Source organism: Lonchura striata, chromosome 3 (genome assembly GCF_050655825.1).
Source record: "Lonchura striata isolate lonStrDom1 chromosome 3, ASM5065582v1, whole genome shotgun sequence".
NCBI lineage: Eukaryota > Metazoa > Chordata > Aves > Passeriformes > Estrildidae > Lonchura > Lonchura striata.
In genome coordinates this window covers 95,711,450-95,845,462 of record NC_140705.1, presented here as the reverse complement: position 1 = coordinate 95,845,462, position 134,013 = coordinate 95,711,450, and the positions used below count along the sequence as shown (strand labels likewise).

At 40.0% G+C, this 134,013-nt stretch overlaps 1 protein-coding gene across 9 annotated transcripts; it reads right to left on the bottom strand.

The window, feature by feature from the left end:
• Positions 1–20,198: 20,198 nt before the first annotated feature.
• Positions 20,199–132,162, bottom strand: LCLAT1 (lysocardiolipin acyltransferase 1). 9 transcript variants are annotated; one of them, XM_085575815.1, is made up of 8 exons: positions 132,033–132,162; positions 131,797–131,895; positions 100,477–100,597; positions 94,428–94,596; positions 92,097–92,295; positions 79,436–79,582; positions 70,892–71,008; positions 20,199–24,317 (listed from the first exon to the last, which is right to left on the bottom strand). In XM_085575815.1, exons 3-8 carry the CDS (start codon positions 100,536–100,538, stop codon positions 23,809–23,811), a joined length of 1,203 nt encoding a protein of 400 aa, XP_085431941.1. In that variant the 5' UTR covers positions 100,539–100,597; positions 131,797–131,895; positions 132,033–132,162; the 3' UTR covers positions 20,199–23,808. The 9 variants fall into 9 exon arrangements, with proteins under 9 accessions (XP_085431941.1, XP_085431940.1, XP_085431942.1 ...); XM_085575814.1 differs by having other exon boundaries at positions 131,802–131,895; XM_085575816.1 differs by having other exon boundaries at positions 131,821–131,895.
• Between the last annotated feature and the right edge of the window lie 1,851 nt (positions 132,163–134,013).

The following is a 134,013-nucleotide window of genomic DNA, read 5'->3' as shown; positions in this document are numbered from 1 at the left end:
ATGAGGAAAAAAAAGAAATAAAAATGAAGAATTCAAATGTGTTCTTCAACCCCAAACTGTGAGGTAGCTGGAAAGAGGCACAGATACCCTTAATGCCCTCAGCTCAGCCACTGTGTGAAGGAGTCAGACAACATCTGCAGGGCTGTCTCTAGGATGTCCTTCCCAAGAGGGAAATGGGAAGAAGTACAACCAAGGAGCTGTAGTCACCCCCATGGGCAATGCCATGTCCAGCATGTGACAGCCCTCAGAGATGGTAAGGGCTGGTGGCCTGGCAGTGCAGAGGTAAGAACAGCCCCTGCCTGCCATTATCCCAGTAGCATTCCCTCTTTTCTTGAACAAGCTTGATGTCGAGAGCATGGAAGAGGTCTCCTCCACAAAGCTAACTGTGTCTGATTTCCAGGAAATCAATCAAATGGGACAAAATTAAAGCAAACAGATCAATCTGCAAACAGAGAGACTTTTCTCAGTCTTTCATAAAATGAAAGTCTTTTCTCAGTCTTTCACAAAAAATGAAAGGAACAATTTTTCCCTTCCCTCAAAAACCCCCTGCAATAATCAACTGACAGCACTGATATTTCCACTCCCAGGAGGGAGGCAGACTGCTGCTGCTCCCAGATTTTCTGTGAATGGGCTGGGAAGCAAAGCAATTAGGCAGAAGATAATAAACCATTCACCCAAACAAAACAACCAGCAAAAAGAGGGGCTGTAAACAAGTCAAGTTTTCTTACCTCCTTGCAGTTTCTGGCAGTTTTGTGATACACCCCCCAGGGCAGGTTTTATGCCTGGTAAGAAGCTTGAGGATGAGGTGGTATTTGCCCACCTAAGGAGTAATTTATGTTTGCAGAATATTAAAAATACTAAAAATTTCCAAGTTTCATACAGAGTTTTTGTGCTTGTAATCTGCAAGAATTGATCCAAAACTGGTGGCTAGCATCAAGCTAGTTTGCAAACCAATTTATGATTCCAGTCCTTGCTGGTGCAATGCCTGCACTACCTGGGCACTGTTAAGACAGACAATAAGCTCTTCCTTGTGATGGCTCTGCTAAAACCAACCAAATGTTCCCCAAACACTGTGGCTGTGGCAGGCCCATGGTGGGAGGCAGAGGAGAAGTCAAGGGGGATCCTGGAAGGACCCAAACCCTTCCTGGTGGCCTCATGTTGGAGACCTGCTCGTGGCCAAGGCTGCATGGAAGCAAGAAAGGCTGCAGGGATAAACCTCCCACTGCAGGTTTGGCCAGAGAAGTGCCATTCAGACACCTCCAAGGGGTTCATAATCATGGGTACAACTTCCCAAGGGATAACAAATCTATCATGTCCTCTTCCACATTGTTTCCAGGTGTTTGAGAGTTTTGATGGAAAAGCTTCCTTTCTCACAGAAATGTCAGCTCTTCTGAAGTGATACGCAGAATAAATAAATTGACTCCACAACTTGGGGTAAGATATGATGTGGGTATGTTTTGTCAGCGCTCGGCACAAGTGAGATCGCTCTCTAAAAACTTGTGCCCCGAGCCTCAGTCTGACCCACACTTTTATTTCCAAAGATGTTCCATATGCAGTACATTGCACAACCTTTCATGCATATTCAACCCCTGACCCCGCCTCTCATGCTAAATAGGTCCACGCCCTTCTGGGCACACATGGTTTGCCATGGTGGTCCTGGTGGGAGTCTCTGGTGGTCTCTTGAGGCTGAAGATCATGGTCTTCTTCATGGTTGAGCTTTTGAACTCTTCTTCTCTGCGTGCGCTTTTGGTCCTTCGGTGCTTATCTGTGTACGTGTGTCAGTCTTGATAGGCTTGGAGACAAGAAAGTTTATCTGAATTCTTTGCATTCTAAGGCATTGTCCTTTGTGCAATAAGCTTCAGAAATTTGCATTTTCTTATGCCCTTTTGTACTTATGGCAAAGGTTTCTTAAGTAAAAGGATAAAATTCAACACAAAACTCTACAAACTAAAATATAAATGCTTAATTCATTTTGTTGATTGAAGTGAATTCCAAAAATCTCTATTTCACTTTGGCAACAAAGAAGCCAGTTTTCAGCCAAAAATATTGCAATGGGGAGAAAATGCTCCCATGTGAGGAGTCTGAGTTCCTGACCGGAACCATACAACCTTGGGCCTGTGGCAGCCATGTGAGTGAAGCTGGAGATCCTGCTCCAAATGTATCCCTTCAAAGAAACTACTTGGCCAAATAGGACAGGACAGGATGAGGAAGAAATAATAAATGCAATGTTTTCAATATCCAAAAGGAAAAGAGAACAAATTTTAAAAAAACATGAGAGTCTTTATATATGAGTTGTTGGAAAGAGAGGTGATGGGTAAGGGACGAGAGGAAGAAGAACTCTAGTATCAACGTCTATGACACTGAAGAAACTTTTTAAAAGCCCTCCACAGCCTCTTCTAGGCATATGTCTTAAAAGACAACAGTAATTTTGTTTTGTTTGGCACTTCCACAGCATCTGACAAGAAGGCATCTAGAAAGGCTCTTCTGATTTTTGCTCCAAAAACACATGCTTCTCAGAAGTAAACTTGTTGTAACACGGGCAGCTTCTCCCGCCACGATACCCTGAGCAGTGGCATGCTGGGCGGCGAGAGGGAAGAGAACGGGCGGCCGCTCCTCCTGTGAGCTCTGCAGTCCCAGTTGTCAGTGCGGGGACAGACGGAGGTGACACAGGACTTGGGAGTGAACAGAACGGTTTTATTCAGTGATCCCCAAGACCCTCTGGGGAGGGCGAACAAAGTTTTTATACAGGAACTCAGGAGAAGGGGTATAGGAACAGCAACCAATGAAGGCAGGGCTGGGGAGGAGTCTAAGGAGGGACTAACATAGCACAAACCTATCAGGGGAAACAGGGGAGGGGAGTAACACAAAATAACCAATAGGGTGTTGAGCCTCACTAAATAGACAGGGAATACTCTGGAAGGAGGGGAGGGGACTAGGAGGAATGACAGGGAATGTTTTGGGAAAAGGGGCAGGGAAAGGGAGAATTGACAACTTGGAGAGGAGGGGATTAGGGAAGAGCTTGGGAAGATTGACAACTGGGGAAGGAAGGAGATTGGGGGGGGGGGTTGAACATACACAGAACAAATATCAAATTAAAGAAAAACACACCACAACATAAACTTCTGTGTGATAATAAACCCTGAGAGATATCAAAAAAGCAGATTCCAGAAGGGGCTGCTTCGGGGTGAGGGTTAACTGTGTGACCACTGGAGCTGACTGCCTGTCTGGCATCAGCCCTTGGGAAATCATGCTTGAGTGACCTGGGTAAAAGCACCATCAATTTGGTATGCTCATTTTCCAGGTTCTCTACAATTTACTGGCAATAAAATAAAGTCCTCATTGAAGTAATTTTTTTTCCTTCTGAGAGCAAACATAGTATAAAACATGGTTTTGAGTGAAAAGCCTGAAGCCAAACAGTGACAGATTCCTTTTTACTACCATCAGTCATGTGGAAGAGCTGTTTGGAGACTGTTGTCTCTAAAAAACACCCTGCATATTTGAGAAGTGTTCTATACAGCCATTCCATCTGTCTTTGGGGTGATAAAAGCCTTCAGCTCAATCTCCTTACAGATTTCTTCATCTGCATCTTCTGGTCCTGATGATGAGTACCTGGGAAACAAATCTCTTCTGGCTCTTCTGAAACACTTCATTGCAGAATTGGCAGTGCTGTATCGATGAAACCTGACAGCAATATTTTTTATATATTGTTTATTATGTTATTTGCTTATTTATTTATTTATCATGATTGGCCCTTCTTGGATTTTTGGAATTATTTGGACATTCATGAGTTTCCTGCCTGAACCAGGAGACTTTTTTCCTTTGCACTCCACCTCTCCTAATCCACTGAGGGCATTGTCTGCTCATGAATGATGGCATGGATGGCATAATTTGCTGAATGCCCATTTTTCTTAGCCAATAGAGCACAAAAAGACACAAGCACAGGTCTATAAGCGGCTTCTCTCAGCAAGGGCAAGTAGCTGACTGAGTGGTCCTGGCCTCCCCCAGGACTGCCCTCCCACTCTGTTACCCTGGTAATGCAGATTCTGGCCCATTAAAGGCTTGCTGCCCCTCCGCTCTTTCAGGCTGTCTCTGCTTCTCTCCTTGGGTGGTATGGAGCATCACCAGAAGTATCTTATCATTTCCACTGATCTATGTATGGCAAAGAAAGGGCTATGCAGGCAGAAATGGATAGTCCAGTAGATCTGGAAGGACTTGCTGAATTATGTTGATTCCCCAGCTCTAGTTCAGCTTCCCCTGCTTTGCACTGTTGCTCTTTATTCCCAAGTAGCTTTGGGAATATTTAGATTGAGATTGCAGCTGATCTTCACCACAGGGGTCCACATGACTGAGAACCCACCATAAGCTTAGAAGAGATGCCAGAGACAAAGCTCCCTATGTCAGCCTGGGATTCTTTCTCACCCTTACCAGGACAATGGAGGAGTCTGAGGAGCTTTGCTGCTCCTACAAGACCTGTTCTGCCTAATTTGCACATGTGCTGACTGGAGTAGGGCCCTTGGACACTCCTCTCCAAGCACATTTCCCTCTTTGCTTTGTGCTGTGGCTCACTGGAGCTGCCTCCCTGTGATCTGCAGCAGAGTGGAGCTCTCCAAAAGTCCAAGCACTTTGTGCTAATTGAATGAACACCTTCCACTAAGGCCACTGGCTATCAAAGTGCTAATTTGCTTCCTGAGGCTGAGGACCAGATTTTCCAAAGCCATTTTCCAAAGCAATGAGGCAACTGATGCAACATGAGCTTCTAATGAGCTACCTCTTGCATCTTACCTGGGTCCTCACTGTCACTGAGCTGAGACTCATTTGGCAGACACCTCTGGCATCTGTAGATCCTGATCTGGTTATCAGCAGAGACTGAAGCCACACTCATCACTGTAAAGATATTTTTCTGCTTCATATAAAGAAATACACCCTTAAGCCAGAAGGATGTGTCAGGCTTTTGCCATTTCACATTGTGTACAGAGATTTAGTGTGACTGTGAACAAGGATTTAGTCTTGCTGTACTGCAGATGACCCGTGAAACAACTAACAGGTCAGTCAGCTCTGCAGGTACCTGGTCTGCATAAAAATCAGGCCTAGTTTTCCCTTACAGCTCTGATGTGCTGTCATACTATGAAAAAAATCAGACCTGTTTACAGCTGCTTCATGCCCAAAAATATTGTACCTTTGAGAAGACTAATGGAAAAAATCAAGAGGGAGAGCTTGAGATAAAAATCACTTAAAGGCAACTTTGCATCTCCTCGAGTCTGTATTACACAAAGCAGTTACAATAAGTACAAGGTTAAATACTATCAAGCCTCTAAAAAAAAAAAGCTGTGCATGTTAGTGCCCCTGAGCAAGACAGCACCCGGGATGAAGGCTCTCAGAGGAGATCATCTCCCTCCCTTCCCCTCTGTGCACGCACAGAACATCCTCATCATTCTGATGTCACGGCACGTCCAACCGATGACAAACCCCGTCTAAAGCCACCACAAATCTCCCAGACACATCGGAGGAGTGCAGCCGGCAGAGGAAGCCAGCACGCAGCTTACATCAGCCTGCATCAGGTTGCTACGCGACCGGGAAATCTGCACGTGTTGCCATGACGATGTCACTTCATCACCATTCAGTGCACAGCTCCCAGGAGCGCAGCCGGTCCTCCCTGCGCACATTCCGGCACAGAAAAAAATGTGGGATCAAGCAGGAGCTCGGCAGCGCGATGGGCGGGGGTGCTGCAGTCAGTCTCTCACTCGGACAAGGCTCGCAGGGCTGCTGGGAGAGGTCTTTAACCTTTTCCTCTTAATACTTTGTGGTTCAGCATTTTCCTCTGGCGTTTCTCAGAGGATGCCACGCACAGAGGATGTGGCAGCCACGCACAGCATGCAGATGGGCAACCCACTCTCGGGGAGGTGGCAGCATCCTTCTACCCTCACCACTTGCAAGGGAATAGCAGCAGCCAGGGGAAACTCGGGTAAATGCCTGAAATATCCCATCTGGGAAGGGAGGGAGCTGCTGGTGTGTCACCGATAGCACATGCTGCTTCCCAGGCTCTCACAGCAATAGTATGACTACAAATGTGCTTGATGTTCATGGTGAATAGTACCAAAAATAATATGGTGACAATGTTAAAGATAACTGGAATGCCACAGGATGCCTCACCTACCGAGGAAGGATGATCAAGCAGGATCTTGTTTAGGTAACCTCAGTTTGGTGTCACTGTCTAGATACACCTTGGAATCTTTAAGGACACTTCCAACCCAAACCATGCCATGATTCTATGATACTCTATGTTGAGTTCCTCAGGAATGGGAAGAGAAGAAAAGGCTTTGAAGAGTAGAAAAGGAAAACAGGCACATTGTTAATCAGGCTTCAATATTGAGAGCACAGGTCAGCAAAAGCCAACACCAATAACCACATTGCAGCAGGAGAAAAGGGATGCTACTGAATACAGTCTCTGCCCCAGTAAGGCAAATAACCACTGTGGCCATCAATCACCTTTACTGCCCTGCTCCACTCTCACCTTTTGCCACAGGAACCACTGCTCATTTGCAAAAACCAGCATCAGCTGCCAGTGCCCCAAGCATTGCAGATTATGGAAAGGTTTTAGAGAGGAAAATCTTTCCAGGCAGGTGCAATAGTCAGTTCTGGCCCAAAAACACTGGAGGGATCACAACAGGTTTTTGACTACCAGGCAGATGAAATGACAGATAACCTCAAGTTGTCAGGTGAGTTATTCAGAGGTGACATGGGATAAAACATAATAGCAGAGGGGGAGAAGTCCTAGATAAAGACACAGCTGGAGAGGAGGATGTGAAACAAGTCACTCTGAGGAGCTGCTCAAAAATAAGATTGCAGCCCAGTGTGATGGGAGAAGGGGCAGCTGGTGTTGAACACTGTGGGAAGTGCTCCCTGCACACTGGGATACAAGGGAGAAGGTCAACCCTGGTGTGGTTGGACTAATGGTTCCTCTCTGCAATGTCAATCACCTCACTAGGGCTGGTGGACTGATTTCAAAACTGGCTTTTCTGGTTTGAGCAACAAGAAACCCTTTCCTTTTCTCAGACAAGACCTAGGCACAGTTGAATCCAATGTAAACTTGGCCAGATTAAAAACCAGAAACAGGACATGCAGGAGCTTCCTATGAATTCAGGTGTGAAGGCTGCCTGGATGTCTCCAGAAGCCCTGCCAGCCTCATGCCTGCTCTGGCTGCCTGTGCCCAAGATCAACTCCTCAAAGTCAACAGGCATCAACACAGAGGCTTTTTAGCCAGGTTTGGACAATACCAGGAACATTTCCTGCTCTGAATACCAAATATCTGCTGCAGGTTGTACTCAGGGTTGAAGAACTGAAGCACTGAGAGCAGAAACAGAATAATCTGTTTCATATAGTCTGAATCCAAATCCTGCTCATTGCTACTCTTATCCCAGAACAAGGTGTCCTGGCAATGAAATAGCAAATCCAGCCCTTGCTCTGTCGGTATGTGGTTTGCCTGGGTACCCAGCAAAATGCTTGTTCCTTTCCTTTTTTTAAATTTAAGTTTGCAATGCCAGACTATGTGGTAAACACATCCATAGGAACAATGTCAAGAAAATGGAAAAATTCAGATCATTTGCCAGTCTGTTCATGCTTGGAGCAGCATCCAGGGTCTGGGTTTGAAAATAACCTTTACATTTCATTTAATAACTGCTATCAAAATCCTATCTGAACCCTAATGTAATTATTTTTTCTCTTTCTCATTTTCCATATCTATCTGAGGGAGGGATGACAAAATATTGTCATTATGTGTCCTTCATGTCTCTGTACAACTCTTTGTAATTTAGCTGGTATTTGACTCAGCCATTTGAAAGAGCAGATTGTACCACCACACATCCAGGCAGCTCCTTTCTCAGTGAAGGGAAGGAAAATTGCTGGCATCACACAAAAGCTCCTGTATTTTGCTTTCCATGTATGTTTTCACCTTTGTGCTCTGAAGCTTTTCAAAATGACCGGGTTCACCCAACCAACACAAATCTATTTTCTTTCCTTCTTCTTCTTCTCCTCTTTTTTTTTTTTTTTAATTTATTTTTTTTTATTTCCTTTGGACACCCCATGGGACTGTTTGAGAGGGGAGGCGAGAGTTTGTGCCTCATCTGTGCCCCAAATGTTGAGCTCTACACTCGATCCATAGAGTCACTGTTATGGTGACACAGGTGACAGGCAGGTGACCCTGTCCTTTTCCACAGGGAATGGTAATGCTTTTCCTTCTTTGCAGTTACTGTGACAAAAGACATGGGGGAGAGCTCCTTTTGTTTTAAGCCTAGCAGTTTGTTCAGAGTTACCTGAGGCCAACATAGGTTTTGCCCAGGAAAATTTTGAGAGTGATTTAATCTCATTTCTTGTTTCACAGTCACAACAGAGATGAAAAAATAGTCAATGGACCTATAGGAAGGTTTTTTTTGTTGCCACACCAGGCCAGGTAGAAGCTGGTCAGAGCAAAGGTTTGCACAGCCCATTATCTGAAAAGGGGCTCTTGGGAGAAGAATAAAATTAGGGCAGAACCACAAGGGTTCTTACTCACAAACCCTACAATCTCCAGCAGGATGATGTTGAGGAGCTTGGCACCAGAGACATTTTCTGGGCCTCCAAAGGGTCTTCTTCTGTTAGTGTGCCTGCTTTTCCCTTGGACCCTGCTGTTTTCCTCACCACACAAAGGCCCAGCTCTTTGTTGCTGTGGCTGCACAACCACAAGCAATGCACAGAGCAGACCTCCTCTTGGAGGGACATGGGGAGAGCCCTGCCACAAGTGACTGCTGCCACTGTCCCCTCTCCCCATCTCCTGCCAGCCCCCATCCATACAGAATTCTTTCTTGGCCCCAAAACAGTGCCAGAGTGATAATTTTCTGTTTCTTTGTTATTCAGGTCCCAAGTGCTCAAGCGGGCTATGAAATGGTGACTGTGGGATGATGGGCAAGGGCATGGAGAGGGAGCCACAGAAATGGCTTTCAACAGCTGGCAGGGAATAAAAATAGCTCTGCTGGTGCATGGCTATAAAAAGGTTTATATGCTGCACTTTGAAGGAGAAAATTGACTCCATTACAGTCAAATGGCTCAGTGTCTGGACACTTCTGATTTTCAAGGAAATTGTTTTGATGCCTTTTGTTGAGCTCCTTTAGCAGAGCCATGCAGCCCATTTGCTCAGGTACCTGCTCTTCACACCACTGCCTTCTCTGTGCCTACTGAACCTATGGGAGGCAGGGATAACTGCATCCAAAATCTCCAATCTTCCCTTGGTCCTACTAATGCTTTCCCAGGTGCTTTAGAGCCCATGGTCCCTCCCATCACAGATTCTTCTCTGACAGCGAGAGTCTTCTGCATGTGCTGGGCTGGATTTCTGACTGCAGATGCCCCTGAGAGCCAGCAAAGAGCAGTCCTACCAACCATTACTGGGTTTTGGCTTCATGGCCCCATCAGAGATTCTCACCTCCTTCCCACACTGTGGCCCAGGAGAACTGGGACATCCCCAACTCCTCTGAGATTTGGGAGATGTGAGATTCATGGCTCTTTGGGACCATGCCCATGCTCCCAGCTGGGGCCAGTGGTACCATGCACCATTTTTCTATGGAAACACTCACCTAGGTAAGGACCCTGGCATCAGCTGTGCTGCAGGGCTGTGAGTTCCATGGTGCTTTTCCCCAGCCTTGAAGTATCTGCTTCTCTAATGGGCTATGGGGACACCAGCAAGTGCCACCTCTCTCCAGTGAGCCCACACACATCCACAGCAGCCCTGAGAGGGCATTGCTGTTGCTGGATCTGGACATCTGTGAGAGAGAAGAAAAAAATCTTTATCAGAATTTGTCAGATTGGATTTGGGATAGGGGGTTCAGCTTCCAAGGACTTTGATTAGAGCTACCTGGGTTAATTGCTGCCCAGAAGCTAGCCAGGTGTTCAAGTCTCACATGAAAGCCCAGAGTTTAAAGGGATTTTTGGCTTTGAAATATCCAGTGTGATGGCTGCTTCTGCCTCAGTAAATGACTTGTTTTGTTACAGTCACATATGCTTTAGATGCACAGGCCTTTCTGGCACACCCCTATTCCCTGTGGGGAACCCATGTGCTGATGTTCCCCTGCCTGAGCACAGCCTGTCAAGCTGCTAACGGGGCACAATGGGTGATGGAGAATGAAGCTTCCATCCTCATTTTGGAGCAGCAGCCCCAGTGAGCAGATGTAGCCAAGTGATGCTGACATTTAAAGCAACTCCCAAGATTACATTACAGAGATTATATTTAATATGGATGGCCAAATCTTTCAAACAAAATCAATGTTCTTTTACTTAATAATACTCATGCCACATCTTAATGAAGGCTCCTCCAGCCCAAGGCCCCAGTTTTCTGCCGTCATTTGGTTGCGTGACATTGCTGACTGCATCAGATGGTACATAATGCTATTTTCATCCCTTTCTATTGGATTTTATGCGTTCCCATCCTTGATTTGTCAATTGCCAGATCAATTAATCAAGGGACTCTTAGGGGAGAAACATTTTTATTACTGAGAAGGAAGGGGAATTAATTTAAATTCTGCATCTTCCTGCAGCATCCAACATCTATTATTAACTCTCCCCACCGGGCATGGAGAGGAGGACAAAGGATCTACAGACAGATCTGTGGCCATCCGAGTTATTTGCAGAAACAAAAACCATGCTGGGCTGATGCCCGGTCTGCCCCTTGGTTTTCACACTGGGAGAGGCACCCAGGCAGTAGCCCTGAGCCAGAGGAGCCTGAGGGTTCTACAGCAGGTCCAAACAGGCTGTGCTGGAGCCTGAGCTGCAGTTACAACATCTGTGGCTGAGAAGACAGAGACACTTGTCATCCCAGTAAATTCAATTTAATTAGTGATGCCGGAAGATATTTAGTCGAGACAGGAGCTGTACTAAAACTCTGAGCAATTACAGAGCCCAGCACCAGCCTCTGTGAAAGTTGGGGGGGAAAGCCAGTTCATTTATGTGTCAACTGGTGCCTGTCTCAGGGTGAAGTGAACCCCAGCAGGGACTCCTGACCATGCTTGACAAGCTGTAAATTTGCTGCAGCCCCAGCTCTAGCCTGTTCCAGAAAGCAGACTCCTGGCCCTAAACAACCACCAGTGGCCACGTTTTCTCCTGTCACCTCTCTCAGGTGTGATTCCTGATTTCTCATCACTGAGTTCCTCGGAATGCTTTGCATCTGGACTCCCTCTTTGCATGTACCAATCTTTGCATGATCTTTCCCAAACTGCAATGTGGCCTTTCCCCTGGGAGACACTATAGGAAGGCAGATAGCTGGAGAAACCAGTTGGGAGTAAATTCCAACCAAAACACAAACTTCACACATTGAGTCCAAACGCTTCTGAAATTTGGGCATTTAAGGACAGATCAGCCTGAGGTTTGCCTTGGACAGAGAGCAGCATCAATATTCCTCCATGATCCACCCCTCCCTTTATATCTTCTCTATCTGGGGGTCAGGTTGGCACCCAAATTGCCCCATGTACACCTACCTCCTCACACTCAGCTGACCAATGGCTGGTAGTCCTCCTGCTCTGGCAATATCCTCCCTCAGGGTCTGTGCTACAGAGATTAAAAATAAATTATGAAAAAGCATTATTTAAATTGTGTCTCAGAAGAGGAATATGAAATGCACAGGCCATAATCCAGTTTGCCACTCTTCCATCTCAATAACCCCCTATAAAGAGCCATTGTTATTGTTTGTCTGTATAAATTCTGGTGGGGCTGGGATAAACTCAGTCCTTGCAGCCACCTGCCCCCATGTTGCAATAGAAAGGCACAAGCTCACCATTCCTTTGGGCTCCTGACAGCCCTTTGCCCCACCCCACAGGGAGGAGACCCCCCATATTTTGCAGCCACAGGGAGCTGGGACCAGCTGTGGGCACACCAGGCATCTGGATCTCCCTTGCTTCTGGGGCCTGTCAGATTCACTTGATGATCAGTGGTTATTTAATGAGGATATGTGGAGCTGCTGGAACTGCAGGCAAAGGATAAAGGTAGGGCTTTTGTGTCCCAGGGTTTAAAAATAAAAAGCAATTTTTGCAGCCACGCTAGGAGAAGGATGTGCCTTGTGAACCTGTCAAGGAGATGTGGGGCCAGGGTAGGAGGAGCTGCTGTGGCAGCTGAGTTATCAGCAGACAGGACTGATGGGAGCAGAAAAATGCACTCAAACACCTCTGCCAAGACCAACTCTTCCAAATAAATTACCTTGCTCAGGAAATATGCAGTGGACAGACTAGCCCCACAACTATGTTTGAATCTGTTCTTTTCCTTGTTTGCTGTGGGACAGAGCCCGATCCTAGAGAGGCCAGGGCTGCTGGCCAGTGCATCCATGTGGTGGGGGGTTGGGCCTGGCCTCAGCCAGTGACATTCTGGGAAAGAGAGGAGGTGGCACCCAGGTGCTTGACCAAGTGAGAGCCCAGAGGACAGACCCAGTGGCATTGGGTGGACTTTGAAGTGACCACAGAGATCCCAGAGGACTGACCCAGTGGCATTGGGTTGACTTTGCAGTGACCACAGAGATCCCACAGACAAGAAGGAAGAGTGATGGGAGCACATCCTCCCGTGGTTTATGTTAAACGCACCAAAGTTTTACGCTGAAGGAAGGACTGAGACTCTGCACAACACAGATGTGCCTTACGAGTGCCCTGGGCCCACAGCACTGATGTGACTACTGGTGCTCACCTCCTGGTCCTTCTCCAGAATCCTGGGCTCACCATCAGGGCTGCCAGCATCTCCAGGTGTGGGGAACAGGATCCCAGCCTGTGCCTGACTGCAGAGCTCCACATGGAGCACCGACCCAGCGACCGCACTGCCTGCATTTCTCCGTCCCCTGAGCTCTTCCCTCTGACCTCTTCCTGTACTGCCCCAGACACTGCTGCTCCTCAGAGCTCAGCAGGATCAACCTCTCAAGGCTTGGTTTATACCACTGAAGCAGTAGGGAAGCTGTACTGCTCCTGTAGGTAACTCCACCCTGATTCCATGGGGCAGACCTGTTCTTCAGAATCACACAAGAATACCAAGAAGAAAGCACTTTCTGACCAAGCTTTTCCAAAGCATAACAAAGCATGGAAGTTCCAGGTGGATCAGAAGGAACCTCTGGGAGTGCAGCATTTGAATCAAGTACCATTGCTCTGCAAAGCCCACTGAGAGGGACATCAGCCCTGGCTGCCATGGGTCACTAAGCAGCTTTGATAAATCAACCTAATGATATAAATGACATAGAGGGGTAAATATACCCCCCTATAGTTTTAGTGCCTGCCAAGTGGTAGGTAGGGCTCAGAGCTCATTTGAATCATGTGAAGTCAAGGACCAAAACATTACTGGGGATGTGGCAGACTGCACAGCTATTGGGGCCATGGCCAGTCTCAGGGAGCAGACTGGGTGTCCAGGCTGTGCTCTCTGCCCCGAGCAGGCAGGTCCACCAACCTGTCTACAAGAAGACAGAATTTGATCCAGGGCACAGTATTCAGGATCTTATAAAGGTAAATGACACTGTGGACACTGCACAAACACAGCATGGGCTAAGGGCCACTGTTTGCCTATGCCCTGAGTAAACCAGGGTACTGAGCTGAGCTCCCAGGCACCACAGGCAAACAAAGTCACTTAAAATAGAAGAAACCAGGAAAACAAAGACTATCTGTTATTTCCTTCCACCCTCTCCAGTTCCCTAAAAATAACTCTCACTAACATCTCCATCCATGCAAACAGCAGGAGCACCCCTCCAGCTGCTGGCTCACCTCAGTGGCTCCAGTCTGATGCAGGGTGACTGTGGGCCACTGCTGATGTGCTGCAGCTTCCCCACTGTGATGACAGCTGGGGGACTGTGGGGTGGCACAGCTGCTCCTGAAGGCTGGGCACTGAGAATGATGAAGGAGAGCCTGCCCTGAGTTTCTCCAGCGCTGAGGAGCAGGCACAAAACTCATGTCTGATCAGCCCTCACAGCAGGGCTCGGCCCAGGGAGCACAAACCAGCCTCCATGTCTGGGACCAGCTAAGGACTACCCTGACCCTGAGGGAAATCTACCATTTTTAGTGGTTCTATGCCCTAAAAAGGAGGATAGATCCCACGAGTGCTAAGGTTTCGGGATCTGAGGGAAAATGATGCGAAAAAGAGGCTGACTTTACAATACAGAGGTTATGGCATGGATTGGGGGGCTCTCCCTTCTCCTTTAGGCACAGCTCAAAATCCAACACCACAGCCAAAGTTTGAAAGGAGTTTAGCACAAGTGGACTTTGCCTTTTCTGAGGCAATGACCATCTGAGCACATCATCACCACTCCAGCCAGAGCAGGAAAGGCACATCAGGGCCCCCTGACCTTGGCCCCCCAGCCACCCGATGATGTCCTTCTGCAGCCGAGTCATATTTTTAGGTCTTTCTCTCTGCTGATTCATTAGGGGAGCTAATGTTCTCCAAACTGCTGGGCTTTCTGACCCTCGAGGTGTGCACGCCATGCTCTTCTGATAAATATAGACCACTTCAATTACATAATCTGTCTAATAAGCAGCATCCGTCCTCCCTGCAGGCGGGCAGGGACCAGGAACAGAAATGCCTCTGCCAAGGGTGTGAATGGATGCCTTGCTCTCCATTTTATTTCCGTTGTTTTCTGTTTTCAATGACTTCCTGCTGCATCATCTTAAAGACTGACTCAGTGAGGGTCCATGGCCCTGGAAGTAGTCCAGGTTCAGGGCGGCCTCTCCACTCTGCCCATCACTGCTGGTGTGGGGGGCAAGGCCCCTCTTTCTAATTCTCCCCTCTGCTTGGGGAGATGTGGTAGAGTGGGAGGATTAGAATTTGGAGACACTGAGCTAAAAGTTGGCTTTGTTTCCTAGCTGGATGTGTCAGAGCCTTTGGCAGACGAGGAGTAACCCAAGGACTTATACCGAGGGGGTGCAATGGTGTGTCAGTGGAACAGACACCTGGCTTAGCTAACAGAGCAGCAAAAGCACCTACCTGTGTGCTGTGTCAGGCTTGAAAAGTGCATGTGCTTGGCAGTAAAGATGCCTTGGTATCAAGGAGTGAGATATCAGGAGTCAGGCTGTGATCTTACAAGATGAATGTCTGATAACTTTAGGACTTGGATGTGACTGCAATGGCTGAGTGGTAAAATGCAGAGCAATCATTAAAAACAGCATTCAAAGTATAGTGTGAAGCACATTATTAATAGACTTGACAAATGCATGTACAAATGGGATGATTTCTTTTTGTGCCATGGTTTTTAAATCCTGGCCTCTGGTTCCTTGTGGCACTTGCAGCAAGATCCCTGCAGAGAGAGGCCAGGGAAAGCAGGTCTGCCCCACAGCAGGAACTTTCTTTCCTTGAGGATGCAACCCTTGTGTCATTTAGGGAGAGAAGGAGCTGTTCCCATCAGCTGCAGCCATGGTTTGGCACCGCTCAGCCAGGCTGGCTGCGAGCAGCATCATGATGGCAGAGGGCTGTCAAGACAGCTTGAGGGATATTTATGACAATGACCACTCTACTTATATTTGTTGTTCCTGCTGTGCCAGCATCCAGCATGTCCTGTAATAACTTTAATAGCTTTTATGCAATGGCTAGGAATGATGAAGCTAATTCAAGATCAGGTGTTTAACCTCCCTGGTTTTATTCCTGTCTTTATCTGGTCCCTTCCAGCTTCCCTCACTGTTGGATTCAGGCTGAAGCGGGGGGAAGAAGGCTCATCCCAAAGTGGTGGGATCTGCTCTGACCTTCACACAAGCAAATAGCCCTGTTTTGCACCCAGACTGTGCCTCTCCTGACATGCTGTCAGGAGGAGATGTCTCCAGTCCTGCTGAACCACCTGGGGTGCAGGTGTGTGACACATGCCACTGGGCAGTGGCAGAGCCAACAGTAGAGTCCAAGGTCTTTGCCCCAAGGTCCACAGTCCCCCTGTGGGGCCACGGATCTGGGGCTTGTCCCAGCCTCCAGCAGGGGACACCAAGCCTCAGCACTCCTTGCCTGCAGTGCCCTCCTCTACCTCCTGTCCTTAAATGATGCAGAAAGTCTGCTAAGGACTTTCCTGCTGGAAGGACTCAGCAGGAAGCAGTTAATGCAACCTCTCTTGTTCATCCACGGGACTGATGTCCAATGGGTAATAAAACCACAGGCTCCTTTCTCATTAATCCCTAATTATGCTCTCTCTCACTCACAAAGCACTTTCTGTCATTAGCAGAGGAAAGCTGAGAGCCTGCCTTTAACCTTCACATGTTGTGAGGAGGCAGACCTGAATGCCTTGCTGTGATCTTGCATAAAACATCTCCTGTGCTGCCCCTCAGGGGCTTCTGGAAAAGAATCTCCCTTTCGCCAGTGCAGGCAAAAAGCAAAACCTCTAGAGGAGCACAGCATCTGTAGAGAGAGGCTGGAGATGTCCACTGGATGTGACACCTGGCCACAGAGTGACCACGGGATCAGGATTGCCCTTGCCCTGCTCCAAGAGCCCTGTGATGGACCAGAGAGGCCTGAGCCAGCTGCCTTGCCCCTGGTCACTCATCCCAGTGCAGGAGTAGAGAAGGACACCAGATTAATCCAGGAGCTTCAACACCTTAATTTAAAGCCAGGCTGGGCATGAAGGCTGAGGCACCCCACATTCTGAGACCACACAACATCCTTCACATGGTGCAGGAGCAGGAACTGTGAGAGAGCAGAGATCACAGCTGGACAACAACTCCCAGCTGTGTCAGACAATAGGATGAACTCCTGGAGCGGGGGGAAAGTGCTGAGCATGTGGTAGGGACAGGCCCAGGCAGCCCCCTGGGTTGCAGTAGCTGGAATTTCTGTGCCAGCCCTCACTGCTGCTGGCAATGTGGCATTTGCTGCCATTATCCTGCTGCATCCTGCGCTGTCCTGCCCTTGTCCCAGCCAAGGCCTGGGACCAGGAATAATACTTGTCCCAGATGGACATGCAGCAGCAAACCCACAGGTGAGTGTTAGAGCCTGTGCCAGACAGAGTCCTGCCTTGCAAAAAGGTGCCTGTGCTCTGTCCCTGCCCTGGGCCCACATCACTCATAGCATCTCTGCTAAGAGCACCAAGGCCACCTGAGGGCTGCTGGTCAGCAGGTCCTTTCCCAGGCTGGCTGAAGCTCTGAGATCCTGTGGAATGATGCTCCATGTCCCTTTCTACTTGTGTTGGCCATGAGGATCTCACGTTCTTCATGCAGATGAATGAGTGGTCAGGTGCCCACACCAAAGCCCAGTGTAGGTGAGGAACTGGACCCAATCTCTCTCCTTGTGTGTCTCCAGGGACAGACAAGTGCAAGGAGCCTGCAGTGTCAAGCAATCCTCAACTTCTCCTTTGTGAACTTGGCCAGCACAGCCTGATCCATGTAGGACAGTGGCTCCAGCATCATTATTCTCCCGCTTCAAGCGACAGAGGGTGTCCCAAAACCTTCTCATATCTTACTCCTTGGAGGGAGAAAGGAGAAGGGAAGGCATAGAACAATAAAGGAATCACAAAAGTTTTGTTTGCTGCCAAGATGCCAAGAGAGGTTTAGAGCAATTCCTTTAAATGCTGTTTTTGCTCCTGCAGGGATTGGTGTTAAGGCTTGTGAGAAGCACCACAATTTCAGACCCTGACCTGCCTATGTCCAGGACTCTGCATGTTTTTCTGATCATCAAGTGCTGGAAGGTTTCCCTGCTGTGACCTTGAGGCCGACCCACTGACTGATCATTTGTGCCCATCACAAAGCACCCTGGGAAAGTGGGGACCTTTGCTTAGGTAGCTATAAAAAGGGCACTTGAATGAAGTGAGTTCAGAGCTGAGTTTCAGAGAGCTCCTTGAACAGCACTGGCAGGGGGTGAAAAGCTGTAGGAAGCAAACCTTGGGACCTACCAGCAGGCAGAACAACTCCACTTGAATAATTTCAGTGGATAATCGGGAAGGGAAACTTACTGTGCCAGTGGGGAGGGGGATGATGAGGCAGCTTCTTGCCAGGAAGGTGAGGAAGCACCTGGCTGCCAGGCAAAACATGGATTGCATAAGGCAGCACTGTTCCAAATGATTTTGCAAACTTCCCTGGAAAGGGGGTAGCTTCCCATCCTACCAGTGGGAATCTTACTGACATTGAGGGATTATTCTATCCTTAAAGAACTCAGGGTCTTGCACAACTGACAGGAAAAGAAGCAGGAGGAGCCATTTGCATATCTCTAATAGAAGGACATCAAGTGAGAAATGTGAGCAGAGAGAGGAGACAGCAGTCTGAGTAGCTACAGGGGCACACAGGCAATGCCAGCATTGGTGGGCAGCCTGTCAGAGAGAACAGAGAGATTCCTAGGGCAGTCCAATGGTCCTGCTGGGAACCACCCTATGCTGGATATTCTTTCTCTTCTCACTTTCTCAAAAGACATTTAAGTAAAGAAGTATTTTAACACAGACATTTTCCTTCAGCCTCTAAACCAGGAAGACATGCTCCCAACAGCTGCACCCAGCACTGGCAGGAGCCAACACCTTCCCTAGCACCTCTATCCTGTTATCCCTAACATTTCCCTCCTCTTTGGGTTCAGTGTTAATCTACATCCATTCCCCTGGCTGACAGGACACCCAGCTGTTCAAAGAGCAAAGCAAGCCTTGAAGGAAGGGGAATAAATAGTGCAGGGGGCAGAGGGCAAGACCCAGCAGTGATGTTTGTGCCAGGTTATGGCTCTGCAGAAAGCTGTGCCTCCTGCTCCTCCCACAGCAGTTCCTCGTGCTCTCACACCATGCAGCAGCTCATCCTCCTTTGCTACCTGTCCTGGGGATGCAGAAGCAATGCTGAGGCCTCAGCCCCTTCAGCTCTTCTCTCTGGTAAAGCTGAAGGTGCTTCTCTGCCCCTGAAGCTGTGGGTGAAGGGGCCCTCGCCTCCTCCCTCAGGAAAGCAAGGTGGAGAGAGAAATGCAGGGAAGACACTGCTGACCACCAAAACCATGACACTTACCTGCACCTCCACATCTGCCTCTCCCATGCAGCCCAGCAGGAAGAACCTCAGATGCAGCAAACACTCCCCATCTTCTACTGAGAGCAGCAATGCCCACATGAGAAACAGTCCTCCCAGACAAAGAACTCCAGAAAAGGGATGACAAACCATCTGGAGGCCCTGCTGTAATGGAACAAAAACATCTACTTAAAAACTCGGGGCCTGATATCAACTCCTGATAAAACTGCTTGCCCAGCAAGGACAGAGGCAAACTCTCTCTCCCCCCATGCCTCAGCTCAAACCCTCTAGGGTGACAGTGACCCAACCAAGTTATAAGCACAGACCGTGCTCCCTGCTCAGGAGCATTGTCTGCTTGAGATCGCTTGCAGTGTGATTCTAAGTTCCCATTTCCTCAGGAAATAAGACCACCTTTCCTCATTATATGGAGCTGCAAAGGAGAGGTTTGGGGCAGCTGGAGGGTGAAAGCTTTGGCCTCCATTACTAATGTTTTCTGTAAGGACAGGTAAGACAGAGAAATACATTTTTTCATTGCATAATTTTGAGGAAACCAAGAGGAAGAGACAACCACCTTTGGAGAGTGACAAGTCATTAATTTTGACTTTGCGGAAAGGATTTGAATGCTCTGAGCATATACAGACATGGCCAATGTAATTTCCAGCTGCAGAAACTGCTACCAGGGTCTCTGTTTCTTCTTTCTGCCACAGGATCCCTGCTGGAGATGTGGGTATTTCCCTAGGGCTAGCACAGCCAGGCTATTCTCACTGGGTAATGAGGAGCTGAGAAACACAGCCCTCTGTCCCCACACCGGATTAGCACTCAAGCAATGGTGAGAGAACTCAAGGGCCCTGTGACCTGAAGTTACATTAAAGAAAGGCCCTCTAGGAATGTGAACCTTGCCATAGATGGTTTTGTGTGTCAGTAATTACATGGGAGGTAACAGAATACAGCTAAAATGGAGGACATACCCACCTATCACTACCTAAGACAGGTTATTCTTCAGCAATCCTGGTTAAGCAGCACAGCAAGGCTAAAGCTGAGCTGTAGTTCTTATACACTCAAAGGTTTCTATGCCTCTTTACATGAAGAAAGTGGAAGGGAGGGTAGAGCCAGGCAGCCTTTTCCAGACTCTCATGGAGAGATGAGGGGTTCTCCTCCCTCAAGAGCCACAATCCATAAGTCAAGCATGGAAATAGACACCAGTCTGCCCAAGCCAGCCAGCCAGACATATGATTGAAGACAAGGTTTGTTCCTTACAGGTGCAGTAAAAAGAAAACAGCAAAATTAAACACATGCAATGCTTCAGGTCTTTATTGTTGCTGTAGAGTAACTGGTACATGGTTAAAACATTCTAATAATATCATCAGTGAAATCTGAAAACTAAGGCTTTCTGTAGGTTTGTAGTGTCCTGGTGTTTCCTTTCACACAGTGCACATATAAAATCAAGTTATCAAAACACAGATCTTTTTTAAACAACACCATTTGATGCAATGCACAAAACTAGGAACTACATTTCCTATGATCAAGACAACACCTTACAGACCAGCTTTGGGCCTTGCAGCTTTGAAGTCAAGAGAAAAACATCTTGGTCTGACATCCTGCTACCCAGATGAGCCTGATGACACACAGAGATGGCAGGATTTCAAACTTCTGTTCTGAGCAGAGAGAAAGAAACCCCCTGATGCTGATGAGGAAACATTTGATTGAACAAAGGGGAGCAGCATCCTTAAAGCACAGCGTTGATCCCAAACAATGTATGCAAGACCCAGCAAGACCTGCAGGCCCTGCAGACAGAGCTCAGAGGGGCAGCTGCTGGGACTACAAGAGAAGGTGAACTGGGACAAACCTGCTGCTGAGTGAGATGAGACCCAGTGCCAATCCATGTCCCATGGAAGAGGGCTATGTGATTCCTGGAGTACTAGCACCTTTATCCCAACAGCATTGAAAAAATTTCCAAGTGATTCATCCAGCACAGAATCACAGAATGATTTAGGTGAGAAAAGATCACTGAGTCTAATTGTAAACCCAGCAATGCCAAGTCCTTAAATGCCAGCTTAGTGATCTTTGAAAAGGGAGACAGGGTAGGAACAAAGTAGTCTCCAAGAAATCTGTATATCAGAACCTTTTGATTAAAAAGCTACATTTTCACCAGAGGGAAAAAAAGCATTCACAGAAAAATCTTCCCCCAGTTCCTTAATCACTTTTTAAACAAAGAAGCTTCTCCATCCACAAAACTTTTAGTTTTTATTCAACATTTTTCCCATCTTGCATTTCTAATTGACCTGAAAAATGATGCACATAATCTAAACATCTATATCAAACACAAAGCCAACATCCTTCTCTGTGAGAGGACTCTTCACCTACCACCCACTCTGCATCATGGAGTTGGGCACTGCAAACATGACATTAACAGCTGAAAAGTGGATTATTCTTTCTCTTTGATCCAAACACACGAGGGAGGAAGATGAATTACAGATTTTGCAGAATGTTTTTATCACATTACAATAGTTTACATGTTGGGTCCAGCTGGGAGGAAATCACTTGTAAGGGTCAATGATGGATTGCACTGACTTCATTTTTGGAACCCAACTTTAATTACACAGAGACATAAATCTGGCACTGTGCCAGGACCAAGACTCACACTGATGTTCTTGGTACATCTGATGACACCACAAAGTTCTCTGAACAACCGAGAAAAGCGTAGCTGGTATTTGATGTCACCAACTCATGGAACCTGTCCTCTGAAGTCATTCCTGAAGATGATGTTAAGGCTATTGGAGTAGGCTGGCTGTGGTTACTCCTGTATGAAAGCACAGCTGTGGCTCAGGACAGACTGGAAGAAGCCTTTTAGGTCTCCTCTGCATTAACCACAAATGAGGTTTTTAGGTTTTCCTTTGCAGTGGGTTACCTGAATGTGCAGGGTATTGGCAGAAGAAAAGACAGGCTATGGAAGTTTAAGCTGCAACCATGCCTGTGATATCACAGAACTGCTTTAAAAAAAGACCTCCTTCCACTCATGACAATGCAACACCAGTTGTCAGGTACACAAATACAAACATGAAAAAATAATTAAGCAATATAACCCTAAATATAAACCTACTTTTATTTATTTTTAAGAAAAAAGGGATTAAAAAATTTGGAGTAAACCAGATGGCTTCAAGTACTTTCCACATAATAAACAATTAGTTATTATAAGCATAGATTAAAAAAGACTTGTCACCTTGCAAGGGACAGTTGAATAGAGGCTGGTGATTTGTCAAAAAAATGGTCTTTAAAATAAACACATTAGACAACATGCTTAGTGTTGTAATTTAGAAGCAAACAGGTGTGTCCACCATGCTGACCCAACACTTGAGACACACAGCACAGTACGAGGTACATTTTGCACTCTGGACTTTCACATTTCATGGCCACGCCACTCAACAAATGGAGCCAGGCCATCTAGGTCCAGCTCAAACAAGCCCTCATGCAATAGAAAACAAATATTTAGTAAGTCAGGAAGGTTTTGCAGCAATACAATTGTTCAAGTTGTCTAAAATTTTGGAGGTTGCAGAACAATTTAACCTGAAGACCTGAAGTATCTAGGAAGTGCTGGCAATGATTTTGTCTTTTTCTAGGTGAGCATGAACATTACTTTTATTATATATGACAAGGGCAAAGTGCCTTGCCTGAGTTTACGCCTTCAGGTTTTGTGAATGTCATGAAAATAAGGGAAAGTACCAAAAGTTGTGAAGGAGGTTGAAAAAGTAATTATGTCATCAGGAAACAAAGCCAGTATGCAAAGGGAAGATGCAGCTGTTCCCTGCGCTAAGTCCAAAACTCAAACCCATCTCTTGTACCACCAAGGAGAGAACCATTGCATTTCAACAGGTCTGTCTCACAAGAACAAGCAATCTTCCTGCTTACGTACATGGCAACATGAAATGCCAAAGGAAACAATGTGAAAACCAAAATTAATACTAGAAAAAAAAAAAAAAGTAGTATCTTGCCTATTCTGAAAACTAAATAAAATGTTTTCAACCAAAGAATGTCTACAAGGTTACAAGGAAGGCTTTTTTAAAAACATTTTCCAGTTACTCAGAGACAGCTATTTTTGCCTCTGTGAGAAAAAAAATACCAATAAACCAATAAAAAACCAGCTCCCCTATCCTGCAGCTCTGCACACTACAGTAGGAATGAGTCTCCCACAGCTAACAGGGAGACTAGAACAGTATGAAACAGAGCGAGAGATAAAAATTTAGCTGCACAGGTCTATTAAATAATCAGCAAACACTTAAATGGAGGCAGAGTGAGCACTGTACTGATTTCTGTAGTATGACACAAGACTGCAAGGCTTAAAAATCCTCCTGAGTGACCAAGCCAGAATAGTTGAATAGTTGGTAGGTTCAGTAGTGTTTGGAAAAGCTTATGCAAAAATAATACTACAAAATAAGTTTGAATATTTGAAATAGAAAAAAGAAACAGAACAATTTCTCCTTCGACTTTTATCTACCGTCAAAACTTACCAGTTTTCCAAATTCAGTGCTTACTTCACACCAATGTCACTCTAAAGAAATCATACATCTGCCTCTCTTTGCTGAACTGTTTGGGTTTCTACATGAAACTTCAGCGCACATCACATTTATTAATGTCCTTATGATTGTTCAGTAATCCAGCAATTTTTTTCTTAATGACAGCAGAATACAGTTGCTAGTTGCTTGTGAGAGCAATGTTGAAATTACATTCAGAGATTAAAAACTACCATTTTCACGTGTAGCAATAACTAACATTTTTCTTTCTCTTCACAGAATCGTGTGCAAATGTCTAACAATGGCGGTAGTAAAAGACACTTCTCATGCAAAAATTATTCCCGGTGCATAAAATTTGCAGGGCATCTCAAAACCACCCTTCCTTCGCCCCGGAACTAATTGATTTTTACTTTTGTGTCGTGAAATTTCTGTTGCTTTTTAAAATACTGATGGCAAGCGAGTTCAATGAGTTCCAGCCCACCAAATATCTTTTGCTGCACAACGAAGAAGATGATCATGGCTGCAAAGTACCACTGTGCAAAGCTGTACAGGTAGAGCAGAGCCAGCATTCCCAGCGGGAACACCGTCCAGTAGAGGAGCGAGGCGCACTTCACCGCCAGGACCCTGAGCTCGGATTTACAGGGCGGGACAATGCTTTGCCCAGTGGCACTGAAGCATCTTCCACCTTCATAGAAGTGTCGCAGTCTCTCCTCTTTCTCTTCCCAGCGCTGCCGGCACCAAAGCTGCAGCTCCTCCTTGGAAGTGGGCACTGTGTCTATGGGGTATCTCTGGACGTGGAAGTGAATCTCCTTTGGGAAGTTTCCTTTCAAAAGGTGCTTCTCTGTCTGAGGAATGTTTTGGGGGTACGCCACAGTTATGTCATGGATAGCATCGAGGTTGTCACCTAGAAGAAAGGTTTAGGGGGGAAAAAGATCAGTACAGATTGTGCAACATTCAGAATACTAATCTGTTTCAAGACATGATTGAAAACTGTCAAAATTATGGCAGAAATCCCAGAGATACATTAACTGTGCAGACTGTGTTTCATCTGCTAGAATATCTTAAGGCTGAAAGGTCAAACTTTTCCCAATCATTGCCCATTCTGAATCTGAACAAAAAGCTTTGGGAACAAGATTATACACGGTACAAACGAATGCAGAATTACAATAGTAAGAGAATTAAGTCAAATGTAAAGGAGAGAAGAGGCACATCTGGTCTTGGATAACAAGTACTGTATGCGAGTCTGATGTTCAGCTGTTTGGGTAAAGGGAACACAGCTAACCATTCAAACAGCAATTGCACATTAGAAATTCAAGGGGCTATTGATGAAAAAAAACCCCTAGTCTTCATTAGCATGCCTGAATGAGCCAACATTTTTGAAAGAATATCAGTATTGCCAAAGCAGGGCTTGCTAGAGCATCCTTGTACGAAGTGTTTTTACATTTTGCACTTTCTAAATACCGTCTTTATCCCTCAGCCTCTGAACAGACATTCTTTTTAGATTTCATAAAGTAAATTCTGCTAGTGTAAAACTGATCTAAAAATAGGCATGTGGTGCACTGGACATTGCGTAACTGCTTAGTTCTGCCAGCAGTGATTTATGTTGCTGTTTTTATTTGGCTGGCTAGCTCAGGGCAAAATAGAATTGGAGACTAAAAGCTGTCTCCAGTTGCAGCAATTGAAGACTTTTGTTCTCACAGATGATGCCACTTCTTGCAAAGATGATCAAAACCTACTGTTTAGCCCCACTCTTCATTTTCATTTCCTCTCCTTCCCTGGCATTTTGGTTTTCCTTTACAGCCCTAAAAATGACAGGGCCAGAATAGAAAGTTACTTTAAAAGGCCATGTTCAAAATGATGAATCTAAAGTTCAACTCCAAATATCACAAGAGAGGAAAAAACCGTATTCAGCCTTTCAGAGTATTTTATAACTGTGCTGTCTTCAAGCAATCTCTCTCGGACAGTTTTGTGGTAGGTTACTTGGGGTTTTAAAGAGATTTATATGGCTCCTTGGAGGTCTATCAGAGCTAAACTCAAGATTCCATCTTTTGTCTAGCTCTGGGATCACCTCTGAACTGAGCAGATAATCCCCGTGTTCTGCACAGGTAAAACCTATCAGATCTCTTTTTTTGGCATCAGAGATGCCAAAATTGATCATGTCTTAGAAACTCAGCCCTTACAAAGGGAAATAATTGGCAGCCTGTTGCACCTTAGCACAAAACATTTTAGTTTTGAGAACAGCTCGCATTTTAACTCCCCTATTCCAAAATTCTACCATCAGATTTATAGTCATCCTGCAGGACAGACAATCCCTTACTTCCTGGCCCAACCAGGGGAAGGGCTGCTATATAAAAGTCCAAGACATTTCCATTCCTTACAATCTCCTTCCTCCTGATTCTCCATAGCTCCCCAGGTCTAGTGGAACATAAAACCTACACACTTTAAAAGGGAGGCTAGAAAAGTCCAGTCTTCCTGCTAGCCTTGCATCAAAAAAGGCTTTTATGAAATGAGTTTTTGACCAGATGAATTTCTTGCACGTCTTGCAGTCATTCATGTCTGGGCAGCTAAACCATCAGTCTGCCAACTACATGAACTACTTGAAAAATCAAGGCTTTACACTTAAGGGCCACTGGCACACAGACCACAGGTAATAAATGATCAGATCTGGTTAAGACACAGATTTTCTGACTCTTTGCAGGCAGGACTCCCTGCACTCACATAGCTGGTCTGATGTCTTTAGCACACAGGTGTATTTCTCCCCATGAATTCCAAAAACAGGGAAGCCTCTACTCCTTGCCTATGGATCCATTGCCCCCTGAGACAAGATACCTTCCAGCAGGGCTTCCCACCAGACTGCAGAAGATCTAGACTACATAATGGCTTCTTAGTTAGTCACCCAGAACAAAGCTGCAAGAGCTGCACAGAGGAAGGTGGATGTTACTGCTCTGACATTACACATGGGGAAATTGAGGCAAAGAACGATCACATGGCCTGCTCTGTGTGTCCAGCTGGAACCAGTATCTCCTAATTCCAGGCTGCAAGGTTCACCTGTGAGAGTGTATTTTACATAAGAAGAAAAGAAACTTCAAAGGTATATTTATCGTGTCTGAAAGAACAGAAATATCAGAAAGAGAGAAGACCAAAATACCAGGTTTCATATGTAAGAGGCCCCTTGCTTGGGTCATCCATATTTAATAACTCCACACAAATGGCAGCCTGAAGCTTTAATTCCCTGGCAAGGCAAGCTACAAGACAATCTACTAAAAGGAAGAAAAGCCACCAGAGGAGACAAAGATAGACCATTCATGAGAAAGGGACAAAATTCCCTTAGGCTAGGTTTGATCAGGCAGCTCTGAACCTCCATCCTTTGAGCATCTTTGCTGTCACTTTCCCTGTGAAGTTAGGCTGTTGTCTCTGCAATCTGGAGATATCTAACCACACATATTTCAGATCCATAGCAAACTGGAAAATCAAGTGATAATAAGTGAAGACATGGGGCAATCACTGACTTCAGGATGTTTTTTCCAGCTGAATTTGAAGACCAGCTTCAACAACCTGTTTCTGCTTGTTTTGAAAAAAACATTCCGCATGAGAAACCACATCATTCTACATCTCTAGTGGGTCAAAAAAAAAAAAAAAAAAAAAAGTAAGCAAACATATCTGTTCACAGCTCAGAGAAGCTGAGGAGGACAAAACACTTCTTGCAATATTTTCAGTGACGTCTGAAGAATTGTCTTTATCCTGTGAGTATCCATGACCCCTTGAGGAAGGAATAAAGGACAAAGGAAATCAAATAATGTTCAAAGATTTGCATCTGAAATCTAATTAAGCTAAGAAACTGCCATTTAGGCTAAAACCTCACGCAGGTAGGCCAGCTCCTCAGGACAAATAGAAACACCAATTTCAGTAGCTTTACAGTTCCGTGACTTTCTTCCTGCAGTAGTAGAACTATGTATCCTTCATATGCAAGAATAATATTTTGTCCCATGCTTTATAAGAGCACCTCAGAAAAGGAAAGCTTACTGCAGTGCTCAGGAGTGAATATAAAGTTTATTTCTATCTATTGCTAAGAAGCTGTAAACTGCACAACATGCAACATGCAGACGATGATTAATCCATGTGGCAGTCTCCATTTTGGGATGACAAAACGCCTCAAAAGCACTATTCTTTAACTTACTGAACTTTCTGTGCCCAATCAAAGTTATTTATATTTCTACTCTGTTTATACACCACATTACTTCAGGCAATTACAATGCACAGCTGGTTGCTTTGGGCACTGGACTCAGAGGTGGCACGGGGAGAACTTGACCAGGATCAGGACCAAAATACCAGCATCAGAGAAAGACACGGCTTTTTAAAAACCACTTCCAAGGAAAAATGAGGATGTTTTCTTTCACTACACCAGTTGTTCAATCAGAATTTTTATCCTGCAGTATCTGGTAGCCCCATACAGCTCAGTTTCTGTAACCCCCTCCCCCAGCAACCCTGAGCACACATTCCCAATAATCTCACACACAACATATGTGCACTATTACACTGGCATAGCCAGCTGGCATATTTTATCTCATAACTTATCATAAACCTTTACAACCAAGAGCCTCTTACTAGGGTCAAAACAAAGATGTTACAGGTAAACTGAAAATTACTTTTAAGTGTGTGTTCAATAATAACCATGGCAGCACAGTATTTTAATTCCAGGGGAAAAACCCCTGAATGTAAAAGGCAGGATTAAATGATTTTCAGCTTCCTTCAAACACATTCACAAAGAGAATATTGCAGAGCAGCTACAACTGGAGACAACTGCCAGAGGTGAAGCTCAGCCCTACAACACAATCCCGAGTAAATGGGATGGACCCAGCCCCTGGTCCTGAATGGATGGATGGGCCCATTCCCTGTGCTAAAGCTTTGCTTGGGAGCTCAAGCACGGCCTTTTCCTCAGTTCTGACTCACACCAGCCACAAGGACGCTTGCTTGCTCCTACCCAGTGATGCTAAGCAAGCTCACTGTGAGACAAAGGGACCTGTACAAGCCAGGGCTACAGTAATGACTCAGAACAGGGGCTCTGAAAGCCAAAATGACCACCAGTGAGCTAAAAAAGAGGATGGCCCCAAGGCAAATCCATGCAATGAACTGCTCGAACTCTCAGCAGCCTCAAAGGTGAATTCAAGTCTCCTTGGCATTAACAGGGGTGGCTATTACCCATTTCCATCCCTACCAAGAATCTCAGCAGCCCTGATTTGTCCTAATTTGGTTATCATTGACCTTTACACCTCACAAGGATTATACTGGTTCTTCCCCTGCTCTGATCCAGCAGAGAGGATGCTATTCTTAACCAGGGTACATCACAGAACAGCAGCTGATGAGCCACCACGGGGAGAGGCACATGAAGATGCTCTCACAACAGAATATTAATTCTTAAATTAAGCTGCTCTGTTGAAAGTGGAGCCTATATGTGAGGCCCTTGTCCATCCTACCTCCCAGCTCAATATAACTGCTTTCTGCTGCAAAATGACATACCTGTCCTTTCATTGCACAGCTCCAGATATTTCATACATTTCCAGGTATTCATTAAATACTGGCTGTTGCTCACCCACCTGTGCCTTTATATCCCCCACCCTAATCACATTTCCTTAGGAAACCTGATAGGAGGAGGCCTGGCACTTCTGTAGATAAACTGATCAGCAAGATAATGAAAGAAAACATGGAAACAAGTAGAAGAAAACTTGTCAGGTTATACAATATCTGAGTATTTTATGTTAGCCTTAAACACAGATATACTTCTGGACATTAAAACAAAAGCCATCTAAAACTGCTTACTGGGAAATATTACTGTCTTGGCTCACTAGATTTGAGTGATTTTTTTTTTTTTTTTTTTTTTTTTTTTTTTGAGAACACAGTATCAGGAGGGAGCAGCTTCAAGGATTTACAGCTCCTCCTGGGAAGTATCATGCTTGTGAGGATTTAAAACTTCAGGCAGCCCTCTTTAAAGCAGCGGTGTCAGCTGGGGTTAATCTAAATCACTTTCAACTCAGTAGTTATTGGAAATCATTTTTAGGTAAGTGTAGCAATCAAATAAGCAAACAAAAAAAGACAGGATGATAATGCTGCTTTGATTAACAGAGAAGAATGATCCTGCATACCAATTCTTTGTCTACCTATCTGATTTTCCACTGGCATTGTGATACAAGGAGAGAGGGAGACCTTCCACCTGCTGACACTAAGGAGTTAAGGACACTGCACCTCTTGGTCCCTGACGGTGGAAGCCAGGGGAAAGGACAGCTCTGTCCGCTTTCTGCTGCCCAGCAGGAAGGAAATGTGCTCTGGGTGCTGCATACAGGAGTAGAGGACTACTGGGATCCCATACCAGATACCTCCAGCCCAGACAGTACAAAGATCAAGAGATGTAAGGACAACCTCACAGCTATCAGCAACCATTACATGTGCTTAATTCTGTTGCTACATACATTTAAATCACATAGTTTTGTAGCCTGATGCTACATCTCATTAATATGTAAACAATACCACTAACTGAAGCTGCTGAGAAGCAGCAGCTGAGAGGGTGGTGGTGGGGAAGGAGATTCCATTTGACTTTGAAACCTCTGTAAATACCTCATTTAATTATTTTAAGACCAGAGGGAATGTTATCATCATCTAATCTGATCTCCTGAATGACACAGGAGCTTATGTAGAACACTGCTTTCAGTTTTGCCATGGGATGTGGTGAGACAGACATGCTGCACTGCCCTAAAGCTCTCACCATGAGATAAGCAGTTCCCCTAATTAATCAGGGGGGCGTGTATGTGTCTGTGTGCATTATTTTTGTACTTCCACTTCCTGACCACGTAACTTGGCTAAATTAGTGACCTGTCTGTTCACAGAGGTAAGTGGTGGTATGATCTGTCAACCTTGGAAGTTGCTCCTGAACATGCTAAATCTACTTAATTGCTGAAATCTCAATATGAAACATGGCTTTTACAGCTCAAACCCCTTTAGTAGCTCTCTGAATCTCTTCTAATATTTCAATATACTTTTCAAAGCATGAGTGCTGGAACCAGTAGAATTTTCCAAAATGGCCTCATTAAATCCATACACAGGCATCTAGTACTAACATTCCTACTTGCTTCTTGTTTTTCCACTCTTACCTGTGACAGAGCCTGAGATTCTCATTCCTTAGGCTGGTGTCTGCTAATTGGCTCCTGGGCTACATCCAAAGCAGTGTAGCCAGCAGGTCCAGGAAGGGGATTCTCTCCTTCTGCTCCACTCTAGTGAGACCCCACCTGGAGTGCTGCATCCAGCTCTGGGATCCCCAGCATTAGAAGGACATGGGCATGTTGGAATAAGGCCAGCAGAGGCCATGAAGATGCTCAGAGTGCTGCAGCATCTCCGCTACAGATAGGCTGAAAGAGTTGGGGTTGTTCAGCCTGGAGAAGAGCCCTGTGGAGACCTTAGAGGTCCTTCCAGTAGCTGAAGTGGGCTACAAGAGAGCTGGAGAAGCACTTTTTACAAGGCATGTAGTGAAAGGACAAACACAAATGGCTTATGTGAGGAAGGGTAGGGTTAGATTAGACACTAAGAACTTCCTTACTGTGGGTGTGGTAAGGCACTGGCTCACGTTGGCCCAAAGAAACTGTGGATGCCCCACCACTTGAGGTGTTCAAGGCCAGGTTGGATGGGGATTGGAGAAACCTGATCTAGTGGAAGGTGTCCCTGCCCATGGCAGAGGGCTTAGAACCCAATGATCTTTAAGGTCCCTTCCAGCCCTACAATTCTACAATTTTATGATTCACATTTATTGCTTGAACACGTCTCTCCCCTTGCCCTCTCCATCGATAAATTTATAAGGAGGACTGCAGTTAAGCCTGCCAGCTCCCCTCCTCCTCTCCAGACCAAATCAGATGGTTTAATATGGAGCAGTCCAGTTATGCTATCAGAAGTCAGTGCTGTGGAAGAACTAAGAGCAGATCAAGAAGTATCTTATCCTGATCTGCAAGGTAAGATGTATCAAGTGCTAAACTGACCCTTAGTTTGTGGATTAAACTGGACAAAAATCCAGGGAATTGAAGCAAAACACAGAAGATTTAGCTCAGAATTATTGCAAGCATTGTTTACACAGCTGTGCTTTACAGGATACATACAAGTATGGGTTATGGTGGTGGACTTCATGTGTTTCAGCACAGCTTACAGCCTCCACTAAGGTTTCACAGATAAAACTCAGCCTTGCCATCTCTCCAGCCTTGGGGCCTCTGCCCCTGCTGCTGTCAAAGTCACAGCCAGCTGGTTTGAAACATCTCACATGGCTCCTGTCAACACAAACCCATTAATGACTTCAGGAACCGAGGCTGCCTGTTAAAAGAGGAACGAATCTCTGTGCAGATGAAGGAAGGATGTGCATGGGAAAGGGGGGGATCCAGCCACAGCAATAGGGAATGATCCAGGGCTCCATCCACAAGACTGCTCAGGAGCTCCTCAGTCTTCCCTCCCCAACTCTGAAGGGTTATTTTACAAATTGCAAAGGAAAAGCTGCTTGAGCTATAAATAAAACACAAAAATATGTGGAGAGAAAGGAATGAAGGGATAAAAGGGTTGGAATAACAAGTTATTTTCAGTCACTGGAGATGACCAGGCAAAACTGACTCACCACTCTTTACTCTATCATTCCCAAACTATATTTATCAAATCCAGATAACAAAAATGCCATGTTTATTCCCTTGCCTGCATATCTGCTCTCTCCAAGCCTCCCCTGCTACAAGTCTTCTCTACACACACATATGGGATTTGGTTTTCATAGGTATGTTACAAGTTAGGTGGAAGAAGACATTGCTGTTTCTAGGCTTATAGGACACCACTGTTTTTTCAAGCAGAAAAATGGTATTTCATGTAACAGAGAGACATTGACACACTGGTATGCAAGTTTCCAACTCCTCTGAGCTCAAACATGCATTTCCTGGCAAACAGCCAACCAGCTCAAAAAGAATCACAATTCTGCTTAAAATGAAGATAATTTGCTACACTTCAGTGAAATCTTTTCAAAAAGCATCATGTGTACTCTACCGTGTTACAGTAAGATGTCTTGCTAGGTAGGCAAAGGTACCTAAATTAGGAAATGGCTGAGTTACTTCTATTAAAAAAAATGCTAAACTAGTCATCCAGGTATTTCTGGAAAGCTAAGTATCATTACAATTAAGCAAAAATAAAGACATCAGATATCCTTAAAATAAATAATACACAGACATACAGAGCTTATTCTTCTCTTTAAAATAACAGACTACCCATCTAATTTTTCTGTTACTGCTTGGGCATTTCAAATCACTGGGAATCTGGGAAAGAAATAATCCACCCCAATGTACATGTTTTTGTTGTCTACTTGAATGATAATCTCTCTCCAATGCAGACGAAATTGAGCATCAATCTCTACAACAGAAAACACATTCCTATTTGAGGCAATCCAGTTCTACCAGAATCCAGCTGTTGTATCTGCAATTTCCACTGCTATTTCTGACTGGTTTCACTGAGTTAACAGTAAAGCAAAACACTCTGAACAGTTTACATACACAACTGTCATACCAATGATGCTCAACATTGCAGGATGTTACTGCTAGGTAAACAATGGAGCTGGCTTAAACCCTGGAATTTTTGGAGAAGAAAAGTGGTACATTTTTAAAGATGCAAGCAGTAGCAGTTTGTATAAACTGTTGTGCTGTAGTACAACAGCATATGTAGGTTTTTGGGATCCCAATTAAAATACAAGTGTTAAAGACGTTATACTTCCCAATCTCCCTGGTCTTCTTATTAGATGTTATTTAATTCCCTCAATTCTTCCAAAATCCTTGCTCATACTCTTTTCAAATGCTTCTATCTCTTTTCTATACTTCTAGGATTTGTCAGCATGTAAAGCAGGAATTTTCTCATAATTTTCTCATAATTTTTAATAATTGCCTTAAATAAACATTATGCCAAACATGCAGACTGAGCATGCAACTTATTTTGAGCCTTTTTGGTAAAGTCACTACAAAATCAGCATGAGTCACTGTGAGTAGAGAAAACCAATTCACCACAGATACTCAGGAGGAAGTAGCTGTGGCAGTTCTTACTCGGTAATCAAGAGATCTAAGTGCACCCTATCTCCTCGGAAATGCCACGGATTCCTGCTGTCCACGGCCCTCACTTCAGGCCAGTGGAAGGGTGCTGCTATGAACAGCACAACACCATCCACTGCTGTACTGCAACAGCAGCAATAAGAAAATAAACGACGACTATTCGAGACAAGACATTTTATTCTTGGCTTCTAGCACGTTACAACTATTCTTTTTTATACTTCAGATATAGAGGTCTGCTTCCTTTCCTCACCTGTGTTTCTCCCTTTCTCCATGCTGCAGTGAGCACCCTTTCCTTCCTCCACCCCGCAGCCTGTGCTCACTACGCGCAGCCAGCCGCTAGAGAGAACTCTTCAGCTGCGCACTGACCGCACACCGCCTCCAGCCCTGCCCCTCCGACCGGCCCAGCCATCACGCTCGGCCTTAGCAGCCCCAGGAAGGGCAATCAGGAACCAGGGGGCAACTCTGATTCCGTGCAATATGACAGATTGCCTGGATGATATACCCAGTGCCATTACATTTGGGATACGTGACACTAAAAACGCATTTTGAGATATTTGCCATTACAAATATGGCCCATCCCAAGCCAAAACACTAAATGAAAATCAAAATACCCTGAATCAAAAATAGAGTATGAACTGGATATTGAAAAAAACACCTGCTATCTGCCACCTCAAATGTTTGAATGGAGTGCTTCTGCTGCTGTCCTGAGCTGATCTCTTGCACGCCTCACCAATTTGTGCTATTGCCATTCTTGGTCACAGTGGTTTGTTTTCATTTCTGTGTACAAAGCAGGAGGAATGCAGAACAGCACCAGCAGCTCCACAAGAAGGCATAATTTCAGCACACAGAAAACAGTGATGCTTATAAGCTCTCTCCAATGAATATATACACTAAAGCCATATCAACGATTCAGTTTAACCTTGACTTTGAAACCCAGGACAAGTATTTTGCTCTGAAAACATTTCATTCTCTGCTGTTAAAAAAACTTCTGTCAGGAGCATCTGTTTTATTTGAATTTTCAGCTAAGGCATATTTACATAGAAATGGGCTCATCTATACATCTCAGGGAGGGAAAATGGTTTGGGGTAGAAAAGCACTCAGGTTTCAACTCAGCAGCAAAGCCCTAGTCATGAAAGAGTCAAGAAAACAGAGCCTCTAACATACTTTAATCTTCCCTTCTTTATTGTAACCCTCTACATGTAACTTAGCCTTTTGAAATTCAACTCTAACACTGCTAATTCAATTTCCATGTTTTTTTTCCACTGCTGGCTGACCACACAAACCATAGAGCTCCCTGAAACAAGAGTCTGCAGCACTGCGCAAAACAAGGCATTAAGACCCATGGCTGCCTGCACCAAGGTATGAACTTATAGCTCCCAATCCCCTGGTGCTAAAACAGTTTCCACCAGACCATGATACACACAAGTGAACAAATCTTGTTAAATTTAATCAGACCAGTACTTGGGGGAGCCATCTTAATCAGAAAGGGATTTAATGAAAAGCTGCAACGCCAATGAATACTCTTTAATTACGACTGACTAATATTTATTCGCAAAGAGGAATTTGTTTCAGGATTAGTCTGAGACCTGGAAGAAGCCAAAGACATCAATTTAATAATGGAATGCCTAATTAAAGTATAATGGAAACCTAATTGTGATATACTGCTTTGTAGCGCACAAGATTTATTTAGAACAATTGCTTTTCACTGGGCTCATTAGGGAAAGTTAAACAAAACACGGTAGTAAAAAAGAAGAGGGAAAAACAGACACACTGGAACTTCCAAGATGATTATAATCAACTGATGAAAGACAGTGACATATTTTTCAGATAAAACACTGCCATCCCTCCGCAGGCTGTGATTAACTTTCTAAAAAGTATAATGATTATATTACATTGTTTCTTTCCTCCCTAATGACACAGGATCATACCCAAACCCCATTGCAACTACTTGGTGGAGCTCCTCTGATGGAAATGAGCCATAACATTGGAGGGTCTAATGGCCTCTGGATCCTCCTCATGCAGAGAAACCTCACATAACACAACCACCCTCCCAGCTACTATGGAAGGAGAAAGAAAAACCAGTGCAGACCCCTCCAGCCCTTCCTACCTGTAAGAATTGACTGCAGGACTGAATGTTCCTGATCAGGATGCACTTCTTTAAGAAGGGATGGCCCTACAGGTACCCATGGCACATAACTGAATGTCTCCTATTTTTTTTTTTTTTTTAATAAATTAAAAAGAAAAAAAAGCTGCCCAATCAATTCTTCTTGCAAAACCAAACATCCTCCTGATGGCATCTTGGTGGCACTGGCATGGCTGCTCCCACAGAACACTGGGCTGGTTGCTACCCCTCCCTTCACTCAAGCCAAGGTGAAGGACATGAGCTGTTTATCCTGCAGCACATTTCTAGAGTGTCAGAGCAGTGTTTATTCCCTTCACTGCTAAAGTGGTAGGAAAACTGAAGGAAGTGCTCCTCCACCCAGCAGAAAACAGACATAGGGAGGTCCAGGAGCAAATGAGCTTCCTCTGACAGTGACTGCAGGAAGCACTGAACAGTTCTCTCAGCTCCAGCCCAGTTACGGAGATGTGAGAATGGCTGCACCAACAGAAGCTGTCATGACAATGCCATAGAAAAGAGAAGGGGATGCTACATACCATGGGATGTGTGAAAACACAGTACACCATGGCCTTACAGATGCATGAGGAATTCCAGCACTTTTAAATGCAAGGCAACAAAAAGATCTGTCTCCAGTGATCAAACTATTTGCTAATGTTTTTTCCCAACTACTGCTATTCGTAAAGATTCTTAGAAGAATTACACTAAAGTCAATTCCTTGAATGAAAATGAATGAAGACTGCTGGAAGTGCCTGGATAGTCATTCCTGTGCCCAGACAGAAGGTGAATTTTGGGCACCCATCTGGTATTTCCACTTGTGTGGTGCTGTCAGTCTGCCAGCTAGAGAAGCAAAAACTGAATTTCTTTTGCAAGGACAGCAAAAGAGTCAGATACTGGCCAGTGGTTCATCTTCAGATGTGGTCTCAGTGTCACAAGAACAAGACTGAGAAAGGCCATTTATCCCAGTGTGCAATGGCCCAACACTGAGCCAATGTGCTTCTCTGCTCAAGGCAGAGACAACCAGGTATAGGGTCATCCTCTATGCTTTGTACCTTTGAATTAAAGATGTGTACAGCCGTGGTGTGCTGGTTTTTATACTGATCAGAAGGCAAACCCATGCTGGCAGATGAAGTCACAGATGAGAAATGTTGTAAATCCTTCTTGCAGACCCATCTTTGAACAGAAGTCTAAAATTGGTTTCCTAAAAACATCTGCTAAAAACTTCCATTTCTGAACTCCAGTGGAACATTTAACTCCATTGGCACTGCATGCCAGAAAGCTCTGAAAGCACTCATCACTAATGTTTTTAACATTGCTTTTTAACACAAATATGAGTATGTACATAACTAAACCACAATGAATAGAATCAACTTAGGCAGTTGAATTTATTTCATAGGAGTTACAGAAACAAATGGCCTGCAATTTAAAAAGCCCATTGTTGTCAGTACACAATTGTTTTCCTTAAATATTTTAACTCAAGGAAAAATGTAGCCCCCTGAATTTCACACAGTGTACGGAGAGGACAATGCTTAATTAGAGGGAGAAACTATGTGTCACAACAGAAAATCCTGAGCAATGTTTTCCACTAATACTCTTTGCTACACCTAACACATTTGAGTTCAGAAACACTTGCCTTCAAAACTACCCGAACAATTAATCTATCTGCATGTTGCTCCCCTAAGGCTTACCACTGAAAGCACAAAAGACATCACAAAAATCTTAATTCCACAGCTTCCTCCACTGGGAGATCCCAAGGTGTACAGGAACAGCAAACAGATGGGAAACACTCACACTGGGAGGACATCCCAGAAAACTCCATATTCCTCAGCAGAACGTTGCTATTTTCCCTCAAGTGCTCCTGAACATAACCCTGTTCACTGCAAACATTTAACCTTGCTAAATTCTGCCTCAGTTCCCATGGACAAGCTACACACCATCTGCACAGCCTTCAGAGGAAGACTGCTATTCCCACTCATATTTGGCCTATGGACACAAACAGCTGTGGAGGGCTTCTGGCAGGAGGGAAAGGACAAGAGACCTCCTGAACACCACTGACCACACCAACACCTCTGCTCTGGAGGAATGAGAGCCAAGGAAGAGACCCAGCACAGGGATGATGGAAAACTCTCAACTGCCTTCAGGAGGGCTCTGCTGTGGTACAGCACAATGCTTTCACCAGCCAGGTGCAAATGGATGTCTGCCATGTTCTGTCCCAGTGGGAAGGGAAAAGGCTGTCCTTACAAGCAGGAACAAAGAAGTTGCCATTGGGTAACAAGCAGGTCAACAAAGGTGGTGAGAGAGTTGAAGTTTATCTGAAGAGCATAATCTTTCTTCTGAGGAAGAATCAGGCTTTTCAAAGGCTGCTGAATGATGAACTGCCAGTTAGTCTTCAAAAAAAACTGGGGTGGGTGATGAAAAATCCAGTGTGGCTTGGCTGAGCAAAGATAGTTTAGCTCTAAGAGGTAATTCTGGTCAAAACCTTTCTCTCTTCGGGCAAACACAAGCCAAGGAGAACTTCAGTAGCTTTGATACATTTTTGAAACATGGAATGCTGAAATCACTCAGTATATTTGCTGCCTAAGTAATGGTGACACAAGCTACCTCCCACCAACTCTTCCAACTGCCCTGCTTCCAGGAGCACTAAAACAAATAAACACAGCAAACAATAAGCAGTTACACCATGAGTATCTCTGGAACTACACACACTTAGTGACTGACACAAAAGAAATATAAACCAAACAGTAAGACCTCTTATTTTTATTCTCCCAATGCCATGTCAATCCACAGTCATGAGTTCATGAAGTGATGACAGAAACAGTAACTGTGTTGCTCTATCATAGAAATGGCCTTTCAAATATCCAGGCTACAACAAAATTCATTTGGCCATCTGATGACAACTGTCCAAACACCTGCAGTAACTCATGTTTAAGTGGCCTGCACGCCAAAGTTATAAATTTTTTGATTAGCTTATAAGACATTTTGTAAGACAAATCAAACACAGTGTTAGAAGAGTAAGTACGCTGCTGCAGGAACAGCTAATGTCTCAGGTTACAAATGGAATATTTTTCTAGATCAGTCTGTGATCTGAGAAATCGTCATAGTATCGCTCCACTCTCCAACTGCAAACATGAATGAATAATTCTATCCATAGAGTAAAACCCTGGCACATTTTGGCATTTTTAATTGACTAGTACATTGAGTTATGGCACTGCCTGTGATGAAATAACATTGTAGGCAAGAGACCCAAGATGGAAATGAATTGGCTACTGTCCATCTGTCTTCACTGACTTTCAAAAAACTTCTCCCTCAACACTAAGAGTGAAAAATTAGGTACCAAAATGTTTTTAGACTCACTGGTAAATTATCTTAATCTGAAATAGAAAACTTACAGAAGTTTGGAACGCTAACTTTATTCACACCTTTGAAGCTATTTTGGCTACTGCTCAGTTACAATTGCAGGGGACATTTCTATATTGCTCCCTGTGCTACACATCTTCAGAGAAGTAGCAGAGATGTACACAGTAGGAGGCTGATAAAACCACATCTCCACTGCTCTCCTGGCAGAGTCAGGACAGGCAGGAGGCCAAATTAACTACCTGTTCCTAGGAACTTACCAGGAACACCCTCCTGAGGCAAGCAGCAGGGAAATCTCACGGAGACTCTCAGAGGGAAAACTTCAGGTGTGCCCAGTGCTTAGCAAGGATGCCCCCCCCTAATTTGCTGTATTGGGAGCTGGTGGTCTTTGTCCTCTCCAGCCAGGTTAACAAACACCAGGCAGACCCTACACATTGTCCAAGGTCCTGCGCAGGACCACATGCCAGCAGGGCCTCAGTGGGATTTGTACAGTGCCTGAAGTGACAGGATCAGCCAGGGGGGAGCAGGAGGACTGTGCTGCTGAGTGTTGTCACCAGCCCAGTCCCAAGTGTGCCATCAGAGCACTCTGGCTGAGCAGGGCACTCCTGAGCCTGGCAGCTCCACCAGCCGTGGGTCTTGAGCAGCCCAGGCCCTGAGGTTTGGATTGACCATCTGCAACAGGAGCAAACAGCTCATCCATCTAGAGATGCCACAGGCACACTAACACACAATAATCATTTACACAGCAATTTGAAAAATACCCAAGAGTGCTTGTAACTCTTAAAAGGAACTGCATGCAATAAAAGTGAAAAAGACCAGATGAACAATTACCTTCTCTTGTTTTCCTGCACTGAAGACACACTTCTACTGCCAAAAATTGAACTCAAACTATGATGTACAAATTCGAAGTACACAACCAGAAATGTATCCCTAAAGCAAGATGAAGATGACTAAATGCTGAGGAAGTACTTATTATCAAGGAAGGATTCAATAACATTGAGAAGACCATGATTTTGTTCTGTCATAAGCAGTAGTTCAACTAAAAATGTTGATGCGATAGCTGATCTATGTAGCTGCTTCTGATTTACCACACATTGCTTTCCCTTCGTGATCCAGGGTCTGAAAATGTTAGCCAGTAACAATACCTGTCTCACTTTTAAAGACTGAAAAAGGGAACAGCAGAGCAAAATACCAGTAAATGCATGATGCCCTGAATTCCTGACTCTTAAGTAGACATTCTCAAAGGGCTGTTTTAAGGAAATATTTACTTTTTGGTTGTTATGGTGATCATCTTTTCACAGCAGTTTATAAAAATAGGGATGGCTAAAAATAAAAATCCAAAGGAACCTAAGGCACTAAAAAGGAATATGGCATGCAGATTTGTCTGCTTCAGAATAAATCTGCATATAGTGTCCTGCAGCAGCACGTTTTACAAAGGGAATTAAAGCCATGAAATTAACATTTTAATGAAGTAGAGAGACCATTGACGTCAGGACTACTCACTGATTGTTGCTTCCAGGTGGCCTAATGAGATGAAAATGGAGTTTATATCTTCAGCTAGTCTAAGCCAGCCTTGTTTTGTGACTGTGACTGAATTTAAACGAGAAGATACTGCTGTGTGCAAACATGTCTAGGCAGTTAAGTCGCCTTATCAAATCAAGGCATAATAAATGCTTGATTTTAAATATTTTATGTTAAGAAAAGGGATTTCAGTCTTCTTTTCACAATTCAACACAAATGGAAAGCCCAAGTCTTATCATTAATTGTATAGCGTGCGACAGCTTTTGTGCTGGTTGCTCCAGGAATTCCCATATAAAATTTTTACTGCAAGATGTGCTCGTTTATCTATCCAGGCACAGAAAATATTCTGCTTGCAAAGGTGAAATAGGAAATTGTAAATCCAGCATAGCCTGTGGATAACCCACAGTGAGATGTTTTGGCACCAGAGGCATGTCAGGCATTAAGGCACACTGATGGAAATGTGAGACCACCATATATTGTGAAACACAATAAACACAATATACAAGGAACTGCAGCACTTCATAAATTCCATGCTCCTAAATGCCACAGAGCACTGTGTTTCGTTTTCTGTCTTCACTATCCATAGTGAATAGATGTGTATAGATATTTTTCATTTTTTTTATTAGAGGAATGAAATGACACTGGTTTTGCTTTAAATACCGTATTTCTACCTAGAGAACAAGACAATCATTGTGCTGGGGACATACCCTCACAATTTCTGTGAAATTCTGTGAATAGTTTAGAACTGTTTCACTTTTAACCCTCTGACACCATATCAAAAGATAAATAAAAAGACTAACCCTTAGCCAGTTTCTTAAGACCACACATATTATTTAGGTCTAATTCTCACTTAATTCCTGAGTTGACATGTCTGTGAAGCAGTCTTCAACAGTTCTAATTTCTCACTTCCAAAGATGTCCTGACATGCAATCTGCTACTGCTGTTATAATTTATCAGCAGTAGAGACTAGCAGGGCTAGAGAAACACAGACAATAAATTGGCTTGCTTTCCAACTCAGCTCTTCTCTGTCTTCTAGAGCTGAAGAAGAGCTGTGAGGGGATTTATTTTAGATATTCTCTATTTCATCCATTGCAACATACAACATAGTTTTAGGTTCATAGCAAGAATAAAGGTAGCCCATCAACAGCTCCTTGCTCTTTTTAAAATCTAAAAACCTCACAGGAAAGCCTCTTGTTTCTCTGCAAGATGGGACCACTAATATTTACTACTTTTAGCAAACTGCCTGTAAGCCTTTTATAGACATCAGCTTCCAGGCAAGACACATCTCTGGATACAATATGTATATTTACATTCCTAATTTTTTTTCTTCTTTTTTTCCCTCTTCCCCATGGGAACAAGGACTGTTGCACATGGATTACATTTAAGGACTCTAACTAGGTTTAAAAAATGGCCTCACTGGTAATGTAAGAGTCATACCATGCCTAAGCTACCCCTAACCCCTATACAGCATGGGCAAACAATCTTCCTGCCTGTGAGGGTGGAAATTTCTAGAAATTTCATCCTGTTTGAGATCTCGAGATCTCCAAGAAAGCTGGTGAGGGTCTTTTTAGAAGGTCATGTAGGGACACAAGGAAGAATGTTTTAAATTGACAGAGGGTAGGTTTAAGTTAGGTACTAGGAAGAAATTCTTTACTGTGAGGGTGGTGAGGCACTGGCACAGGCTGTCCAGAGGAGTGGTGGTTGCCCCATCCCTGGAAGTGTTCAAGGCCAGGATGGATGGGGCTCTGAACAACCTGGGATAGTGGGAGGTGTCCCTGTCCCTGGCACGGGGCTGGAACAAGATAATCTTTAAGGTCCCTTCCAACCCAAACCATTCAGTGATTCTGTGATTTTACTGGGTATGAGGCACAGAGGCTGTTTGGAAGGACTTCATGGAGCGTGGTCCATGCCCTGCAACAGGAAAGGGAAAGGGACTGCTGGGAGCAGGAGGTGCAGCTGGCAGACACGTATGGGGGATGCTCATGCATCATCAGCACAATGAGCCATGTTCTCACAGCAAATAAACACATCTGAGCTCAGGACTGCTCTCTTCCTCCTGGGAACACCTTGAATATGGATCTTCTGATCTGCTGCTTGGCTACTTTAATTGTTGAGACAACTGTCCTGGACAGAGGGCTAGACAAGAACACGAATATTCAGTATGCTACCAAACCAGAAGTGTAGCCTGTTCAGCCTGACAGCAAACACCTTTCCCTCCAAAAGGAGGTTTTCAGCCACTTTTATTCTTGGGATGCAGGTGACCCTTACCAATCCAGCAATATCCCATCTCTGAAAGGAACTATCTTGTTGTCTCCTGCCCCACACTGGATGCTCCCTTTGCTTCACCAGATTCTGCACTGAGTCCTTTCAGCACATGGAGTCAGCAGAAGCCAGACTTGCTGAAGAGTGGTACTGGGGCTGCTGAGGAATCTGAACCCCTGACTATGGATAGAAGTGGGCCATAGGTATTCCTACTGCTAGCCTGTGGAGCCAGGGAAGTCCATCAGGGTGGATGCTATAGGAGCAGTATATTTTCTTATTAGAAACCCCTTCCTTCCTCCACCAAAGAGGGTAAATGCTGTTTCCCCCATCCACCCAAGATGTGGGTCCAGGCTTGTATTCTCATGGCAGAAGACCCAACCTGCAGCTGACATCTGTTGTGTTGGTAAGATGCAAAAACAAGATTACACAGAACACAGCGTCCTCCTGGAATTTGTATGTATTCTGGGCCAAGGGTTGGGACATTTTTTCTTCATTATTCTCCCATTGCCCAGCGTAGCATTTTCCTCTATTAGTTGCTATTGCCTAGAAGGAGCATCTGGAACAAGTTAGGTAGCCAGAGGAGAGTAACAGACATGAGCTCAGTGTGTTCCCAAGACCTGATTTTCAGAGATACAACACACCTGCAGCTTTCAGCAAATTCATTGCAGAGCTAAAGGGCTCAAAGTTATCTGAAAAAATCGAGCCATGCTGATTAAACCTCTTGGGAAGTATGCCACTGCTTTGTACACACCACACTAAATGCTTGGGAGACTTAGGAACATTTACTCTAAGTATGGATTGCAGTATTTCAGCCTGGGAGGTGACAAAGACATGAATAACCTCAGCAAGATCCACATCCGAGAAGGATGTTCACAAATTCCTGGCTAGCAACAGATGGAAAAACAAAGGCATGGAACCACAGCTGTTCCTTTTCTGAAATGCTGAAGGGCTCAAGAGGACCTCCAAGCTACAAACTGCAGCAGAAGTGAGGGGCACACCCTCCCTCCTCCCTCCAGAGGTGTAAGCACTCACTCCATCCCCGCAGACAAACATGCACATCACTGCTGCTCAGAACCCAATCTCTTCACCGCTGACAAAACAAAAGAGAGACTGCATTACAGAACAGGTACCTCCTTGTGCTTTATCCCTAAACTAGGTGAGAAGACAACAGCAATGATGGACTCAAGTTGTCAAGAAACTGTGGGATTTAGCACTTTTTAATTCTTCCCCCAGTATCCTTATGCATTCACTTATCTAGAACAGCAAAAGTTGCTGCATGTTCCTGAAGTTAAAAACTTTTAGGGAGGGAGAAATCCATATTAAATATCACCCTGTGCCATCAGTCAGTGCTCAGCTGTGATACCTTCACACTAATAAAGTGTTGTCAATAGAAGATACTCAAAACAGCAGTGCCTCACGAGAAGACTGGAATGAGGACTGGGCTATGCCACTGCCTCCAGATGCATAGCCTTGAACTCCTGGATATTGGAATGTTACATATTCCATCTTATAAGCAAGATAAAAGTGCAAACACAAAAACAAGTGGAATAGTTTCTTAGGCTTTTTTTTTTTTTCCTTTCTTTTTCCCTTTTTTTTTCTTTTTTTTCTCCTCCACCAACAGAAAAAAAAAAGCCAGAACTGAATTAAATTTATAATTTCAGGTTTGGGGGTTGTTTGTTTTATTTCTTTTCGAAACTGAGGTCCTGTGCTTTAATACAGCAATGTTACAAGATGCTTCCTGCCTCCCATCAGCCACCCAGCTCTTGATCTTAACTGATGGGGAACTGACAAGACACATATATTCCTTATTACACTGCAAGATGCTTGAAGCTCCCTCTATGACATATTGGGCTGATATTGTCTTAGTAAACAGTGCATTTCTGTCTTTCAGTGCTTTTCAGTTTCAACATTAAGAATTCCTACTGAAGGTTTAATACATACACTTGTAAACTGACAGATCAACCAGTGCTAACGCTTGATGCAACATAATTGCTTCTGCTACAGAAAGCACTGTTGAAAATAAGTAACCATGTCCAAAGAAAGAAAGAAACAACCTCTGCTTTGCCTACTCCTTCAGTCTTTCTTCCTTGAGTTTATACTGCTTTCCAAATGGCAAAGTGCTTGACTGAAAAGTTAACTGCAGAGACAAAACTAGTAACCAAATCCCACCTAGGGTTGTTTATCAGAAACCATCTGAGGCCTGAATGCACCTATACAGTAATAAAACTCTGAGTAAATGGCTGCAAAAAACCTGGTTCAGACAAAGAGATTTGCCATCAAATTTGCATCAAATTTATCTTTTGGAAAAGACAAGCCTGAACGAGACACAGGCATTCTCCACTGTGATTTTTGTTACAGGTATGAAAAAGTAGCTATAAAATGATGCTTAATGCATTTTCTCAAAACCAGGTTGTATGTAGTCTGTGCACCTAACACTTGGAATTTACAATGCTTTAGGAAACAGGAGTATTTTTTCCACACGCAATGTGCACATGAAACATGCATGCTTAAACCTGTCTAATTTTATTTTCTGCCTTTATGAAACGCATCTAGAATTTCCATCCTCAATTACACCTAGGATTCTTTATTGCAAATGATGTGACTCACCCCTGTATAGGTAATCTGCCAAAAACTGCATGGCAGGCATACTACTGGCACCCCTGCACATGGATTACCTCAGTCCCCGCTCTCCCACCCACCAAAAAGTGATCAAAGATGTTTCATGCTGCTTTTTGGGAATGCTCCCACCATGTGCAAAATGGTGAAAGTTCTGCACGGAAACAATTTTCTTCTAGGGAGGATCCATATCTTTTTGTCTGTTTATCATGTGTTCTCTGTGCTTGGCAGATATGAATCAAACCTTTGGGTCCTGGTTGGAACCTGCAGAACATTATTAAAATGCAATTCATTACAACAACTTTCAGCTTTATGGATGAATTTCAAAACAATCCTGTGGGTTCCAGGGAGGCTCTTACTAGGACAGAACACATAATTTATCTTTAAAATTACCCAGATTGGTTGCTGAAAAAGCTTGGTTCAGGTTTTTAAATTATTTCTATGATGTTTCACTGCCTGTTTCTGAAAATTAGCTTCTAAGTGTAGCAGATTCACTTTCTCCTGTTGCTTAACTGAAGTACTTGGCAGTTTAAGAATACCTCACTCAAACAGAACTTGAGTTTGTACTTTTCCCTCTCTCAAGTGGAAACAAGATCACACAACTAAATGCTATGTTCACTTCTTGCTTCATGCACAGAATTGCAATTAAATGCTAACCTCATACATTCAGAGAGATCAACCAAGGTTTCAGAAAAGATATTTTTATATTCCACTCCAAAATAGAAAGGAGATGGGCTATTTGGAAAAAAATTATGCAGCCACTCTGAATTGAGGATGATTGCATTGCATTTGTTGAGGAAAAAATCTGCATCCCTCAACCACATTATAGCACTGGATATCCTGCATGTGAAAAAGACCCCAACCCAGTTACTACACAGAAAGATGGCAAATTTTGGTTTTGAGAGAAATGCAAAGCCAATTGTAACCTACTTCAATAATCTGTAAATATATTTTCATATAACAAACCTTACTAAATTAGCCTAAAAAGGAATGCAACTATAGTTTTAAAAATTTACTATTTTTAAAATAGTAAATATATACACATCATATACATCAATATACATCAACTGCTCATATGGAAAACTACATATAAAAAAACCCCTCCCTATATATATATATATATATATATATGCAGCTGTATCTATTTATCTACATGTCTTAAAAAAAAAAGCAAGCTGAAGGTTTTTATTCCTGTGGTTTCAGGGTAAAAAAATTATTCAAAGTGGATAGAAAGTCACTACTGACAGCATTTAACAAAATGTGCAAAATACATTTGGAGAAAAACACAATAAAATAGAAATCTGGCCTGTTTCTTTTTTTTCGTTGACAGGGTAACTAATAAAAATATATTGTGTTTCAACATGTTTGAAAGAAAGAAGATGCCTGCAGAAGATGAATTACATAAGGAACGCTGTTTGAATTTCATATAAATTGTTTTATTTTTATTTTCAGAAACCTGAAGCACTAAGAGTCCTGAAATCAGATGTGCATAACTTGCCCTGTGTATTTGTGCAGTCCCTTGACCACAAATGAAATTGCTAGATTAGGATCTAAAATTTTAAAAAGCCCCTTTCACCTCTTGTACCTGTTTATTCATATGCATGGCCACCAGTGCCTTGAACAGTTGACAACTGCGTATGCTTATTAATTTTCCCTGTGCCAGCTCTTTCATTTCTCCTTATTTCCTGCAATCCACAAACCACACTGGTGCAGGCAGAGGAAGCCATGAAGTGGCCAAATGAGCCTGCTTAGGCAATGAGTAAGAGAAGCAGAGCATTATATAACGTGTTATTCTCTCCTCTCCAATATTATCTGATTTTCCCAGACACAGTTTAAAAGGATGAACACAGACCCCATGTGTCTCTCTGTTTGCACACACAGTTGCTGTAGCAGGACACAGGTCAGGTGAGTGCACACTGTCATTCTGGAAAGTACATCTGCATATCCCGACCTACAGAGTTTGCTGTAAGCCCACCTATCTTTACTGCTGTAATTTTTAAAATCAGCACTAAAGGTTATTTTCATAGATTTGACTTAGCTCATGATTAAAAGTATTACCTCTAACATTTACCAAAAAGGACTCCTAAATCTTTGTTTTTTAAAATCTGCCAGTGAAGCTAGGAAAACCTTGGCTTTTTTACAGTTCCAAATTGAAAAGATTTAAAGAAAGATAATACCTTTTAAGTTGCATCTCACAGACCCTTAGTCCTCACTGGAAAATGTTTATATAACATTTCCAAGTTATTCTATGTTGATATATAGACCCTGAATTTTATTAACAGAATTTAGTGTGATCAAAATCCCAGTAGGGTATGCTGACATTGCTCTCCCTCCAGCTGCTCCTCTCCATCTGAAATGTTCTCCAGTCCATAAACAGGAAAAACTACTTAGAAGCCGACAGCTTCATACGCTGCAGACACATGTGTCCCTGCAAATGTGCAGTTTACAATATCAACAGCTGTATGGAAAAAACCACCCAGAAAACAAAAAGGAACATTTCATAACAAGATTAAACAAAAAAATAAAAAAAAAACCAACCCTCTTAACAATTAAGCAGTTTTTCACTGAAGAGCTGAAGCTTATTACAAATATCCTGTCTAAAAGGCTCAGATTTTCCAGATGCAGAAACAAAGATAATATACAAAGACAGATGTCACTCTGAAGATGATGCTGCATGCAAAAATGTTAATTTTCACATCTACTAAAACACAGCAGAGAGTGTGCAGGAGGTGGAATCCTTCTGCCAAATGGACAGAGGAAAAAAAAAATTTCAATATGGGATCTGTCCAGACAAAGAGGTCAGAGAAAAGAGAAAGGAGAAAAGGTCACATTCAAGCTTTTAATAGGCAATAATATTTTCTGGAGGATATAATTCCAAAACTATTTGGCAAAACTTCAGGACATCCATCAGCACAAACAAAATGAGGGTCAGTTGGCTATTCTGTGAAATATTGAGCATTTTATGAGTCATAAATTTAATAAAATGTGGATGTGCTAAATTTACTCCACTCCCAAGTCACACCCTTTTTTGGTAACCTCTGTCCATGATAGTTTCCAATGCATCAATAACTGGAACCCTCCAAAAAAACTAAACTCAAAGGAATTAAAACTGAATAAAACCAGACAATACATGAAAACTTAAGTCCCATTTAAGGTTACAAAACAATAGGGTAAAAACTACACACAGACACAAAAACCCCAGATATGTCATTTTTGCTACAGGGTTGTAATTAGTGATGGAAGAACCAACATTTCACAAGGCTCCCATACTTGAAGGAGCAGAATCTCATTAAGAGTTTTGCTAGCATCTGATAGATGTTTTGCACCTATTTTACTGAAAACCCCAATTTTTAAGCTAAGCAATTTCCTCACACACCTGGTATATGACACTACAGAGCTGCAGAATGTGTCCCTTCAGTCTGTCTGCCCACTGCCACAGCTCACTAAAATAAATTTGGCTAGACACAGATTTATAGCATGTACAAGCCCATGCTCCTCTTTGCAGTAAACCAGCAAAGATCTAGGTGATAGAGTCAGAGCATTTACATCTTTAGGTGATTCCTAGATAGGCTGGTTATTACACAGTTTATTTGTTTTTTGTATTTCTTCCTGAAGCAGCTGCTGACCGAGTTTGGATATGAGTTTTCTTTCTTTCCTTTTTAAAAAGACCTTTGTCACTGCACTACAATGCCCTCTCAAACCCCATCCTCTCAACCACAATTTCAGAGGACAGGGCTCTGTTTCCTGAAGTCTTCAAAGGGAGCATGGGAGACTTGCTGCAACACCTCTCCTTTGCAGTGATGTTCTTTTTATTTTGACCATGAGTTCCTTGGTTCAGCATTTAAACTACAGTTGAACAAAGAAAGAACTATACATTAAAAAAACAATAAAACAGAGCAATGTGTCCCAAATAAGCCAGACTTCATGTGAGTTACACATGGTGGAGACTCAGGCACAATTTACAGAGGGCCTCACAAACATGCTCTGTTACAGTTTAAAATAATTCCTGGAAGAAAAACAGTAGTGGCAAAGGGACAATCTGTAGATCCCAATACTTTTAATACCTACAAATTAGTGTGAGTCATGAAGAAAATGCTGGGAGGAGTGGGAGGGGAGGGGAAATTCAAGACCTAATTCAAGAAACCACCAAATGGAAGCTTTAAGTCAACCAACACTTATATGTTCCCTTTTCAGGAAAACAAGAGAGAGAAAAGAGGACAGGAGGCTAAATAGAACTGAAACTGGCAGAAAGTCAGGTTCCCAAACAAATCTTCATGTAAGAAACTACATCAAAACCACTGATAGATTAATGGACATTTAAAGACACTGTTTTAAGGAAACTCTTCTGTGGCTGAGACTTTGAATTTCAAGCTCCAGCCAAGAAAGAAAAACAAGAAAAGTGTCTCTTATTCTTGGAAATTCAGAGGAGAAAATAGGTTATCACCGTTTTACAAGCATGACAGCCTGTATTTTGGCATCCTTCAAAAATCACATTTGTTTTTATATTCACTTATTACAACTGACTGCATATTTCCTTGGGAGTTTCAATTCATCAGATGTTTTCAGAGAAGCTACAGCAGTCAGCACAAAATGAACGATTTCTTAAATTGCCAGAACAACTGTCACCACAGGTGACAGATTTTGCATTAAATACATGTAATTGCTCTTCACATCTCTAAAGCAATCTTCTGAAAATACTCCTGCTTAGTTTAAACTCTTAGGATGGTCAAGAAGAAAGGCATTTGCTCCTAAGGCTGTGCCTGTTTCCATTGTTACCCTAAAGCTGCCTGCACCCAGAGGTTCAGCTTTTACAGCTCCTTTTGAAGTACTCACATGTTAAACTTAAATTATGCAATCTCTTGCAAAACCACTAAAATTGCAACTGCTGGTAAGGCTACCAAACAAGCTTATGAAGTAAAAAAAGAGTTGTTTTGTTTCTGTCTAAGGGATTTTGTTTGTTGGTCTGGAGCGAGGAGGATATTTGCTCATTTTAGAAAGATCCTATCTCATATGAAGCAGAACAGACCATGTCATGATTTTATCAAAACCATTTCTTTATTAGGGTCATTACAACACACAAGCCACTGCTGGCTTATAATTTCAAATTAAATAGCTTTAAATACAGGATAATAGCCACATTTAGTGGAACATTTCGTTTCTTTTGTTGACTCCTGTTGTTTAAAAAGCAAAACAGAAATTAAACAATATGTGTAGTATTTGTATAAGAAAGAGCATACATTAAACAAAAACAAGTGATGAAGCTCTATAAATTCTGGTAAATATGTTTTATCTTTTGGTATTTCTAACACATTCATTTTCAAAGGGAGACTAATCTCAATACAGAGATTACCAGTATTTTACCAAATTATTTTATACCAAGCACAGTGGTTTTTTTGAGCTTTAAAAAAAATTAAAATATAACAAGAATGCCACAACCTAAAATATATTCTAGAGAAGAAAATGGTTTAACTGTTCCTTGTTAAATATTTGTAATTAATTGCTTTGCCAGGTTGGATGGGGCTTTGAGCAAGCTGGTCTAGTAGAAAGTGGCCCTGCCTATAGCAGAAGATGGAACAAGGTTATTTTTAAGGTCCCTTCCAACCTAAACCTTTCTATGTGTCTGAGATTCACTGGTTTTTGGAACCCAACAAGTGGCTCAAAGAACTTCAGATAATAACAGATGGACCAGAGAGTATTAGAAGGCATTTACATTTGTTAATAGCTGTGGGTTATGTTTTTGATTCATCTGTATCAACAAGACATGAGAAATTTAAAACCAGCAGTATCAACACCTAATATCAAGCTGACTTCTAATGAATTCATGTTTTTTCCTTGATCAGTAGAAATAAAGCATTGAACTCTCAGCAACCTCTGCTCATGTACAAGAGGAGACAGCAAATACTAAATTTCATGAGATGACAGTCAACTGGAGAAAAAAAGAACAGTATCACAGAAAATGGCAAATGTACACCAGATTTACCAATTTATTCTGTAGTCCAGCAAACACATGAGTGTGAAGAGGAGGTTTTGCAGAGATCTGGACTCGTCATGTGCCCACCCCCCATGAAAGAAAAACAGTTTAATACCCGTGGTCTTTTCAGATGTATCAAACTGAGTCATGTGCCTTTTCATGCATGAAAGAATCAATTATTTTCTTTTGCCAACTGGACTGATTGCCCTGCTGCTTTAGATGAAGTTCCAGCACTTAAGGTGGCATTTTCCACCGTCATCAGAATGAAACAGCTTCAACCACCTCCCTTGCTTTCTGGCTGTGGCATTGTAGGTTTGCTCCGTCCCCCTACAACCACTGCTATGACATCAGGATTTGCAGGCCAGATGGTGAATCACATAAGAAAAATTCTCCAGTTGTAAAACAATCCTTTTCCTGTATTTTTCCCCAGTGGCAGTTGCTGGTTTACATGCACATAAAACTACACAGTTGGTTACAAAGCTTTTGGGTGGATTAATAATTCCCCATCCCCTCCACCCCAGTTGTGTAACTTGTTGAGAACCAAAGCAACTTACAAATGGCTTCCTGGTTTACCTTTACTAAAGTTTAGCTGGGAAATAAAAACCTGAGCTTAAAAGTGCAAATCCACACATTCTAGCTAAAAAAAATGCAAATACTTGACTGCATGTACGGTGACAAATTTGTCTGTATTTCAAGAGTTGAACTAATTCACCCCAGACTTGCAAGAGAAGCAGAAAAGCAGCGAGAGCTGGATTCAACTTGGAAGGCAGCAAAATAACTTTACCCATAAAGGGCAAGATGCTATTAGTAACAAAATTCTTCACATTCTTGTCACAAAAAGATGTTTCCTATTGCAAGACGATACCCTAAGAAACCAGCCTTAGATGGCTGGACTGGGTCTGCACAGTGGCAATGCCAACACAGCACACGTTCTGCCAACCAAGCAAAAATCAAAGTAGGACAGATTGTCCAGTCCAGATTAGGCCATTTCATCTAAAAGGAAATGTCCCTGAACACCAATTTTATGTTAGTATGAAACAACTCAGATGACAATAGCCAATTTATTTTACTATAAAGCAGGCTTAGTATCGCCACATTACAATTTCCCAACTCTTTCATTACAAGAACCTACTGTAATTGCTATGTATAACAACAAGTTTAAACTTCTCGGACTGAAGTGGTTTAAATTTCCAGGCTCTTTCAGACTTGGATCCCTTCTTTTATTTTTTTTAAGGGAAGAAGGAGTACCACAATCTCAGTAAAAGCAATTCAGCTATATCAAAGACTGAGGCTATGGAAAAAATGTTTTTGTTACTTAAAAAGTCACAAAGAATTTCAGATGGTTTGCTCTTCGGAAAGGAATAACATCCCCAAGCCTTGGAACCAGGACTTGAAGTTTGGCAGGAGATGGTATTTGTGTCAGTAACATGCCTTCTGCCAACTTTCAAGAAAACATCCCAAATTTGGCCAACAACTATGAGCCTTTGAAGAATCTTAATTTTGCACATGCTCAGCAAACATTTGTAGAGTTTGCAGCTGAAATTTAAAAAGAATTTGCCCTTACTGAGTATTCTCAACTTCTGGTCCTTAACTCATGCACCATTCCCTCTGAGTAAAGGACCACGCTATAGCCCCATCCCCTTGTGGCTCCTGCATGTGGCCACCCATGCAGCACAGGGAAGGAAGCCGTCTGATTCAAATACAAAGGGGACAACTATTTAACAGCTCTTGAAGGGAATCTGGCAACCAAAGCAGAGACCCAGCCTGTGGAGGGATGGTGGCAATATCTGTTGTATGGTTGGCAGCTGATTTAGTGTTTGAAAACATCAGTAATGAAGAACATTAGGTTGTAAAGTTAATTTCTCAGATCTAGGGAAATGCCAGATCTAAGGTTGCCTCTGCCCATATAATGGATATTATCTTTAGTTCTGTGATGATATACTACTTTGCCCCAGGACCTGAACCTCCAGTGAATCAGGGCTGTCTAAACAGCTGAATGCAGGAACTTTGCTTCATCTGCTGCATAAAGGTCTGCAACAAACAAAACAGAGGGAGTGGGGAGCAAACAGGACAAGATCAACTTTAGGCAGCTGAGTCTCAAACCAACCTTCATGCTAAATAAAATCCAAGATAACTGCATGCTATTTCTGCCTTTTTCATAAACAGACTTGAATTTCCCATCTTCTGGCTGGGCTGAGTGCATGTTTCTGGGGTCTGTTTTGCAGCGCTGCTGAGCAGGCTGAGCTGCATGGGGCATGGAAAGTACCCTGGCTGGAAAACAAACCCACAGGTGGCTGAAACCACAGAGCAGACCTGACCTTAGTATTGCTGCACACATCCATTTCCCACACACATGAGAAATACAGGCATTGTGAAAATAAATTCTTTCAAAATCGGGAAGCACTCCAGCACGAGAGCAGCAAGCAGCAGTGATGCTTACATAGAAAATCTGTTTTCAGAGAAGAGTTTGAATAATGCAGCACATAAGCCCCAGGGCCACACACTGAAGAGGAGAGGAAAACAAAATATTTTAAAAGTTGCTCCTTCAGTGAGTGCTCAATGAGGCAGAGGATGTGTGTGTGGAGAGAATGGCATGCAATCATTTAGCTAAAGACCAAATAATCTCATATATACATGTAAGAAAGCCAAATTAAGATTCCGCAAATAACTTTATAATGTTTGTCAACTTCTGAGTGTCAAATTTTCCAAACACTGTACTTTTTTTTCTCTTTCTCTTTTTAATTTTGCTTTCACTGTTGGTTTCATCCAATTAAAATTACCAGTTCTGCAACTAATGAAATGAAATAAACTTGTAAGATTTGTAAAAACTTGTAAGATTTAATGATATTGGATACCGAAACATGTTAAAGAAATCTGGGCTCAGTCAGAAAGAATACGTTAAGACTTTCATATATTCAGTTTTGCACCAGCTTTTAAATTCAAAGCTCAAACCTATATGTGCAGGAAGATTCAAATTTTATAATGCCATTATCAATTCTTAGCACTTTCCATGCATAAAACCAGTGTTCATTAGCACCTATAAAGCTAATTCACTATGATTTTTCTGATTCTGTTTCTCAGACATATATAAATAAAATTATTAATTTATTTTAGACTTTAAATCCATGTGAAAGTTGTAGATTTGGAGACAAGCTAAGGAAAAAAATAGAATTTTGTCATTTTGATTTTCAGCTCAGTTGTTAAAGCCTCATCCACAAATTTTGCACATGTAAGCTATTTGCAATAAGAGCCTATTTTTATTTTAGCCATTATAATATGAATTCAGATTATGCTTTTAATATTTGTTAATCATCCCTAATACAAACACTTTTCCTCAGCCCTTCCAAAGTTATTCAAACCTTTGTAATACACAGCACTGTATAACACAGAGGTAAAACACTGTGCCCTGCATGCCTCCTCCAGTTTATTTGCTGATGAAGGACTCCTATCTTACAGGAAGCTGAGTGGTGGCTCAACTAATCAAATTCTGCAGTAGATTAGAAGGAAGGAATAGCACCAAATTTGCAGCTTCAAGCTGAACTCTCTGTCATGACAAACTCTTTGACAGGCACTGATCTAAATGCCTTGGGATTTGTACTGCAAACTTGAATAGCCATATGCTTACCACTGAAATGTGCCAAAGGCAGCTGTTCTTTCACAGGGCTTGAAGTTTGTTTACCAGTACATATTAATAAAAATACATTTAATAACTGCTTTAATAACTTTCTCCCTGCCCCTCAAAGACTAACAGCTCCAAGAGAGTTTTAGAAAGTATACAGTTCTACATCTGAACTTTTTGTGTATCCATGGAAAACTCTGAACTGAAGTAATATGAGGAGCATAAATAAACCATGCATAAAGTCATTATAAACATTGCCATCTATCAAGCAACCTGCAGCAGAAGGCTGAAGACAAATGCACCTCCTGTTTGAACTTTTTCTTCCTCCTCAATGCTCCTCAGTTTTTATTCTCCACTCAGTCACTACAGGTGAGCTTTCTTTCTTTCAGATAACAGGCTGGAGCTGAATTTGTGCTGGAGCTGTGCCCCAAGGAAGCTGTGTGGTGCACCTGAACCCACCCCCACAGCATCTCCACCTCTGCCAGACCAGTCTCACAACACACTTCCTTGGGAGGAAGCACCATTTCCACTACTTCCAAAAAGTTTTGGAAATAAGTTAATCCTTACACAGTCTTGGCATTGACTATGCTTTCTCATCACACTGATTCAACACAAACCCTTTTCATCATTATAAGAGAGAACATAGACATGAAACCCCCCAAAGAATTAAATTAGCTTTTAAAAGTCTAAATTGTCTGATTGTTTCTGGACAAGATGTTACCTATGAGGACCAGGTTTTTAACTGTGAATAGAGCAGACATTAAGGTATCTACCCAGGAAAAGACAGTTTAAGAAGAAAGGCTCTATTTCAAGTGTGAATTTGCTGCTTTGTTCTATTCAAATGCAAAACAGTGTTGTTGCTTATTATATTGCCACTTTCAAAGTTGCTTAATTTACATAAAAATTAACTAGACTCTTCTTTTGCATGCATCAAGTATTCATGGTTAGCTATCTATGTATATTTAATATATTTCCATGTCATCATCCATTGCTAGGTAATTAGTTCCTGGAACCCTTACTGTGTTTCAAACGGTGAAACATAAGAAGATCTTACTTAACATCAAGTTTCCATTCAACAGATGAGTAGCAATTTCCCCCTCATCTTCACCTCTTCTGTGTTTTGATTCTATTTTTTTTCTGATGTTTTACATTTAAAGGAGATGCACATTTCAGTTTCACTCAACTGAGTTCAAACACATCTAAAGCTCTCCCCTCCTTTGTACTGCCCCTTCTCAAAGTCATTCTACCTATCCCAACATACTGACATACAAGATATGCAGAGAAAGCCTCACCAAATTTAGAATAAACACATCAATACCTGTTTGACACACTGAGATTTTAAAAATTGCTATATATAGACATTATACATTTTTTTGTCATATGCAAGAACACATGTAACTCTCTAGTACCGTCAATATGAAATTTTCTACTAACTTCAACAAGGGAGGGATTCTGGAAAGATCTGATGGTCAAAACAGACACCTAAAATTACCTTAAAGCAATCATGTGCTAAAAGCCACTGAAATTTCTGGAAAGGAATTTCTAGATAATTACTAGATAAGACTGAATTGCTAAAAAAAAGCCCCAAAACATTAAAAATGTTTGTGCTTTGACAGTACAGTAAGACTGAACAATACCAAGATATTGGAATAGCTGGGGCAAGATTTGACAAAAACAACTTTGCCATTTCCTTCCCTCTTAAGATACCTAAAACAGTTTGCATTTCTGGGATTAGGTTCCAGTCACATCTGCTATTCCTGGCCTAGACACTGCACCAAATTTCACCTACACTTAAAGGTGACTACATGCTGTTTGTTTGCTAGCAGAGACTTAATCTTTTTTCCTTTCCAGACCTTTATTTTTAAGGCCAGTCAAAAAATTATGGCAAAGCTACAGCTGGGCACCTGCCCTCCAAGTCTCTGCCTCCTGCCCAGAGCATCACAGAAGTTCTGGTACAGATGTTCCTGTCCCTCACACATCCTGAGCTTTACTCACACATCTTCTAGGAGCTTTTCTCAACATAGATCTACCTTCCGATCTTATCTATAAGATCACTGAAGCTAGAAGCAAATAAGCAAATTCCTTTGAGACTGACCAGCTGGCTGGCTGTCACCTAAAACACAAGTTTGGGGGGACTCTACTGTTCATGACTGTTCATAAAGAGAGCTCATTGAATTTCACTCAAAATGTGGGTGCATTATTTACACTGGGGTGCATTATTTATTTATATATTATTATATGGGGTGCATTATTTACACTGAACAAAAAAAAAGGAACCAAGTATATCTCAGCAGTGTGAAGTTGGAAAGTTTACTGTCACAAATGTCTGTTGTGTGGCAAGAAATTCTATCCATTGTATACTGGATTAAAATATTATTGTACTGGGCAACTTCAAGGCACTAGAACAACCAGGGCTGCCCTGGATAGAGGAATGAAGAGCAGAAGTCTCACAGAGGCTACAGAAAGGTCCTTCTGACAAACGCTTGATCTGGAGTGACTTTCTTTAATATAATTAGCAAAGCATCATGTTTTTCATGCTTGAGAGAGGGCCTATCCAAATTATGGCTTCTTGCAAGAGAAGAAGTTGAGCATAACACACTGAAACTACCAGCAATTAATTGCACTGTAGTCAGTTCCAGAGCAAGAATATTGTGATGGGTACACAGAGAAGAAATGTTCAATAGCCAAAATCAGGAACTGAGATTTCTTAATTCTCCTGAACTTGAGAGTTTCCTCCCTCTGCTCTCAGATGAAGACAGAAAAAAAACCCCAAAAAACAGGTGGTGCAAGAGAGAAGAAACACTGAAGAATGAACAGTCTTCTGCAGAACTATGATGCCACTTAGGACACACTTGCAGGCCGATCTGAGGGAGGGGTATCAGGACATGCAGAGGACAGACCCACAATGACTTAGAAGTATTACATGGAAGTGTATTTGGATCGTTTATAGCAGGGAAGTGTAGGAAGAGAACCTTCCTAAAAACCCTGCTAGCTCTAACCAACCATGCGGAAAAGGTTGAGAATTTGGATGACCCTGAGCTATTGTGTAATAGCACACACTGTAAATCACCTAAAAGATCTTACTGGCTGATAAAGAGGTAGCTGGCCATCAGGCTAAAACCTAAGCATGTCACTGTTCAGGATGGGGTACACTGGCAAAGGCACCAAATTCCAAAGCTGCTGTAGGCTGCCTGAAAGGCAGCTCCATTTTAGCAGAATTGCATTCTATGGTATTATGGCTGGACTTATTTGACCATTGTGATGAACACAAGTGCTCTGTGGTGCCAACAGCTACAAAAAGGCACTATGCCTCCTCCTCTACCCCTTCCTTGTCAGCAACTTGCATCAGATGGCTTCCAGTTAATCTATTTCAGCACCAAGGTCATGCTGATAAGAATCTGCTCCTCTGGACTGGATTGCTTCAATCTCATTTTACCTGGGTTGATAAATCAGAATGTTTAAGATTTTCGTGTAAATTTGAACCACAGATATGCAAATATATTAGTTAGTGCTCTTTGGTTTTGACCAAAGTAGAGTATTATGGAAAAACAACAGAAAGAATAATTTATCTCATCGATGTCAGCATTTTGTTTCTCTTGTAACTTAAAGTAACTCCTTTGGTTTATTCTTATTTAACCAGGCTCCCTAGTGTATTTATCTGGTTCTGAACATTCTTTTGTATAATAAACACTGCTGAAAATAATATCTTATGAATTACAATAACAGCTTAAGACACTTTATCCTTACACTATTCTAAAACCATTTTCTGATAACAGTCAGTCACATTTAGATATGCTTCAAAATTCACCCAACATTTTCAAACACAAAATTTGTTTCCCCAGACCTTATTTCCTGTGAGTAAGAATACCTGCTTCTCAGAGTTCATTGTAATGCTAATGAAAACCTTTTTTCATACTGACTTAGTTGAAGGATATCCTGTCCTTCTGCTGCATTATTAATACTGCCAAACCACTGGAAAACTAATTGCAAATGCCAATTCACTTAGTGCTATCATACGGCTCTACAGAATTTTCCATTTTAGCTACAGTGTGTGCAAAGTAGCAGACAAATTATATTTTACTTGCAGGTCTCAACAGTCTTTGTTTATTTTGTGACAAAAACCTGACCAGCATACTGTTCATGTTCCTATTTGTTTATAATTGGTTTCTTAGTGTGTTTAGTATTTTTCAGAGAATGATTATTGTGAAGTGTCATCCTTCTGGGATTGAAACTATGCTGGTGCTCCTTTTCAAGACACCTCTTGATTTTTTTTCCACATCAGGTATGCATAGCAAATTCCAGGGAAGAAAAAGCAATGTGACATTTCTGGTCCATAAAGCATAAGTAAAATTTTGTAATGAAAGTTAACAAAGAAATATATCACTTGAAAATTAGAAAAACTTTTGTGTGGTCTTTTATTTCTTTGATTGATTTGGGGGTTTTGTGGTTTTGTTATTTTTTTTTTTTTTAAAGAGAACAAAATCTGAGAGCTAGATGCCTATTATGCAACCATGTGCAAGTATCTCTTTGACAGACTGTTTCCCAAAGTGAAATCTGTATTACTCATGGGCATAAACCCCATTATTGTATTTACAAGATGTGGATGTATGTGCTGCTGTGAAAGTATGAATGTTCAAGCCTCTAATTTCTTTCATCTATCTCCACTGCTTCCATCCTTTCATATTTGCCACAACTCTTCTACTAAAATAATGAAAATATCTCAGGAATGTGTTTCTGGATAGCAAAATATTTTGAGAAAACAATGCTGAAATAGCAGCTGTAGAAGAGTTACTATAGAATATTTGAAAATGAAGGCAACATTTCAGGAGTTATGACCAGATACTCCCAAATTCTACCTCTCTCCAAGGAAGAAACTGCATTTCCTCAGGTTCACAGCTCTTGGGCTCTTCCAGAGAATGTTACAGATTATGGAATTTTCTTTATCCTTTCATAGCTTCTCAGACAGCAGATCAACCTGAAAGTCCTGCCAGCAAAAGCTCTCCATTCTGACTTTTTTTTACTGTAGTTTGAAAGGAAAAAGCATGAAATACATTGTTAGAAGCTAGTCATTCTATGCAAAGAAAATACCAAACTGGCAAAACACGTTTGTTCTCTTGTTCCAAAGCGAACACCACAAGAGGGCTGCATTCAATCTCCCTTCCTGAAATTCCCATTTCTCAGTGTTTAGTTATGCAATCTGAATGCTTGACACTTTCCCCCAGTGTTACTTTGAAAAGAAGCAGTGCCCTTTGAGGCTGTTTCACTTGTAGATCAGGACAGGGCATCCTGGACAGCAGATGTTTGAACAGCTTCCAAGCAATGTGCACCTACTTAATCAAGTTTCTCCCCTCAGCCAGCTCAGAGGCAGCAATGGGCCATCAGCACGAGGCCAGTGGAACTCATTCTGAACAACAATCTCTTCAGTTTGAGTGCAAAGCAGCTCTGGTCTGCCCATGGTGATTTCAGTCAGCTGAGAGGGAGGGGCAAAGTAAAACCATTTTGCTTGTAAAAAGTCATGGGGCATACATCCTTATGCATAAATTCATAAAGGCTAAGTAAGATTTGTTTTCTGTAAATCTGTTAATGGGGTTTTTACTATATGATCCTCATCCTAGACAGTTTGCCAAGAAAGATGGAAATCTACCACCAGAAATCCTCAATATACATACACACAGTTCTGTATGTACACCTTACAAGAAAAAGCCCCACCATTTAAGTCACAGACACATTATAGCCTATCAGCATTTTGGCTGTTCAGTTTTAATGAATTCTGTGCTGTCCACTACTATTCAAACAAGAAGACATGAAAAAGAATATGCTGTTGGTTGATTACATGTGCCAGAATACAGAAAGGCACAAGGCTGAAAGTCAAGAGAATTTATCCCTTCAAGAAGGTGAATAATCCTTTGAAAATGTTCTATCCTGATGTACAAAACTGCTATTATAAATCAGAAAATATGTATATATTTGAACATTGAGTGCATACTTACCTGTGTGTCTCAGTGTGTAATGTCAACTGAATTTGTCAGCACCACAGGTTGCATAAATCCTGGTGAATCTCCACAGCCTCCATGGTTTGGAATGTATTATTAACAGGTTTATTAAATATTTGCGATACTGTGGGCATTCAGAGTGCACTGTTTGAGACAGCTGTGGCTTAACTGCTACCTGTTCCAACAAAGCTTATACACCAGTGAGATAGGTGTTTCAGACACACCAAAACAAAATCCCTGCCTCAAAAAGACAGGCCTCATAGATGGGGTGTGAGCAATGGGGAGGAAAGAAGAAGCCACAGAGCTGCTGAGCATATGTTTCATTTCATTCTCTGATACCAGCTACAAAAGCAAGCAAGCAAAGGGCTGATAGGCAGCTTTCAGGTCTGTTGGAAGGAATGCTTTTTGAATAAGTGAAGGCAGAAGTCAACTGGTTAAATCACAATGGTGCTGCTGACAGGATGAACCTGCAGAGCACTTAGACAAAGAATGCTTTTGAAGGATGATTTTTCAAAAAAAGAACACTCATTCTTATAGGATCTTAAATGGGACTTATGTCCCTAAGGCCCGCCCTCTGTGTTTGGCTTTTAAACACCGGTACCCATAGCAACTTCAAGGCAATGCAAACTTACCATTCCTCACAAATTCCAAAGTCTCTGAAGCATTTTGAAAATGCCTCTCTTCTTTTTATTTATTGTGCATGCTCTTCTTTTCTCCTAATAGATGTCCTTACTGCCTACCATGCCAGAATCCATCAGGTCAGGCTGGCTCCTTTCAGAGCAGAGCAGTTGAGGACTGGTGATCAGGAGAAGCCCTGCTCAGGTCCCCGCTTCTGGAATTATTTAATAATCATCAAGAGCATTTACTTTTATTGCTGGAGTGTAAGGGCAACAATTACTATCTATGCAAACAAAATGACAGATTTACATAAGTCTAAATATAGATTATAGGCATTTCAGAGATGCTTATTTTAAGATATTACTTGTTTTTAATGGTATGTAATAGAATTAAGGAGAGACACTACCGACTCAAATGTATATTAAAACAGTTCTCCAACTCTTAATTGGTAATCATTCTATAAATAAATGAATTTATGGGAAAATATATTCAAACCCTATTTCTGAAATATACTTCATTACAACACTTAATGCATGTTGCACTTCAAACTACTGGCATGGCACACAGGCAGTAAAGGGAAACCCTTCCTACCAACCCACCAACGTTTAGTGAGAACACAGAGTCAAGACCTTACTTCCTGCCCTCCAAAATCCTGCAGTTCAGAAGAAGGTTGACAAAATAAGTCCCAAAGACAGGAATATTTCAGATTACATGTAAAGTGATGAATGAGGTGTAGAGTTGAATTTATGCTGAAGTTTATGTTTTGATAAAAATCTATTTTAAAAAGCATTTATGCTCTACTACAATTTTTCCCAAGCTCCTCTGTCCCCTGATGTTTTTCATGTTTCAGTATCAGTTCCATAGCAACATCCAGGATTCATGGCTGTGGCACTCCTCAAACATCTCTGGAGCAGTGCCTTTGAAAGCGATTGCTAAACTCAAGGATCTGAGTCAGCTCAGAAAAGTCTGAAGCTGGGCTCATTTTTTATATCCTGAAAGTAGTGGCAGGGGACTGGGAGGAGGGCAAAGGGAAGGAGAGCTGAAGCTGCAACAGCAGAAAGGAATGAAAGAAACAAACTACTTAAGGTTTAATGATACATAAGCAGCATATTTTGCAAGTAGATGAGACTGAAAGCTTTATTACTATCTTACAGATTTGGAGGCAATATCTGAACACTTTGGGAGATTCCAACATTTCCAGTAACTGAAAGGATACTCCATGGACCTTCTCCCCTGCCAGTAATTGCTTACATAGAAAAGTGGTTATCAAGAATACACAAAACACATTTGCAGCAACCTTATTGCAGCTGGAAATAAAAACAGCTAGCATCTGCAAAAAGTGGAAGAGTGGAGAATACAAAAAAATTACTAAGAATCTCCTGTACAATAGGACTCCTGATTTGGGATTAGTCTGTTCAGCCTGTAGATGCTGCTATTTTTCTAATAAAACACATCAGGAAACATCATCTCCTAATGGAAACTAAAACAGTTAAAAAAAAAGAGTATGGAAAAAGTATGTTTAGGTTCCTCTCTACTCAAGACTGCTTGAAGCAATTATCTGCCTCACTAATAAACTGAGCTGAGAAATGGGTAAGCTGTGTAAAGCATGTGGTAATAACATGTGAAACAAGTAGATGCCAATACTACTCCTCTGCTTATAGGAATTAATTTCCACTTCAGCAATAATTAAACATGCTACCAATCCAACCAACATCACCTGCAAATTCTTGGATCATTAGCTGACAAGAATGAGGAGTAATTAATGAACTTGTACTTTACCTCAGGCTCACCTATTGTCTGTCCTAAGTCTTTAAAAACAACCATAAAGCTCAGTACTCAAAACACTCAAATCAGTGAACAACCTTTCAAAACACACACCCAGAGAGATGCTGACCCAGTCTAGACCAGTAGATACACCTTGTCACTCACACACCTAGTCCACCACCTAGTCAAAGCACATTAACTACTAGAAAAACCTTTCTTAAAAATATCTTCAAGAGGAAATAAACATTAGATTAAAATCAAACAGCAGGAACATTTTCATAATTCTGAAGAAATTAATTCTAGTTTTTCCTGAAAAATCATTTTTCCTGAACTCATCGGTGGCCAAAATTCATTTTTATATATGCAATCTGATGAGCTAGCATCGTTCCAGGCCTCCAGTTGAAGCAATTAAAAAAGTCCACACTTGCCAAACATTACCACATTGTTACCACAGATACTGTGTATTCTGAGTCAAGGGAAAACAGTGGAAACCTCTAATACCACTGTGGGGTAACTGCTGGCAAATGATAACTTTTTAGTACGGTTACCACTGCAACTATTAATAACCTATGAGGAGGTAAATGGAAAATGATCCACTGCATGGTGTATCTGCTTGTCACAAGCCATGACTCACACGTGAGAGACTGCAAGGGAATTACTGCAGTAGGTGGATGTTGAGAGGCTCGAGAATGTAAAACCTGAAATATTTCCGATGAATACCAAAGATGTGTGGTGACTCAAATATGTCACCCTGCAAACACTAAAGGGGCAGCGATTCTTACACCATAAACCCTCCAGTGAAAGGCTGTGCTCCCTTCTCAATAGCAGCGAGAAGTGGAAAATGGAAAGGATAGAGGCTGACAGAAAAGAGTGGTTCGGAAAAAGCAAATCCTTCCCAGGAGAAATGAAACAATGGACTGTTTTCCACAGAGGTGTGGCAAGCAGTGCAGAATGTTGCTCCACTAAGACATGAAAGAAGAGAAACAGAAACTTCAACGTGTACCAAAGGCCAGAAAATATCTAACAGAAAGCTGGTGCTCATTCTGAGAAATACATCACAGCCAACACACGCAGATGTTTTCAAGACATGGTAATCATCAGCGGTTAACATGATTCTGGAAAAAGTCGAGCTGCCCTTTCCCATGTTCAGAGTACAGAGACGACTGTCAGCATTTGCAATAAAGCACAACAGCCTGCATCCGATTTTCTGCTTTGCTGAATTTCACAGACATGCCCAGTGATAAAAGCGTGCTTTTGAACCAGGTCCCTGCTTTGTTATTTTTTTAATACAACTAATGCTATGAATTTTTTACTGACATACAAAAGGCATAAAAAGTATGCAAGCTTCAATTTACATACTGATATTTCTGTATCAAAGACTATGCTATTCAATGCACAGGATCCAATTCTCATAAAAGCAGATCAATTACAGCAGTCAGTAAAGCTCTAAGACTGCATTTTCAGCTAAAAACTTCCTCAAAGCTCTTTCACAATAGCTCAGTAATTTCAGAGTACCAGTCTACTTAGTAACATGACTCTGGAAGGAACACATGCACAGAGGAAAAAGAAATAGTGAAGAAAGAATTTCCTTGCATTGAGGGAGTGATGGTTTAGAGCTGCTGTTTAATCTCTGCAAATCTGATGAACATATGGGTGAAATTAGTTGATTGAGGACCCAAAGCTCAGGCTGATGTGGACACTTATGTTTTCCTATTTCAAAAACAGACTGGTTTTAGTTTACACAACTGAGCAACCAGCACAAACAGGCAAGAGCTGCTTTGAGAGATGACAGGGCTGGTCAGTGTGCAAGTGCTGGCCTTGCCAAAATCCACAGAAATGTTGGCAGTGGCCCAACATATAATTCTAGGAGTCAGAAATCTGTTCAGTCACAAAGAGGGAGGCTAAATTTCACTGAAACAACAAATCTAACCTTTTCTGTCATTTGATGTGAGGTCTTTTTACGTCCTGTACCTTTGTTACACACAAGACAAATTATGCACAATCCTGGAAACTGCTGCAGTCCTGCTACACAGTTCTGTTTGAGCACATAAAACCTCTGCAGGAAATTCAGCAGACACTTCTGCGATTGAGACCCACATGCCTCACCCAATACATATGTGAAGAGGAAAGAAACTATGTAATCAAAATCAAAAGCAGTTTATTTAATATGTACATTTATTCATTCATACACCCCTCTAACCATGGCCTGAACATTTCAGTTTATGAGTAGACCTGATTTTCACACTCATATCCATTTTCTCTTTAAGAAACATAACACACTTAGAAATTGGTATTACTTTGACTTGTGCTTGAAAAAACAAATAGCACCTGTTTTGTAAGCTGTAGGTGCTTTGGACATAAGTGTCATCAACACCAGAAGACAGGCCCTTGGCAGGCAGTCTCCTGGTAGCATTTCTCATTGATGTTTCATCAACTCATTCAAGCAATCTCCTGCCTCTCTTTTAAAGTCAGAAAAAGAAAATAAGAAAAAGTAAGTAAAAGTAAGAAAAAAGTAAAAAAAGTAAGAAAGTATGTAAAAATAAGAAAAAAGCTCTGCGTGCTCATAAACTCCAGCTACTTCAAGCTGAACGGTTTAACTCATAAATATTCTTGGTGCACAGAAAGGATGTCCAGGCACTGCTCACAAAGACCTGCTGCCTAACCCTGGCTACTTCACACCTCAGCAAAGGGGAGCCAAACTGTGTGTCAACTTTCAGGAACTGTTAATCATAATCTCCTACTGACTGCCTTTTACACTGATCTGCAAATCACAAACTGTCTCCCTACATCATTAGCTCAAAAGTGCCACATAAGCAAATTGTACCAGAACCCAAATAAATGCCACAAAGAGTTCAGTACATAAATATGCATATCTGGATACTCTACTGACAGAAAATCTGAAGCTACACTACTACTGAGTCTACATAATGGTCACTAAGCATCCCAGGATGAAAGCATTTACAGTTTTACATAGAGATAACCTGGACTGAACACCTAAAGAAAACTTTCCTGCCTTAGCAATGAATCTGGTTGAATGAAGCAACTGTAAAACCCAGGTATGAACATTAGAAGACATTAGAAGATACTGATTAGTTTCAGCTGTGTGTATAAACATTAATTTTAGGGCAAAACTGTCATTTCTGAACCAATCATGGAAAAAGGATGAGAATCAGAGTTTCTTTCCATCAGTAAGGATGTGCAATGAAGGCAAGCATGTTAAATTTGTATCTTTGTTTATTTTGGGATCCTGCAGTTGTCAGATGTTATCTGCAATATTTTTTTCAGTTGGCTAATTATGAACCAGATATAAATTCAAAGCTGAAATACTATAATAAGACAACTAATTCTGACTAGTCATTATACTGTACAACCAGTAAAATATGAACCCTATAATGGGAACTTCCAGTCCAATATATCCAGCTGTTAAAGACTGTTGATGGCTGTAGAGGAAGGGTCAAAAAGAGGTCAGTTTAAATTTAATGTTGGCAGAAATTATTGTCTACAAAAGCATGAATAATTTTCTAATGATGCTTTAAAGTGTTAGCTCTGTCTTAACACTTACTGTTTATTTAGTCCTGAGAAAATGCTTAAAAGCCATGAAGCAATTTTAAGTAAACATTTGTAAACAGCTATTTTCTCTTGACAGACTATTTGGCTACAATTACAGATATTATGTCAAGATAATACATGTAATTCAATGAATCCAGACAATATTGAATCAAATCAAACCAATATTATTTTCCATCTCTTTGAAACTGAGCATTCAAGTCAGCTGAACTTTCAATGTCATTTGGCACTTCAGAAAAAACTTTGTAAAATACAAACAGGTCTGAAAACTTAGATGTCATTTCTGAGTAACCTCCTGACCTCTTATAGAAAGATCTCACAAACTGGATCTTCAAGAGCATTATATAAACCACAAATGTTTTCAATTAACATTATTAATGGCATGATTTTATAAAAGTCTTATTTAAATTCTTTTGCATTTCAGCCATTTTCAAAGTCCCACATTTTGTAAACGGGGATGTGTTACTTTAACCCAAGTTCTGCCAAAAATTCCTTCATACATAACATCTACTCAAGATTTCATGCTTTAAAGAAAGGATTAAATACAATTTTAGGAGATGGTTTAAGAGAGGGATGAACTAAAAAAAGTAATGATCAATCCTCTTTTTGGAGACTGGAGTTCACTTTCTGTTGCTCATTCATATGCTCTTACTCTGTCTTTCAAAAATGCTCATCTTTATTCCCCAAAGAAATACACAAAAAAAAATCGAGTTGCTTTGTACCAGGTGCTGATTGAAATCAGGATTCCTTACAGCTCAGACAAGACAAATTATTCACTTGATCAAGTGAACAGAACTAGAAAGAAGCAAATCACCTATTTTATTTCTCTTAGCTTTCCATCAATAGTCAACCAACCAGGTATCTCTTGCTTGAAAACTAGGAACAGCTGAAGTCCTTATTCTCTTGAGTATATGCATCATTAATTATACATCTAAAGCATGTTCTGTGTTTACTCTTGGGTGATTCTATGGTTTCTATGAATGAGAAAACAAGGTGATAATTTAAAAGTAAAACAATGTATTTACTGTTTTGGCACCTGAACATAATGAAAGGAAAAAACAGTCAGCTTCTATGTGGGTTTCTGTTTAGAAGAGACAGCTCAGGGGGGAAGAGCTACCACTCAGATGAACCAGAATGGAGAAAGAAAAGGTATGACTCAAAAGCCCCTTGGCTATATACCACTTAAACAACTTTTATTGTTTTTTGGTGGACGTCATATAGATCTTTTTTTCTTAACTCCCATAATCTCAGCAGTGACTTAGAAAACATCACAGCAACATATATGGGCCAAAGAGACCAGACAGTTGAAATAATGACCCTATAAGAAAGAGTAGCCAGCCAGAGGAGTTTGAGTGCTTTTTGCCACCTGTGGAAAGCAAAGAACAGGTAAGTGCTTGGTTTATGCGGGCAGGGTGCAGACAGTGCTTCCTCCAGGAACAAATCATTTGCACAGATACAGGCAAAATTTTATTTAAGGTTATTTTCACCTGATTCTTCATTTCCTATTCAGAAGGGTCACTAATAGTATTTTTTATATAATAACAGGTAATCCTTTCATGCTACAGCTTGTGATGCATATTAATTAGGCTTCTTGCCAAATTAAATTCGTTTCGTGAACATTTGAAAAGCAGTTAAACTTCTAAAGACATTTTTCCCCTTTTTTCATCAACCTATTTTTGGAGCAAAATAATGTACTCAGGCCTGAAGAAAAGACACTTGAGCCTCAGGAATGGAAAACAGCCACGAGCCAAAATGTATTCACAGGAGAGCTACAGGGCAGTAAGGTTGTCATCTATGCACAAAAATACTTTCAAAGACGCACACATGATGTTAAAATCTCCACCACTCCCTCCTGCATGTTGAAGTGACACACACTTCGTGCCTGCAGGTATGAGCAGTAAAAAAAGAAAATAAATCTGTTTTTATGATTATTACTATGACTGTTGCATTAAGACAATTCAGAAAAGGAGACTCAGGTTAACACTATATCCCTTGACTGCCCTGGTTTTTATTTACTACTGCTAGTATCAGAAATTAGGATTGTAAGAAAGCATTCTACCAATTTAAATTATAACTCAAACCAGAGCTGCACAATAACACCAAGTAGTAACTGGGCCAACTGCATCTGAATATCGACCTTGATATCTATATTGTACAGATGAAAAGACAGATATAGATTTGCACATCTATATGATATAATGAAGTATTTTAAAGTCCAGCAACTACAGCTGGGTTGCATATATATACATATATAAAAAAACCCAAAACTTTTCAACACAAATGGTCCCCATTTTGCACACTTGGAAGCAGTTGAAAACCAATTCGTAAATTAACAATAACCAAGTACTTTAAAATGTTACTTGAACTACCTTCTCACACACAATTTGCTACATAATAGCATACAGTTATAATACATATAGCTTACAATGCCTATCAAACTATCCAATATCTAGTAAATTCACCACAAAAGGGACATTAATATTTCACACAATATTTGCCTGCCTTAAATAAAAAGGAGACGTAAAACCACTTCAAAGGCTGGACCGTTATTGTTTTTTCCCCAGCTTTCTACTGCATAGAATCAGTTAATCAGCCTCAAATATTTTCCTTTTTATAACCCAACTGCCTCATTTGCAAAGATTGCTCATAGAGCAATGGAAGAGAAAAACATTTTTATAAAATTATCAAATTACTGTATACCACAAAGCTTGCTCCTGCAGCAAATACAGAAATTTTTTAAAGTTATTAATATTTCAAGTGGAAAACATTTCTTTAACTGAAAATTTATTCCAGGTTTGAAATACTGTTATGCACTAGGTTAACTTAATGCTGTGAAGTTTTAAGTAAAGCAAGCTTTTGAAATTGTGTATGTGGAAAATTTTTTTAGTACACCAAACTGAATAATAAACATTCAAGAGAGATGAAAATCTAAGGTGTTCAACTCTGAATGTGCAATACTAATAGGGTCAAATAGATAAATGGTATTGTCCAACTGGACAAAATTCCAAAGTGCTTGCAGTGATTTTAGGATATCTGCTTAGAAGGAAGCAGGTAAAATGCAAGGCAGGTCTGCTTCAGAAATCCAGCAAAGATTCCAGCTAGCAAACAAACCTACCAGAAGGCCTCTATTCTTTTTAATAAGCTCTAACTTCTTCTTCTGGCAGTCAAAATAACCAGCATATGTTAAAGATCTAGAATTGCTTTTCCCTGAAGAACCAGCCTATAAAAAAGTCACTTCATATCTACTGTACATGTTTATTTTCTTCAACCATATATCCTGCAAATATTCACTCATCTGTACCTGAATCCCTGCCAAATCTGTACCATTTAAAGGTTACATCCTGATGGCCTCAAACCTCCTCAGTGTGTCCATTCCCAAAACAACTCAGAGACATCTAAGTGTAACAATCACATCTTCATATTCTGTTCTCCTGATAAAAGGGACTCAACCCTAACCCCTAGATTAATATTGGGTTGGAAAACCACTTCTGGGTAAAATGCAAGTATCGTACACTCTCTTGCCCACCACCCTGCCAACCAGCACAACTTTTATTTCACACAGCTTCTCTGAGTCACCATCATCCAAAACACCTGGCAGCACGGGCAGCTGACTTGCTGTACTTCCATGCTGCTGTAAATTCCCCTTGTCCATTTAACATAACAATTAATTTATTCAGCTCTAAGAATTAAACCCAGAACCCTTTTAAGAGAGGGCAGTGTGACATATGCGCCTGTGTGTTCAATGTCAATCACCCACTTGGTGTTGAGGACGGTACAGGCTGAACTTCCTTGGGATTTTTTTCCACTAGTTTTCTGATGTAAGACTGCTAAACAAGCTAAAACATTTAAAACCAAACAACACAAAAGTTGCTTTCATTCCCTGCATACCTCCTGATGATACCAGTGTCTGTTATCAAGTCTCTCAAATATCTCCATGGTACAATCATTTCAAAGGAAAAACAAGGATAGAGCAGGATTACCTTCCCTTAGACGCTCAACCACAAAGGTGAATCCGGTTGTTCGCGGGTGTAAGACGTACTCGTATTTTTTAAGTCCGTTCTTCTCAGCAAATTCATTACTGCGGGCTTTGGTGTTGTCTGAGGAGAGAAGAAGAAGCAGCACTTTGTGTTACTGTGCAAGCAGACCACGGATTAAATGGAACGATTACACGACAGGAATGGTACAACAGCAGCTCACACATATGGATGTGGAGGCAGACACAAGTGTGCTTTCACTTGGCTATACCATGGTATGAGGAAGAACCACGTGGATTGCAAGAAAAGCCTTTTTACCCTCTCATTTCATTTTAGCAAATGATCATCAAATCTTTCATACTTTATCAAATGCAATCTGGAATTTATAAATTAATAGTCTGTTAACAGTTCTCTGTACACTTCAATACCCAATCTACAATAAAATGTATTAATTGGCTCAGTTGTGTTTTGGGGTTTTTTCAACTCAAAAGGCACAAAATGTAGGTTTGATATTATGAACAAAAATATCCTGAAGTCAGTGTTTAATCACATTATACTTATTTCAGAAAGAAAATATTAAAAAGAGGAAAACAGTTACTCTAATAGCTTAAAACAGTACTTTACATCTTCATTCTGAACTTGCCACATTTTATTCACCAACCTGTGCTGCACACAGCTCCCCATTTTAACTTTTTGACCAAGCACCTCAGTGCCCCAACACATGCCTGCCACTGTACACACAGTACACACAAGGCAGCTGGAAAGTACCGTGGCTAAATGCCATGACAAACGTGCTTCAAACCTCTGGTAATCAAAAACTTCTCATGAGAAAACAACAGCCTTCCAAGGCTGGTTGCTAAGAGAGCCCACTAAGCAAGGAAGACAAGGCCACCAAAGCAAAAACTTCTGACAGGTGAAGAGGAGACAATTTGTTCTCCTGTGATGTGCAGAAGGCTCTTCCAAGCAGCCTCATCAACAGCCAAATGGTCTTTGCTGGCTACCCTCAGTTCTTTACTGTGGATCCTGCTGTGACTCCCCTGGGGCCAAAAGGCAATGGACATATGCAGTGTTCCCTTGGCAACCTGGCAAAAATCAATTTGAGCAAATAACTTATTAAATAACTCATATTTATGAAGTTTTACAGGTGCTTAAAAGAAAATATCCCAGCAACTGTATGGAACAAAATCACTGCTTAAGCAATCGATGTTTTTTAAAGCAAAATAAAAATCTTTTTTTAAGGGTCCACAGTTAAACTTAACAGAGATGGGAGATAAAGTAATGGAAAACATAGTGCTGTTTAATCATTCAACAGAAGTGATACTTAGAGATAAATCCTTCCTTTTACAATCCTCATATTTTTTCCTGTGAAAGTACAATAGCACAAGTGAACAAATCAACAGCAGTGAAAGATTTCCTTTTTGCTGTAATGCAGCATTCCCCTTTCTTTTTTTCCTAAATTATATTACCTCTTTATTTCTCAAAAATGCTGATGCCTCTCTGAAGGTTTGTCTACCAATTAATAAATGCTGTAACATACCACTATACTAAATATCTTTTCCTTGTGACCTACTGTTTCCATGCCTGAGTGTGCTTCTTTTCATGTGTGCAAGCCTTAAGATTCACTGCACAGATTTCCTGACCATGTGATTTGGAGGAAAGGAAAGCTGTTGCACAGTGGCCAAGCAAGTGATTCAGCAAAGAGGATCCAAAGATTTTACTCTTGCCAAATTGCCAAAACATACAAATACTTGAAAAATGTTACAACTTCAAAAAGCATTCTAAAATTATGGAATGTGTGAAATACTACAATTACACTTGGCTATGTAACTTTAATTTATCTTCCCTTGGACATATACATTATGTATTTAACCACATGGTCAGACTATCTATTTTTGTCTGCTCAACTACTACTCCATTCAATACTGTAAATGACTATTCTGAATCACCAAAGGGGACTTGCCTTGCAGACTCCCACTGCAATGGCAAAACTTGCAAAGTGAGCCAGAACAGCTGACAAGGCAACAGTAATCTGGTAATTATTAAATGCTCCTCCAAAAAAAACTGATTCTACCTCTTAGGTACACCAGTATTAGCACAAGAAATAAAACTATTTTCTAAGAAATTACACTGACAACCAAGTGTGTTCCTATAAAAAATACCCAAATCAAGAGCTCCTCTCCAGATTCTGGGATGATTCAAGTAAAATATTTTAAATTAATTTATCACAAAAGTTCTTCAGGTAATGTATTATTGTTTCCAAAGGACAGAAGTATCATCTTCTTCATTTTCAGCATATCCAAGTTTGGGTTTCACTTCAGAAAATTTGCAATCTGCAAATCAAGTCAATCAGAGCTTTGAGAAACAAGTGCCATACACATCTACATAAAGTTTAGCAGTCTAAAAAGAAATTCTAAGTTTTAAGCACCTCAAAGTGCACACAGTTAATGAGCACTCAGAAGAAATATCTCTGTGTGTTTGCTCACTAGCACTTTGCTTCAGAGGGAGCATGAAAATGCTCCTTGGTGTTTGCAAAACACTTCTACCTGCACCAAAGATAAGCAAGGAGTGAAAGGGCAGTTATGTTCTCTGAGTAAAACCCAATTGAAGCTGCAAGAAAAATCTGGGACCTCCTGTGCCCATTGCCTTGAAGCAATCATCTTCAAGCTTCCTCTAAGTGCACCTCCCAATACTTGGAAAGAACTCACTGTAAACATCTGCAAAACATCTTCCAAATTCCCCTTTACTACACTGCCTTTCTGAAATGTGTGAACAGCTGGACATCAGCACACTGGCCAACACTATTCAGCTATTTCCTGACATTTGTATGCCTGTCTTGCCTCTGGACTGTAAATTTTATATAACAGAGACCGTTCCACTCCCATTTTGCATGACCCTAGTGTAATGGGATTTTACAACTAGAATAATGCTCCCAGCTAATGCAACGATCATTGTCATCTGGAAAAATCATCTCCCTCTCCCTTTCCTAACAACTATAAAGCCACAGGTTTTTTTGCATTAAACATTATTTATTACAGCAAGTCAGGAAGGTCAATGTGCTTTGATGATACACTGAAAGCGAGGGGAGGATAAGCCTCCACACTACAAAATAGTAGGAATGATGCCCTTCCTCCCCGTTCTGTAATCTTGGCATTGGAAATAAAAGAGTTTCTTACTCTTTCATTACTTATGACCAAATGCTCTGACTGTTATTTCATCCAATGTTAAGGACCTTGGTGCCCACTGCTGTTTGGGATCCTTTTGCCAGACACCAGTGCCCAAACTTATGGGGGGAGATTCAGAGCAAACTCTGCTGCTCAGAACCAGAGCCAACAAAAGGCAGAACATACAATGCTCCCCATTCTATGAAACCCAGAGGTTAGAAAACCAATCCAGGAAATTAGAAACCCATTTTTACATCCTCAGCAGCTTGGGGGAATTCACACAACCAATGCCTCTTTAAAATCCCATAATCAATAAACCAGGCTACTGGTCACTGCTGCACTGCACTGTCAGTGCAGCAAAACTTATGCAGATGTCTTATTGTTCCATAGGCAAGTTTATAATAGTCTTGGGTGGAATAATTTTTAAAAAGTGAAGGATGCCTAAAAACTTACTTAAAAAGAGGAAACATATATCATTTTCTTCCAAACTATGGACACAAATAGCATCAAACAGCTCTTGAAGGAGGGCCTAGAAATACACTCAGTTTACCTCAGTCTCAAAAGGCCACTCACATCATTAGGTTGGCTAAAGGCAATGTCCCCTGTCACCAAACCCTCTGAAGAGTTGAGCAAGTGTTGCTTTCTAGGAACAAGTGTTTTCTTTCTTAGACTGTATTTAAGTCAAAGCAAATTTACTCCCCAAGTTTTTGCTCATCATTCCTATTAGGAGTATTTTAACCCATTGGTTCTATTTGCTGTTAAAAAATAATAAGGAGAGTAACTTATTTTTATGGAAAGCCACCAGTTTATCAATTGAGGGTGATGTGGGACAGTTCCACAGCTGCTTCATGTCCTGTCTCCTCAGGTCTCATACATTTGCCTCTCCTCCCCCATCTCCTTCAGCTAATGTATGCAAGTTCTCAGAGCATATTCTTTGGGGTGGTGACAGGCAAAACCATCCAATTGATTTGAGTCTTTAGACATTTCTGCAGAGCAACTATCAAACTACACAAAAACACAAGAATTTAAGGGTTATAGCCAAAATATTTTGTGGTCACATGCCATCTCTGGTAAATAATTTGATCATATTTTTTCCAAATCCCATTTGCCACACTCTAAAAATACTGGAAAAGCTCAAAGTCAGCATTTTCTAGAAGCACCACACTTCAAAATTTCATTTAAAGTAACTGAAGGAAGAAATATTGCTAACACATTTTTTTATTTTTTGAGTTACAGATTTTAAAGACGTTAAATAACTTTTGCTCCTGAAAAAGCTGTGCATAAAATGAAGAAATTCAATTTTTTTTTAGTAAAATGCTATTTTTAGTTTGTGAGCTGTAATTTGATATCAAGTACTACCTTTTCCTTTAATTTCACTTGTGATAAAAACACACTGTTAAAAACATGCATGTTCTTCTATGACTTCAAGTATTCTGAAATTGTAATAGTGCCAGACAGTGAAAAAGCAAATGAGTTCTCCAAAAGTCTCTCAAATTGGATAAAAAATAAAATCCTCATTTACCTATTAGAGGTTTGCATAGATATGATAAAGCTGTATTGGCTCACAGTTAATATTTTGAGAAAAAATGAAACCATTTTTCTTACTTGTGCTACTTTCAAACTATTCCACGTTAGAATAACCCTTTTCAGTGCTTCTGATCAATATTTTCTTTGAACTACCAAAGCACTTCACATTTACTGGCAAAGTTAAAAATCCAACTGCAGTTCATCGTTACCTTCTGTCATCCACAACACATCACTCCTGCCAAAATCTGAACTTCAGCAAGATTTCCTACTTGATTTTTAGTTGTTCCTCAAGGAAAAAAGCTCTGTGCAATCACACTCTGTCCACCTTTTTGTTCCCCTTAACTTTTGAAGCTATTGTCCCCTGCAAACAGAGTTTATCAGGGACAAGAGATTCAAAGATGATGCAGCCCAGCTTTAGAAAAGCCTGGGTAAAGGCAAGCCTCTGAGAGCAGAGGTGCGAGTAAGGGAGGATGCGGGGCAGGCTCTGTGGCTGTTGGCGTGCCGGGACCGGCGGGGCAGCCACAGCCAGGGCACGGCAGCAGCTTTGCAGCAGGAAAGTCACACGGAAGGGAACACAGGGAAAAGGAGCATTGCTGGAGAGAAACAACCACGTACAGGGATGCACACACAAATCCAGAGGGAATGAGGCTTTACCAGGCACAGAGCAACACAGCAACTCTTTTTTTCTTTTTTTTTCCTTTACTGCTTTCTGAAGAATTACTACAAACAATCTTGTAAAGAACACCAGGAAAACCAAAACAAGCAAACAAAAAAACCCAGGCAATATGGTGGGTTCCAGCTTTCCGGAAGCATGAGACTCATGGTTGCTTTGTTTTCTTCAGGGCTTCAGAAAGTCTGGCTACATGTTTACCTGCTGAGGGCTTCTTTTTAAACAATTACAATAAAATACCTTTGAGCTTTAACCTTCAAATATTCCAGAGTGAAAAGATGGCCGACCTATCAGAAATAAGTATACAATTATATAATTATTACCTCATCCTCTATGCAATCCAGTCTGCAAATACAATGTTCAGGGTTCATGACGTTACTATTTCTAAAATTTATTTATGTTGTGTCTTCCACACCAAAGTAGTTCACCACCTAAAAATGAGGCAGTAGCCCATATATAAATACAGTCTGATTTTACATTTCTTTGAAATCTCATTCTCAAATACCTGAAAATATGATAAAGAGGAGTAAATCTGTCATTGTCACATGACCACTGGGAGGATAAAAAATGACAGCAGCACAGAGATGCATAGTAATTTTGCTCTTCAGTGATGTAGAATGTTACTCTTCATTTTAGGCACCAGAGGAATTTTGTTTTCAGAAGTAATTAGCAGTTTTACCATTTGGCCAGAAAACAAGTGTCACTACCTCTATTTTTGCAAAATGTTCCCTACAATTCTGAGCAACTGTTCAGAAAAAAAACAATTTATTTCTTACTCTAAAGGATGGAACATGAAGTTGAAATATGTCAATAAGGCAACAATTTTCTGAAAATAATTTCTTCAAAATGGTACATATATTATGCTCGAGCATTCTCATATGGCATAAATTTACTGCTTGGTCAGGATTAGCTTATCAAGGGATTTTTTTTCTTGTCTCCTACAATATTTTAAAATTTATATTAAGCAATATTTCCTGTGAAGACAATCAGAGAGGGAGAGCTATTTACTTCCAGAGAAAAAAACACAGGGTTTTGTCCATCTCTATTCATCCTTTTATGCACAAATGTAGTATGCAAAAGGCATTCAATACTTGATGGCAATTTAAGAGTGGTAAACACAGGACAGTTTAACATGTCAGAAGCCAGCACAGCAGTGCCCTATTGTCTTCCCCACCCATCACTCCATCCTTCCCATCGTTCTGCTTCCTCCTGGGTTGCTCACACCCACCTGTGGTGGCCTCAGCAGAACAGCACAGTTAGTGCATCTCCACTGGGCATTGTGAAGTTAAAGAGAACATGTTACACAGGTATAAAGAAGAGAAATCAGAACAACAGAATCATCTTACCAAAGAGGAAAAAAAATATCTGTCATCAACCTGTGTCCAGAAATTAAATTAGTTTTTTTATTAATTAAATAAAGAAACTTGTTCCCATGAGCTTCTCAGTGGAGTGCATCAACAGCTTATACCCAAGTTTAGTCTAAGTCATTTATATCAGTAACTACAGCACAGAGAAAACCCTGTGTTTCCTTAAGGAGCTTTACATTCATGTGGGAGCATCTTCACCACTGCCTTTTGGACTCTGCAACACAAATGTTAGCACACTGCGGCTCAGTCCTCAGCCAAATCTCTTTTAAAGCAGTCCTCAATTCTTTAAAAATCTCTTGTCTCTCAGAAATATTAGATTCCTCTAGAGATCAGAAGGCATACATAATTTATGGAATAAATTCCAAACAATCCAATTCTTTCAGACATCTTGAGATGGAAACACCTGTTCAGAGTGTGTGAGTACTCTAAGGAGTTGTCTCTGACTCTATGAGTAAGATAAAGACTGTACCTCATAATTTAGAGCTAGAAGGAAACAGTTCCTCATGAATTCAAAGAAAAAAAGTTGAAGTGTGATAATTTTGAAGAATCTTGAAATGGTTTGGGTTGGAAGGGATGTTAAAGATCACCTCGTTTCAACCCCCACCCACGGGCAGGGTGGGACACCTCCCACTAGACCAGGTTGTTCAGAGCCCCATCCAGCCTGGCCTTGGACACTTCCAGGGATGGGGCAGCCACAGCTTCTCTGGGCACCCTGTCCAGCTGCCTCACCATTCTTTTAGTGAAGAAAATTCCATCCTTCTTCTTAACTATAGATACAAAATAACCAATTCAACGAGGGATGTCACATGAAGCAGTCCAAGAATGTTCAATTAATTTAACCTCTCCAAGGAAGGCTGATCAAGTGATGATAATTCCCTACAGTGTGATAGCATCTGAATACTACACACATACCCATTTTAAGAATGTTTAGAATACAGTAGGAAAAACAGCACCATATGCTAGTTATTTTTATACCATGTCTACTACTTACTGACATGGTTTTGCAATAAAATATGATTTGAGAATATCTGTAATGAAAAGTATAACAAAAATATTTTAAATAAGCTAAAAGTTAGAATCTTAATTGCAGTTCATTTTCTATTTAAAGATAATGTTTATCAATTCAGGCATAATGCTGGAGGCACAAACCACCATGGAACATTTATACAGTATTTTCTATTATAGGCACTTGAGTTGTCTTCAACTTTGATTAACAGCTTCCTAATGATGCCATAAGATACCTGTATTAAGGTAGATATTTGATTAAAAATTAATTCTACAGAGTCAAACTCATTACATTTACTCCTATGATAATCTCAACATCGGTTTTACAGAGCTATTTCCTTTATAAAGGCAGATACAGACTGCTTCCAGTGCTTATGTGGGCTAAGCAACAATGTTCCCCTCTTAAAACATTAGGCAAGAAATCAAATAGAATCACGAGACCTTTTCAATCCCTTTCATTGGTACGAAATGATTTTGTCACAGAAATTCAGGAAATAGGAGCATGCGAGTGACAGATTCCAGGTCTTGAAGCCTGCTTTTGCTAATGCAGTGTATGTAAAGCACTGACCACTGAAAAGCAGTGTCAATCACTAGATGCTGTGCAATTTAAGTTATTTCAGGAAGACTGGCAAAGTCTCCCAGTGCAACTATATTTGTGCCTCTCACATGAATCAGCACTTTGTTTGATCATTTACTATCATTTCTACTACCCATGGGAACCAAGTCTTACTCCTGCCTTGGACTTTATTTAACTTTTTCTATAAACAACTAAGAATGTCCATGTTGAACATTCCCTGAGAAGATTACAAATGCAGCCTACCTGTAAGATCAGTTCCCTCTGGAAAGATGAGGAGTTGTAGTGGTTCATGAATGTCACAGAAATAATCCAGCATTTTCTCGAAGTGGCTCTTGTCATCTTCCCACTTTCTCTGAATGAAAACAAAGGCTGCAACCTGCATTGCCCAGCCTAAAGTTTAAAAGAAAAACACACCTTCAGCAACATTTCACTCTGATACTTCCACAGTGTCTGTTATTCCAAAGAATTTTATAAATTATATTAGACTCAATCTACTGCCCACCTGTCATCAACTCTGATTAAGAGCACTTGGTTACATTGTGAAAAGACTTCTGGATTGGTAAAAAAAAAGAACGCATAAATGCATTCAAAACTCAAGTTACCAGACCAGGAATAGCATCAATGCTGTCCTGAAACGAGGTTGTAGCAAGGCTGGAGTTGATCTCTTCTCCCAAGTAACAGGCACCAGGACAAGAGGAAATGGCTTTAAGTTGCACCAGGTTTAGATTGGATATTAGGAAAAAATTCTTCACCAAAAGCACTGTCAAGCTAGCCCTAGGAACAATCTACCCAGTGAAGTTCTTGAGTCATCATCCTTGGGAGTATTTAAAAGCTGTGTATATGTGCTGCTTAGGGATGCAGTGCTTAGGGATGTGCTCAGACTTGATAATCTTAAAGGTCTTTTCCAACCTAAATAACGCCATGATTCTCAGAGGTGAAGCATTTAAAACCAGAAATTATCTGTTCCTTTGAGAGCTTTATTATATATGCCTCCTTATAATTTTCATTACTCACAGAAGAAAATACTTTCAGCTTTTCTTTACACTTGATTATAGAATAAAAATTATATATATCTATTTGTTTGTATTAATGCCCACAAGGATTTGCAGCCTGCCATCAAACAGACAATGTAAGTGCAGTGAAGTAAGTGCAACTGCTGCTGACCCTGCAGCTCAGAGGTCACACCCCATTATCTTCAGTAAGTATTCTTGGCTCTTTTTGGCACAAGTATATGGTGTACAACACATCACATAATATCATAAGTTCTGTCCATTAGCTCAGACAGCAGGATGAAAAATCAGGGCTCCAGCTCCACCACATGCCTGAGATGCTCCCTTGCTAAACAGGGCTCAGAAGAGCATGACACTGCCTTGCCAGTGTACTTGGCAAGCTTGTACCTCATCAGAAAACCTGCAGAGAGATCCTGCACATCAAAGAGAAAACATCACAGCTGTCCATTCTCCTCTTTGCTCACCACTACTCTCAAAGCCTGTTTTTCCTTTGCTGGTGACCTAGAGCATGTTATTCTTGCCCTCCATTTCAGCTTCTCTTCACAGGATTCCTTTATATTCTGTTCATAGCAGTATCTCATACAGACCATATGCTAGAAATTACTTATTAGAGTCGCTCATTTTTCCATCAACTTTGTAAGTCAGTCAGCCTGGACAATACATTAACCTGATGCATTATCTCTTCTGTATTGGTAAGAAACATTAATTGTATTTTTAAAGATTTGTGACCTATATCATGGGGTAAATACTTCTAATTTTTAAATCAGTTAAACAGATGGAATATGAATAACTAACAAGCTGTCTGCAATCTGGATCTAATGCATCTCAGATATCCAGATAATCAATGATATTCAGAAGTTAATAATAGCAGTGGTTATATGACTTAAGAAAAGAAATGCAGTCACAGCAAATCTTTTCATATTTGCATACTATATTTATGAAAAATCATTTGTAAGGGATATTCAACTTTAATCACAACATTTAACGTGTATTTATGCACCTATTACATTCCCACATCTGCAGTATCAAGAAGTGTCAGCACAGCTTTATTAACAGAGGCTATCCATGTTTAACAAATTGCTTGCAGGAAAAAAAAGGTAACTAACTTACACTAACTTTACACTAACTTTACTACTAACTTTACACACACTTTACACTAACTTTAAAATAACTGATGCAATTTAACTATGCTATCTTTTAGCATGTAATAATCTACTGTTACAATACATGGCACAAAAATGGTGCCACACTAGTATTTGAAATTGAACTAATCAGGGCTTCATTTCCACACTAGTGCTATGTAAAGAGGACATCTTTGCATGCCAAATGGTGCCCAAGCATTTCATTGCTTTAGAAGATAGGTGAAGACTGCACAAAGCTACATCAGGGAAATTTCAGATTGGATATTAGGAAAAGGTTCTTCATTGAAAGGGTGGTCAGTCACCAGGGAAGTCATCACAGCATCTCACCTGGCAGAGTTCAAAGAGCACCTGGACTGATGCTCCTGATCATGGTTTGGCTTAAGGCAGTCCTGTGAGGAGCAGGGAGTTGGACTTGATGCTCCTTATGGGCCCCTTCCAACTTGAGATACTCTGTGATCCTTCACCTCATATCAAATTCATAAAAATGGACAATCCAAAGAACAAAATCCCTCTGAGCAGAAACAGAGGTGCCTTGAACCATACCATGTACAACTCTGAAAATGCAGATGGCTCCACAGCACAGAGTGGAAAAGTACATAGAGATTATGAAAGTTCTACTGTGGTTTCAGTGTTTTCCCATCGTTCTTAGCTCTCAGCCCAGACCTTCTATATGTTTTATGTACACAGGTCACTACACCTAAGTTAGTATATGGAAACCTGTACTGTGCTAAGCCATTTTATTGTGTGGTATCACACATCAGGCCTAAGTTATTCATAAAGTCCTTGTGTTCTCATTGCAGCATAGTCTGTAGGCTGAAAGAATGGAAGCAAAAAGCAAGATAAATGCTCACTTAAGGAAGCCTGCTGATACTTTCCCAGGTCAGCAGCTCCTTAGGAGTGATTTGGGTCCATAACAAAGGGAATATGGAAAAAACTGCCAGATCCCATCCTCTCTCCTGCCCTTCTTCATGCAGCATAAGGCTTTAAATTATATAAAAACTTGCACATAAACTCACTCTAGCTATCATTCTTCAACAGCACTGTGAGCATCCAATTATAAACACCTTTAGCTACCAACAAAAGATGGTGACTTGTACTTTACCTGACTAAACTGCATAAAACAGAGGATAGACTGCAGTAGTTTCCCATTCTTGCTGTAAGTGGTAGTGTTATATATGGGCTATGAATAATTAAACAGAAGCAGTAATGTAATGACAATATGATGTCAGGGAGAAGGAGTAGGAAAGGAGTTGGGAGGCATCCAGTTTTTAAGATAAACAACAGGTTTGATTTTCTAACCTTTCCAATAAATAATATCCAGTGTTCTGGAAGAATGTGTCTATCTTTAAGTGTATATGTAATTAGATAAAACAGTCCTGACTGTTCAAAAAGGAAGAGATTATATAACAGATAGATGACTAAGAGTAAAGGACCCAGGTTTCCTCCTGACTTACTCCAGCACAGCACACTGGGCCAAGCTATTTTACCATCTATGACTGTGGAGAAATTTCCACATTTGCTCATGCTTCAAGGCCTCCAGGCAAGAAAGCTGTGAATTCCTGATTTCTATAAAGCTCATGCACCAGTGGGGACTGTGCCTGCTGTTCATGCATCTCACCACCCCACCAGCGTCAAGAGGGTAAGGAAACCCCACTTTTGCTTGCCATTGAGCAAAGCAAAGGCAGCTCTTGCTTTGATTTCCATTCCAGTGTGTCTGCATTGTGCTGCTGCAGAAATAACATGTTACAAGTCCAAGACATGATGTGGGAGCCAAATAGGAATGCATGGGGAAACAGGAGGAATTCAGTAAATCAATGGGCAGAGTGAAAGGTTTTGCTAATCAGTAATATTTATGAAAAAGCAGCAGAAGGCAGTCCCTTCTCATGCGCAGCCTGCAGTAAGACTTGTTATTCAGTTTAGGTCAACATATTGTTCAACTGAGTTAAATGTATTTTGCTCTCTTTGCACAGCATTTCTGGTTGTCTAAAAGCTTCAGGACAACAGGAATTTTCCTAGCAAAGGCAGCATTTACTTGACTGGGGGAAAACAGTTGCTTTTGGATTTGCAGATTCTTAAGAAATCATTGATGACAAAAACATAGCAAAGAAACAGCAAAGTTAAAGAAACCATAACAATGCACATCCATTTCTTTGCTAAAATAATCTTCTTATTGCAGCTGACATTTTGGATGACTAGCATTGCTTGGAAAGGCATACAAAAAGCATCACACTGCACAGCTCTTGTTCCAAATTGCCTAACAGCAGTGCAAAAACCTACCAGAGAGAATAGCTAGCCACATTGACCTTTAAATCAACATTTCAGAGCTGAAAAAATAAACAAGCAGCTTAAAATCTCTAGGAACACAGACACAGTAATGATATGTATCCTATTAGGATGTAATTCTGTGCAGGGAAAAAAAAGTGCTTGCACAAAAAGAAAAGCCTGCTATTGGAATAGAGAATGTGCTGTACATCAGAATTTCCTTACTGCCTTGGGGATAAAGAGAACTACAGCTTATGCAGGTCGAGAATTTGCAGCATTGTATTAAAAATGCTAGCTCCAAGTCTAAAGCTTTTTAAATTCTAAGACACTGCACTTCTATCTTCCTCACCACAAAATCCTTTAGAAGAAAACAACACTCAAAGATGAAATTTCCTTAGTGTGTTTTAATTGCAGAGGTAATTTGGAAGTAAGCATATATCAAACATGGATGTGACAATGAACAAAAGCAAGAAAGAGCTGAGTTGTGCCAAGAAAAAAGCCTTTGTTTGGTTTTGTATCACAATCTTTTCTACTCAATCGCAGAAATTAGATATCCCCCAAGATTTCACATCTCAAAGAGGGATATTATGGCTGATATTGAAAACAAACATACAGACACAGACACACGCCCCTCAAGAAAATGGTATCTACAGTATGCTACCTGTAGCAATGTAACAGAATAACTTACAATACTAAACCCCCTGCAAACAAATTCAATACATGATTCAAAATTACAGAATCAAGTAGGAAGGTAAAAGGCCTAACTATGGGCTTTGCTATTATATTCATTCATCCTGTCTCTTTTCTGCAACTGGATTACTCACTGTTTCTTCATAGTACTGTCTTGGTCAAAAATAAAAGCCTTATTCAGTGTGTCTGTATTCAACAGGGGTCTGGTCCTGATCAGGGCTTTTGAGGCATCAGGGAACCAGACATCCAGGCTTAATAAGGGAAATCACTCGGAAGCTCATGATCCCACTGTGCACAAATAATTGGGCCCATTAACAGTTTGCTACTCCTAATGTTTTGCTGCATAAAAATACCACTAGGCAACAAGTATGCAGTTGTGGATGTCCCCTGTTTCAAAGATCTGTGGGTACTGCAAAGATGCTGGCTCATAGAAGATCACACACAGGAAGGCAGGGTGTAAAGTTACTGTGCATATACAGCGTTGAGTTTTAAGCAGTATAGACTCATAAGCACATTTCTGCAAATTCAATTAGAATTGGGCATTTTGCTGTTGTTCTTATTTCCTACGTAGTTTTATATCTAAAAGCCCAAAGCAAATAATTTATTTTATTTTTTATATTTAATGAATGGTTTGAGAGCAGAAACTAGAAAAATAAAGAAAAAAATGGTTCTTGAAACACTCTCATAAAGTACAATCTCTGCTCCTGGCAAGTTTTCTTTAACCATGCTCATTTCCAATAATTTAATTAATAGGAGTATAATGAATTTAATGACTACTATCTGATTGGGTGAATTCTTTAAGCAAATTACAAGATAAACTAAGAGATAAAATTCACAAATACAAATTCACAGTAATGCTCCTGGTTTTATTGTGAATAATATGATTCAGTCTATTTGTTAATTTGATTCAATATGTGAGGTGTCCATTTAAAAACCACCATGCTTTTGCTATTGCCTTGCACTAACAGACTCTGAACATTAATCTACATCTGTTTTAAACTTATTTTCATGGTAATTTCCACTTAAGATTATATATTTCAGAGATATATATATTCAGATATATAACAGATTATATATGTTCAGATGATAGCTTTCATATATGTGTATATATATATATATATATATATATATATATATCCCTATGTAGTCTACCATGCATTCTACAGAATACCATTTCTTCCAGTGTATGTGGAGCCTAACCAACCTTTTTTTCCCTACTAAAACAATTAACAAATGGCAATGTTAAAAACACAGATTTTCAAGGTCACTGAAAAAAACAAAAAATATTCTGGCCTTACTCTGATTAGTTAGTTTTATCTTTGACTTCCCCATAGTTCTCATGCATTTATTTCAGTACCAAATTATGACAAATTTTATGATAATTTAAGTCACATTCAAGTCTTAACACTTTCTTTATTTCCTTTGCTCTGCTTCATTGTCATGTGGAAGAATATAGGATGTGCCAGTACAAAGCCCTGCTTTAGCTTACTGTTTAGTGAGAACACAATTAGCAACTTCTTCAAACAAGGTTTTCAGCAGAAGATTTCCTTGTCAGGGCAAGAACAATGTTGTCAACAAGCTAGTCAGATACAGTGGCCATGGAAAATATAAAATACAACTTTGGTACCTTCTAGAAAGAATATTCCATTGAAGAATTGGTATCTCTCAGCCAAGGAACACACACAGAGATGTGAAAACGTGGGAAAAACTCATTACAGCAGCAGCAAGATATGTGTGTATATAAAGCACCCAGAGACATACTATCTTCTTGGAAAGTATTCTTTCTATATTCAGTGCCTTAATTGTGGTTCAGAAGGATATTATTTGGACACTTCATACTCAAAATTTCATTTAATTTCCTAAATTATGCCATTTTTATAGATTATGGACAATTAGATTATTAACTCTAACATATTAGTGCTACTTACAAAATGCTATAAATGTCATTATGGATTATTAAACCTCTAGTTACAGTATGCATCTTAAATTTTATTTTCAATTTTATTTGATTTGATGCATCATATAAAATCAGAATAACATAACAGAACATAACATCACTCAAAAGTAAAGCAAACTAAAGCAAAGGCTCTGGGATGGCTGGAAAGTAGCTTCTCCTGACACATTTTTAAAATACATCAATACAGTGAAACAGCACATGAAAACCTGAGTGTTAAAAAAGATGAGTCTTGCCCAATACATATCCGGAGAAAAGCCCTATGTCACTCCAAAATCTCCAAAGATATGCAGAAAACAACCTCCTATTGTGAGACTGTGAGGAAGAACAAGCAGGCTCTACCAAACAGCGTGAGAGTGTTCATGGATGTGTCATCTGAACTGCCAGTCAGGAATTGGGAGAGATTCTACAGCAAAGTACCTCTTCCAAAGCCTGCATCCTCTTCAGATGCTTCATCTCCTCCATGGGGGACCATGAAAGGAACACAAACTGATGAGCTGAGCTGCACAGATGTTGCATAACCCACTGATAACAGCACAGGAATGCAAGTCAGGAAAATATGCCCATCTAATTCTGCTCTCATTTGTTCTGTAAGCTTGGACAAAACAACCTCTCCCTCTATCACTTATTGTTTGTAATATGGGGAGAAAGAAGGAAGCTAGCATCAAATCTCACACTTCTGATGTGCATTTTGGAGAGGGAAAGGGGTAGAGGATAAATGGAGTCCTTATTAGATGGAAAGGATAAGGAAAGTTTAATGGAGCACAGGCTTGTTGGCTTTGGTTGTGGGATTTTTTTTTCCTTGACAGGGGTGGGAGAAACCTATTATGCCTTTCCTGGATGAGACAAACTGGGAAACAGACCCCTAAGCTTTTCTTCCCTACAAAATTAAAAAAAAAAAAAAGGCATATAAGGTTACAGCCAACTTAAGCTGCATTTCTGCTGCAAAGTAATAATCCTTCATTCACACTTAAAATTTCTTCAAGAGAGCCTTCACCAGGAATAACTGGTAGAATAACAATTGTGCTTGCCATTAGAGAGTATGCATTTCAGCTTCTACTTTCAAATTCACCTAGGTTAACAACTCTATGGTAATTAAGTCTGGCAGCTCATAATTGAATTGCTAGAAGACAAAACATTGCAGCTCCTCAAAACTCCGAGACTATTTTAATGTAAGATACTTGACACAGGAAATATACTAGAAAGTTCAGTAGGTAACAGATTTAATTTTTTTATAAATAATAAGCTTGATTGGTAAGAATTTTAATGTAAATCCGCCTATAGATTTTCTTTTGACTGAGCAAAGAAGCTTTATGCTGAAGCATTTCCATCCCTACCTATGGAAGTAGTTGTGGCAGCACAAACACTTCCATGCCAATACAAATGTATACAGATCCTCCACAGTGCACTGCTTTAGCTGCACTCCAATTGAGTTAAGTGTTAAAATTTTCTAGGCTTAGTGACAACAATATTTTACTTTGTGGTAGCTGATCCATCATAGCTGTCGGTGTGTATGCTCTTAGCCTGTGGCAAAGGCAGGATAATTTGAGTTGTTTTGCCCTGCTTCATTGAAAAACAAGATGACTCAAATTACTTTGAGCTTGCTGCAGGCGAGGCTCGCACACTTGGACAGCTATAATGGATCAACTGACGTGTAGCAGGAGATTGGTGGGGCTGAGCCCAGTGCTGAAACAGAGCAAACGTCCTTTTTTCACCCCCTGGCATTTAACTTGAGCCTTTGTGAGCTACGACATGTGAGTGAACAGATGAGTGAAAAACAATGACTAAAAAGCTCCTACATCTTGCAATCTTCTCTGAGAGCAATGTTAGCCACAGAATAACTTGAATCCAGAGATGAAGATCTGGACAGAGTTACTCAGTTATCTCTGCTCCTAACAACTCCAGGCTTGTCAGCTTTGCTTATTCTCCTCTTTTTCCTTTGTCATCTTGTCCTTTCCTTACCCGTTCCTGTCCAGTCTGCTTCAGGTATAATTCCCTCCTTTAGCAGCCTTAGTGACCTTTTCAGAACAGGGAAGTCTTCAAGATATGTCCATCAATGGTGCCTGCAACACCTCCACACTTTACATTTGTACACTGAATTATGATGGTATTTATCTTTTCCATCTGCACTAAGCAAAACTAGAATTAATATTATCTCATGTGGTAGCCATGCTCTGACATTAGTCCCTCTGGTTACCCTCTTTCACTTTTCCATAAATTTATCTGATAGTGCTCAAATTAACCCCAAATTTCAATTTATTTTTCACATACATGTTGAGGCACATTTAACCATTAAAATTCAAATATTACTGTAAACTCATCTAACAAAACCAGATTGTCCATCATTAAAACACATACCTATTTCCAGTGAAGTCTTACTGGTTATCACAAGAAGACTTCCACAAATGAAACTGTTGAGAAAAAAATTAAAACCATCTCCTAGTCATTATCTGATTATCCCACACTACCTTGTATGTTCCTTGGTACCTACTGGAACAGTATGTGTTCCATAGCACATTCTGAACATGACTGCAGCATAATCTGTATCACTTCCCAAACTACTCCTAATTAATTGAGAATAGATGAGAATATTAATTGCTCCTATCTATTACAAGTACTGTAGAGAAGTCCTATCATGTCAGACCATGCAGGAAGCTGTCAATGCCATTAGAAATTCTCCTTGAAAACTGATACTGCAGAATGTGTCAGTAGCTTCTGATGATGTCAGATGAGAAACTGCAGCAAAAGCCAAGAGCAGAGTAGTGCTCCCTGGAGACGCCAGCTTTGGCAAGATGTACTGAAATGCTGCAAGAATGTTTCTGAAATTGAGATTACTGAAACGTAATATCTCTTTTTGAAAACTTTACTGCACACAATTCATCAAGCCAAAGCTACAGTTCCAGGAAGAAAGGACCATCTGTTTTTCTTTGGACTTCTTTTTTTAAAGCTCACCTTTAATCAATTTTAAGATTTTTTTCATACACTGGAATGCAAAGAATGAATAACTTGAGAACTAGATAAATGACTCAATGTGTCTCCTTGAAATAGTGAATCCTCTAATTTTAATTATAATTAACTAGAAAATAACGGCCCACTTGTAATACAGGCTCATTAAATCTGATACCTTTACACTTTTAACCTACAAAGGGGGCCACAGGAACTCTGGATCTATTTCCATTCCCAGCTTTGCCTTTCACCTATCATATATGCCACTGGAAAGAGAATAATCTCTCACAGACCTATTTTTACACCCAAATGGGAAATTACTTATGACAATAAAAGCGTTATGCTGAATACAGCAAGGCTTCCAGAAACATGGATACAGACAGTTTGCATTACAAATCTTATCTTAAACATAATTTTAAATTTAATGCTTGTTAGAAAAAAATAAAAGCCTTTGAAAGATCACAAAAACTTGCACAGAAAGAAATATGGTATAGTCAGGCAAATACTTCTGAAACTCAGAGCATGATTACCGCTCCTAACCCTATACATCTGACTATGTACAACTAATCCATATAACTATATGAAAAGATAAATCTGAAAGACATGATGAAAATAGCTCATTGAATTATCACAAATATTATATCTTAAACAATCAATGTCTAAAGTATCAGTTACAGATGCAGTGCAGTGAAATTGTCTGGTTGATTTCCAAGTGATCTTCTGGCTTTTTGCAAGCTCATAAAATAAAACATTTAGTTAAAAACCACAGGACACAACTTAAAAACAAGCCAAAAACCTGAATAAACACTTACTTAGGGTCTATCATATAACACAGCATGGCTGAGAGCAATAAGTGGGAGAAATTCTGCTGTCACTGATGAGATTTAGGGTTCTCCTCTTTAGACACCATTCTCTGCAGTGATCCTGCCCCAACAAACCTCATATAGATTAATCTTTTTCCATCAGTCTTCATTTAATCCAAGAGTCTCACTTTCCAACAATCCCCTAATTACATAGATACACTGAATATTTTTGCAAGAAAATGTCACCCAAAACACAGCCTGACTGAACACAGAGACATGCATTTTTAAGCCCTCTTTTTTAGATACACTAAGATAAAACAGAAGCTTATCTTTCAAAATTTCAGGACATCAAATCATGGCTTCAGTGAAGGATGCAGTTTAGCTGAACTCCCATTCTGTGATTAATAATCCAACATTAACAGTTTACTGGAAAATAAGCAGTAAGTCACAAAATTGCAACCAAAGTCCTCAAAGCCTGTGTATTGCGGAGAATTCTTGGGGATCTGGCATAAAAGTAGTTGTTTATAACACTACAGACCCAAGTGTCAGCTCTACCACCAGAAATTGTCATCCTATAATGGAAATAACAGGAGCAAATGTCTGCATGTGTCACGTCTACATCACAAAGTGGAGGATGAGCCCAGAATTTTGGTAGTGGCTCTAAGCTGGTATATCAGAACAAAGATGGCACCATGGTCTGCTAATATTGACCTGACATGGATCTATCTGCCTGAGCCCACTGATCAAATCTATTATATATGCTCAATTTATGCAGAAAACTGAGAACTGAATTTAAAAAAAAAATTTAAAAACCCAACAATCTCTAAATGACTCCTAACATCCTTTCAGGAACTACATTTTACCAAGCACAGCTTAGCATCCAAGCTCCTGGAGCTGACCTTCCAATTTTATTAGTGGCATTAATAAGCACACATACAAATGTTTTTTTTTAATAGCAAGACATATGTTACTTTTAAAGACAGAAATCTATGAATCTTTGTCAGGATAGTCTTGATTTCATCTTCCATCATTGCTATAAAAAGTTGCATAGGTAGCTGATTCCAAGATTTCAAAACATCTCTGCTGTACAATGAAGATACCTAATATGCATTTGCTCATTTCCTCTCACTTTAAAAGAAATTTTTCTTTTGTCAAGTAAAATTGACCTTAAATGTGGCTGTTAGGGAAATAAAAGCATTTTACCCTGTGGCTGCTGTTACTTAAAGAGCACTGAATGCAACACAATGCAACAGTGAATGCAATCCAATGTAACAGTAGGAGAGTTCCTCAGGATGGAATCTTGCCAAAATTATCTGTTCAGATAAATGGCCTGACAAAAGGCAACCATAAATAAGGTTACTTTTTCGACATCATAAAGTTGACGCATATCCTGCCCAAGCTAGTTTTGTATAAAACAGCAAATAAATCTAAGAGATAAATAAAATTCAGAGAAGCTTTTATTTCAGATAAGTCTGCCTATTTATTCAGAAACCATTTGTGCAACAATTTTTGGACTATCTGAAACAATTTCTCTGAATATATGCAACTCGGATCTCTTTCCAGCCTACATCATTATAAATCCTGATGATTTCATATCATGCACAGAATATTTTGCATAGCCTGGTTCAATTTAAAATTAGTTATTAAAATGATCCATTAACTTTACAATTGCCTACAGAGCTTTTTTTTAATCTTCATAATAGTTTACATTGGATAATGAAGAAAGAAGCTTGATGAGAGCATTTGCGATGTGGGGTGAAATAGCACCCAAACCACAGTGCTGAAAGAGACTTTGAAAAAACCAAAAATCATTTTTTATCATCCTGAAAAATGCTTTTGGTATGTAAAGCAGAAATATATTTACCTACAAGCAACAGCAGCACATGTAGTATCTTAAAAAAGAAATGCTTAGGAATGTAGTCCAGGTATCCCCTGGAGATTTATGGTTTAATCATTCCACATGCCACATGTTTTACACAAGTTTTTTGTTTTAATACTGAAACAGAATTTAAACCTATGTCATTGAGCAGGTTATGAGCTGTGCTGGACATAATTTAAACATACTTTCCCTTCAAATTAAAGGGTTTAGTGACATACCAAATCCTGGAATGCTTTTGAGACTGGATTTGAGACAGATTTTTTCAAGTCTGAGGTAGCTGTATCGCAGCAGGCAGTTCCACAGGAACATCCAGTCCATTCGTGTGCGATGGTTCATGATAATGACACTCCTTTCTCCAGGAACAAATCCATCTCCAGTGACAACCACCTTGGCACCACACACCATTTCCAGCAAGGCCTAGAAACAGTATCTCAGTATTATGGCTTTACTCCCAGAAGAAAAGCATCACCCCATTAGCAATAAAAATTAATTTTAATTATATCATTTCACTTATTCGCTCACATTACAACTGGTAAACAAACTTCTGTTTTCTAATAAAACAGCCAGCTTCTCTCCAGTAATAGCTGTTCAGTGGAAGAGGAAACAACAATTAAGCAGCACTTTTTAAAAAGCACTCTGTTCCTATCACTACACTAACCTTTCCCTGGCTTTCCACGAATACTACCATGTAGGAATGTAAGTGAGTCAGTATGGATTATAACTTGGTAGGTAATCTAAGGAGAGATTGGCTGCATATCCCTAAGGTCAGGGTCACTGTCCAGTCAGCACAGAAAAAGAAACCAGCACAGAAAAAGAAACCAGCAAAATACCATAGGAGAAAAGGCCTTCAAATTACCTCCTTACCCTCTCTTCCCCATTCTTTTTCCAAAACAAAACAAAACAGAACAAAAAAACACCAAAAAACCCACCAAAAACCACAAAAGAACAAACACTGGGATTTAAACAGAGCTCTAGAAAGTAAAACAACTTCTGTTCATATTTCTGCAAGCTCTGTGTGTGCCTAATATAAGCCAAACTAAACTGAAATGGTTAAGACCCACCTCACTGTCCCACCCTGCTGACTCCTAGAAAGGAAGTAAAATGTGATAGCAGAGTGAGGAAGGTGAAAATTTCTTACATCACAGAGGTCAAGTTCAGAGTTTCCCTGCTGGAGTCCAACTGGCACAAGAGCACTTTATTGTTCTGAGACACAAACCAAGAGCCTACTTCTTCTGACTAGGAATGCAGCAAGTATAAGGATAGAAACCTAAGGCAGAAAAGGTCTAAGCCTCAAAATAGTTGGATGCAAAATCTTTTTTAAACTCCTTTCCTGAACCTAAATCCCCAAGATTCTCAGAAGACAGAATCCTTTTCACAAAGTTATTAAAATTATTTTGGTCTAGCTCTAGTGTGGACTAAAAATCAAATTTCTATTCTGAAAAAGTTGTCACAAACTAGTTTTAATAACCCAAAATTATAAAGTCCGGGCAATTAATCAAAGAAAAGACTAGTATTCGATTTTGGGGAGCTTGAAATGATAAAAGAAATCTGAAGACAAACAGAGAAAGAGTTATTTGGTGACAGTATCAGTACCCAGTTAAATTTCATAATGACAAGAAATAAAAATCTATTTCCTTTACTGTTGATTACATTGACCCTCCTAATTTCAGTGCATTTAATAATGATAAAAAACTACAGAAGTTTTAGAATAAGAAACAGCTGAAACCTTTAAAACACACAAGGCAGAAGCAGCAAAAGCAGAAACTATTTGATATACAGTAAGGATAGAACTTCCTTTATGACACAAGATACATACTACTGCACACCAATATGGCATTTTACTTCAGAACAAGTTAAACAAATCTCTAATGGCCTACAGGAACAAATAGAAGAAGAGACAGATCCCATTCACGTTGCCTTTCCTTTGGAACAATTCAGGGAAGAGCTTTCTTATGGATTGCCAGACTCAGCTGTAAAGTTGATGCACTGTGAGGAATACATCCTTTCTAGGGGGAGTTCTTCTTTTTCACCTGAAAACATCTGTAATTCAACTACAAGGGCTAAATTCTACAAAGGTTACGTAACAGAATGGTGAAGGTTGACAATAATTTACCAGACAGTGGATAATTTTCCTAATACAATACTTGGAGCAGTTCAAAGAAACAGTTTACAAGACAACTCATTTAGGAAGTTAACAGTTTAAAAAAAAACTTCCTTCTGTTTATTAAAAGTTTCACCTACTCTTCTCTGCATCTGACTGACACTGGATGAAGATGTCAAAAAAAGACCTTTTTAAGCATAAAATGAACACATAACATTAACTGATATATAAATTAAACTCTGAAAGAAGAGGGAGACTGTAAATATGCACACAGCTTACAATGCTGAGCTAAACCCAAAGTCTCCAAAGATAGTAGGTGCATAAGGGCCTGCTTAGACAGAAGCATAAAGAGCTTTAAAAACCCCAAAATAAAATCCAAAGTGCTAGTGAGCAAGCTAAATTGTGGGATTATGGAGAGTTGCTCAGACCTGGACTATGTGCCACTTACCACAGGGAGTGTGAGCCAAGTGGCCACAATGCAGTCGGTGATCCAGCGGTACCAGGCTGGCGAGATAAACATCACAGGCAGAAAAGGGCCCAGCATGAATATACTTCCAAAGAAACTTCCCAAGAATAGTGCAAGTGCAAAGTACATCCCCTTCCATGACACCATGGCTCTGAAAAACAGGGTTGGCATTAAGTTAGAGAGACAAACTGAAAGTTATTACATAATTCTTCAAGTCTGCAAGCCTGGTCTGAGGTAATATTCCTCCTTTTCTCCACAGCTAACAACACAAGACAACAGTAAACACAACCAAAACATTGTTCTTCTCCAGCAGCAGTAAGAAAAGGACTTTATAAACACAGTGATTTGTAAGGTGAATTGGGATATTAAAGGGGCCATAAAAATATCAGCTACATCATAATTTCCTCCCATTACTACAATATGTAGTTCCACTCAAAACCTTCTGCAAGCTATTTTTATTATCCAAAGGTACAAAAGGGCCATTAAGAGAACACCAGTGACATTAAACTTTTTGGCCATTATCTTTGTCTGTGGAGAAATACTAATGTTACCATTTTCTAAAGACAGGAAACTTTTCTATTTCTCCATCCCATTTCTTCTTGCTAAACACAGTGTTGCAGAAACTCATCTTCCCCATCTAACAAGGCTCTATGTGTGACCTCCCTCACAAACCACTCAAATCTGGCAAGACTGACCAGCCCTTACAAATACCAGTTCCTTTTTCATCCCAACAAGGCAGGCAAGCAGTGGCTGAACCCTCTCAACCCACCCTGGCTTAGAGAATTCATCACTTTTTGAAGTCTGCTGTACTTCAACTGCCCTTATCAGTTATTTTCCAACTTGCTGCACCAAAAAGCCAATAGCCTGTGGTTTTTAAGGCATAGTCTAGACTTGAAATATTTCAGTGTCTGTGCTATCAGCTACACTGTCTTATTATAAATTGAAATGTACAGTACACTGAGCTTCTTAGTGCATTATGGCAGAACACTCAGCAATCCTCCAAGCATTTGTAATAGCTACAAGCTTTCACAATTTAGCAACTACTACCAGCTATGACAAAGCAAATGTAGAAATATCCATTCTCTAAATTAGGGCCTAAAAATAGTCTGTTTTCATCTATTTAGGACTCAGCCAATTGTTTATAAAACCAAAGGTTAAGCAGAAGTCACTTTTTAGTCACTTTACTGAATTCCTTTTTTTGACAGGCTATTTTAGAAATTTTAAGAGCTCAGATAGACGGGAGTTCAGGACAAGAAAAAACAGGAAGCTGGTGGGTTTAATTTTAAAATGAGCAATGGAAAAGCAATCCATTAAGCCTTGTGTATTGTAACATACATGATTTATCTCAAGCATATTTTGTACAATGTCTTTAGCAATGATGCTTGCACAGCAAAGTATTTGACAGTCAAGAAATGGCAACACTAGGGCTGCTAGAAGATGAAATTTGCTTCTGCTACTTCATGTTGACAAGAAAGTAGCTCTACTCTTGAGATATTTCTAGGTTTAAACAATTTCCTAAACTGCATGATATTTGGAGAAAGGCTGAGACAAGAGGCCATGCAAATTTTTAATGCAGGAAGGATATAGGAAGTTGTATTTAACTTTGCTTCTGCAGCACAGCAAAACAAGCTAAATTCAAATGTTTGCTGATTGTGGTATCAGAAAGATTTTGACACAATGAAATTTGAATTCAAACAAATACATAATATTTATATCCTGGAATACAGAGCTCTCTCTTTTCTGCCAAAAGCAGGAACTAAACAACCACATCTGCACATATGCACACACTAGGTAGGATCAATTCTGATACATTAAGGGATCCTTGAAGAGTAAGGCCCTGGAAGAAATTTGCTTTTTGTAAGGACTTTTTCTATTTGTTATAGTAAACCTCTGTGGGGGAAGTCCACGTTAAAGGCAGAAGAGGAAAAAAAAAACTCAAAACAAAAAACCCAGAAAAAACTAGGAACCAAAAGAAAGGGGGGTTGGTGGAGAATGATTAGTTGCAGCCCAACCAGAAGAAAAAGCCTTCTCTTAACATCAAGATTTGAGACCTACTGCAAAAGGCAGCAGACAGAATTCAAATTCTATCTGCTTGATCTGAACAGGCATTTTTGAGGAACAAATGTATCCAAACAACTGGAAACAGCTTTAAGACAGGTAAAACCTGCTCCCAGACACTGAGCAGGAGTTTGCTAGGCTTTAGCCAGCTGCTCTGGTCCTCTGTGAAGCTCTCAGAGCCATCAGTCAGACGCAGTGCCATTTGCCAGGCAGACACTGCAGCTCCAAAAGGCTGCCAGACAACAGGGACAGGGGACACGCTCCAGTTCCAAACACTGACTGCTGCACACAGGTACCTGCAGAGATAACGAGAGCAGACAGTGCTCTGTCATCCTTCTGAACTCTTCAAAAAGCAACCTGGGTCATTATTAGGGGCTGTCCTTTTCACAGTTTACACTGAGGTCCTCCCCTCAAATTGTTAAACACAACCAAAGACTTAAGGAAAAAAAATCTTGTTGCATTTTCTGTGAAAGACCATCTCATAAATACTTTTTGTTTGTTTGTTTGTTTTAGATGAAAGTATCTGAGCTATGGAAAAGACCTGAGGAAGTTCTGAATTTCCTTTTCTTCAACCAGAACGACGCAGTACTTTCTTTTACATTCCAGTGTATACATTGTAAGTTACAGTGCATTCCAGTGGGTTAAACACTGTGCTGTTTATTTCCAGACACAAACTATACCATGTGTGTTTTCAATCGATGCCATTTATCACTCTTAAAGCCATGTTTTTAAGTGTGATAAATACCACATTTTGTTTATTGCTTCTATATGACACATTATGTATCTTTAAACATGTATTTATCTAGAGTAATGAATAGACTTGGACTTTGTTTCTGAATTGCCCCCACTGCAATGAAGGAGAGAAAGGGAGAAAGTTTCAGCAGATCCAATTGGAAGTGCAGTGCACAAGTTTGTAAGGGTTGAGGATGTAGGGCTGGCACACAGCTGGACCAGGCTGGGCTCTGCAAACCCAGGCTGCTGTACCCAGCTTACCATTCCACACACTAACCACCAAAGACAGGAGGGAAGTGACTACTTTCATCCTTTTGCACTCCTCAGCCCTTAAATACCTACCTTAGAAACAAACTGTCTCTAAGATATGTCAGCCATCCCAAATCTAACACCTTCATTCAACAAGTAACAGCTACAAATCAATGCAAAAATACATGCCTGCAACTTCAAAACATGATTAAAAGCCAGCCAAAGAAAGGAATATTTAATGAGGACTTGGAAAATGATCTAAAACAAATGTGAAAAATATCAAAACAAAGAAAATGGGAGCTGACTCATGTCAGAGATTAGACACCCAAGGAATGAATTACAGGATTCAACAGGAAGCCTGAACAGGACTCAAGCATTTTCAAAGTACAGAAGTATTCTCTTACTGCTGCTGACAACTCTCTTTCTAATGCAGCAACCTCCCTCAACACTGAATTTAATGTGTAGGATGATCTTTATGTATCTTAAAGCCACTTTCCATTAGCTGTGTGGATCAGAGCTGTGGGAAGACAGTCAAAATTATTTTACAATTCAGACTGAAAGCTGCAAACAGTGATAAAGACAGCACCCTCATACTGGGCTTGTAGTTCTTCATCTATTTCGTGGCAGAACTCCAAGTTATTGGGGTACTGTACTTCACATGTTCTTGTTGCCATAGCAGAAGGAAAACATGCTCTGTCTCCAGGTAACTGGAAACAATAATTCTTTAAATACAATTTTTGCTTTCTATTTCAGTTAATTTGAAAAACTCTTGGCTACAAGGGGAGAAAATACTTTCTCAAACAGTTTTTGTAAACTTCATTTTTATTAGAATATTTACATGAAATTATTTCAATAATCTATAAAGCAAAGACACCTTCCTGTGATTGGATTTTGGCTTGTTTTTTTTAACATCTAAATGCTTTTATTGAAGGTACAGCTGAGATCATAGACAAACAACAGCTCGTTTTGATGATGATTTCAAAAGGTTTTAAACAGACTGTTCTCTACAACAAAACTTTTCTTCACAACTGCTTCTGTGGCTTGTAAGAGGACAGAGGATGCAAAATAAGTTTACCTGATAAGAAACAAAAAAGTTCCAAACTTTAAGGTCTGGAAGTCTCAGCATAGTCAAGACTCACCACATGATTCAAATTTCCTTACCACCTCCCAGCTAATTCAAAGTGCTTGTACAAACAGGTTAATTCATCTTCCAGGCTCAATGGAAAAAAATATTTTAGCCTCAGCATAGCATTAAGCAATATTACCTGACAAAGAGAGCCAGCTGCCTGATAACGAGAGAAATTTTCAAGCACTTAGTACTACAAAGTGAGCAAATCAGGTTTTATTACACCATTGGAAAAATAAAGAAACACTCTTCAGTGCCAATAAAACAACAGTGGCCTACTGGTCAGCACATTTCCATTCAATCAGCATGGGCAATAAAACTGCTCATTAGTCTTCAAACCTCAATGGCAAATAGTAAGGAACTGGATTTAAGGTTCTTCCAGTCAATTACCAGTAGAAAAGGTAAACATCTTCTATTAAAATGAAGCAGAAACTCACACAGAGAGCCAGTGACGCCTCTTCTCTAACAGTTCTGCAAAGAAAGTCAGCATTTAACTCCAAACTGACTTAACTTCTCCATTTCCTCCAAGCAGGGCAAGTGAAACAGGTGAACTGTAAATTCCAGCTCCCATTTTCAATTTTGCATTCAGAAACATAATTTCCAAATCAGAAGATACCATTTTCACAACAGTTTTTGAAACCTTTGATCTGGGTGCTGTGAATTGAAGTTCCAGGAGGTGGGCAAGAAAAAAATAAAGTTTGTAAACTACTTAGGTGTCCATTAAATCAACCAGCAGATGAATGACCCACATTTTCACTTGTTTATTTTTTTTAGGTTACTAAACAAAATCATCTAGACAAGAGAGCAGGCAGATTGACAACCCTTCCTAGTTTTAGTGATGCAAATAAGAGGTGTGAGCAGGTGCTGAACATCAGCCAAGCAAACTAAGTTTCAGTGGAAATGACACATTTTAGCAGAACCTTTCAAGTCCAACAAAATCACCACACTTTTCTATTTGAGCATTTTATAGTTTTCTTCCATAACAGCATTTCAAAGGAAATTTTTATCAATTCTTGCACCCAGAGCAAGAAACTAGCTTCTGTGTAGTACTGTATTTAAAAAGAAACTTGCTCGCAGAAATTTTGTGTAGACTGACGCAGTTGTATTTCCAGATCTGCAACTCACCCCATCTCTTTGATTACACAACATCTCACTTGTGCCTTAGCTAAAAGAACTGCAGAAATAGAAGAAGTTCTAGGGGAAGCAATGGCAGGAGGAAGCTGAATTCCTAATTGCAGCGATAGCCATTCTAATCAGAAGTCCACCCAACAAAGGCAGGAAGCTCCCTCAGTCTCCACAGAACTCTTTATGAACTATAATTTAGTTTTGATCCTTCTCTTGGGCACTTCAGTATTTTAAGGAACATACAAATATGGCACAGATTACAATCACTGAAAAAAAATGTGAAGAAACAGGCACTTGACCACTAAAACTACTTCCTTTTTATATAATTCTTGCATTTAAAAAATTTAAGAGATACATTAATCATAAAACAATATAGGGTAGGGCAATAAAAAGTTAATTATCATCACAAGTCACACCCCTGACAGTATATAGGCTTACACATAAAATACAACAAGTACAAAACTTAATGAGCAATTTCCATAAATATTACAAATAAAATATGATTATTACTGCAACTTACTATTTATTATATCTTTTATTTGCCAAGACATAATCTGACTATTATAATTTAATAAAAAATTTAATAGAATATTCAATTTGCTCTTCCAAGTAATTGTGTCTTCCCAAATGCAAAAATGCTGGCTGAGATTCTCTGCAGTACAGCCTTTAGATACTGTAAGCAGGTAATTCAGTCAGGATACAGACATCAAATCAATCCGATGCTTTTTCACCCTCGTTTACCTGTTCTCTTTCCACTGTTGCTTCAGACAACCATTAGACCAATAAAGTTTGAATGAAAGCATGAGCTAAGATATTTGAAATCATTTGTAAGAGGGTATCATGCAATAGCTACAGCTGCTTCCTGAAAAAAAAAAAAAAAAAAAAAGAAGCAATGATTTATGGAAAAGTAGCTTGCTTTTATTCCTTACTATAATCAGAAAATCTAGATGAATTGACAAATTTGCTGAAAGAAGAACTGTACAAGAGCTTTTACTCCCAAAAAGCTACCTCATTTTTTTTTTGTTATGCATATTGCACAGACACTAATAATTCTGAATTCCTTCTTCATTGCTTTCCATGCATGGAGTTGTGCTCTGCACTATCCATCAAGCTGCTGGGGCCCCACAAGCCTGTATTAAACAACAACCAATATAAATAGAGTGCCCTGGCTGACAAGTCATCAAGAATAGGTTTGGCAGATGAAAAGCAGCTGCTGTATTCCTCCTATCCCCTCTTTAAATAAAAGAAATAAACAAAAAATCAACATAACCTTGTAATAAACATGGAGCAGTGTCAGTTCTAGGGGTTAAGTACTTTATATAAAACCTGCAGGTCGGCTTGAGGCCCAGCCTATTTTTCAAAAAAGTTACTTGTGCTCAACAGCTGGCAAATCTGAGTCCTTTGGTTTTCAAAGTCAACAGACCAAAAACTGACCAACATTGATGGATAACAAATCCAAGTCAAAATTATGAAAAACAGTTAAAATATTCCACTTTGTAATTGGAGATGTTACAAACAAACCAATAAATCAATTTCTTTCCCCCTGCATAAGAGCACCCCAACACTTTAGTTCAGAGCTATTCTTGGTGGGAAGGGGTGACATTTATAATTTCAGAAGTATCCATTTCACAATAAAATCCTCAGTGGGAAAATAGAAATAAAGGACTTCATGCTGAAGAAAAGTTACTCAAATAGAAAGCTGGTAATTTTCACAGGAGTATCTTTAAATCTCTGCCACTGGCACTGAACTAAAAATCACTCTCAGAGAAGGAGACATCCATGAAACTTCTAGTGGCTTTTTTGCCCTCAAGACCGAATTTTCTCATCAGGTTAACAACTCAAGAAATACATGAAAAGTGTATGAACAAAACTCACATGGCCTAGTAGAACCAGTGACTATCACCAGGACAGTAACAGCATGACAGCTTATGCTAACTCATATTATTCAGAGAGTGCAATTATGAAAATATAAAGGGGGGATGTAAAAGCAGACTTTCAGAGGCCTTAAGCAAGGTACCCAGCTTGGAAAAGGTGTCATTGAGAGCTCTGTACTGGTGACCATCCTCTATAAAAACCTCTCTCAGTTTTGTCATGGAATATATTAACCCAGATAATTCCTCCTTTACCAGCTATACTGTATGCTGCAAATGAATTTGATTCTGGATGGGTAATACTGCAGTGTGATTTGTTTTTCTTATCCAATACAATAAGTATGTGGTTTGTTGGTTTTTAGCATCTTTTATACTCTGACAGTCATCACCTATACAGCAGCAACAATTGCTTAACTAGTTTATTATTTTTCTCAGTAGCACATTATATGCTGCAAAAATTCAGCAGGCCCTATACTAAAAATCCAACAGCAAACTTACTGAAGCCAGTGAGTTTCCACCTAGAATCAGTTGCAAGACCAGATTACGGATTTCATCTACTCTCAGAATTATTAAATGACTGAAGAGAAAGACTAGACACTTATCTTCATTTGCCCACCATGTAAGTAATTCTGGCTCAACAGTACTTAGATAAGCGATGAAGAAGAGCACTGACAGACAAATTTATGTCACTATTTTTTTTATGTCACTATTTTTTTTTCAATAATAATAAAGATAAATTGCTATTATCAATGGAATATCTCTGCCAAGCCTCTGAGTATCTGCATCTGCCTTGGGCTTTTAAAAATGTATTTCCAAGACAAATACCAAAGGAAAAAAAGCCCATTTGCAAACAACATTAAAAATGTTCTAGCTGTTTAATTGGAAAATTCCATTTGAGAACTTGAAATTTTGCAGGGCTGCCTTTGTGTCAGGAGTACACAGCACTCTGAAGCAGACTTACACATCAGCAAGTATCACAAGTTTATAACAACTTTAAAAGTCACATAAATTGTAGTTTTCTAGTGAGCTGTGCTTACAAGCTGGCTGCTTTCCAAGGTAAGCATAGAACAAACAATAGATGGGATACCTGGCAGGCTCCAAAGCAAAAGAAGAAAAATGCAGCAGTTCTGCAGAAAATTTATAAATGTTTCATTCTCACCAGAAGCAGCAAAAAAGGATTTATTTGCATTTGCTCCATTTCTGAACATGAAATCCTGTTTTCAATCTATTATATTTTGGTGTAGATCAATATCCAAATCATAGCCAAAAACCATGCAGCCAAACTACCGTCCCACAAGTAACTAACAATATTTCTGCTTCTGGATCTTACAGTCAGAGAGGAAGATCTGCTGTGCTTTTCAGTCTTCTAGACAACAGCCTTCACATCTCATTTGCACAGCTTACCAGTTGGATCAGTCAACAGCATATCTCGCTATTTCTAAGATTATATTACAAACCACTGCTAAGCAGGGTAGCTTTAACCCCATCTTCAGCTCTGTAATTTCCTTTTTCCATCAGCTACAATGGGAAGCTTTTCTCCTCTGACCAGACTCTGAAAGGATGTCCCCAGGGCTTCAGGTGGATTGAGGTCTTCAAAAGCCATTTCTAGCAGAGCATTTCAGAGTGCAAACCATGGGTATTGTGCTGTGCATGGATGCAGGCTGGGCATGGGAAGAAGCACAACTAAGTTGGTTCATCAGTACTTCTGCTACTAAAGCTCCATGGCTCAGCAGGATTCTCACAGCAGTAGCCTGATGCAGACATGTTGCCTCTGCTTCCAGGGTTATTGAACCTGATTCTATAAAACATTTATCTTCAGACTTAAAATATCTCATCAGACAGAAAATATCTCATCAGTACAGTACAACAAAGCAACTCATGTTCCTTGTTAAAGCTGAATGGCTTTGGTCCCTCAAACACCTACAAAAATATAAGCAACCATTTGAATTCTAACATGTACATTTTTTGGCATTTAGATACAAAGGATCCAGGGCTATTGACAAATGAGTGACAAAATGTTTTGCATGAAAATTTATCAAGGTCATTTTAGCCTAAAACAAATTACCAGCATAAGAAGCTAAATAAAGTAATTCAATGCTGAGACAACTGGGGAAGTTTATCTGCCAGTGCTTATGCAATGCTTTACTAAGCTGCCAGAAGACAAATGGGGGGAAAAAAAGCAACATCTAAGGCCACGATTTTTAGCTTTTCAGCCTTTTATTATGTAAAATAGTAGCTTATTTGAAACAGAAACTCAGTTTCTAATAAATTTTGCCAGAACTGAAAGGAGCTTATAAAAATAATTAGAAGTGTTTAATAGGTGCTGCATTTCCCATCACAATGACCAAGTCAATGTACAGTAAGAATGAGCTTCAAGTCAGCTGCAAACACATTTGGCAGTTGCAAATGCTTTAGACAGACAGGCTGTGGCAGACACAGAGATCCCTGTCAATCCAAGAACAAAGTATCCACGAAGTAATTACAGAACAGCAAGTGACCTAGTCAGGGAAATGACCTATTACAGCTATTCAGGGACTGCTGGATTTCACACATGTGAGCAATGCTCTGGCTTAACAAGAGCCACAAGGAAAAAAGGTGGGAAGGAGGAAAGCCTTCAAGGGCTAGAGATAAAGAGCCTCCCAATAACATCTGGGGCATTGTTACAGACCAAGTAAAACCCCTTCCAGTCTCCGACTCAGTACCACTCATGGTGCTAGGAAAGAGTCTTAGAAGCTGAAAAGTGATAGGGGAAAGAAACAAAAAGAACAACTTCTAAAAGACCACTGAAGCAAAACAAAAAAATTTGTTTGGATCATTCAGAAAACTACACAGCTCATACCTAGAGAATGAGAGGCCAAAAGATAAATAATACCTGACCTACACCAAAGCTATCATGTGGAAGATATAGGAAATGGTTGACAAGGTAGAAATAGTCTAGAAAAGGTTATTTATTGGTCTCCCCTCTCCCCCTTAAAATAAATAACAATAAAAAAGGAATCTAAGAGGAAATGCAATGAGTCAATCTTTTCACTAGATAAGTCTTATCCAAAAAAGGAGAAGATCTGGCTGTGCAGGTCATGCTACCAGAAATACCTAAATCAAGAATCTTCTCACAGCAGCTCTTATAGACATGAAACACGTTTAATATCAGCCGTATCTAGATTTTTCTTTAGGGCCAGAAAGATTTCATGATCTAACAATCCACTATAAGATTTTTTTCCCTTTTTTTTTCCTTTTCTGTTTTGCTACAAGAATCTCTTCCAAGAAGACCTAGTATTGTCTCAGTTATTTCCAAGTGGGAATACACCCTGATGTGTGCTTTCCCATTTAGCAAGGGCCCTGATTTTGTATAATCTTTTTCAGGAAAAAGATTACACAAAACCACAGAATTCCTGGAAAGAATTTGCTCTTTTGATTAGCACAGTAATATCAGGGAAATAGAAGCAAGAACTTACCTTTGAGGTATAAAACATGCTCATTAGAAACTAACTGGGCTAAGCATATATGTGAGAAAGCAAGCACATCTTTTTAGTTGCATTTTTAGAAGGATTCTCAAACGTAACTACAGCTCTTTAAATGCTTTTAATGACTTCATTGAAAGAGGCATTGAGGAAGTGATGTTTTTTTCAGGACTTCTCAAATTATGGACTTCTCAAAAATAGCTGCTTATGACATTCCACTTCCCTCTCTTCCTCATCAGGTTGAGGCTTCTCTCCCTGTGTTGTCTAAAAGTAAACATGGTGCTGAAACTCCCAGAGTAGTTTCAAATAATCAAAGGACAGTATGCTTTTACTTACTGGGATATTTTGCATTCAAACACAACAGCCTCAAGAAAATCACTCCACCTTGACTGCAAGGCATGCTCAAGTTAAGAAGAAAACATCACAAGCACAGGTACAAAGTTAAACACAGAAATGCCAGCAATAAAAGTAAGAGCATTCCTTGACTATGAAATACTTATGTTCCAGAGTTAAGTGACATTTTTCATCTGAGCAATGAAGAGACAACTATATACTCCTACACTGAGATGTTCACCTCTGAAATACTTTTGTTGGCAGAAAGACCATCACAAACAGTTTAATAAACGAGAGCAAAAATAGTGATAACAAATAATTCAACACAGAGATCAAAGACCTGAAATTACACAGGATCACTTGGAGTGTATTAAAACCATTAATTTATGCTAAAATAAGTAAATACATTGCAACTATTTAGAGAAACTGTAGTTACATAAACTTCATCAAACATGGCACAGGAAAATTGTTCCAATCCTTTACTAAAATGTTATGAATTAATTAATTGGCAGCTGGGTCAACTTGCTGTCTTTCCCGAAGGCATAAACCCAACACAACATGCAGGGACACCATTTTCCAAGCTCATGGGCAGAATGAATAGTAAGGGAATTTCTGCTCTAGTGGAGGCACCAAATGAAGATAACTCCTACGAGGCAAGGTTTTACACCTAATTCTCCACAATGGCACTGAAAGAAGAGACGAGCAAGGTTTTGCTCTTCATAGTTCTGACTTCTCCCCACAGCAGGCCCAACTTAAACAGTAATTGAGGCAGTGGCATCTCTGAAAAAGTTAGCTGTGATTGTTAAGCTAAAAAATCCAATTTCTACCGGAGAACATATGTGGACACTTCTGAATGCTTCCACTCCTAACACTAAATATGAGTTCTTGAATATACTTTGCTCTGAATTTATACAGGAGCACAGGCTTCCATGAGAGTAGCTCTTAATATGTAGATGGCCTTAAAAGCTCTCCTTAGAAATGCACATAGCATTGTATTGTGTTATTTCAAGATAAATAATGAATTTTTCATAGTTTAAATAGAAGATAAAGTTTGCAACTTCTGCTGGTGCCTACAAATATGCTGTGAGAAAAATCTCTGGCAGTTAAAGTATCAGTTATATACTTGGACTAACAGAAATAACTAACAGAAAGAAGGCCATAATTTCTCAAGAATAAAACATATAAATATTAATTTTACATGAAGTTGCTTAACATTCAAAACTTTCCTCTCACACATATCGTTTTTACCTGCTGTTGCTGCAGATGAACAACCAGGGAGAGAGGATGGAAAGAAGCAAAACAACGCAGCATTGGGAATGAAGGAACACAGTGTGTCAAAGGGGAAGCCTAAAGCTATTGGAAAGCCCTGTACTCCAGTTAAGCAAGGCAATACAACAGGCCTTCTAACAAAGACAATTTGAAACCAATTACAATTCAGAAAATTAATGGACTGATTCAGGCATGGATGAGCCTGAGTTTTCCACTGCCTGTATTTCCCAAGAATCCTTGTCTAACTCATGGAAAGAGGGGTAGAGCTGCTTAGAATTTTGAAAATGCAGTAAGGAGAAAATTTGAAAACAATTTGAGGAAACATGGATTCCTGCTGAGCACAGAGTTTTCAACAACAGCTAAGATTTATTGTATTGAAATTTTTTTCCAACATAGACACAAGCTACAACAGCATGTGTTTCCTTTCCAATTCAGCCACAGCTGAACACTTCATTGAACCATTACAGTAAGAAAAGAAGCTTTCACAACAACTTTATGAAGCTCTCTTCTTTTGGGATCAAACAGATATATTATTAAAACAATGCCCCTAAGAGGAATCAATCATTAGACTAAATGATATCAAGGATTTCTGGGCAATTAAATCCAATTATTAATTTCAACGTATTGAGAACTTCAGAAGAGAGTACTGAGGAAAATAAATTGAAGACAAATGCTCATTAAACTATTCTTTGAGTCTTTACTTTCCCTCTGCCCTGGATCTGAATATTAAGAAATGAAAGAATCCTCTTCATCAATATTTCAAAAAGTTTTATGGGCAATGTATACAGCAAATTCAGTTTTAAATAATTATATTATTAGCATATTTAATAAGTAATCAAAGTTTTATTTTGTTTGTTTGGAGGCTTTTGCTGTAGAGAAATGGGAACAGAAAAAACATGACACCTTTGAGGACTTCTGCTATGGAAGGTAAGTTAACAATAGTAATCAAATCCAACATTTTTAGATCTTTCCTGCCACCTTCCTGAATCCAATTAATCGAACTTTTTAGCTTAGTTTAATGAACACCCTTTTCAAAGAGAAATACATAACCAATGTATACAAACCCCATGAAATAACACAGCCATATGAACTTTGTTTGGAAGAGGCTGACTGGTCAAACACCACATGGGTCCCACTGTGTGCTGCTGTTTGTTTTGTTTCCATCAAGCAAAGGATATTGAGGTAAAGGTACAGCTGGTTCTTTGAAAGGAATATCATTAAGGGATAAAAATAAAAAACTCAAAGTACCAAGGTTTTATTATAGAACAACCCATTTTCTAACATCAAGGAACGTTCCCCATTATTTCCTTCCCTTACAGAAAGGAAAACACTTTTTCTAGAATACTACAGTATTTATAATCAAATAATCTTTATTATTTACATAAGTCACTTTTAAAAGCTCTCCTTGTAAATTACATCTAATTCTATTATTTGGTTTTATTTTATCCTTTTTTTAAATTAAACTTTGCTCCACAGAAACATCAGGAATTATGCTTGCTGGAATGGGGTAAGAAGTTCACACAAAGCTCTCTCACTGCACAGGCAGTCATGACAGGTTGTGTTAAATATGCATTTTCTCACCTTAAAGATATTTCCCTGGAAGAGCCTGAGCAGCAGAAGAAACAGTAATGGTCTCTTGGCAAGCACATAGAAGCTGCCATTATTGTGATGAAACATTAAACCACAAGCAGCTTCCACAGCCAGACCTGCTTATGTAAAGGAGCACATTTCTTCAAGTGTTTTAGTTTAAGCAGATATTAGTGCACTTTTAAGAATTGTCTTCTAACTCAGCTTTCACCTCTTTTTTATGTATAATACAATACATTACTGTGTTTTTGGACTAAAGGTTTGGTTGTTTTTATTTTTTAAAAATCTTTGAGGAAAGATTAAATTGAAAAGAAATTAGCTGCCTTCTGCTCCCTACCAGCAAAGTAGTACAGACTTTTCAAAATCCTGGAACAAAATTACCTTATGCAATTTTGAATTTGCCAAGCCCAGTACCAATCCATTAAAGAAGGATTTCCTTTATTTCATTTTGGGCATTTACATAAGTACCTTAAGTTGGGTCACTGGAATTACTCTCCCTCATTCCTCGTCCCATCCCACTTTATTCAGAAGGCTCATCCTATAATCTAATTTCACAAAAGAAAACTGCACTTTCTCTCCCTGTGAAGCAGCAAATATACATACAACTTATAATCATGGAGGCTTGATCTACAGGGGGTTAATATTTTAGAACTCCTAGGTAAAATTTGCAATCACAGTAGGAAAAGCTAAAGAGACACTTAACCTCAGGAATGCCTCACATCTTTATGACATTAGAACCCTCCAAATGCAAATTACCATGAAAGGAAAGATTTTTCAAGCTTTTCCTCTGAGAAAAGGGGGTGAAGGAAAAAGGCACAATATGCCCTGGAAGAACCACCTGTTAGGAATAAAAGGTTTTTTTACAAGAATGTGCTTATCTCTGTAGAGCCACACAGCTTGGATTTCTAAACTGAATTTCAGAATATAATGAAATTTAGCCCTTTCAAGCTGTTCTGAAGATAAGTTCAAGAGCCAGATCATCAGATTCACTAAGATATGTAAATGATAAAAAGTGACAATAAAATTGCCATTTTCCTCTTCACATTTAAAAAATTACTAAATGTGCAGAATCACAACAAACTTCAGTAAGGGAAAAAAACTTGTTTGTATAATTAATTGCTTCTACAAAACAGCTCCCTCTTCAGTTTTCTTTCTGTTTGATCCTGCTGATTTGAACATGCAAAAGATCTTTTAATCAAGGCCACCAGTTTGGAAAAACTGTGTTAAGATTGAGGTGGTATTTTAATTATCATGGATGTGTCCTCCTCAAAGTTAAAGGCTGGAAGATGTCATTAGTTCACTTAATCAAAATTTTATGGAATGCTATTCCACAATATTCAACAACAGTTGGTCTGCAAAGAGGTTTCCCCATATTTTCACATGGTAATTTTGATCTATAAAGAGAATTGTAAGCTAACCACAAATCTTCAGTCTTCACTTAGCTAAACGGGACAAAAGTAATAATATACCATGATCAGCCAGTCTCAGTCAAATTATACATAATCCAAAGAAAAAACAGTGACCAAGATCAGAAATTTCGTTTTCCTAGTTTAACAAAGAACTTTCTGAGCAATTTTGAAGAACTTGGCCTTTCAACAACTACTCCTTACATTTATTTGCATATTTGGAGACAAGAACATAAAAATGAGATTGCAAAGCTTTTGCTCAGGGTTCCTATCTGGTTGAACAAACAGTTAGAGAGGATCTATCAATATTTAGATACCCCAAAACAAGTTAAGAATTCACACTTTACACCTGGAAATGCACAATTGAAAGTAAGCTGCAACACAGCTATTTACTCCTGGATAGAAAACTCACTTCATTTGAGAAAGGGGAACTAAGACAGCATTGCCACAACTGAGGAAAATGCCACTTTCTATTAGTATTTGCAAGATCCTACCAGGTAACAGCTGTAAGTTAATACAGGGGGTATTTTTCTAGTTACATTGGAATAGGAAGTCATGTGTGGGTAGTTTTTTATTTTTATTAACTTCTTTTAATCTCATTTTGGATTTCAGTTTCCAGTTTGTTCTTGAGACTCTTTTTGAGTATCCTGAACTTGCTTCAGGTGTAGCAATTTGTCCAACTAGAAGAAATTATGCTATTAGTAATGCACAAAGTGCCTAGATAAGAAGTCACCTAATTTATCTAAAAGAAAAGCTCTTTTTTCATACAGGATGAGGATGCTAAACCATTAAATTCTCAACATTTAGGAGAGCTGTACTGCTTAAGTGGGGAGCAGGTATTTCTAATTAAAAAGTGACATTCTTCTTCCAAGGTTCTCCATTTGGTTGCTTATGTTTTAAAAAGGGAACAGTTAGTGATAGAAGTAGTATGTATTTATGTAAATCATTATGCAATAGTTTTGATTTCTACCAATGTAGAGATCTAATTAACCTCTGCAGAAAGTTTCACTTACAGTATTTATGCTTTGTTTCCCAGTAAATTAGTGATTGGGAATTTAAATATTTTTGCTTCACTAAAGGGATCACATGATTTTTTAAAATAGTCACACTGATCTATCTGAGCCCTGGATAAGGGTAGGGAGAGGAGTTGCCTTAATTCACTGTGAGGAGCACTCAGTTCAGTGATCTGATCACACAAGCTTCTATGGAATCAGATATTCCAATAAACACTGCCAAGGTCCTGAAGAGTTTACAATTCTTCAGATGCACTGAATTGCTCTACTAAACACTAGTTGCAAAAGCGGGACACATTTTTATGTATATTTCCATAAAAGATGAAAGTCTTATCTTAGCAGTACAACAAGAACCCTGAGAGTATTGATTTTTCTCCCTTGCAAGAGAAGTCAGATTGTACAGTTTTAAGCATATGCAAGAGTTGGGCCAGACTACATGGAGTCACAGTAAATAGAAGTGTTTTTCAGTTCCATTTTTGAGTGGCAATGACTATGCCTTGGTGAAACACTGGCATTCTGTCAAGCTTTTGCATCTCCCACCCTGGACAAGGAAAAAGAGTTAATTATACAAGTTTTCAATCCAGAAAATAGCTGCCTTTATTACTTAGAAGATGGTAGGTCACATTTCAGGGAATGAGTGCTCGAACATTCTATACCCAGCAGGGAGTGTACATCAGCATGAATGGAAAACTGCAAGCCAGAAGCTATGAAACCATTACAAACTCCTTCACTGACCTTCTTTCAGCACAGGACCTTTGCAAGCATCAAACCACATCTGCTAAAATAAAAAACCTGCTTCCCACCACCTCTTCCCTCACACAATACACATGACTTATATCTATTTGCTGTGGAAGTGTATTCCTTGCTTCCTGTATTTCCTCTGTGCAGAGAAATTAGAGACAAGAGGACAACTGCCCATATGGAGAACACACTGCAATGCCCATATGTGAAATATATACCATTGCAAAATCAACATCACACTGGGGTGGAAAAAGTCACCAATTTGTCTTTGAAAAGAAAAAAAAAAATTAAAAACCCAAACTACAGACTTAAAAAGCAATAAAAAGGAAATGAGTCATGGGGAAAATTTCAGGGAAATTTCACATGAAAAGGAAACCCATAAGCAATTTCATAAAGTTTTCCATGCTCTTGTCCTCCCCCCTCCCCCATGCCCTTTCTTTTTTCATTCCCAGAAGCCTGATGGAAGTGGACAGGCCTCAAAGTACTTTTATTTATCCTGCTATTAGAGGGAGAACAAAACAGAGAACAGGCCACAGTGTGCTCTGAAACTTTGAAGATTTGTCTGCTGCATCTTTTTATTAATGGAATAAAAAAATGCATTGCATCAAGAACTGGCAACTACAAGCATTCAAAAACTATGAATCAGATTGCCAAAACCCAAACACATTAAATAACCATTCCATCTCCAGTTTTCAGACATGCTGTCAGGAAATGAATGGTTTCTTTCTTCTCCTACGTCAAATGGGCAGGTGGAAAATTCCCAAGCACGTTCTTCTCATGGCTATGTTCTCAATCAGCTGGAAAGCAAATGTGTCAAAGTCCCAATAAGGTCATTTGGATTTATATCTTAAGTCCCTCCCTGACACTCAGAGGCAGCGTTCTGTCTTTGCTCCTGCACTACAGAAACCAGAAACTTGGGAAAGTTCAGATGTAGAAGGGGAAAAAAGATTCCAAGAGATAAAGCTGGGTCCTCAACATCCCCATTATTAATTGGCTTTACTTAAGCAAATTATCTTCTTTCCTCTGTAAATATCTTAAGTCATCACCTAATTAAAGAAAGAAAAGCAAGCTGCTTTGCTATTCCAGACCAACATACTTTTCTTATGGAGAGCACAATAGTTTCTAGACCAGATGGAAACACCTGCTGGAAGCTCTAAAGAACACTGATCTTCCAAGCTGCTCAGAAGACTGAAGCACACTGCTCTGCCTGATACATTAACCTGTTCACAAGCTAACAACCTCTGTAGCTTCTAAACATCACTCAGAGTCAGACCTGTCTCCAAATGTGGCCCAAGAAAAGGCTTTCTCAAAAAAAGTTTACCACAAATACAGTCTGCAGGGTAATTTGTTTGAATTAATTCAGAACAAGAAAAATTGAGCCCTCATGCAAAACACTTGTTTCCAGGAGGCTCACAAAAAGATTCTGCTACTGAAATGACATAATGTTTGTCTTGAACAAGTGTGGTTTTCCAGGAGTCTTCCAAGGAGACATTGCCTGTATTCAGTGAATCAGATTTTCTAGCTTTAGCACTTTCCAAAGTAAATAAAAGAAGAAACTATATTAGCAATCAAAACAGAAGCAAAAACACAGGAATTGAGAAGCTCTTTTCCTACACAGACATAGTACTCAAATTCCAGACTATGTCTCAATTTGGATGACTGTTCCCTTTGATTTAAAATTCTACTTTGACAGTCATTGACCTGGAAATACTTTATAGATACTTAACTCTTGGGGAATGGTCACAATTAGGATCCTGAAAAAAAGCCCCAACATTTTAGGGAGGTCACAAGTCCCACCATGACTCATACATATAGAGATGGTTTCAAGGAATCAATTATTAGCTGTTTGATTGTGTCATGGCACAGTTCACACACAGCCATTTCATTATACAGATCAATTTTGCAGACCTGACACATCAAAAAGCAGCAATCTCAACAGTTTGAGTGTATAAATTCAAGCAGAATTTCTTCTAGTAAAGCCACTGATAAAAAAATTATTCTTTCTTATCACACATATGAACATGTTTAAGTTCAATGGTTTGTTGATAAGAAACACCTCTGAGGGGAAAAAAAATCTCTTAAAATGCTCCTAATAATGAACTCATTGTAGCTGCAAGAATTTCAATTAAAATAAGAACAACCTGTAGAAAAAGTGGCACATATGACTCAAGACAAAAGCTGCAGCCAGCCACCAGCACAACAAGAGCCAAAGAGCTGACCTTGTGAACTCCATCAGTGGAGGTTGCCACACACTCCTGGTACAGAAGAAACCCAAACAGGGTTTATTCTGTAGCTACAGATAACATCTTGATTATTGCTCTCAGAACCTGCTTCCCGTCCATCTTGCTGCCCTTTGCTCTTAGGTTCTGATCCAGCAGTGCTCTTTCCCCCCTCAGTTGTATGAACTCATTGTATGAGCTCATTCTGCCAGCAAAGCCTTGGTTTCTAATCCCACCTCTGGTCTGCTTACCACCAATTCCTGGATCTCACTGCCTACTATGCCCCCTCCCCTTCCCTACTATTTCTAATCATTGCACTAACACTGGGGCAGGAACAAGCAAGCAGGAGAGAACACCTAGCCTAGAATCACTCTATGGAGCTCGTACCCCCTCATTCTCCATTTCTGTTTTATTTCACTCTTCCTGCCCTAAACTACAGATCTATCCACTCATGACCCATTTAAGATTCCTTGCAACCAATTAAAAGCAAAGTAACTGGCACCAACCCAATTGATAGTCTAGAAACAAGAATAACACCTGAGCATCATCAAGGACCTACCAGTTCCCTAGAGTTTTCTGCAACCTTAACTGATCAGGAATAAAACCTTAACAGTCAGATAAGCCATATACCCTTTATAATACTTGTTCTTCTAGCAATTTCCTTTTCTATTCTGAATTGGAGCAGAGGATTAAAAAGAGTCTGGTTTATTTTGTGGATTTTTTGGGAAGTTTTGCTGTTATGCTGGGACAGGGAAGGAGAGAAACATTTACAAAAACTTGGCAAGAAGTGGCAACATCCACTTTTCTTTTGTTATTTTGGCCCCCATTGACAAGATTTTTGGATTTTCCTTCTGGAAAAAGGAGAAAGATGAGGACTTGTCTGAAGGAGTGTTTGCTGGGCTGCTTGCCCTCAGAAAACTGGAAAAGTGCCGAGGCTGAAGAAAGAAAGTATTCTATAAACTCAGATTTGACTTGTGTTGAACAGAACAACATTTATGGAGAATTAATATTTCCAGTGTCTTGACCTAGGAATCTTTGTTATCTTGTATGATGTTCAAAGAAATGACCAGTGGAAAAACCACAGAAATTGCCAAACAATCAGCAGTAGTGCTGGCTAGTTGTCCTCTCTGACAGTGTCTTGTCAGAAACCTCGATAAGAACGTGCAGGAGGAAAGCCTGCAAGAGACAGAGATGGTGAGTTTATTCTTAGCCTCTGGTAACATTTATCTTATGCCATAAAATCATCTGGCTTACATTCTTCTCACTACTACTCATTCATTAGCAGACTGTTCTTGTCTTCGATATAAAAAGACCTAATCCTTTTGTTCTACAAGCAATCTTTAAGCCTTCTTCACTCTTGCTGAATACTCAAATTCATGAAGGAAAAGGATTGACAGCAGCCAGACAACCTGCCCATTCAAGCAACAAAGGTACAAATCACACCCTCGGGTTCACTCAGCTACCAGTAACAGGTAATCAGTCAGAAGCCCTACTTTTAAAGTCCTGCGACTTTAAAATAAAGTCTAAATTATGTATCTTGTTTTAAGGAAAAGTTCCCATTTTATGCAATATCTTACTAGGAGGCATGTGAATGGTGATTTAGAGTGTGTAAAACAGCTTCAGGGAGCACAGTATTAAAGAGAAAGAAGTAGTAAGGAGAAGATTAAATCTTACATCTGGGATTTGTTCAGTTATTACAGAGCAAGGGATGCTCTTGAGAAGCTGCCACTCCAAGCCAGGGAGGTCTGGTTGGGCTGGCCAGCTGTCCAAGGTGTCAACTACTTAAGATTTCATCAATCTTTAACTGTTGGAGGAAGTTCTCATTCTCCTGCACCAAGCCCAGGAGAGGAACTGGGCAAAGGAAGGACACAACCATACTAAAAGGCACCCCTGGTACACCCTTTAAAAAACAGCTGGGAGCCACCAGCTCAGACAGCAGAACCAGCACAAACAGTCATGTAAAAAGACCAAGTCTGCAGTGACTCCTTGTAAAACAAGTATCTGTAATATTATCCAGCCTACATGGCTAAAACCACAGGGGGTAAAGAGAAGTAAAGGAGCCAGCTGGAGAAGGCTGGTGGAAGAAAACAAAAATCTGAATTCCTGTTGCCTGCCTTATTTAGAGTATAATTTATTCATCACCACCCCAGACTGAAATGTCTGAGCAACTTCCAGAGCACTGAGAAGTTATTTTTGCCCTCCAAAATATAAGGAGTATAAGAAACACGACCAACAATCACTGTTTAATACAATAATAATGCGATACTATGATTCACTTACATTAAGTCTGACTAAATATGTCATTATCTTTAAATAGAAATGGCAACTAATAATTTTAAAACTAAAAATAGAAAGATATGTGATGTGAATCCTATATGACTTACTCCTAGCATGAATATATTATGCTGTCTTTCAAACGCTTTCTCAGGTGCTTTCAGCTTTGGTTTTTTTTTTTTTTTTGTTTTTCACTCAATTTTGCTTTCTATTTATTTTGTGCACCAAGATACCATCTAGTCACAGAAACGTATTTCTAGAATTTTGTACAAAAAAGGACTACATCATTCCACAACTACAGAAACCATGCTGATATGAAATGTAGATGCCATTGTAACTAAGGAAAATCAAATGGCAGAGATGACAACGAAATATGTGGGAGCAAATACACAAATAAACCCTTTATAATGAAAAGAATACTAAAAGTCTTCTAAAAATGTCAGCTAGGGGAATCAATAAAGGTCAAGACACTTTGAAAAGGAAAAGTTAATCAAAGACATTCGTATTTACTGTCTTTTGTTCCATAACATAGTACAATATACTCTAGGTTACTTTAAAGCTGTGACCTTTCTTGCCGGCATTCACTGTTCACTAACATAAAAGTCCCAAGTTTTGCTTGAAGAAACCAAACCTGTTGATGTGTAAATTATGAGTCTCCCAAAGCATTACTTAAATGACAGAGCTTGACCAACATGATTACTTTTGACTGTTCTTGCATAAACCAAAATAAACAACAGGTGGGGAATGACCCCAGAACTCCCTTCATATATTTTAAACAGCCTTTAATGTTACCATTCCCACCACTAGCAAATGAAAATAGGTGGGGCAAATATCTTTGTGCCAGTAAAAATGTTTCATTTAACAACAAAGCATGTGTTAAGAAGGCCAATTAAAATGTACAGGCACGTTTTGAAGTCACTGAATTTAGAGTTATGAAAATAAACCAGCATTTTCAAAATGGAAGCATTACAAAAACGACAAGCAGATTTCCATCACCTCAAGGAAAACCATGGTTTTCAAGTAATTTTCTTTAAACTGTCACTATCAAAATCAATGCAAAAATCAAGAATGAGAGATATTGTGAATAATATCAAAACCACTCTTGAAACTTATTTTTTTGTGGCTCAACAACCACATTTTCCTATGTTTTAAAGTGCTTCTTTCCTTTCTTACAGGGGAAAAGCATTAACACAAAAGGAGAAACAGCCTATAGCAAGACTACATAGCAAGTGCCTCTGTCCTTCCTCCCCTCAGGAAAGAGTATTATTTTCTTAGTGTGGCTTAGTTAAAACATACATTTAAGTTGTTCTAACAGCAGCTAAAACTACAGTTCCTGCTTTCAATTCACATGATTCCCAAGACTTTAAAGTGGAAAGGAAATTTGTTTCCCAAATAACACCCCTTATTCTTCAGCTTACTTAAAACTAAGTAGTTATTTCCTGTGAAAATTTTTCAGGAGTTTATAAGACATCTTTTTATTTTCAAGAGAAATCATCCATGAGTCATCTCAAACCCATACAGACACAATATCCCTACAGACAAAAGATCCACACAGAGTGGCTGAGGTTGGAAGGAACCTCTGGAGGTCTTCTGGTCCTGTCCTGTTCAAGCAGGACCAACTGCAGGCAGTGAGCTTATGAATATCTGAGGGAGAGTCCATAACCACCTCAGGCAACCTGTGCTGGTGCTCACTAACCCTCCCAGTCAAAAAAGGTGTTTTCTGATGTGCCTCAGTTTGTGCCCATTGCCTCTGGTCCTGTCACTGGGCACCACTGAGTCTTTTTCCATCCTCTCTGCACCCTCCCTTCAGGTGCCTGCACAAACTGATAACATGTCCCTCCCCAACCTTTTCTCCCCCAGGCTGAACAGTCCCAGCTCCCAGCCCCTCCTCACACATCAGAGATGCTACAGTCCCCTCACCATCTTCGTGGCCCTTCACTGAACTCTCTCCTCTATATCCAGTATGTGTTTCTGCAGGGACTTAATCCTAGACATTTCTGGAAGAATTATAGTATCCTGATTAGTGGGGAGGTTAAGCCTGAAGGGTTAAATATTTCACCTAAGCTGCTGCACAGTGTTTTACAAGGAGGCAAAGAGCCCTCCAAATTCACTATGAGAGGGTTTCCTCTTTAGCCACTACAATAATAGCTTTGGTCCTGGTCCTAACTCAGAGCAGAACAATTAAGGCCAGCTTTCAGGAAACTGAATTCTGTCTGAAAATACCTCCCTGCTAGCTGCAAAATTAGGGAGACTATAAAGTCACTTAAAAATTCATCAGTCCTCAGCTTCCTTTCAAACAGTTTAAGCTTCATGAAGCAAATAAAAAAGCTGATAATGTTGTGAAATATTGCAAGGCTGAGAGAAAAAAGAGCAGCTCTGTGTGACAGCATGACCCACCAAAATAGTTCAAATTACTTTAGGAAACCATAAATATATTAAAAAAAAAAAAAGTTTACTGTTCTACCAACTTTTCTCCCTCCACATTTTGGTAAGGAGACCAAGTACCTAGGCAGACTAGAAGACAGAAGCAATAACTGCAAGTTCCTTTACACTTATTTATAATAAGCCATTATTCTTTCATAATGCTTCAGAAGCAATTTACAGTAATCTGCAGTATGAAAAAGGGATGTAACAAAGAAAATGAGACATTATGTGATGAGCATTTCTGAGGATGTCAGAATTTTTAATAACTAACCCTGTAGCAAAGAGGAAAGAGATTAATGGCAAGAGAGCAAGCAACAAAAGGGATTTTAGGTATATTATGGAAAAGAAAAAATTGAAAGTGAGCTAAAACCTGTAACAGCATATTTATAAGTCTTTTTTACTGGTAAAAGATTCCAAGCTTCAAATCAGGTTTGAATGCATGAGTCAGTAAGGAAAAATATAATAATTTCCAGATACTTCACTGAAATTCTTAGACCAAACTACAACAAAAATAAATAATAATCCCTTTTAGAAGGAATATTAGAACAGGATTCTCCTACAGTTGTTCAGGAACATTAGGGATTTAAAGTATTTTAAAATGTCTGGCTGCAGTACAACACAACCCATAGCTAATGGGACTCAACATGAACTCTCCCATAACACTTTATCTAGTCAAATAATTTCTCTTTATAACTTTCTATCTCTCGATTCTATACTGTCAGAGATATCAAGCATATAGATGGGAAATTACGTTAAGAGATATCAGAATTGATTCTTTTAAGCTGCAAGTAGGTTTTTTCTATACATTACAAACCACCTCAAGTCAGCTGTAAGATACCCTATAAAATAACATCTACAACCTGTAGATGCAATTTCTGTAAAGCTGTTACACATTTTGATAGCATCATTTAGTCACTTTCTATTATGCAGAAATATACTTAAGAAATATTAACACTTTTTCCCCTCAAAGTTTACTTGGTGCATAGAGGAATATTATCTTTTACCACTAGCAGGGAATTCAAGGCATTAATTGTAATTTGTTATCAGATGCACCAATAAAGGTGATCACTGTACCCTCCATCAAAAGCTGAAAAAGATTGAACTGATTACCAAATTAGGTAAAGTCTGATAAATTTAAAACTCTAAGCTTCCCACCTCTTTCAAAATGCATCTCTCCAAGTTATCAACTGCAAAGATGTCTGCCAATTCATCAAGTCAGCTTTGTCCCATTCTAAATACCATAAAAGACTAAGGTACATTTACATTAAGTAACTTCAAGTACATTTTCAGGAGGCTGAAATTCACTGTGAAAGCCAACAAAGATTAGGGAAGGCTGTCTATCACCAATTAGATAGTAAAAGTCAAAGCACAGAGGTTCAGTATTAATTCCTTGGGAGAAAGGCATCCCAATCAACATCCTCCACCTTAACTGCAGAGGTATCAGCCTGAAACTGGAAGAAGTGGTCCTGGATGGTCAATACAATTTTCACAAGTTACTTGAGGAAAATTTCCAAATGTGAGTGGAGAAATTAGAACAGGCTATTTTTTTCTTATTTCTTTGAACAATATCCTATGTGTTCAATCATGCATATGTAAATAGACAAGGAACTATTTCACTCTGGACCAAAGCAAGACTTAAGTGAGAGGCATAAAGCAGAATTCAGTCAAACTGCAGAACCATTTGCAATTGTAAATGGCTTTATAGAAAGCTTGGAATACTGACAGATTTCTTTTTCTGGTGCTCTTGATCAGGAACTCAATCCAGTGACCTCTCAGTGGAGTCAGCATTGATCTTGGGTATCTATCATTTGCCTACAATAAAACAGACTGCCAGGAATTCATAGTCTCAGACTACAGATGAAGCGATTCTGTGGAAACCTAATACATAATGATTCATTATGTATATGACCAAGTGTTTTGGTCATATACAGCAACATTGGAATTTACAGGAGGGAGAAGATGACATTTAGCAAGGGGGCATCCTCAGTGGAAATACAGGTAGCTATATTCATAGTGGACATCAGGGGATTCAGCACCACTCAAAAAACATTTGGGATACTGAAGCTGCACAATGAAATATAGAGAAATTATAAAGCACCAGATTTAAGGCTGTTGCTCCCTGGCTGGTTTGTTCTTTCACACAGGAACCCCACCTTATCTAATGCATAGGCCTTGACAGCAGGGTGAAGAAGAAGAAATTATTCTCTATTTCTTTTTCCCCTTCCCATAGTAGAGTGCTTAGGTATTAAAATTCTAGGGCAAGACCCTCTTTCCCACCCCTTTTTCTTCTATCTTAAGTTTTTTATATTGCTATCTGAAAGTGTTGTGTTTCAGTAATTTATTTTCACAAAAGATCCTATTTATATTTTTATAACTCAAGGCCTATAACTCAGCACACCGCATATGAATTGTGTCTGCTTAATCTGGAATGTTTCCAGACTAATTTTTTTTCAGAGTATTTGTCACTGTGCAGTACATCACAAGCACAATTCACAGTTGTTATCAGCTTCAGTTGCAGCTGTGAAAGCTTTGCATTCTTTATTTTAGAAATGTCCAATTTGGAACCTTACTATTCAAATACAAGGATCACAAGTGGTTACTGTTAATAATGTTACATATCTTGCTTCTTAAGCAAAAAGTAATATCCAGGTCTTCAGTGGCATTTAATTACAGAAACCTTCAGATTATTATCTCCAATCCTTTATTCAGTTCAGGAAACATCAAGCACATGCAACAAGTAAAATGGTTTCTACAGACCACATTCTTTATATCTTTAAGGTGTTCCTAAAATACAAGCCACGGTAAACAGCAAGATTTTTAAGGGGAAAAAAAAAGAGAATGTGTTAATGGAAATACATCCTGTCAATTCAAATAAGGAGATGTGGGTGACATTAAAAAACTTAGCCCATATATCACTTGTCACTTATGTTTCTGTTGGTATTTTAATGAAGTCTAAGATCATGAGCCTACTGTGAAGAGAATCTGGGAGAATAACAGCTGCTCATCTCTAATAGCGATCATGTAACTTAAGAAATGTCATTTTATTATTTTTAAGGAACAAAGGAAAGGAAAACACTCCAATGACAAGGTAGGATATCTTAAAGGAAGACCCAACATTCCTATGTACAATATACATGCTTTCCTAAAAATCAAAACCTCAACATTGAAGTTGGCCAAAACCCGTAACTTCCAAGCATTCCCTTCAAATTCTTTAGCTAAATAAAAAAAAAAACCACACACACACAAAAAAAACCCAAAAACAAAACAAAAAAACACTCAAAACAAACAACTGGAGCTAGAAAGGAATCAGACATAACTGTTTCTGTATTTGCTACATTTCAGGGTAGATCTGATAGCACCACCAAGTTAATGGATGAAAGAGCAAAGTATTAATTAAAGCAGAAGCTTCTAGTTCAAGTCATTAGAGTAAATCTGTATAGTCAGTGTACAATTCCTTAAACCAGCAGGCTCAATTGAGTTAAAGAAAGAGCAAATTCTATCATATTTAATGTTTCTCATGCCTAATCTAGGTACCTTTTTATGAGTACTTCACTATTTTCTTCCACAGAAGCAAAAGAATGTCTTCTAGTACTATTAAATGCTCATTAAAGAACTGATTTTCAAATAAAAACAATAATATGAAAACCCTAAAATGTAACCTATTTTCCTTTTGAAATAAATTCTGTCCATCAAGAAAAGACAATTAAATCAATCGAACTATAGAATTTGAAGGTAATAAAATAATTACTTTAAGTATTTTCTTTTTCTTTTTTTTCCTACTAGTTACATTGTCAGAAAATTTCTTTACATTAAGGAACAACTTTTCCAAGCTAACTTCCTTCTGAAAAAATTAACTGAACTTTTATTATGATTGCATTTAGAATGCTTATATAGAGAATTCCTAAGCTTTTTCCAGAGCAAAAACAGTTAAAATGTTTTAATTAAACCACTTTTCCTTGAGAAATGTTTCCTTTACAATGTTTTTAATATAACTCAACATTGGCTGCATCTTTCTTGACAGATGGTATTTCCTTAACAGAGAATGTCTCAAATGGTTTATGTATAACATTCTTTCTAAAATTCATTTCCTTTCTGTGTAAGAAGTTAATACACCAAGAAAAAAAAAGAAAACAGGAATGTTTCATGCCATGTGGGATATAAGAGTTCTAGAGTTTTGCTTTAAGTTAGCCGAGTAATATTTTGTAGAAATATTACTAATGTGATTGAAGCTTAACATTTGGAAAACGCAAAAATTCTTGCCCACAACACTGCTTCTCTCCAGATCCCACTCCAAAATTAACTTCTCTTTTATGTTCTACTCCTCAGTCCCATGTCTGGTAAAATCTGACAGATATTAGTAAAGTTCAGCTTAGGAAAGAGATGTTAACTGGATGATTGTTTTCAAGAACAACAGACTGGTAGTTCTGTAACAAATACCTCCCAAACCAGAAAGGAAAGTTCTTATAACTTCCCTCCAAAATCATTCAAAACACTGAAATCAGCAGAAAAGCACACTATAATCTTTCTCAGGAGGACAGACACTGAGGTCTCACAGAAGTTGATGCAGCTACTAAGGATGGGCCACTCCTCCGTATTAACATCAAAACACAGGTTCCTAAGAGGGAGACTTGTACCAGGTGGATGCAGAAGAACTAAGGTTCCACAAGCAAAAATCCTGGGGAAATAGAATCTTTGCAGGATACTGAGGCCAAAAGTATTGGGTTTGCAGCTTGTAATATACACTCCCTATAAGGGTTGTAAACCTCTGGCTAAATGGCTGGAGAGCAACAGCAGTAAGAGCAATCTTCAAGTGATAAAGAAATACCTGTTGATAATTTCTTTTCCTTCTTATTATGCTATAAGCATTCATTGAAATATCACTTTTCTAATATATCAAAGAATTTTTGTTACAGCTGAAAACTTTTATTCTAAAATATTCTGCCGCCTGTGGAACTATATTTACAACAATATTTTGCAGATACTACTTTTCATTTTTGGGCATCTCTTAGCCAATATGCCATTTTGTGAGACTTCTAGTAAATATTATCATGTGTCTTACTACTGTGTTCATAGACAATATCTTGCACTCAAATACAAAGCTACCAGACAGTTTCCCTAAATCTGAAGGTTTGCCTATTTTATATTTATGAAGAAATGACGTATTTCTAAACTTCACGAAAACCTGTCCTAAATAGGCCTTTTTCAGCTACTTTTGTCCTTCAAGGCACAGTGAGAGATCATGGAGACTGGGAATATAATCTTTATTTCTAGTATGCAAACTCATTTTAGCTTTCTGCTCACAGCAATGTTACCTTCAGTTCTGAAGGCAAGCAGAATGCCCAGAACTCATGATAACAAAGCTTTGGGCAATATGTGCAGTGCCAGTTTTCCTAAAAGATTTTTATGGATGCCTTCCATAAGGTTAAAAAAGAAAGAACAGCTGTATTTAGCACCTCTATTTGCCACTGATGACATGTAAAATGAAGAAGGACCTGAAGTATCTTGGGGTCACTGACAACACAGGAATAACCTACAGCTTCCCTTTAAAAAGAAGGATTTCCTACAGCCGCTTCAGGGGCCTGGTGCTGTTGCAGAAGGGTGAAGGTCTGTCAAGCTGCAAAGGCACAGAGAGAAGGCAGACCATCAGAAAACCCAGCTAACATGTGACTGAAAGAAGAAATCTTTACTAAATCCTCTAAACTTTTCATAAGAGTCTTTCCAATTAAAAATAATTGCTATTAGTATGTTTTCAAAGAAAACTACTGCACAAGAGTGCTGTATAACTAGCATATTTGTTCTTCAGTAGACCAGCCTACCACAATTACTTCAACAAAACCCACATAATTTCAGCTATTTTTTTTCCTTTAGACAGAATATGTATTCCTGTGCTATCAATAACCATTTTGGCAATATCCCTGTTGTGACCACTTCAGGCACATTTGCTTCCGCCTAAACTTAATTTCCATCCTTCATAACTACAGAGCCATTGTCTCAATTTTGCAGGTCAGTCATCTCTCAAGGTCCTTTGACGGCCTGCTGTAATTAGAACACACACCAAAAAATAGCTGCTTGACCTTTGACAACTTCACAGGCGTTCGTCTTTTGAAAACTATTAAGGTGGTAGACAAGAAAAATACGCAGCTTTTTTACCCACTGTCATAATCTAAATGAGATGTGCTGCTCAATTCAAGCATTGTTTTAAACTATGAGTTTTTTATTGCTTAGTGCAGTTGACACTATTCAATATCTAACACTGTATCCAAGAGAGGAGCAAAACTAAATGCTTCTCAATATTTACCAAAAAGACCAAGGTTCTTTCTTCATAGTAGGAATGAGATACAATTCATATAATGCCTATCTTTACACACTTTACCTGCAGCACAAGTAAAAATATTCTGTGAGATGGAATAATAATTTCTATTAAAATATAAGTAAATTTTGAAAACTGGCATCTCAAGATAGAATAATTTATGACAAAATAATGAAGTATTCATTCTGTAATGAATGGTAGACCCATGCAAGTGCTCAAAATAGCAGATAACTGTAAGGATCTCATTTCAAACTTGGTATTCAAGAGAAAATTTAAACCTGATGTTCCTAATAAAAGAACACACTTCTCTGAGCAAAGCCATAATTTTGGGAGAGACACACCCTTTGTCACTTCCAATGGTTAGAAATAGATGAGTCTGAAAAACATTTATTGTAAAACATATTGAGACATGAGTATTTTTTTAAGGAAACTCTAGTGCAAAACCTATCCATCTCATGGAGGCAGCACAAAATGCAGCAAGACCAATCCTCTTCTCAAACACTCTATCACCAAAGTTTAGAAAGATCAAACATAACCAGAACACCACATTCCATCTTCCTAGACAGTCTGTAATTATTTAAGAGAGATTCAAACAAACCAAACACCCCCTTTCCAAAAGTAAAATGCATGCCAATTCCCAGGATATTATCTGGGAATTCCACTATCTGATGATGAATTACACATAAATAGCTGGCAACATATTATTCCTTGTCCCAAGGACAAATTTACTGACCTGGACAAGAGATCCTAAAATAAATTGCTAAAACTGTTTTCTTTTTAAAGGAATCCACTAGGTAAGTTGACAGATTAGTGGTGTTTTCATACTGAAGAGGGAGGATCAGAAGAAAACTACTGTCTGTTTAGGAGGCTGAAAGGAAATTATTAGCCTCACCTTACCTTACCAGACTACAGGTTGTCTCAATAACCTTGTTATGAGCGTATTGCCTCACACTTTCTAAAATGTTGGACTCTTAAGAAAAGAGGATTTCCATGAGTGAAGAGTTTTAAAAAAAAATGGACTGGTTCACCACAGAGACTTATCAGGTAAGTATTTCTTTTACTTGTTTTGCTCTTTGAGAAATCTTTTGCAGTTTTCCTCAGCTTTGTTAAAGAACCAAGCAATGACTTCCCTGGAGCACATGGCCCCCAGCTGCAGCTGATACACAATCTCAAAAATTTACCCAGAAGAACCAGAAACAGGCTTCAAGTTTTCACCATAGCCTGAAAGCCCATTTTCAGCTTGATTCACTTTGAAAAGTTGTATCTTCTGTGGATCAGGATGTGGTCACCACTGTCTCCTGGCTTATCATACCAGAAGAGTTAGAAGTTGTTTCTCAATGAGGACAAAACATATACTTGCTATTCCATGATTAGAATGCTTAAGAAATTCCCACTGTACCACAAGAATTCTGCAAGAGTTAGTAGAGTTTATGAGAAAAAAATCATTGACTGAAATGAAAAGTGCTTCATCATATAAGTTTCTTAAAGGTAATAGCACAAGCTGCAACAATTAGAAAAATGAAAGCTTTACCAGTCATTATTAAATTTATTATTTTTTATTCTTGCCAAAGTACTATCTTCTTTTTCAAAACCAATGCTTTTTACGTTCAAGCAGATCTCAAATATGATCTTGATAACAAATGGAATTCATCAGCTGAACAAATGCCTGATTACTGTAGGTATTAAAAACCAGAAGAATCTAGGCCTTCTAGCATCTGAATAATAAAATAAAGTGTCTAAAAAACCGAATGAGCTTTCTCACAATTCCATGTCCAAACTAGGACAGAATTTTTTGACATTATTTTCACTAGAGAAACAGTTTATCAAAGCTAACCAGCACATCTCATATAAAAACACAAAATGGAAATCCAGAGGACTCATCATTTTCTTACATTCCTCTTCAAACTTAGGGAAAGGAGTTCACTCTACCTGTGATCAGAGGAAATGGTCTATCTGAAGAGAAGTCTGCTGACAGATTGACTCCCTTGATCTCTGAACACTGCCAGTGGGAAAATTTTCTCAGTATAGCCAAGACCTTTTTATCTGCATTTGGGTAAAAAAACAGTGATACAAGATTGGGAACAGGTTTTGGGGTCTTTTTACTTGAGGGTTTTTCTAGCACTTCCCTAGAAACTGAAACAAGCAAATGTTTAGCAGCAACACAGAAGGTTGTAATAGTCACCTGACAGATGCAATTCAGATTCCTTCCCACTTCTGCGTGGGAATATATAAAATGCCAAATATCATCTAGCCAGAGCTTTACACTTGCTATACATCTGTTTACAGCTTTAACTCACCAACTGAAAGTGGTAACTATATCCTGTCCAAGGACATACAAGACAACCAATAAAAACTTCAGTAATCTCCAAAACTTCACACACTGCTTGCAGAGAAGTGTGGGAAAACAGAGGCATTTTACTGTGTTTTGATGTTTTAATTTACTTGCCTGATGAATGGAATTTTCAGTTTCTTTTTGAACAGCTACCTTTCAAATTTGAGAATACAGCATGAAGTACTTTCAGTGGTATTTCTTACAGAGACTACCAGCATCCTATCTGAGGCTGTCTATAAACAAGTTGTAAAAACATGTGAAAAATATTAATCAGCTTTAAAACATTAATTCCTGTATACATTTTTCTATGTAAGTTAAGTCCCATTAGGAGAACATAATTTTTAAAATATGTCTTGAGCTAATTTTAAAGATGGTTGGAAAAGTTTGGCCTACACTGATTAAAATCTATACTTAAATGAAAGGAAAATTAAACCACAAAAACTGTGCTCATTTTAGAAAAACAAGCATATCACTGCCAAAGTGCAGTCCTAAGTTTAGATTGCTGTCTGACTAAAACATTATAATTATGAGAAACTGAAATGGATTTCTAAATGTTTCAAGATGAAACAGACATTGGGTAATTTGCAAGATATGCAATTATCTTCTGAATTCGAACACATAATGCTAATACTCAGTCTGAACAAATGTAGGCTGTTTGTGTGAAGACTGAGGAAATCAATGTTAAACATCAATACCAACACTAGATAGGAGTAACCATAATGAAATTTAAGAGCAGAATTTACCAAGTGATGTGGAATTAATTACTTCAAGAATTTTCTTGGAGGGAAAAAAAAAAGGCTTGGAATCTCTCTCTGTTGTTTCTGTCTCTCCAAGAGCTGCTCAAGCTGAACAGAGGATCCTGAGCCCTTTCATCCCCGTTGAAACTGCATTGGGAGGCATTTCACCCAAACTCTCATGTGTAGCAAGAGAGCAACATTTTTACCTCCAAACACCAGAGAGAGTCTTCAAATAGATTCAAAGGGTCATAGAACATATGTTCTGTTACTTTATCATTAACATTCACATCTGCATGGGTTCATTATCATACTTGACCATGTGAAAGTTAAAAGGAAACAAAAATTAAATATAATCACACCCTCACCCCAGGTCTGTTTGTCCATTTCACGTATAACCACTGTAAATTCCAGTTACTTTGAAAAGTAAGTTAAATCTTGATCTGCAACAATCATTAACAGTTTGATGCAATTAGCAGGATTGCAAGAAATTCAAAGTAGCTCCATTCTTGTTTCAAAATCACGATGGCATGTACTTGTCAGTACCTGCACTGCTTTTATTGTCTGTCTTTGATTTAGAAAGATAAATTAATGACTTGGTTATGTTCTATTGCTGGGTCTCCTTTGAAAGCCTGAGTGTTCAGTTATCTTTCGACTCTTCTGACTACAGCCCAGTCTGTTGTTTCACTGATTTGGTGAAAGGAGTACAAAACAATCTGTCATTTATATATGAAAACACACAGGAACTGTAAGGACCATGTCTGGGGACACAGCAACTCACAGCTCACAGGACCACCATCATTCAAACAGGAATTTTATAAAGGACAAGAGAAGCTTTTCAGCAAAAATTAATTCTCTTTCTATCAGTAGTGTGAAGTGATCCACATAACTGCTTCATACAGACTCTTGAGGCAGTCTTCATTTAGCCTTCATGGCACCTCTGAAGCTGCCATCAAAGGAGAAAAGCAAATAGAGATCAATTTCTCTCAACACTAAGAGATGCTGAATGCCTTAAAAATAATAAAACCATCATAAACTCAATGAAAAAGCACATGAGATTAAGAAATATATTTCAGAAACACTGGAATGAAAGCAATACCTGCTCCCTTGATACCTAAAATAACATCAACAGCAGGTTTTATACCAAAGGATGCCTGAAACAAGATCCTCAAGAGTCAGGGGAGTTTTACTATCACACATGCAAAATCTTGGAAAAGCAAGGTGAAAAAAAGCAGTTCTGTTCTCAAAGGGAAACCACCTTAAGCCTATTATCAGATAAAAGGCAATTTAATTTCCTCAAACTCATGAACGGATAGTGTGTGAACCCAGTGAAGATACTAATTTTGCGCAGGCAAGTAAAGGCTCTCCCAGTTTTTAACCCCTAAGCATACAAGAACTCTAATACAAACAAATGTAATTAGGCAAATTACATTTATTGTATCAAAACAAGATCAAGTTCACAAGTAAGCAGCTTACCTAAGAGGAAAAAAAATAGGAAAATGAAGAGACATTTTGGGCATGTTTGAAGAATTCTGCTAACATAGCTCTATCACATCTCACTGTGCCCTGCTACAGCAAAAAATTGGACAATTCACAATGCAGAATTGTCTTTCAGGAGCAATTTACTTGTCAGCCAAGGCAACAAATAGTAAAATCAAAATGTGAGCCTTTTCCCACAGTCAGCAAGGACCCATTCCAAAAATTCAACTCTCCAAAATTTCTGTCTCCCCCTCTCTTAGCCCTAAGTGCTGACCAAGCACCACACACACGACACAAACAAGCCAGGTCTCCTCAGGCCACTGCCAGGAAAACATTTAACCAGACTGTGGGGATCAGTGCCTCATGGCTGTGTGTTCCCAGCACCACAACCTGAAGAATCTAGGGAACAAGGAAGGGACAGCCTTGAACAAGACTGCAAGTGGAGAAGAGGAGAATGAAATAAGGAAAGAAGGACAGAGGAAAGCACAATTATTTGTAAATAATGATGAGGTGGGAAGAAAGCATCAATTGAAACAAAGACTCTGCACATCCCAAGAAGCTGGAAGAAGAAGTCAGCAAAAGTAAAAAAAAAAAAAAAGTGCTTTGGCAAAACAGAGTTGGGAAGAGTCATGGATAGCAGCACACTAAAGGATGGGACAAGTGACAGGAAAGAAAAGACATACAAAAGATTGTCCAAACAAAAATTAAGAAAAAGAAACTCTATGGGGAAAACTCTTGGACAGAATCAGGTAGAAAGCCAGCAGAAGGACAAGAGGATTTGTACTTATGGCAGTTCAGATTAAGAATCTAAGAATTAAAAATCTGGCTTTACTAAAAATAGCTGCTGCAGGACCAGATGAAACACGTGGGAGTTTCCCACATGAGCAACTGGAGAAAGGGTTATGTGATCCAGCAAATCCTAACACTGCTAAAATCCCAGGTGAGTGTGAAGATAACACCTCATTCCACTTCCAATCTTCTTTCCAGATTGCTTTTTTGGGGAGGGCAGACAACACCATGAAAGCAAAACTCATTGAGACTGAGGAGCTGAACCATATTAGAATCGAGGTTTCCCTGCAGAATCTCAGTCTGGCTTTCAGAGGTAGGGTACAAGCTTATCTGTCCTTCAAGATTCTGTCTGAGTACACATGGTGGACCAGCCCTTGAGGTTTAAATAAAGGTTTGTGACTTCCCTCTTTCAACACAGAAACACTTTGGCAAGCAGTGAATAGAGAAAAAACCCTCAGAAGATGGGAAATTTCCTTCACAGGCTTATTCTCTCTTCAGTCTTACCACATATTGCCTACACATGGCTGATTTTTTCTTCAATTGAAACTTTTCAGAAGTTTGAGGTGTAGTTCTGATTTTCTGAATGATCAATTTGAGATTTAGTTTCTCAAGGTACAGTTTCACATTATGGTTGACCCACAGCTGGGTTACATTAGCAGAAGGAGAAACAGCTTCCATTCATATCAGAGCAAGCACTCACAGGAATAACTTCCATCCCCATAAAACTGTTAGATCAACTGTCCCTGAAATCATCCAACCACTAAATCCACTACAAAGAGAGTAACAAGAATCCATGGCCAGCAATGGAAAGGAGTGAGACCACACTCTTCAGCTGCAGCCCACACACTGACCAAACTATGAATTCACACTGGTAAAGGGGACCTTGATTTGCTGAGGTACAGCTTCCACTGCAGCTCTGCATTCAGACTGTTAGATAATACTGTAAAACATGATTGTGAAGTCCACCAACTCATTTTAGATTTCTGTGTTCAATTTAAGACATATTTTGGCTTTTTTTAAATCCTAGTTTCCCCATTTGTTAAGTAAGAAGCAGGATTGGGGGGGGGGGGGGGCGGTGCTATCTATTAATTTCTGGTTTACAGTGGAATAAGTTCATGCTTGAGAAGCATTAAAAGATTACCATACTATGGACACCTGAAAAGTCCAATGGTCCAAAAGCAGAGGCTGGGTTGTGTCTTGAACAGAACACACAGCTGATATGTAGTAAGTGAGACATAGTGATCCTTTTAATCAGTAAGTAAAATCCATCACCCATTAATGCAGCCCACTCCACGCACTAACAAAAGCAGAGATTAAAGAAGTCCAGTGACCAAAAACCGCATTGCAATGAATACACACAAGCAGCAGTGTGAAGCTGCATGCCCAGTTTAACTCCAGCATTTATTTTTGGTGGGCAGCTTCCTGCAGCCACAGCTATGTGCTGAACAGCCCGGTTGTGCAAAGCTACGAGCCTTGTTGCAGCACTCACCCTGCATTCACTGCACAAGAGGCCATTTAGGTCAGAGTTTAGCTTTGCCAGAGGGCACATCCAGCCCAGACGGCAGCACACATGCCAGTACTAACGGGAAAAGTGACAACAGACACAATATCCAAGGAAAACCACAGTTACAGCTGGGAAAAAAAAAAAAAAACAAACAAACCCTGACTGGCTTCTGTGTATGCACAAACCAAAACAAGAGACTCAGTTTGTTCCCCAAAAGGAACGAGACTAAGGATGAGATTATAACAACAGGCCTCCAGTTATTTACTCCTCCAGGTGCAACAAAACCAGCAGCACTGAAACTGAGCTTTCGGGTACCGTACACGTCTCACACACACGGACCGCCTCCGCAGACAAGCTCAAGCGCTCTCCTCCATCGCCGCGGCTCTCGGCCCTCCTACAGCGCGGCGACCATGCCTGGGGACAAACGAGAGGCGGGTCAGAGCCCGGCGGGCGACAACGACCCGGCGAGGCCAAGGCGGCTGCGGAGCCCCGGCGCCGCTGCCACCGCCAGCACCGCGGCCAGCCCTCCCCTCCGTCCGCCCCTCCCTCACCTGGGCCGGGGCGGCGCGGCGGCGGGATTTGCTCACGGGGCAGCGCGGCGGGAGGAGCTCACGGGGCCGCCGCGCCGCCGCCGCCCGCGGGCGCCGGGGCCGCCGCCATGTTGCCGCGACCTCTGACCCCGCTCACTTCCGGCACGGCGGGCACGCGTTGCCATGGCAGCGCTGCGGCCGGGCCCCTTAAAGGGACCGCGCGGGGCGGCCGCGGCCCCGCCGAGGGAAGGCGCGGGGTAATGCGGGATGAGCCCGGAAGGGACCGGGACCGGGACCGGGATCGGGACCGGGACCGGGATCGGGATCGGGATCGGGATCCACCCGCCCGCAGCGCTGCGCCACGGGGAAACCGGACTGCTGCTTCGCTGCGGAATTACTCATAAAACAGCCTGTGCGCTGGGGGAGTAGTGGAAAACGACCGTGGCGTGATTTCCACTGCTGTGAGGAGATGGTTTCTCTTAAGTTTCCTCGAAACGGGCAGTATTTTCAGGTTTTATTGCACCGCCTTTGCCTCGCTCACTGTTGACGGAGTTAACCTCCTTATACTCTTTCCACATGTATGTTTTTATGAGGTAAACAAACCTGGTGAAACCGCCAGTCCAAGAAGTGAAACTCCAGGAGGTTTCAAATAAAGTTTTGTGTTTGTGTGAAACCAAAGCTTCACCCATGCCCGGCTGACAAGAGCTGCTGGGTGAGGACCAAAGCAACCTGGGCTCTCTGATTCCACATCAATTCCATGTCCACAGATGAACACGTTCCTCTGCAAAACTCCTGCAAAGCACAAATGCCAGGGCAAAGCCTGACCCCATACCCACTTAGGGATGTACCCTCCCATAGCTGCTTCCCCTCTGGGATCCTTCTTTCCCACTGCAGCCAGTTTTGAGGACAACGTTATCTCTTTGGCTATGCCTACAATGATCCAGTGAGAATTTACTGCCTTAGAGAGTACCTTTGTGGACTTGAGAATCAGTCATCAACTTGGTCAAGACTTGAAATGAAAAAAAAAAAAAAAGTGAATGAGCCTTTGGGGAATTTCTTTGTAGAAAGTCATAAAAATGTTGGAAATTCTGCTGTCATCACTTTTTGAGGGCTCTCATTTGTTCATTCAGCCTGGAGAAGCAGGAGCTAAGGGGGGACTTAGCTGTTGTCTACAGCTGGTGGGAGGTAACAGAAAGTGAAGCCAGACTCTTCTCCGAGGTGCACAGCAAGCAGGTAAGAGGCACTGGTCCCATGATGCAGCAGGAGAAATCCCAATTAGTTAATAGGAAGGAATTCTTCAAAATTAGAGCCGTCAAGCACTGAAATGGACTTTCCAAAGACCTTGTGCAATCTCAAACCCAGAATGCACAGGGTCTTATGCAAAATTAACAGTAGCATCCCAAATCCTTTGAAACGCTTTAGTTGAAGAGATAAAGGCAAGTCCTGTGTTGGAGCGCTCTGCCTCTGTGTCGGGAGGCTCTTTGTTGTGTGATTCACCTCAGCTGACTTGTGCTAACCAGGAAACAGGCGTTTAGTCAGACTTAGTCACCAAGATTCCCTCCTCTAGGTAACTCCAAAAACTGGATGTCTAAAACAGCCCAGCACATGGGGAGCTGAAATGGCTCACCTTGAGGTCACTCTGGCTGATGCCATGATTAAAGCCAGGTGAAATGAATCATCACTGGTGCCTCCTGAAAATAAGAACAACAGCAAGGCAAACTGCTGAATTTTAAATAGTAATAACTTAGCATGAAAGACATAGCATCAGCAGAATGTCCCCAAAAGTAACATGTGCCATGGGCTGTCAGCCGTAGACTTCTGGCCAGGCTCCTGGGCAGCCTCAAAACTTTAAATAGAAACAGGACAGTGATAGCATCTGCAATATCTGCAGAAATTCCTGGTGCAACCCTGTAATGTTAAATAGAAAGCTGTCCCCAAATTTTTATACTGCTGTAGTGTAGGAAGGTGAGAGGGGTGAAACTGCAGTCATGTCTGTATGTGG

What these genes read in the sequence shown, in the direction of transcription:
- LCLAT1 (XM_085575815.1), bottom strand. Translation starts at nt 100,538, where the DNA reads ATGCTTTCATTCAAACTTTATTGGTCTAATGGTTGTCTGAAGCAACAG. An exon ending in CAACAGTGGAAAGAGAACAG is followed by an intron (nt 94,597 to 100,476) that starts GTAAACGAGGGT and finishes CCTGTTTTTCAG; the next exon opens with AGCCATGGTGTCATGGAAGG. An exon ending in CAAAAGCATTCCAGGATTTG is followed by an intron (nt 79,583 to 92,096) that starts GTATGTCACTAA and finishes TTTAAACTTTAG; the next exon opens with GCTGGGCAATGCAGGTTGCA.